This window comes from Podarcis filfolensis, assembly GCF_964270895.1.
Source record: "Podarcis filfolensis genome assembly, chromosome: 8".
Lineage (NCBI taxonomy): Eukaryota > Metazoa > Chordata > Lepidosauria > Squamata > Lacertidae > Podarcis > Podarcis filfolensis.
The window spans coordinates 54,255,284-54,377,179 of record NC_139611.1 but is presented as its reverse complement, the minus strand read 5'-3'; the positions used below and the strand labels follow the sequence as shown (position 1 = coordinate 54,377,179).

The window sequence follows — 121,896 nt, the reverse complement described above, 5'->3', positions numbered from 1 at the left end:
AAGTTAGAGGGTCGGGGTGTATGACGAGAGAGAGAGGCGACAGAAGAAAGCGCCATTCCGGTTCTTTTCCCTGAAAGACCTGCCAGTAGGTGTCGCACGGCTCTCCGACAAACAACCCTTTCCTCTGGCTAGGTGGTGACGTCACCTGCCCTGCTCTGCTCGCCGCGGCGACGTCGCCGCCGTCCTTACGCACTCCGAGAGGCGGTGGGCGTGACTGCCAGTGCCGTTGGCGTTGCGCGCGCAGGCTGCGGCGGGCGGGGCCTAAGGCAGCGAGGCCGGGCCGGGCCGAGCGGAGCTGAGGAGAGGAGTCGCATCCAAGATGGCGCCGTGCGGACGTGTCCCGGCCCGGAGACGCGGGCCGGGCCCTCTCCTCGCCGCCCCTTTCCTCTGGCTGCTCGTGGCTCTCGGGTCAGCCCGGGCACAGCAGCAAGGCGGGGCAGCGGCGGTCGGGGCCGCCCAGGGGTTCCCGGGGCAGCAGCCGGCGGCCGTAGCGGGATTGGGGGGCCAGCCGCTGCCTCAGTTGGGGCTGGGAGCACTCCCGGGAGGCGGCGGAGGCGGAGCTGGGGGTGGCCGTCTGCCCCGCGGGGGCTCCTCGGCGGGAGGCGGCTGGAAGCTGGCGGACGAGCCGGTGTGCCGCGAAGACGTGACCCGCGTCTGCCCCAAGCACAGCTGGGCCAACAACCTGGCCGTCCTCGAGTGCCTGCAGGACGTGCGGGAGGTGAGCGGGGCGGGGAGCCCCTCCTAGCTGGTGGGGAAACTGAGGTCGGGGGAGGGGGGAGGGCTTCGGGGCAGTGGACCCCCATGGAGCAACTTTTTTGCGGCGGGCGGCTGCAGGGAGAGGCCAGCCCAGGTGCGGAGCAATGCACATAGCCTCTCCTGGCAATTTTAGGAAACCTGCATCTGACCCAGGTTTACCTCTGTCCTCCGTCACTCTCCGGTGTAACCAAGAAGTGGCGTCCAGGATGGAGGTCTGCGGCCAGGACCATGCGCGCATGCATAGCTCCTCCTGGCCCCAGTTGCCAAGAGTTAGGGAGCAAGTGCAGCCCCTTCGCCAGTAGCTCCCTTTCCCTTCTGGCGCAGGAGCAAATCCTTGTTTTCAAGGGAAAAGGCCGAAGGGCTGCACGGGAAAGCGAGGACACTTCTGTGGGCAGAACCCGTTTTCTGGCTCAGGCAGGCCTGCCGACAGCGGTGTTGCCCATTCCTGGCATTCATAGTTTAAAAGAAAACGGGGAAAGGAGCAGAGAGAGAGAGAGAGAGAACGTTGCTGTTTCAGGGAATTGGCCCAGGTGAATATACTTAACATGATAGTCCCCCCCCCATTGTGATGTTCTTGAAGATAAAGCTTATGCTGGGTACTTTTTGAGTAGGGATTGTCTTTCGGTCACACCCTCGTGGCTGGTTGAGTTGTGTTAAACTGAATCAATCCTGCTATTTCTATTCCAACAGAGGTAGACAGCTTGATCCTATAATTCAGGATTGGCAAAACTCCTTACCTGGCTGCTTGCGACAAGAATCTCCTCTGTCCATGGAGGGAGGCTTTTGTAAATACAAGAGCTTTCTTTTTCTTTCATGCACTGTGCCACAAATGACTAATATAGGTAGGTGTGTGTGCGGTCAGGCTAGTAACACTTGTGGCTTTTAATCATAAGTCAACTACAGGTTCACTTTAGCAGCTGTAGAGCAAATAATAGTTTGCAATTTGAGACGCGTATGGGAAAAGTAATTGATCTCTTGCCATAGTGAGTATGACATTTTGTGTTGGGTCATTTGTGGGTCTGTTTTCAATATCAACATGTAATATGCCTATTCTTGAAGCAACCTTAGGTTGACAATCTGTTTCCAGCTTCAGACTAGCTAGCTTGGCAGGAATGTATGAATTCAGAGTTACTGCTGATAGAAATTGTTGTAAGTTTAGCTTGAGTTACTAGATTGTTACACAAGTTATTGCTTGTAAACAAAAAAATTGGAACTGAGGAAGCTGCCTTATACTGAGTCAGATCATTGCTCTGTCTAGCTCAGTAGTGTCTACATTGACTGGCAGTGGGGTCTTGCAGGTTTTCATATAGAGGACATTTCCAGACCTACCTGGAGTTGCTGAGGACTGACCTTGCAAACTGTAGCACACAAAACAGATGCTTTACCATTGCCTTATGGCCTGTCCTGTAGGCTGTTCAACTTGAAATTCTTATCTGTGTTTCTATGGTTCAATATGGGATGTACAAGTCTCAGAAATGACATAACAACTGCTCATTGTCATTCTTTGAGATACCTTCTCTGAATAGAAATTAACCAAGTTTATTTTAGGTCTCTGTCTGGCTATTTCTGTGTGTTTTCATAAGAAGTGGGGAAATTTTTAGGAAGCTCTAAGTTGGACATCCTGAGAACCCTAGATCCCAGTGCAACCTAAGTCAGTACAGGAGTGTTTCCCACAATCTTGTAAAGACTGTACAGTGGTACCTCAGGTTACAAACACTTCGGGTTACAGACTCCACTAACCCGGAAGTAGTACCTCTGGTTAAGAACTTTACCTCAGGATGAGAACAGAAATCACGTGATGGCGGTGCAGCAACAGCGAGAGGCCCCATTAGATAAGTGGTACCTCAGGTTAAGAACGGACCTCCAGAACGAATTAAGTTCTTAACCAGAGGTACCACTGGACTCAGATACACTGTCCCAGCACATTAGAGCTACATTGGGCAGTTCTGGCAATGCAACTGATTCTGGGAGAAGTCCAAGAAAGAGCATATCAGTTGAACCTTCCAACCCTGGTGAGAAAATGTGCATAGAAATTTGCTGCAAGCAGAAAAGGTTGGTTGTGAGATTTTGGGGGGATATATTTTAAAAGTGAACCCTCCACCAATATTTTAATGAAAGTATGTAAAACACTTATTTTGTGATTAAACTGTTTATAAACTTTTCTAAATAAATGACTGAAACATAGTTTGTTCTTTAAAGTGAGATTGTTTACTTATTTAAATTAAAAGATAAAGAGCCCTAACAGTCATCTGATGCTGTGACCTTAACATTGGATTTTTGAATTCATTGTTTAGTATTGCATTTATAGATGGGTAAGTTCCTGGATTCAGAAAGTGTTTCACTTTCTGGCTGAGCCAAACTAAGTGAAGGCCATGTGAACGAATCACCATTTCCACTCATTCCCTCTTTGCTTGGTTTGTGATATGCAGTATTGCAGGGGTCAGGAGTTCTGTGTCACATTTGTGTATCCCTCCAACATCGTTCCTCGCTTGAACTTAAGCAATTAGACTGCATTGCAGGGTTGGATTGAGACACAGGAAGCATGCACAACCACTGATCTAATGGCCCAGCATACTGTTTTGATGCTGAGGAGTAGAAACGGGGTCCCATATACACCCCTCTGTGTGCAGGTGCTGTGCCTGAACAAGTATGAATTATGTCTGGATGGTTTCCTATCTCTTGGTGTCATTGCTTGGAGTGCAGTTCAGAAACTGAACTTTGTGAGTTGACATTCATTGTCAATATATCTTCAGCATGAACAAGCATAATGCAGAATGTGGTGTGTATGCCTCTCTAGATTGTGGCCTGTTTCTTACAATGTTTGTAGAGCTTTCAGGTATTTAAAGCACTTCACATTTATTAACTTGTAATCCTTACAACAACCTTGTAATATTACAGTATTATTATCCTCTTTAAAGCAGATTGGTGGTGGGGGTGAAGTAGGTGACTAAGGCTGGGAGACTGGCTTGTTTAAGGCCACCTAGTGAGGTTATTCCAGAGGAGAGAATTGAACTAGGGATACTTGATTACTGATAGCTCAGTCTCTTAGTCATTATGCCTAACTAATTGTAGCTGACACTTGTCGAGTATTGTACAAGTGTGCCCTTTAGTTCTCTGTATGAATGTGCATTAAGATGTAGCAGTATCAGAGAAGTAAAGTTTTGTAAGCCACAGACATAACACTAGTTCTCCACAGTCAAAACTCCTAGAGGGTGCTGCAGCCTTCATTGGAGGGGTGTGCAGAGTCAAAGTGCTTGCTCGTGTATGTCACAATATGTTATGTACTGATAATGGGTACATAATTTAGCTAAATAGACAATTTTGTTGCTAAATTAATACTGTGATTTGTTGATTATATTATAGGGATGTCCACACACTCACCAGCAGCCACCTGCAATATAGAGATATACTCACCTTCCTTAAAGAATGGTTGCATGGGTTACTAAAATGTACTTGAAAAGTTTTGTTAGACACATGGAGTTACTACATCCACATGATCACACTGGGGATTTCAGATTCCTACATCTGAGTAATTGCCTTCCTTTTAAATTTACAATTTTCTGATTTACCTGTATATTCTACTGAATTCAGTAATGCTTACTCCAGATTGGTGTGCATAGTTTGTAAAACATTGTAGCTTCAATTCAGTAACATATTTTTGCAATTTATATTGTTCCCACTCTGTGCTACATTGTACAAATTTGTTTTATCATTTGTTCAGCAATCCTATACTGTATACACATGACTATGTCTAAGGCCCATTGAACTAACTGGGACTTCCAACTGGGTTGTGCTGTAATCATTTTAATTTCATACCCTTAATTTAAGGGGTGGGAACTAGGAACCCTTTTTCTATGGCATAAAAACATTTAAAATGTTACATTCCTTTCTCACTTTCTTGTCTTGTATCATCAGTTAAAAATCCAATAGGTAGTGTAGCAGTGAGAAATTAATGTAAGCAAACTTGAGTTGGCAGTGTAGTGGTATGGCAGAATGGAATGTCTAGGCATACTTTTTTAATAACAGTACAAAGCTGAAAATGAATGAACTGCAGCTAAAATCTTGTATTCATTTTTCACATGGTCTCATCCTCATTTGAAGACTGCAAAAAACAAAGCCATGCTTCCCCTGCCTGCCCCCCTAATATTCTTAAGAGGGTCTCTTCTCCAGTCTTTAGAGAGTGGCTGGAAGTGGGGAGGCAGAAAAAAGGTCCTTTCCTTCCACTCTGCAGTTTTAATCTGAAATTTTAGGAGCAGTACTGCACCCCGAGCTCAAAAACTGCTCATTCTAATGAAATTCCATTTTGCAAAACATGCCTAGAACAATGGGAGGTTCGAACGCTGTTCGCATCATCAAATTCTGTTGAATTGGAATGTCACCCAGAGGGTTCAGTTTTTTAGCCTAAGTGTTTCTTGTGCTGCTATCTGATTTGTGTGTGTTAAGAGCTGTCAAGTTGCTTTAAATTCAGTAGATAACCTAATATGTGTAATATTTGTGATGGGTGTAGACTGTTTTTGACAACATCTGTTATCTTCATAGAGCCGCCACCGTTCTGTGGTGTGCAGGATCCTGCTTTGTCTGGAATTTGAAGTATTTGTCACATACTGACCTAGTTTATTTAGAAAATGGATAAGCCACTTAATCAAAAAGTGTTCTCTGGGTTTGGGTGTAATGTTCCTGGTCCAACAAAGTATAGCCTGCTGGAGTGGAAAAGAGCAACAAACTTAAATAAGTGCTTCCTTATCACAACCTCCAGTGGAGACTGTTTTGTTAAATCACAGTTTCTCCATTACATTGCAACAGGAAGACTGGTTTTAACAAACCAGAAAAACTGTTTTGCAGCTGGGAATGAGAGAGGAGGATATGGGGGAAGGAATGCTCTTGCTCATTGCTTGTTCCAAGAACATGGACCAAAAAGTGTTAAGTGTGAGCTGGGTCAGTGTGCCTTTTGCTTGGATGCTGTCTTGTACCTTCTTGTGGAACAGAGTGCTTTTTTTGCCCACTTCTGCCAATAAGTAACAGAACCTTTCAGAAAGGTGCCCAGAAAATTTATTAGTCCATTAGAAACATTACCCATGCTATTGGCATGTACCTCTGGACTGCAAAGCATCTTGAACAGTGAGTCTGATATGTTTTGTCTTAAAGGAGTTGTACATATTTATTTATACTGAGAAACAATTGTCCAAAGAGAAAGATAAAACAACAAGCTCAAATCATTTTTTTATTTTTTATTGATTACACTTTATAGCCCACCTTTCCCCCCAAGAAGTTCGTGGTGCACATAGTTTTCCCTCCCCAACTTATCCACACAATAAATTTGTGAGGTAGGTTAGACTGAGATACAGTGACTGGCCCAAGGTCACCCAATGAAATTCATGGCCAAGTAGGGATTTGAACTCTGGTCTCCCATGTCATAGTTCAACACTCTAACCATTATAATACACTTGCCCTTAAAAGAAGGCAGGTCCTTCTTTTAGGTCCCACTGCATTCAGGTAAGTGTGAGGACTGCTGCCTCAGAGTAAGTCCTCAATGAGACTTACTTCTGAATAGACATATTATATATGTGTAAGTCTTGTTACCAGATGGACAATGAACTGATGAAAGGTGAATGTGAAAATAGAACGTTAGTAAAATTTGCAAGTGTCACGTAACTTCAAGAAAAAAGGTGAATATTTTGCAGTGATTCTCAGTTAGTTTAGCTTAAAGTAATTTGCAGTAACAAAGTTGTTGATGACAACAATTTGTAGGTCACTATTTGATCTTAATTTAATGAACCTGCTGAGCCTGAAACCCTTGATTTCATTTGTGTCCATGAAGTTATGGGTAGAGTGGATGACTTGTAAATACCACCTTTATCCCAGTTACAGATAGGTAGCCGTGTTGGTCTGCCATAGTCAAAACAAAAAAATTTTTTTCCTTCCAGTAGCACCTTAAAGACCAACTAAGTTAGTTCTTGGTATGAGCTTTCGTGTGCATGCACACTTCTTCAGAAGAAGTGTGCATGCACACGAAAGCTCATACCAAGAACTAACTTAGTTGGTCTTTAAGGTGCTACTGGAAGGAATTTTTTGTTTTTGTTTTGACCTTTATCCCAGAAGGGGATGGAGTAACAAAACATCAGTGCTCAACAGGATTGCTGTCCTTGGGTAGATTAGGAGCAGAACATTGCATTAATGATAAATTAGCAGAGTTTTGTCTTCTGTCCCCTGCAACTCTTCTCTGTGCTAAAATGTGCTATTATGCCTCTTGCATATTGCAATAACTTTTCTGGGTTTCAAAGTAAACCTACATATGTTGTTATTACAAAATGGAATGTGACTGCTTTAGTGAACTAACCAATTAAGTGTTGATCAAGACTTTTAAAGCATTAACATTGTAAGAATAACAAAGAAAATCACAGATAGGTAGCCGTGTTGGTCTGCCATAGTCAAAATAAAAAAAATTTTTCCCTTCCAGTAGCACCTTAAAGACCAACTAAGTTAGTTCTTGGTATGAGCTTTCGTGTGCATGCACACTTCTTCAGATAGAAAATCACCAATGAGTTGGATACTTATGCTAATTCCAAAAAAACAAAGACTGTTGTTACTGCCTTCCTACATAACACTAAACAACAGTTTGTTTAAGAGTTGTCTCATAGATGAGCAAACAAGTCATGTCTTGCTTTTCCAGAGCTTGGTTTATTTTCCTGCCACTGTTGCTTTTGTAGCTTGGTGAGTGTTTGGGGTTGGATGGCTAAACCAACCACTCAAAGTAGTTGACAGTTTTAAAAAATGGCTTATGATCCAATATGATACAAAAAGAAAAATAATGAGGAAGAAAGAAGAAAATAAGCAAATTCAAGCACCAGAGCTTTCGTAATGGTACATAATGAAGTTTCATGCAGAGAGGTGGTATGTAGGAGACAGTTCAGGAGTGTGGGAGGTAGAGCCAAATGGCTGCTGATCCCAGCCTGGCTGTTGTGCCAAGATGGTATGTCTAAAAAAAGCTACATGGAAAACTTTATGTATGTATATGTTTAATAGGGGATTCCAGCAAGTGTTTGCACGTGTGCCTGGTGTTCTTGAATTGATATCGTGTTTAACTGTTCTTGCATTGATATCATGTTTAACTGTTGTGTCATTGTAAAATGTTTTGAATGCCTATATTCTTTTGCCTGTGCCTTTTGCAATAAGACAGGCATGATAACTTCCTGTCAGTATGAAAATTTAAGTGAGCAGATGGTGCCTGGAGATTTGCAGCAGTGTCACTAGAAGAGTTTCAGTCATTAAGCAGTTAGTATAGCTGTTTAACTCATTAGTTAAGGCTCATTAATGGGTAGTTGCCAATAAAAATGTAGTAAGCAGGTAGTTTACCTATTTCCAGCAGAGTCTGGACAAGATTCTCATGTTCACACTTGTATAGCTTGAGTAAGAAGCATGAACTGAAGCAAATAGGGATTGATGTACTCTGAGGATGTGTCTTAAGCCTTTGGAGGAAGGGAAGCTGTTTAGAGTGGCCTTCTTCCCTAGGCCCCTGCACTGCAGTTTGATTAGTTAAGGTAGATAATCCCCACCCCTGCATCTCTCTAACCACAGAGTAATAGATTGCTGTGGTGATGAGTCATGCTTGTGTTTTAACTGCTGTTACTTGAATGCTCTGGCAGTTCTATTCCTTTTCACTTACCTAGTTTGAACTGTGTTAAAACTGTGTTTGCTTTCATGCTCTGAATGAATCTTCTAGAAAACTCATTGTACTTGTTTTTCCCCTCAGTATGTTGCAGGTTCCACGGAATCTGAGCTGAACAGATACTTCAGGGAAACGCAGTAAAAGTAACGGATTTGGATTCCACCTTTGTGCAGGAATTGTACAGAGAAATAGTGTTCTTCCTTAACCAAACTTTTACTAGGTGCACATGATTTCTTAGAACAGTTGTGCCTGTTAGAAATTATTCATATGCAGGCTGAGAACAAGTGGGATAAGAAAGGTTGTTTCTCAACATTCTGTGTCCTTGGTCTTCATGGCCTTCAGTGTGTTGGTGGTGAAGCTGATTCACTTTCTTGGGATAGGTGGTTGTGGTTGGAAGTGATCTCTATGTTCTTCCCAATCATAACTCTGGCAAAGTGGGATTTGTCATGACAGGGGTCCCCAGAGTGTCTTTATTAATTTCTTTAGAAATTTTTATAGATTTCCTTAGAAGAATTTACATGGCTTAATAAGAAAACTCTTAAGCTGCCAACATTGCCACTATTTTTGTATGTGCAAATGCTACGGGATATCTGTTTAAAAAATGGTAGCTGTCACCTGCCTGACATTGTGGCTTGGAGTTGGTGAGTAGGATATTTGCGGTTTTAGCAACAGCACAGGAGAACTAGAATGAGAATGTTGAAGGTATAAGCAGCGTTCAAAATTAGCTAGGTGCTAGTTGCATTTTAAGACAGGCTGCTGGCCTTTTGCGAGGCAATGAAGATGTCCGGGTGCCAGGTTTGGTGCCTAACATCTCCATCTGGCTGGCTGGCATGAGCAATCAGTTGGTCTGCAGAGCAGCAGGCCTGCTGCACAAATCAGCTAATCTGTGGGGTAGCAGTGTCCCATAGATCACCTGGCTTACACAGCACAAAAGAGGCATACCTTTTGGTACTGTGAGCCAGGTGAATCTCCTCACCTGGCCAGCTGCTCCAGCTCCTCAGCCTCCAGTGGCTCCACTTCATCCAGGAGGCTTGTATTCTTGACTCCCTCTACTGCTGAATAGTCTGCTGGCACTAGGCTGCTTCCTGTTGTGTTGTTTTCGCTCAACAGAGGCTGCTTGGGCCTGGCCTTGTTTGGGCAAGCCCTGCAGCAGACAGTTGCTCCTGGTGGTGGCAGGGGATGGCAGCAAAGTCAGCCAAGAAACCTTTTAGGGCTGCCGCCTGGTGCTCCACTGGCACTGTGGATGTGGAGCTGCTTGTTCTGCTTCTCCAGCTGCCTCTCCAGCTCCTGCACTTGGGCATCGGGTTCACATTGGAGTTAATGTCCTCCATGGTGCCCCATGACTCTACCCAACCCCGTGACCCTCTCTGCTGCTTCCTTCTCGTCCCCCTATTCTTCCTCCCTCCCTTTCTCACCATTGCCTTCTGTACTCTTCTACTCCAACAGTTTCAGAGTTAAGGCTAGGGGGGGACTTAGTTTCAAATTGTTTGTTTTGCCTATTAGTTCTGTTTTGTGACGTTGCAGGTGGAGCAGAGGCCTAGGCCTTCCTTGAGGGATTTCTTGTAGATCTCTGTTTTCTCTTTGACCCAATGCTTTATTCTCTTTCTTAGGTTAGATCTGGTACGAAAACATTTACAGTGGTACCTCGGGTTAAGAACTTAATTTGTTCTGGAGGTCCGTTCTTAACCTGAAACTGTTCTTAACCTGAGGTACCACTTTATCTAATGGGGCCTCCTGCTGCTGCTACGCCGCTGCACGATTTCTGTTCTTATCCTGAAGCAAAGTTCTTAACCTGAGGTGCTATTTCTGGGTTCTGTAACCTGAAGTGTCTGTAACCCAAGGTGCCACTGTATTTGAACCAGAACAAAGAAGCAAGCAATTTTGGGCACATGGTGATCTTAAGTGCGTAGGCTTTTGCTGGCAGATGCTTAGCCTGTCTTGTGTCAAGTAAATATATATCTCCTATTTCAGATCTGGTGTTGAGCATACTTTGCAAGTTTCCATTTTAGTTTAAAGAAAAATCTCCCTGCTATTTGATGTCCCTAAAGTCTATGGATCAACTTTTGTGAAACCCCAAGTTTCTGATCTTTTCAGAATTAAATACATACTGTTTTATAGAAAACATTTTAATAAAAACAAGCAAGGCTGAAAAGTGCCCAGATGATATGGAAATAACTCATTTTGTAGTGATTATGTAAAGAGGGAGGAAAAGGCTATCTGAGATGAATGGGGAGGAGATTCTCACCTATTTTACATGTAGGATAACTGCTGGGTGTTCTGATTCTGCCCTGTGCTGTGTTAATGTCCTTTGTGGAGAAATCCTCATATGTGTGAGAGCAAAGGTCCTGCTGCTTTTGTTCTGTGAGTCAGTTCATAGTTCTATGTTAGCACTGAGGCAGGAGGCAGAAAATTGTATCAGCTATTTCTGGAAGGTAGGATGAGGGGAGCAAGGAGTCCAGCTTAAAGATGGCATGAAATGTTGCATTTGTGTACTGTATGTGTGTTAAACTTTAGTTCCACCAAAGAGAGTAAGAGAGATTCTCTCATAAAGTTAAGAGACATAATACATTTATTTGGGTATGTGTGTGACTCTGCAGGGTGGCATTGCATCCTGGCGCCCTTGCGCCTTAGGGAGAATAAATGGAACCAGGCTGTAAACTGTTCTACCCTTTTGCATTAGCTTCTCATCATCAGAGCTATAATTTATTGTTCACTGATCTGTGTCTTCAATTAACCAATATTGACACAGCTGAACCTTCCATTAAGGAATGAATATTCACTGAGAAGCTTGAATGTGGCAACTACTGGGCTAGTTTGGATTATCTCCATATCTGTAAGCCTCCACTGGCCCTGTTTAGCAGCTGTGTAACCAAACCAATGATCTGAACCATACTGTGATGCTCAGTCAAATGACAGATTTCTAATAGTACAGGTATAAGCCCATGCATTTACAGACAAATGTGTGTTTTGGGGGCTCATCTGCTGTAAGCATTGGTTGGAAGAAAAATATCAAAATATAGGCCTTATTATAGGGAAGGCATCTGAGAGTGAGCAGTCATATTGGATGGTGCTGCTCATGTTCTTGTGGAAGGACACAATCTTCTTCTGAAGCTTAGGTGGGCATCCTATCTTGTTGAGCAGTGTGAAGAGTCCTTTTTGGCTGACGAGGTCAAAGACCTTTGTCAGGTCTATGAAGACTATATACAAGGGCATCTCTATTTTCAGCATTTTTCCTGCAGCTGGCGCAGTAAGAAAATCATGTCAAAGCCCCATTGTGACTTTGGATAGACCCTAGTATGATGATGTGTGGAATAATGCTGTTTGCCCATATACATAAAGAACGAATTCAAAGTGTAGGTGCAAAAGGCAGCTAGAATTAGGGTGTGGAATGCAGGACCTAGAAAACGGGTACAAACTAGGTGGGCTTTTTTATTTTTTTTATTTTTTTTGGCGATTCCTTGTGTGCCTGTGCACAGTCAAAAACTTTTGAGTGTTGGCTTGCAATTCTTGAACTGTTTGATCTATTAATATGTCTAACCCAATATGCTGTCGTGTGTTGTGCTGTTGCCTCCAGATGCAAAATGGACATTGTGGCCTTTTCACTATTATTTTGCTCTTAAACTTTCTAAAGACATCTTTTTTAAAAAAGGCAAATGAGAATAAATTAAATGCCAGCATCTGTATTGTATTTGTAGAAGCACTTTGGTGTCCATCTAAGTAAGTTTCCAAATGAGAGTACCTTTGGGAAATGTGCAGGTTAAGTCACATAGGAAGCTCCTTGATCTCAGTCTTGTCCATACTGACTGGCAGCAGCAATATTTCAGACCAGGAGTTTTCCCAGACCTACCATATAATAATGGGGAAAAAATGTTTTCACCTTTGATGCACAGTGGAGAGCATACTTGACTGTAGACAGATTGCTCTCATGTATAAACATGCAGCCACCAACAGTAAGGAGGAGAGCACAATTGTTTGATGGCTAAGATGTGAGGTATACAATATGATCCTCAAACTTTGATTATATAAATGACAACCGGGGGGGGGGGGGAGTGCATCATGGATTACTGCAAACTGATGCAAAAGTAATACATGTTGCAAACTGAACAAGTGCATAGATGCTTTCAACATTACTGCCATAACTTTCAACATTACTGCCATTGTGGTCAGAACAACAAACCTGTCATATGTTAATGTTACCGTTGCCTTTGGCTTACTAATGACATTGATATTCTGACCACAATAATTTCACACGCTCTTGAAGAAGGAATGCAAAATGCAGTCAGTTAGGAAACCTGCAAAGGTTGAGCAGGCAGAACAGTGCAATACTGAGTTGGTCTATGTACAGGGATTTTATAACTCACAGCAAATCTTAATGATATATGTGGTTGTTTGGATTTGAGAGTTTTTGTTTGAGGAATATAAGTGATATGATCATGTATCCTCACAATTCCAGCTAATGAATGAGTTGAGAATCCAAGTATCTTCCAAAGTGAAAGTATTGACTACTAATGTCTCTCCTTTTTTGCTGAAGGATGCACTTGCACGGACCTTTTGTTGAGTGTGCGGTGCAGGTTGTCATGACTATTTGGGCACTTTTCAGTGATTGATGGATCCACTGATTTCTGTACAAAGTGTGCTGTGCAGAGGTGTTGAACAGGACAAGATCGGTCATTTCTGAGTTAGTTAGATATATTGACAGTTTCTCCGGTAAGATGGCAGCTGACAGGCATGATATGCAAGCACTTGTTAAGACATAGCTGCTACTTACTTGACAAATTTGTGGTTACTGTGCTCAGCAGAACTCAGCAAGAGGCTTCCCCCTTGTGTTGGCTTAAATTTATTAAACATTTATACACAGTTAAATAATATTTGTATTTTGAAAAGCAGTTCACAAACTAGGATAACAGTGAAACTCATAACATGCAATCTATGAGCAAGATGAAGGCAGCACAGGAGCAAAGTCATATAATGATCAAAGGCCAGTAGAAGCAAAAGTGTTAGTTAGCAGGGAAGATATTGTGTGGTGTTTTCTTGGCAGAGGATCCACAAAATTGGGTCTGCAACAGGGGAGGTCCTACTTCTAGTGGATGTTAGCCTTGTGCAGTGGAATTCATTAGAATATCTTATGTACTGGTGGATTTGTATGGGAGAAGATGTTCTCTGACAAAATCAGATTAAATCCAATTGACATCTAGTGCTAATATTTCAAAACAGGTTATATATGTGCACCTGGATCTACATGTGAATATCTGTCTATACCTGCTAACATGCAGGCTGCCACTAGCTAATGTTTCTAAATCATTTTGAAAAAGCAGCTCTGGTGCTGGCCAGCTCTTCTATCTTTTTAGCAGAATCACGGTAGATGCTAATGGCTTTGGGTTTTCTCTCTTTCCCTGTAACACTGTGGCTGGTTTAGCTTGATGGGCCATCTAGAGTAGTTTGCTTTGTATGTCTCTTTCTGCACAATTCATGCTCTCTAATTATGCTGTGGGTTGCTAATAGAGTTTAATAGACTTCAGCTGCCTGTTGGTTCCTGCATGATTATTCTTTGTAGTTCAGGGTGCTGGGGTTCTCTTGGAACTGCACTATGATGTTGATCAGGACTGCTGCTCATTGGCCAAAGACTCTGGGTTGATTGAAGGAAGGAGTCCAGATAGTATACTTGCATGCTTTCAGTTCCACTGACTGACAACTACTGTGTGCTGAACCCATGGGGTTCATATTTAAACCACAGTAAGAGTAAATGTATGTAACTAATGTCAAGCCAAGAAGTATATCTTACTGGTGAGGGGGTAGTATTAGGGGGCAGGAGGGAGGGAGCTGCTTGGCATCCATGTTGTTGTATCTCCTGAAATTCTAACCAGAATAGAATATAGAATTGTAGATTTGGAAGGGCTCATGGGGCTCATGTAATCCAGCTGCTTGCAATGCAGGAATCTTTTGCCCAACATGGTGCTTTAACCCTGTCTCATGCTCTACCAACTGAACTATCATAGCATAGTCCTTTGGGATTCCTGCTAACTGAGCTCTTTTTAAAAGTTCTGTTCACTTTTTTAAAAAATGAAGCAAATGGCTTATCTCAAAGCAGTTACAGATGTTGCAGTTCTTAGTAGGAGGGAGCCAATCCAGGTGGACTTGTACAATGAAAATGCTGACCGAGGAAAAAAATTCCTCCCTCTAGCTCAAATGTATGAAAAATCTCGTTTCATAGCAAGACTTTGCAAAGGAAAGCCAGAGCAAGACATTACTAAAAGCAAAAGCATAATTAGTTATGCTCAGTGTAACAGCCGTGAAAACTGTGCTGGGGACACTTTTCAACTTCAGTCTTCTTGCTTGCATGAGTCTACTCTGTTCCTCCTACTAAAGGAGTGTCAGTGCTAATGCTGGGGCTGATGGGAGTTGTAGTCCAAACATCTGAGGGTACCAAGCAGGCAAAGACCGGTCTATGCTTAAATGAAATGATCTGGTAGGGCTTTGAGACCAGTAAAAGGTGAACAGGAACTTCAGTTGGAATTTCCAGTATTTGCGGATATTTGAAGAGTAGCTAGTTCTAAGGTCTCTAAAACAGTAGTTATTGCTGTAAATAGATGGTAGGGAGCAATCAGTGGGATATAAGTATATGTTATAGTCTGTCTTTCCTTGTGCAGTCTAAGGCAGTTAACACAATAATAAAACGCCACAAACAAAAAACACCATTAACAATGAACCACTTAGAATAGCTCAATTGGGAGTGTGGCGCTAATTATGCTGCGGTTGCAGGTTTGATCCCTGAAAGGGCAGCTGCATATTCCTGCATTGCAGGGGGGGTTGGGCTAGATGATCTTCGGGGTCTCCTCCAACACTCTGATTCTAAAAAACGGCAGCAATAACAATGGAATAGATTTGTACGAGTATAATAAGGCTGAGCTGTACGACCCATCCTTGGGAAAAGGTATTGACACAGCAGCGGAAGGCTGATGAGAGCTCCCTAGGCAGGGAGTTCTGAGTCTAGGCACAACAACAAAGAAATGTGGACTTGGAGCAGACAAGAGGGTCCCTCTGTCGATGATCTTAATGAGCCAGGCAGGCTCACATATGGAGAGGAGGTCCTTCAGATATCTTGCTCATAAATCAGAAGACTTTAAAGGTCACACATAACCAGCCTTTTCAGTTAGCCTGGAAACAAATAAGAGAGCTGGTGCAGCAGTTTCAACAGTGAGGTTAATCAGCTACCTGGCTGCCACGTTTTGAACAAGCTACAGCTGCTGGACACTTTCAAAAGCAGTCCCACATACAATGTATTTTCTTTGCATGCAGACCACCAATACAACGGTCCATTAATTTCAATGCGTTTACCCTGAATATTATTTTGTAAGGTTTAAAAACCAAATTCTAGTTATTTTTTAAATAGCCCATTCAAGTCTGAAATCGGCCTTAATAGTAGTTAATGGGTGTTGAGAAGGTACTGAGATGAGAGTAAGCGTCAAAGTTTTAAAAGTATGGGCAACCTACTTCCACCATCTGCTTTCACAAGGGATGATTATTGTTGTGCCATCTAAGGGACTACCATGCCTCTACCCACTACTTCATTAGTGTTCCAGTAGTGTAAGGTGCTCACAAACAAATTAGTTGGGTTGTTCTTGGCACTTAAATGAAATGTGAACCCTTTTAGACATAGGCAAGGCAAGTGTTGCTTCAGCATTGTGAGATTTTCTAGAATCCTGTGGCTTCTGGCCACATGAAGTCTCAGCTGAGGGTCCCTCTGGGACTTCCACCAGAAGGTTGCCAAGCTGTTATTGCATTACCTTGTGCTCTGCTTCCTTTGTGGCCTTGGCTGAATTTTTGGGGGCAATTTGGACAATGACTTTTTGTTGGAAGTGCCTTGTCAGTCACTTGGACGTGGGTAGCTTGCGTCAAAGTCTCTTTTCTAATTAAACTTTGCTTTTTAAAATATTTGATTTAGGCTGGCTTTTAAACTAATTAATTTTAAAAATAAAGTCTGGTGGCATCTTAAAGGCTAATGGAATAATAAAAGCTTTCATGAACAATCTACCAACTGAGGATAACATTTCACACATGTGCTGGAGCGGGCCATGGCCCGCAAAAGCTTCTGCCACATAGATTCTGTTGGTCTTTGCAATGCCACAATAGGCGAACACACCTGCCTTTTGATAATCTGTCACTATGATTAATTTAACGTAGGCTTAATGAATGCAACAGCTCAATGACTGCATCTTTTGGGTGATCTTGAAGGAAGCGGACCACAGCCTTCTGCTGTGGAGAACTTAGTAGCAAGCAAGCAAGCTGCTACTTGTTGCTGGAAGGGATAAGTATTCTTCCTTTTCAACAAATTTACCAAAATGTTACCTATTTGTAATAGGGCATAAAGGTTGCCAGCCTGTCCCCAGAAGTGCCCTAACCCATAAAAGTATGCCAAAATACAGTCATACCTCCGTTTACGTAACACCCTGGTTATGTAAACTTCGGAAGTATTTTACCGGGTTTCGCCGCATGCGCAGAAGCAACCCTCAGGTTGCGGAACATCAGGATTCGACTGGACCTCCGGAATGGATCCTGTCCGCAACCGGAGGTACCACTGTATCTTGTGTAAATTAATGTGCCTGTTTATTCTAGTTGGGGGTTTATTGGGACAGGGACGCGGGTGGCGCTGTGGGTTAAACCTCAGAGCCTAGGACTTGCCGATCAGAAGGTCGGTGGTTCGAATCCCCACGATGGGGTGAGCTCCCGTTGCTCGGTCCCTGCTCCTGCCAACCTAGCAGTTCGAAAGCACGTCCAGCTGCAAGTAGATAAATAAGAACCGCTCCAGCAGGAAGGTAAATGGCGTTTCCGTGCGCTGCTCTGGTTCACCAGAAGCGGCTTAGTCATGCTGGCCACATGACCCTGAAGCTGTACGCTGGCTCCCTTGGCCAATAAAGTAAGATGAGCGCCACAACCCCAGAGTTGGCCACGACTGGACCTAATGGTCAGGGGTCCCTTTACCTTTACCTAATGCATGAGACATTCTAAATTTCAAAGAAAATAATTCAGCCATCTGTATTAAGGAAGATGAACTATGATTCCAGTTGAACGCTGCCAACTTCTGTTATTTTTATTTATCAGAAGGAAAGAAGACAGTTTCTAATTTTGAATGTGTAGGTCATAGAATCATAGGGTTGGAAGGGACCACAAGGGTTTTCTAATCCAACCACCTGCAATGCAGGAATCTTTTGCCCAATGTGGAGCTTGAACACATTATCCTGAGATATCCATGCTCTACCAACTGAGCTATCCTGGGTTATGTGAAACATTTTTATCCTGTTGTTCACCCAAAAAGGTTTCTAGAGCTGCTTATAGATCTGTAAAAAAGACACATTTACAGTCTAAAAGGTCTGGTGCTAGAAAAAAAAATTACGTGGAGGAATGTTAGGAAGACTGAAGCTCAGGTTCAGGGGTGACGAACCTTTTTCATCCAGAGAGACACATTCCCTAGGGGATATATGCCAGTGGTGGGTAGAATCAGAGGCAAAAGTGGGCATATCAATGGGTTTTTGTATCATAGGGAACAGCACAAAAGCCACCCACTCTTGCATTTCTCTGCAAAACTCATTGGTGAGCCATAATGCTTTAGAACAGGGATGTCCCAACAGGTCTATCACGGTCTACTTGTAGATCCCCGGGAGGTTTTGGTCAATCGTGAATCCGGCCCCGGCCCCTCGCCCTGCCCTCCATTGTTGCACAATCTTCAGAACGGAAGACGTCCTCCCTAAAAAAAGCTCAACTTCGACCTGAACCCCCCAAAAAGGGGTTTGATCACTGCCAGTTTTTAATTCTGTGAGTAGATCGCAGATTCTGGGGACTTGGCCACCCCTGCTTTAGAGGAACAATGTGAGTTCATGATTCCTTCTTGAGACCATTGCTATGTGACTTCAGTAAAGCTACTAGGATCAGTAAGCATGCATTGCTTTGGGGCTTGAAGAGTCATCCAAGTTGCATCTCAGTTAATGTAAAATCAGTAGAGGACATTTGGCTTCATTCTTCCTTGCCCTTGCTTTTCTTGAAGGAAATCCCACCATTTTTAAACAAAATTGGGGAGGGGGCACTAAAATTTGTTTATGGCCTCTCTGCTTTGTCGTCTTGTCCCCCTTTTCCTTGAGTGTTACAGTTCGAATAACCTAAATCCCCAGCTGTGCATACCATGATGGTGATGGACATTTTAGGAAGCAAATTTGACGGCATCTTTTATTGGGATCCAGGAAAAATCCATTGTGGCTTGCTCTCATTATGAATATAGGGCAATCTTTATTGCAGTTCAAGGCTACAGGAGCAGGTCCCATTCACTAGATCAGCATTGCTCAAGCTTTGCATACCTGAAGCATAAATCTTTTATTAGAATTAAAACTGGAAGCACATTTACATTCCCAAAAAGTATAAGAACTGACTAAATCAGTTAGAATAAAGGCAGTTCATAATCTTAAAGTATGCTAATGTTTAATGCTTTGCCAGAAGAAGTTTTTATTTGACCAAGAAAATGATATTGTCACAGGAAGTCAAAGTTGAAGAAAAGATATTGAAAGATAAAAGGGGAAAAATATTTACTTTCATTATTATCATTGTGGGTGTGGGTGTGTGGGTGTCTGCACATATGTGTGTTTTTGTATGGAATGTTTGAGAGGAAATAAGACGGTAAATAACAAATAACAAACTAAATATTGATGTATGTGGTTTTTATATCTTGATTGTATTTGGTGGTAGTGTGGTTGTATTGTTTTTTGTGGCGTGGAATCATTCAATAAAAATTATTTTTTAAAAAAGAGAAAATGATATTGTCTTCAACGCAATCCAAATTTCAATGCCAGAAATGTTTGCCAGCTTAATTGTCATGTTCAATCAGAAACAGAAATTAAGCAGGCATTTTAGCAACTCCACTTACATGTCCCTTGTGAAGAAAACATGAGCTGGTGTTTAGACTAACTCACCTTACCTTGGCAGGGCTAGAAACGTTCTGGGTGCTTGGTTGCTCATGCCCTTCCATTGCTGATGCGGATGACTATAAATTTTAAATATGCACCTAGACCACTGAACAAGATCTTAGGGCTAAATATAGGTATCTGTTCCATTGTTAAAATTTATTGCCGGTTTGGGGTATATGGCCAGTCAAGATGTATGAACAAAATTATGCTGATATTTTAAAAAAGAAAAAGCTTAGCTTGGCCGTGTATCCTAGTAGACCGTGTTAGATACTGAGATAGGAATGTTAGGAGTCATGTGGCTACTAGGACTAGGTTGTGGGTGCCAAAACAAAATGTCTAGGTGCCATTTTTTGTTGTTGTTGCCCTCTTACCAAACCAGGCACCCTGCAAAAAACAACAACAAAAAACTGCAAGGAGAATCGGGGTTGCAGGGTAGCATGGCAGCAAAAGATGCATTTTTTGCTACCGCTCTACCCCACCAAACACCTGATTCACCTGGCTGCGCGACAGCAAAATAAAGACACAGCAAAGACACTTTGCTGTTGCACTGCTGGGCAAATCTGGTGTTTGGTGGGGGTAGCGCTGTGCAGAAAAAGACGTGCATCTTTTGCTGCCGCTGTGCCTAGCAGACCAGCCGCTGTGCCCAGCAGACCAGATGACTGCAGCCAGGCAGGTGGAGATGTTAGGCACCAAGGGTGGCTCCTGGACATCTTCATTCAGTTGCAAAAGGCCGGCTAATTTCGAACACTGCTAGTAGATAAGAAGCCACATGGCTAAAATGCTTTGTTGCTGCCTTGCTTGGAAGAAGCAAAAAACAATTCAGTAGGACCACTGTGGAACAGAGCAGCACTCTTTTTGTACACTCTCTGTGCTAAATAGGCTTATGGCAAACTGTTTTCAGAGAAGTGGACTCCTTTGTCGTTTAAAAATACCACATCCTGTTTGCTGGGATATGGATCTCATTGAAAGGCTATATAAAGCTTGTCTCTTTCCACCCACTGTGTAGACTGTAGAAAATGAAATGGTCTTCTCCTTTTTTCTTCCCCCCCAGAGCCTTAGCTGGTGTAATAAAATAGTGTATTGCTTTTAGCTATAGTGATATTGCTCAATAGTGATACTGAGTGATACTGATATTTATACTTAAGCTTTTACTGTTTGTAAGTTGTTATGGATGACCTCTGCCTGAAAATGTGTCATATATATCTTCATTTGTTTTTTGTTGATGCAGAAAGGGATTGGAGCCTGTTTCCTGGTGAGGGTACTGGGAGGATAAGCAATGAGACAAAAATATTGTGCATTGAGGCACATAACACATCACTCTACTTGTGTGATTGTTTGCTTACTTTATTTAAAAATCATGTTATTACTGTTATTTTGGTCTCACTTTTCAGACCCACAATTACTGTCGGCCAAAGATAACATTTTTTAAAAAAAATCAGGCCTTTCCATCTGGCTTAGAAACTAGAAAGACAAAAGACACACAAGGAAGGTAGTGGAGAGAAAAGGTAGAGAAAGGAGATCAAATTAATAACAAAGCAGGCACTTTTATCCAGCTTGGGTGGGGCAGGTCTTCCCTGGCTTGAAAGCAGCCGGTGGCTCCCGACCCTTTGGCTGTTGGATGGGGCCATGAGAGTGTCCTTTGCCTTTGCTAACTTCTCCAGTCCCAGGGCAAGAAGCTGTTGAAGCTGCTCCTTCTCTGGCTGACATCTAGGGCCAGGTTCCTCTTCCCCTTGTCAAGATCCTTTCTCGGAACTGGGGGTACAGCCTGAGTGGCCCTCGGTCCTCTGACTTGGTAGCAGAGGCATGAGTGTGCTTCCATTCACCTCTGCAGCCACAGTGCATAAATATCCTGGAGGGCTACATAAGAATTCTTAAAATGCAGGATGTGACCTGAGTCTCTTGCTGAAAATTACACAAGGGTCAGGGTGTTCCAAGATATTGCTGCTGGGTCTCGCCCACTGAGGCAAATACTGATATCACATGGCTGTTTGCAAGAAGTAACAAGCAGTTGTGAAGGCACAGTGGTTGAACTCAACCTGAAGGACCTTTGCCAAGGAAGCTCAGAGAACAAGCAACCGAGGTCAGGTTGAGGGGAAATGCAGAGAGAGGCTCACTGAACCCTTTGCTGCTCCCATTGTGAAGCTGACGCCTGTGCATCTACAGTTTTGCAGAATCAAGGCTGTTGTGGAGTAGCAGTCAGCTTTCCGACTAGGAGCCAGAATGAGTTCCACTGGAGCTAGCAGCAAGGTGGCTTGGGGTGCGGGGAGCTATGAGGCTGGAGGGACTGAGTGGTTTTTCTGGCTTTTTGATTAGGGATGGGTATAACTATCAGTATTTCAGAAATATATGGAGTCATTTGTGCACATGATGCTTCGTAGTGTTATAAACAAAGAAGTCCCTACCCACCAAAAGCTAGTGAATGTGAGCAGATGAGCTTACATGTACTTGAGCATAGTTAAATCTAAACACATTACAGTGGTACCTCTGGTTGTGAATGGGATCCGTTCCGGAGTCCCGTTCGCAACCTGAAAGGAACGCAACCCACGTCTGTTCATCTGCGTATGCGCGGGTCGCGATTCGCAGCTTCTGTGCATACGCGTGATGTCATTTTGCGCATCTGTGCATGTGCGAGTGGCGAAACCCGGAAGTAATCCTTTTCCGGTACTTCCGGGTTGCCGCGGGATGCAACCTGAAAAAACATATCATGAAGCAAATGTCACAAGAGGTATCACTGTACAAAAAAGATTGGTTTTGCAGAAGGATTTGAAGGGTTAATGGTGTAAATATGGCACTTTGTGATGTGCAAGCAGGGAGTTAAGTGGAAAAGTAGCAGCCAGAGGAGTTCTGATGGACGTTCTGGTTGAGCAGAGACTTTTATGGCTGTGAGTGGTAGTTTTCAGGCAGGCCTGGGTGGAGGGCAATTAATACGGCCTCTTTTTATTCCGTTCTACTCTGTCTCGGCGGAGACTTGATAACTTCTGGACTTTTGCTCCAAAGGGAGCAAAATAAAATTTATGAGGGTTTTGTTAGCACTTTTCTTCAAAATTGTAATTCCTAATTGTGAACTGTGACCCATGGACAGGATAAAAAAATTCTGGATGGCCTATGATCTGAAGAGGTCATGAGAAATATTTCATGAATTAAATTCTACTTGCTTTAGTTTGATGGAACCTCTAGTGTGCCTTATAAATCTCTGGCTTGTCTACACTTCATTGCTTTATGAAATAACACTATTGCAAAAGCAATACAAGACCACTGTTCCAAAAAAGCAAAACATCCCATGACTGCTGCCTTTCAGTCGAGGCCATTTCCCTGGGCAGCAGAGATTGATTAGATTAGATAAATTTGCCTTTAATCTGTGAGTTGACAATCTCTTGTGGTCTGATTTCATCATTTATTTAATAACGCACATTATTCTGAAACAATAGTTTGTGCCTGTTCGTGTGGAAGGAATACAGTGCAACATGACCTGCTCAGAATTAATGTCCCTTTCTTTCTTTTTCCAGCCGGACAATGAAATCTCATCAGACTGCAACCACGTAAGTGTGCTTTTTTTCTGTAGGGTTGGCACTTGATTCTTTATTGATTCAGTGATTTATATTCTGACTTTTTCAAGGTGGCTTAGAATAAATATAACATCTAAAACTAATATCTTAAAAAAAACCTTAAAAGAGCAGCACCTCACAACTTATAATTAGACGAGTAGAAAGCCATATGCCAAAGAGAAAATACAGTTTAAAATCCTAATAAAACCAGATATTTAAAGCCCTTTTAAAGAAAACAGGGAGGGAGCTGTAAGTGGCATTTATTATTACTTTGCAACATTTGCTTCTGGCAAATTGGCTCCTTTCAGGGATCCTAGGCCAACTCCTTTTAAGTAGTAAAGGCTCCTGTTTGTTTATTTCTCTGTGATCTATATAGACAATTTAGATTTTTTTGTGACCATCTTGGTAGGAACATAAGTACTAAATCCAGTCAAGTAGGATAGTATGATGTTTGGGCTTATGTTTGCACAGAAGAATGCCTTAATTAAAATGATACTATTCAGTGGCACCCCAGCTTGTTAAACTGGTGCTGATATTACAATCTTTTTGGTGCAAAGTTAAGATTTCCTTTTTTGCCCAGGCATTTTAAAGTGACTTTATCTGTCTTAGGTCTCATTTTTGCATTTTAGCTGCTGCCTTTTTAGTTTTTACTTTAGAGTGGATTATATTTCCCTGTTGTTGTATTTTAATATTGTTATACATCACCCTTTAGATGAAGGATGGTTAACTTAAAAAATAAATAAAGTAAAGTAAAAAGTGGACTGGAGGACATTGTGTTAATAGGATGACTCTTTCAATGAATTGGGTAGACAGGGCATTTTAAGTCTCTTTCTTCCTGTTCCACTCATCTACCTGAAACAGCTATTCACCGACACATATCTCTACCTATATCTATATCCCTGGGGTACCAGGCATGCTTACCAGGGTCTGTTTTTCGTTTTGGACAATGAGGCACATCAGAGATGGTGGCAGCTTTATGATACATGGTTTATTTACACATATATACAATCTTAGCCTAGATGGAGGGAGTTCAGAGCATTTACATCCCAAGACGGTCCTGTTCCTTCCATTACTGCAGCCTTGAATTCAAAGAGCTCCCAAACATTGTGTCTGACCCTTTCTGCATCATAAAACAAGACTGTCATCCATTTTTTTTTGCGCTCCCCCTCCCCCAAGCTTGTAAAACAGACACCTTTTTCCTGTTCACTTCTAACAGGCAAACTATAATCCTAAACCAAAACTATTGGTCTTTTGTCTTACTAATGATCCCCTCCTGTTTGTGGCTGGCACAGCTTTTGCTTTGCTGATGGCCAGTCTTGATGGGTCACGACTGTCTTTGTTTCTTAAAGATGATTCCTTGATCAGGATAAAATCAAGTTTAGCATGTATTTTTACACTGCTAAATTCAGTGTCAGGCACCTTCTGTTAATTCTTCAAATATTGGTTGAATTCTAACATTCTAGCCTATAACAATCAAAATACGCACACACACACACACACACACAAACTGAAGGGTACAGATAGGTTATTTAACTTTCTCTGCAGTGGAATGCTCTCATGGCATGGCATGGAGAAGACTGATTGGCCTGATTGTCATAAGCACAGAAGCCCAAGCTCCACTAATTATGGTTCTGTTTGTTTTGAGATGCTTCATGATTATGAGCCATAGAAGTAAGCTCTCGTTTGATTTTTTTTAAAAAATGAGACTTACACCCCACATGCTTCCCTAAGTTCTGTATTCTCCATATGTCAGAGCATCAGTATATTCATGTGTTCCTGAAAATCACATGAAAACTGCTGTGCAGGAAATGAGTTGGTTGGCTTGTGTTCACATAGATTTAAATTTTAACCTGCACAAATCAGCCTCAAAACCACAATAAAGATATCATTAGTTTGTTTTAAGTCTGGCTCATGAAAGATTCCTGCAGTTGAAAAATAACAGTATTGTGTTTCTTTCCTCCCAGCTGTTATGGAACTACAAGTTGAACCTGACTACAGATCCAAAATTTGAATCAGTGGCTAGAGAGGTTTGCAAGTCTACCATATCAGAGGTAAGGCTGAGGAAGATTAGGTGGTGGGCAGTAATCTTAATTTTATTTCTAAATAAGAAAGAATTGAAGTCTTGTTGAAATGAATATATCAAAAGGGTTTTTAATAGAGAATTATTAATATGTTTTAAATAGCGCATAACAGAACAGCAGCAAACCGTGAGATCTTTCGTTCAGTACTTTTCTAAGGCTATTTTAATTGATGGAATGGGTGGACCACCAACCTTTACTGTAGATCTAGACCATCTTGTACTTGCTAGCAAGAAAGGTACACTAGAGAAATATATTTTGGAAGAGTAACAGGTGATGTCTGTGGATCAAAGTACCAACTGGTAAGGCAACTGCATCCTCTCCTGGGAGTTTCAGGATTCAGGAAAATGTCTAGAATTGTTCATTCATCCTCTGAAAACTCTATAAAATGTAGTCTCTAAGGTGGCGTTGTAACACTGTTACTGTGCTCATAAATTCTAAAGTTAAAAAAAGTAATACTATGTTTACTTGAAGAGCTTCAGTCATTCACAGTTTCATAATTGTTTGTATAATTGCTGGAAGTGTTTGCCTTCAGGTCATTAGCGCACTGATGCATTTTCCAGTAAAACACTTTTCTGAATATTGCTCCATTGAGGCAGTTTTCCGAGCACTATTTTTCTGAGGGCTACTCATAGCTTTCCTTCTCTCCTGATTCAAGGTAGTGATGGCAAGACTTGGAAATCTTCATACATAGCCATATTTAAAGGAAAAAATAAATCTGGAGGGATATTGCTTACCAGTGAGGCTTTGTCACTTGTACCTAGTGTAGGACCTTTTGGCTAGGTTGAGAGGAATGGAATTTAGAATGTAGCATAAATCTGTGAAGGGTTCATTTCCAAAGTCAAGGGTTGAAACAAATGGACTAGATATAATTGGGATATTCTGGTTGTGTAGTGGTTGGGACCCTGCATAAATGACAAATAAAACAAGTGTTTCTGCAGGTATTTGTGATTTGCTCTAGTTATTTCAAGGTTAAGTTGAGAAGGTTGTTCTGTTTGACAAGCAGTTCATCCTAGTGCTTCCTCCCTTATACTCTTTCCTTTTGTGTGCCATACCATAAATTCAGCTTTAGGTCAACAGTACCTTAAAAACAAAAAACAACAACAGGCAGCATTGTGTTGACGGCAAATGCAATTAGATTTCTTCAATATTAGGCAAGCACTAAAACGTGGCTATGCTCCTTATTGGCTTTTCTGCCCCCTTTTTAGCTATCTTGAGAGAGATATCTCCATGGTTGTAAAGTACAGAAGCAGCCCTTTCTCTCTCCCAAAATCATACCCCTTGAACTTACACACCTTGGATAGGACCAAATACACATGAGTTCTGTTGCTATTAAATAATGAAGTGGTAAATAAAATTAAATGGCTCAAACAAAAAACTTCAGAATCAGCAAATAAACCAGGCAAAATGCTAGCATGGTTACTTAAAAAGAAACAAAAAGACAAAACAATGAGTGGTATAATAGATAAAGGAGAAATTACAAATGACCCTGAAAAAATCAAAAAAAGTTTTGTAAATTACTATAAAAATTTATACAAAGCAGAAAAGATTGAGGAAACTAAAATAGAAAAAATTCTCATAAACAACAGAGTGCCAAAAATAAAAGCAAGATTGATTATAAATGGTGAAACATCAGAAGCCTTTAGAATCTCTATCCCTCCTATTTATCACAGTCCTAGAAGTATATTTAAACGCAATAAGAGAAGATCCTAGGATAGACCGTCTTGGGCAAAGAGCTTATAAGGTTAGGGCCTTTGCAGACAACCTAATAATCACAATGGAAAACCCACTAGTGAGTATTTGAGCAACATTGGAAAAAATGAAGGAATTTGGACAACTATTAGGATTCAAAATTAATGCAGTGGTACCTTGGTTTGCATACGTCTTGATTTCATTCATTCTGGATTACAAACACGTCAAACCCAGAAGTGCGTGTCCCAGTTAGCAACCTCTTTTTGGATTACAATCCATTTTTTTTGGATTACAAAAAAAAATTTTTAGAGGCCCCATTGGTGAAAGCGCGCCTTGGGTTACAACCTGTTTGGGTTTACAAACGGACCTCCAGAATGGATTATGGTTGTAAACCGAAGTACCACTATAATGAGAAAACAAAACTCATGGTGAAAACTCTAGATATACAAGAAAGCAGATTTAGAAGCAGAGATAGGACTTAAAGTAACAAATAGAGCAAAATATTTAGGAATTTGGATTACTATGAAAAATATTAATTTATATAGAAGATAATTATGTAAAGGTATGCAAAGAAATTAAAAAAGATTTAGAGATCTGAAGTAAATTAAACTTTGGCTGTGGGGAAGAATATCTTCAATCAAAATGGTCGTCTTACCAAAAATGAGGATCCATTCCGATCCTCAATGGCCTCAACTGCTTTAAAGAAGGGCACAGATTCTTGGCTAAATACATATGGCAGGGCAAAAAAACCCAGAATTAAATTTAAATTACTAACAGAAGTCAAAGATAGAACAGGGTTTAGAATGCCAGATCCTAGGATTTATTATGAAACTGCTTGCCTGGTTTGGCTCAAGGATTGAATGATATTAAAGAATACCAAATTATTGGACATTGAGGGCTGGGATAACATAGTAGGTTGGCATGGTTATTCGGGCTACAATAAAATTAAAATTCATAAGGCATTTTTAAATCACATTATTAGGAAAGCTTTATATGAAGTATGAAACAAAGGCACAGGAATAAGCTGGTTGCAATTCTTCTTCTTCTTCTTCTTCTTCTTATTTATTTGTTTTTTTATATAAATATTTATTCAATTTTTCCAGTTTTATACAAAGACAAAAAGAAAAAGAAAAAGAAAAATATTAAAAACAAATCAATTTCAATATCAATTTTTCAATAACATGTTTCTTTGACTTCCTCATACCTCCCCTTCTTGTTTTCTAGTTCAAATTATTCCAGCAAATCCTAATCTCTTAACATTCCTTTTAACTAACACCTTTTTTTCCAATCAACTTTTTAAATTTTATAACTTAAACGATATTAATCCCAGTTTTTTTTATCATAACAGCTAGAGACCACATAAGTTCAATCCAGCATCTTTCAAAGTTCATTAATTTTGCAATATTTCTGTAAATAGTCCTTAAATTTCTTCCAATCTTCTTCTGCCGACTCTTCTCCCTGGTCGCGGATTCTGCCAGTCATTTCTGCCAGTCCCATACAGTCAATCAACTTCATCTGCCATTCTTCCAGAGTGGGTAGATCTTGCGTCTTCCAGTGCTTTGCTATAAGTATTCTTGCTGCTGTTGTAGCATACATAAAGAAAGTTCTGTCCTTCTTTGGCACCAACTGGCCGACTATGCCCAAGAGAAAAGCTTCTGGTTTCTTAAAGAAGGTATACTTAAATACCTTTTTCATTTCATTATAAATCATTTCCCAGAAAGCCTTAATCTTTGGGCACGTCCACCAAAGGTGAAAGAATGTACCTTCAGTCTCTTTACATTTCCAACATTTATTATCAGGCAAATGATATATTTTTGCAAGCTTGACTGGTGTCATGTACCACCTGTATATCATTTTCATAATATTCTCTTTTAAGGCATTACATGCCGTAAATTTCATACCGGTGGTCCATAACTGTTCCCAGTCAGCAAACATAATGTTATGTCTAACATCTTGTGCCCATTTAATCATAGCTGACTTAACCGTTTCATCCTGTGTATTCCATTTCAGCAGCAAGTTATACATTTTTGACATAATCTTAGTTTTAGGTTCTAGCACTTCTGTTTCTAGTTTAGATTTTTCCACCTGGAAGCCAATTTTCTTGTCCAAATTGTAAGCCTCCATTATCTGAAAATAATGAAGCCAGTCTCGCACTTTGTTTTTTAATTTCTCAAAGCTCTGCAATTTCAATCTGTCTCCTTCTTGTTCCAAAATTTCCCAATATTTCGGCCATTTGGCCTCCATATTGAGCTTTTTCTGGGCTTTCGCTTCCATTGGTGACAACCACCTTGGGGTCTTATTTTCCAATAAATCTTTATATCTGATCCAGACATTAAACAAAGATCTCCTAACAATGTGATTTTTAAATGCTTTATGTGCTTTAACCTTGTCATACCACAAATATGCATGCCATCCAAAAACGTTGTTAAAACCTTCTAAGTCCAAAATGTCTGTGTTTTCAAGAAGCAGCCAGTCTTTCAACCAGCAGAATGCTGCTGATTCATAGTAAAGTTTGAAGTCTGGCAGGGCAAAACCACCCCTTTCTTTTGCATCAGTTAAAATCTTATGTTTTATCCTGGGCTTCTTGCCCTGCCAGACAAATTTAGAAATGTCTTTCTGCCACTTCTTAAAACAATCCATCTTGTCCACAATTTGCAATGTTTGAAACAAAAATAACATTTTAGGCAATACATTCATCTTTATAGCTGCAATTCGACCCATCAAGGAAAGCTTCAAATTTGACCATATTTCAAGATCTTTTTTCACTTCTAACCAGCATTTCTCATAATTATTTTTAAATAAATTCCCATTTTTAGCTGTCATATTAATCCCCAAATATTTCACTTTCTTCACCACAGTCAAACCTGTTTCATTCTGAAATTTCTCTTTTTCAAACAATGTCAGATTTTTCTCTAAAACCTTAGTTTTGGACTTGTTCAGTTTAAATCCTGCCACCTGACCAAATTCTTGAATTAATTCTAAAACTCTTTTGGTACTAGATTCTGGCTCCTGTAACGTCAAAACTAGGTCATCTGCAAATGCTCTCAATTTATACTGTTTGGCTCCGACCTGTATGCCTTTAACCAACCGGTCCCTTCTAATCATATTCTTATTATTATTTATTTGTACCCTTCCCATCTGGCTGGGTTTCCCAAGCCACTCTATGCGGCTTCCAACAAAGATTGAAAATACATTAAAATGTCACACATTAAAAACTTCCCTAAACAGGGCTGTCTTCAGATGTCTTCTGAATGCCAAGTAGTTGTTTATCTCTTTGACATCTGATGGGAGGGCATTCCACAGGGCAGGGGCCACTACCGAAAAGGCCCTCTGCCTGGTTCCCTATAGCTTTGCTTCTCGCAGTGAGGGAACTGCTAGAAGGCCCTCTGTGCTGGACCTCAGTGTCCGGGCAGAACAATGGGTGTGGAGATGCTCCTTCAGGTATACTGGGCCGAAGCTGTTTAGGACTTTAAAGGTTAGCACGAACACTTTAATTGTGCTCAGAAACGTGCTGGGAGGCAATGTAAGTCTTTCAGGACTGGTGTTGTATGATATCGGTGGCTGCTCCCAGTCACCATTCTAGCTGCCACATTCTGGATTAGTTGTAGTTTCTGGGTCACCTTCAAAGGTAGCCCCACATAGAGCGCATTGCAGTAGGATATTGCAGCGGGAGATAACTAGAGCATATACCACTTTGGCGAGACAGTACCACCAACTGAATGCAATCTTTGAAAAATATAAAAAAACCAATGGATATGATATTAAATCTCAGAATTAGATAAAGAATTGATCACAAATGATGAAAAAAATCTGTCCAAAATGTATGAATTATTATTAAATTGGCACAAAGGATGAAGAAGTTAAAGAGGTTATGGTTAAGTGGGCCCAAGATTTTGGTTATTCAATTGAATGAGAAAAATGGGAAAATTTATGGGAAAGAACATAAAGTTTACAGCATATTACACAATAAAGGAATGTTTTTTAAAAAATGATGTACAGATAGTATCTCACACCCTTGAAATTGGCTAAAATATATAAAAAATACCAGCGGAAAGTGTTGGATGTGCAATCACAATGAAGGGAACTTTCTCCATATGTGGTGGACATACCCTAAAATAAATAAGAAATTGACACAGTATTTACGATGAACTAAAGAAAATGCTAAGATTTACTTTCCCAAAGAAACCAGGAATGTTTTTATTGAGCCTAATAACAACAGACATCCCAAAAGATAATAAAGGAATATTTTTGTATTCAGTTACTAAGCCAGAATAGTAATTGCTAAACATTGGAAAAGTACTATAATACCAGCGAAAGAAGAATGGATTTTGAAATTAATAGAATACCTCGAACTGACTAAACTTACAGGTCTAATAAGAAACTATTCAAATAAGAGAATAAGGAGAGAGTGGGAAGTCTTTGTAAATTATATGAAGAGAACCTATTCCCAGAATTATACTTGGCTTAGCTTAGAATAAAAATCTGATAGGTTATAAAAATGTTTCTCCAAAATTTAATCATTACAGATAACCAGTGATATGAGAAGAATGAACCACATGGAGTTAATTGGAAGTCATCTTTTTTCTTAACCCCATTTCTTTTTAGCTTCTTTCTTGAAGTGAATATTTTCTTTTTCTTAGGAGAATATAATGTCTATATTCTTGTCTGTAGTTTTTGTTATCATCACTGTATTTATGTGGGTTTTTTTGCTTTGTATGTTTCTGGTTTGGTATTACATGTTCATTTTATTTATTGTTTATTTGTATGATGCGTAAGTGTACATAAAGTATTTAAGAAAGAGAGAGAGGGGGAGCAATGTCTCAGTGCTCAGATTCCAAGCATAGTGACCTAGCTTTTTTCAGACCTAGTTGCATTCTGTAAACAGGTGACCAGTGGGGATGATCTTGAAATTTATTTGCTTTTTTAAAAAAATGCTATGTTGCCTATTTCTCCAAAGAAACTCAAACATAATCTCATCCACTCAAATTAATGTTAACAATATTCAACCTGTTTAACTAGTTCCAGCAGCATAAGAGTAACATTGAGCTGAGCCAGCAGCAAATGAATAATTACCCAAAGTTCTTTTTGTCGTGTGTGTTTTTTTCTACTCACATGTGCAATGAAAAGAACTCAGTGCTTTTAAGGATTTTCTCCAAAATTTGGGGGTGGGTGGGAACTGTTGGTAGATTGTCACAGTAGGATGGGGAAATCCCAACCCAGATTGTCATTCAGCCAGAAGCTTACTGAATTACCTTGGCCAGTCACATGGTCTAGTTCTGAGCTACCTCATAAAGTTGCTGTGAAGATCAAAAGAGGGAACTGTCTTAAGCTTCCTGGAGGAAAGAAAGGACATAAATGTAATAAATTTGATGGATTGTGTAAACTTGACTTAAAGCTTGATCCTCTGAAAAAGCACACAGTACCTCAGTTCCTGCTCTATTTAAGACCATGCTCAGAATATTGGTTTCCAATACCAGCCCTGAGCAGCTTTTCTCAATTTCATATCTATTTGTCTTTATCATGCTGATATTTCATAGGAGAAAACTGCAGACTGCACTTCATTCTCTGATTTAAAAAGCCATGTGTAATTACCCCTCATACATGAGAGATTGCAGGAATGCTGCTATGTCACTTGCAGCTATTTCTGAATGTGGAAGATCGACTTTTATTATTGGATTAAGCTACTACAGCCATGTGGTTACATTGGCTACCAGAAGATTAAATTCAAAACAGCTTTCAAGTAACTGAATGATACAGGCCCTGGCTACATTTGAGACTGACTCCTGACTGCCCTTGAGCACCGTATTTTGTATGTAGAGTCTAACAATGACATCTTAAGTTATTGAGTGATTACAGCTTGCTTTCATGGTCCTTTTAGTGTGGAGCTTGCAAAATTTATGTTCATTTTTGCTTTTAGGGTGAGGTGTGAGGGTTGACACCCCACATTTTCCATTCTCCAGGAACCTTTAGGGAATAAACAGTTGGCTCTCCTTTTCCATCCCCTTTTCTGAAAATTGGTGTCATTGTTTTTATAAAATCTCTCTATATTGAGAAACACCCTGAGTAGGCAGTAAATAAAATGATCTGCAAATGCCAAATGAAATACAGGCTTCTTTTTATCATGGGTCTTTCTGGACAGATCAAAGAGTGTGCTGATGAGCCTGTTGGGAAAGGTTACTTGGTGTCCTGCTTGGTAGATCACAGAGGAAACATCACTGAATACCAGTGTCACCAGTACATCACCAAAATGACAGCCATAATTTTCAGTGATTACCGCCTGATCTGTGGCTTCATGGATGACTGCAGAAGTGATATTAACATCCTGAAGTGTGGCAGCATTCGTCTTGGAGAAAAGGTAATTCTGTTACAAAGTGATTCCATGTCCATTAAATTGGAGGTGGGAGGGAAGAGGATATTGTCTCATTAGAATCAATGTTGCTCTGAAGAAGCCAGTTGAAGTGTGACCACGTTCTATGGTCAGCATTTTAAATTACTATCCTATCTCCCTGTGATTTTATACCAGTGCTAGGCAGAAGGAATGTTTCTTGTGTGAGTGAATCTGGGCTGTCCTCTGGAAGGGGCACACCCTGGGAAAGTGCTTTTAGCCTTTGGTAGATTGAGGGTACCTTCAAATTTAGGTCAACTGCATGCTCTTTCAGGCTCAGGTATTTTATTGAGATACAGTGGTGTTTTCAGCTGCAGACTTTCTTGGGCCGGGTGGAGGACAGAAATTAAGGACCACAGGTGTACTGAACTGAATCATGTTCTTTCAACGTAAGACATGCTTCTGTAGGCTCCTAATGCAACATGCAGAAAAGAGCTAAATGGAAGTGTGTCTTGCTACTGCTTAGCTTCTTTCTCTTCTTTCAGGATGTCCATTCTCAAGGAGAGGTGGTGGCCTGCCTGGAGAAAGGATTGGTAAAGGAGGCAGAAGAGATTGAGCCACGAATAAAGGTCTCAGACTTGTGCAAAAAGGCTATTCTCCGAGTAGCTGAGCTGTCCTCGGATGATTTCCACTTGGATCGGCACTTATATTTTGCCTGCCGGGATGACCGGGAACGCTTCTGTGAGAACGTAAGTTGCTGCTTGACATCGTCCTTCCCGTTGGACTAGCATCCATCTCCCCACCCATTCTCCTCTTGCCTTGTCATTCAGTAAATGCTCCTACATGTAACAAATTAAGGAATACAAGAACAGATCTCTCAAAGGTGCACTACAGATAATATAGGCAATATATTGAACTCATTTCAGTAATATGCATGGAAGTGTTAGTCATGAGCATGCACAACATAGATAAATGACAGAGGACTTGTAAATCACAAAATGTTGGCCTATGATAAAATGTAGCCAGTGTGATGTAGAGAATGGAATGCTGAAGTTGGACTGAAGAGACGTGCATATGTGGAGAAGACCCATGGAAATTAATGGGTCCATTACTTTCAGCTGGTTTGCTCTGAATAAAACTTGGTGGGATACAAAACCTGGGTTTTAATAGCCACTTAGCTATCACTCTCATTGAGTGGCCTTAAAGAAATAATTTTGCCTAACCTATTTAATGGTTTTGTTAGGGTAACATGGGGATAATTGCATGTACCTTTGCTTTGAGGTCCTTGAAGAAAAAGGAGGCTATGAATGTGTTAATGTTTTTTTAAAAAAATTATGGATACCAGGATCCTCCTAATACGTTTCCATATGACGTTCATGACCAATATTGTTGCTTTGTTTCACAGACTCAGGCTGGGGAAGGCAGGGTGTACAAGTGTCTCTTTAACCACAAGTTTGAAGACTCTATGAGTGAAAAGGTATGCGCCTCTTTCACCTGGCCATTCCACTATCCTTCTTGACCCCAAAGCTCCTGCTTCTTGGTCGCCTCATTTATTTACAGCATGCAATGGATAAGAAACAAATTAAAACACAATATGGTGTATTATCTGAGGGTTGGTCTGCTCCTGCCTCATCAGGGTGTGGTGGGTGGAAGAGCACATGGAATCCTGTGTATAGGCTCAGAGCTGTGTTTTTAAAGGCAGCCGTAACTCTGTCTGTGACCTGTTGATGAACTTCCCATCTCTCAGTTACAGAGTTGCCTTGTGTGGTAGCAGTTAAATTGCATCAATAAGAATTAACATCTCTGAGGAGGGAGAGCTGCTTTGTTACCTTCTCTAAAGGCATGCATGTTTTTCTTTGAGATATGTTGTTACATTCCTGAGAGACAGCGTTTTGAGTAAAGTGCAGACAAAGCATTTTATTGATCATTATTCCAGTTGTAATGCCCCATTGCTTCCTCAACTCTTTGAGCAGTATATGAGCAATAAATAGCAAATTGAAATGACAAGCTATGCTTGTGGTTGAAATGCTTTAAGAACTCTGCACTTTTGCTACCCACGATTATTTCCCTTCCTCCTGCTGTAGGTTGCCTTGGATTTTCTAGAAATAGTGATGCATTTGAAACTAGCAGCAATGTATTCTATTTCTAGCAGTGGCTTGTTCTGAAAATTCAAGGCCAGCGGATTTTCTGTTCTACTCCTTTTGTCCACTGTGAGCCAAATTACCTCTGGGTGACAAAAGAATGCTCCCTTGATGTTCCCTTGATCAGTAGCACAAGATATTTGATTGTTTTCCTCAGTGTCGTGATGCATTGACGACCAGGCAAAAGCTGATTGCACAAGATTACAAAGTCAGTTACTCATTGGCAAAGTCCTGCAAAAGTGATTTAAAGAAGTACCACTGTAATGTAGAGAACCTTCCTCGTTCCCGAGAGGCCCGACTATCCTACCTGCTAATGTGTTTAGAATCTGCTGTGCATAGAGGTAAGATATATTTTTCCCTTATTCCTCCAATTGCTTATATCTGATAAATAATTTGTGAAATGAAAAGTTGTGTAATGTGAGATTTTCAGGGCTTTATTGAAAGAAAATGGACATGGCAAAAGAATGTTTTTGGAGAATGTCTTTGAGCATTAGGATTCTGCTAGTGATCCATTACTCCATAGTTCTGCATCCCTGTCTCCCTTGTGCAACACCTTCTCTGTCTGTCCTTGCTTCCCTCTCCTCCCCCTGAGCCTTGACACTTGATGTTTCAGCTTGCCACCTTTGCTTCTTTGCATGAGGCTGGTTCTAGGTCAGACAGTTAAGTGAAGCATGTTAAGGGGCTCACCTGTCTTATGTCAGCAGACCATTCACAGTTGCCCAGGAGAAAGAAGGTCTAGCTGTTCTGTTGTATTCTCTATCTTGCCGTTCCATAATACAACATGGGCTTAGTTCTCATGGAGAGCGATGACAGCTGTGACTGCTGTTGCAGGTGGCGGCTCACTTGATGGCATGCTCCCCTGTGAAAATAAATTCCTATACCTAGAAAAAGAGCGTGCCACGGTTAGAATTCTTCTTTCAGACATGTCAGTTTTCCTTTATGCAGAGAACATTTCATATGGAGGATCATTCATCATGTGAGCCCCATCTGCAGTCTGAAGTGGCACAGCCCAAGCACAGATTTACCACAGCCATCAGAACTACTAGGCCTTACCCAGATTCTAATCAGAATGCTACACTTGCATGATTAATCCCATCTCTCTGGAGAGCAACAGAGCAAGTCAGCTTTCTTTGATGTGTTCCTAGCATGCATTTCTTCTAGGTCAGAAGAAAACAACAGTAGCCGCTGAGGGCATGCTTAGCCCTTACACTATCAGGCCAGTCTTAAACGATTCCGCTTCAATACTTTTGGCACCTGCAAAAGTTTTGGGGTATTCAAATGCTTACTTTCCAGTCAGTGCATGTCCTGGAACTTCTGCTGAATCCCAGAACTTTTCATACCAAAAATGTTGTTGGTGGGGTTTGTTTTTGTACTGGGTTTGTTGTTCTATAGCTCCTCCAGACAGCAATAATGTGGCATTGCAGAACAACTAATAAAGCAGAATAAATCCACCACTAAAGCATCTTTATGGTTCCAAGAACATGCTGCAGAATTCACTGACAACACGTGTCCATAATACCAGACCATTGATCCAGCTAGTTCACTATTATCTGCACACAGCTGGCTCCCCAGGGTACCCAGTGACATCAGTCTATTAAATGTAACTTGTTAGCATTTGCAGAAGGACAGACCTCTAAACTATAAAAGCTATAGCTATTATATAACACCAACTTCATATTTTCAAAGTTAAATTTGAATCTAATTGATTTACACCTGAGCCAACATATACATTATTTAGGCTGTAACAGACTAACTCCCTTTGGTGCAGAGGTGGATATCCTTTTTATTGTTGAGGGCCAAGTGTAGTGGCAGGTTCTCCATTCTAGTAGGTGTGCCTGGAGCCAATGATGGTTGGGGCCATTCACACAAACATAGACACACTCCATGGGAAAGACAAACACAGGGAGAGTTTACCCTCCTTCCATGTGCCGTCGTCATCATCACAATCATGCTTTTCCCAGCTTGCAAAGCAATTGTGTTGGTAATAAGGGGCAGAGGGAGTGTGAATTACATGGAGAAGACATTGTATGGGCTTGTGGGAGCATGAATTTGGGGAGGCAGCAATTTGAGGAAGGGAGTGAAATGGAATGTGGCTGTATGGAAAACTCTGAGGGCTCCGGGTTTGCTGACATGTGCTTTGAAGACTGTTTCTGTCTGTAGTGTCAAGCATAGCTTAGTGCATTCCACTGTTGTCCTCTAGAAGCCTGATAGGTCAGGCAGATCTGAGTGTGAGAATGGCAGAACAGGCTCCTTTTCCAAAGCACAAGGCCATGTCTGCAGGCTGTTCTGCGCTGAATAGCCCTTAGCCAAGGGAGAAGCCATCTCATGCCTTTGAGCATTCTCTGAATGGGTAATATTGTGGACAACCTATTTGCTTAGTTACTTCTCTGCTGTGACGGCCCACACTCAAGTCTTTACACCAGGGAGCTTTTGAGCAATTCACTAAAGATGTTAAAGTTAATGTTCATAGTTTTTATTCTTTCCAAGGAAAAGTAAATGTTAGTATCTTTCTGCTTGACATAGCTGAGGAGAAGTGTGGGACTCCCCTTGAGTTCCCCCCTGGCTTGATGGTTTGGCATTGAGATTCCATTCAAACCGGTCAGGTAGCCTTGGGGGAATATCCAGTAAAGCTGGGTGTTTTTCTCTAGTTGTGGTTCATTTTCTGCAAACTCGGCATGTTGCATTTGGCAGTGTGTGATCTTGATAGTCTCTGTTTTCAGGTTATGGTGTTCTTTCCCCCCACCTGCAGAGCTCTAAAAGCATTATTAAACACAGGGGTGGGCAACCTTTTTTTAAAAAAAATAATCAAGTCCTGCATTTCCTCATAAATAATATGTTGGAAGCCGCATGCTGGTGGTTGGTGGAGTTGATGATCAGCAGAGGCAAAGACAACATGTTCTGGACTGCTAATCCAGAGTAAAGACTGCCCTTGCTTCAATTTTATCATAGCTACTGCAGATTAGAATCCTATGCAGGTCTTTTCAGAAATAAACCCCACTAAGTTTGATGGGGATACTCATTTATACAACTTTCCCCCTTAAACCATGCAACCAGGAAAAAAGCAGTGTGTGTGTGTGTGTGTGTGTGCGCGCGCGCACACACACACACACACACACACACACACAATATCAGTTTATCAAATAGAATCCTGCGCCTTTCATTTGCATTGAAACTACATAAAAAGAAAAGGAAACACCCTTTTAAGAGCCAGGGAAAGGAAGGAGGAAATGAACCAGAAGGAAGGCAACAACTCTGATCAAATGAAAGGGTAGGACAGCTTCAGGAGAAATTGGGGGCTGCATAAAATGGCCCTCAGACAGATGATTGTTCACCAGTGAATAGATGGATAGGCAACTAGTGGTCCAGAAGGACCTGTTTTTTCTACCTGCTGTGGTTTGTTAAACCTACTGCTAAGGCATCTTTCTCTAAATCAGAACAGTTATTATCCATTTATGAAGTAGTCTAGAAATGTGTGGCAGCATTATTTTATATACGCAGGGCAGGCTTAAAAGGCAGTGGGTGCCACCACCAGCACCCTGCTAGTCCTGAGATAGAAAATATTTGTGTTGAGTGTCATTTTTTTCTGACTTCTCTGCTGAAGAAAGTCAAAATCAATATAATCAAGATACGGTACTCAGAAATGAGAATATTTTCTCTTTGTATCTTTTGCTTCTGACTAAAGGAAGGATGACAAGCTGCACACATCACTGAAGACCTATCATTGATCCCTGGAAGTCTTGTTCAGCTCCTTTTCTCTCCCTGGCCTTCCCCTTCACTGCTTTGGCAATTTATTCCATTGCTGCTCACATGCTTCAAGTACAGTGTATCCAATAGATTAAAACTGGTGTTCTTGTGAAGGATATTGTGCACATGTGCACAGAGGAGGCACAGTCTTGATTGCAATGCACACTCCAGTGCAACCTGGTGTTTTCTCTGATTGCCTGTGAAGAAATAGAATGCAACCCTGTGATAAGGAGAGGCTGCAAAATAGCTCTGAAATGGTAGAGCTAATGGCAGTAGTGCTTGTGGCTCTTTAGGGATTCCAGCTGCCTGGCACTATCTTCCTTCCCAGTTAGCTCTGGATTTCTGCATAGAATTTGTTTTCTTGGTGTGTCATTTGATGTAATATTTAAAAGCAGAATGGCACTGGTCACACTGGTGGGGCTGCATTGCACATGTGGCATGTACCTTGGCTATGTTCAGTGTCCCTTGGGCTGATGTCTTATAACCTGTATCTACTACGGTGTGCCTTAGGTCGGCAAGTGAGCAGTGAATGCCAGGGAGAAATGTTGGACTACCGGCGCATGTTGATGGAAGATTTTTCACTGAGCCCAGAGATCATCCTCGGTTGCCGCAGTGAGATTGAGCACCACTGCTCAGGACTGCATCGGAAGGGCCGCACCCTGCATTGCCTGATGAAAGTTGTGCGAGGAGAGAAGGGGAACTTGGGAGTCAGCTGCCAGCAGTCGGTAAGGTTGTCATGGGGAGCCTTTTCATGACAGTCTCAACCCCCACATCTGAAATCTTGTTCATTTTTGCCCAGCTGGTTTTAATGTTTTGAACCAGAGCCAATAAGTCAGGCTCTGGTTCAAAACATTACATCTCAGGCATCACTCAGAGAATCCAAAGTTTCAGCTTGGGCCTCCTAAATAAATGCTTCTCAGAGCACCTGGCTGCCTATATGTGTTCCCCATCCAAAGCGATGCTTCTCAAGGTTTCATGGAGGAGTTTTTCAGTGGCCAGTGGCCATAACAGCCACAGGGAACTTTGGTGTTAAAAGTAGCCCTACCTCTTGAGTACCAGATGCTAGGAATAAACATGTGCAGGCCATAGTCAACAGCTTTCAGAAGCCTATAGGTTGTGAATGTTGGAAACAGAGTACATGACTACATCAGCAGTCTTCAACCTTGAGGCTTCTGGGTGTTCTGGGCTAAAATTCACACCAGCCTCAGTCATTATGGCCATGTAGATGGCACCTGTAGCCCAAAATATCTAGAATGCACCAGGCTGGAGAGGTCTCTTCTAGATGGTCCTTGGTCTGACCCAGCAAAGTAATACTTCTGTTTTGAATACCTGAATCATTTCCCTGGGAGAACAGAATGTGTGGCAATGGACTCTACATTACTGGGAGCAGAAGAATTTGCTTGTGTGTCCTGCCCACTATTTTAGCTTTTGTGGGCTGATGCTGAAGTAAGACCTGAGTTGGGATGCAGGTGGGAGCCGCAGGGAGGCTTTGCCCTCAAAGCCCCAACATCCATTTAGGGGAATCCCAAAGAAACAGTTGGCTAGAGCTGATTAAAAAGCTCTATCAACTACTTGTAAAAAGGCTTTTCGGGTAGCTTCAGGCTATTAAACTCAGAAGCTGTTATGTTATTCCAGGCTAACCCACCTTCTTTGTAAAGTAGCCAAGAGGAATGTAATGGGCATAACATATTAATTCAAGCAAAGCTTTTGACCTAATCCCATGTGACTTCTTAAGTTCTTCAGGGGGAAACATGAACTGGAACAACTTAGTGTAAGGAGTTGGATACGCATGGTGATAGAAGAAAATTGGATTGAACTAGGAGACCAGTGACTATTTCTCTCCAGCTCTTAGGCTTCTCATAATATATGCACAATTCATTTTGCATGCATTGGAAGTGTTGTATGCATTTGGGAGGAATTTGGAGTAGCTTCATATTAATTACTTTCCCTAAAACAAATCTAAGTGTAAAAAAAAGAAAAGCCTTTATCTTATAACATGGGATGGTCAGAACATATTTGCATTCTTCTGAAAATATACTGCTGAGGCGGACAAGAATGTACAGTGGCTGCTCAGTCCCTATCCCATTGCATAAAAACAGATTCACTCTTTCCCTTCCATGGGCACCAGTCACTGCACAGAGGCAAAACTTGTGTGTTGAATAGTAAGATTCTAGCCCTTATTGTTGTAGATGAAAAACTGAAGATGCAGAGTCAGTGTGTACTTAAAACTAAGAAACCAGAAGGAGATTGGGACAAAGTGGCCGATTCCACTAGTTTAGCCTGGGCTACCCAATGCAGCACCTGTGGACACCAACTTTTAATTTTTTTAATGATGTTTCTGGCTGCTGTGTGTAGGGGGCCTACTTTTTTGTCTTATTTGGTGGGGTATAGGTGATTTGCTTGTTGGGTTTTTTGGGTGGGGATGTTTCTGAGTATTGCTAGCTTTTCTTTGATATAATGGGTACTTTTGTTGCCTATGACAATACTTTAAAAGGTGCCTCTGGGCCCATAAACATTGGGACCTTTGTATAGACATAGGACTTTTTTACTTGGCCCTGTTCTCTGCTTCACTTCATGGCTTCTGATAATCCATCCCATGCCTTACTTGCCAATGCTGCCGATCTTTCTCCTCAAAATCTCATTTTTCCTCTGAATGATTTATTCAGGTTTCACTGTTGGGTACCATTTTTGAAGTAGTATTGTGCAGGAGCTATGTTCACCCTCCTACCACATCCTTGTTTTTATGTAATTGGTGTCCTAATCTTGACTGCTGCCAATAGCAAATGCACTAAAAAGCTTGACAGCCTTATAGTTTGGAGGCTGGGGGAGCCCAAGCACATGATTAATGACATTGACACTCTCACCCCCCCCAAAAAAAACCCTTTCCTTTTTCTCAATGCTGATCCCAGCATAGCTCACTGATGATTGCCTGAGACAAAATCAGAAAGCCCATCAGGCCATGTGCTTGCTTGTTCTTTTATATTGGAGATGGCTTGGTGTGATTGTCAGGCTAGATTCCAGGCATCTTCCACCTCAAATGATGAGAGCAGGATAATTGTTTCCCAGGCAGGAACAGATTGTTAGAACATGGCTATTTCCCCCAGGCAGCTTAGCCTCAATTCAGCATTATGACTGCTTTGATGTGTATACTTACACAGTGAAGTTGGGGCTTTGATGCTACGAAACACTCCTCTAGACTTGACACCACTTTACTTGATAGGCTTTGAGGGGGGCATTGCAACACGTGCTGGTGGGGAAAGGCTAAAGTACGGTTGTACTGTTGCGTGATGCAACCTGGCAGTTTGGCTTCTTGGAAAGAGCTTTGCTTGCAAAGAAATGGGAAGTGCCCCGATATCTGCAAATGCTGCCCTGTGGTTCTGTCAAGGGGAGCAAAAAGAAGCAAAAAGGCTCTGTGGTCTGTGATGGCTCCATGGCCACATGAATAAATGGCTTTGCCCCATGCCCCCCACCCCCAGCATTTCACTAGATTCATCTCAGTTGAGGTTAAGATCTGTGATGTAAACGGATTCCTAAATTTGAAATTGGCTTAATTCCCAAGCTACGGGCTCCACTAGGAAACAATCAGTGCAGAAATCTGCCCATTCTCTGCTCCTCCAACTTTGTAGAGCTTAATTTCCAAGAGTGAGTGTTACATGTTGAAGGAATTCTTAAGCTCCATTGGCTTTTTCTCAGGCCTTTGTGGTGAGATGCCATTTAGTTCTGCTGCTTTATGCTGCTGCTGCTGCTTTAGCAAAAAAACAAAACAACCTGTGTTGCATAAGTCTACCTGCGCTGCTCAAGTCATGCTTCAGTGGAGTCTGAATCCTTGAAAGACCACTTCTCTGCTAGTATACCTTTATGAGCATGATGCTCAACTCAGTCTCAGCAGTTGCCTCTTCACCGCCCACATACCACAAATAAAAGCACTAGGCACATGTTCCTAGCCCCAGGCTGTCCTTTGTTACATCAGGCCCCTGTGCCATTTTCTCAGGAAGGCCCCTGTTGCTCATGTACATACCAGAGGTTCTGGGTTTGGGAGATTAGATTCTCCTGCTCCTGCTGCTCTCTTGGCTCTCCTCCCCTTCAGTTTTAGTGGCAAGAAGGCCTGGTGATGTGGCTGGCTGCACAATTCAGCTCTGTGTACTGTCATTTGGATACTGAAAATAGAACAGGGAAGTCCCCAGAGTTGCAAAATGTGTGGATTGCCCCATGCTGCAGGGATGACCTGACACCTTGGCTTTCTCAGTCATGCCTGCAGTTTCTGGATGCAGATGAGGTGACAGCAACATAAAAACTCTGGTTCTGGCTGAGTCATACACAAGGGAGAATGCTCTTCCATTTGGCACATCTTAGCTGTTTGCCATTAACTGGTCTTGGTCTTGGAAGATAAATCATTTGTTCAAAGGCTGCTTTTCCTTGGCAAACGGTTAGCCCTTTTTGTGTGGGAGGGAGCAGTTCACATCCATGGGAATGTTTGAAAGATGTTCTCCACTTCAGGAGCTGGTACTGAAATGAGATGGGAAGGGGGCAGAATCCCTTGAGGTTAGCTTTGCAGTTCTGCCAGCAACAGAAGCCAGGAAACCACCTTCCTGAACTACTCTGCCATTGTTGTTAAACTCTTCCCCCCTCTTCTCTTTCCTCCTCCAGCTTCAAACTCTAATCCAGGAGGCAGACCCTGGTGCTGATTACCGCATTGACAGAGCATTGAACGAAGCCTGCGAATCAGTGATACAAACAGCCTGCAAGCACATCCGTGCTGGAGACCCCATGTAGGTGATGGAGATCCCCTGCTTTTGCTACAGTTTACTGCTGTTTTAGCTTGGGCTGAAAGAAGCCTGTTAAACCTGGGGGAAGAGATGGACTCAGATGTTCTCTTACATAAAGAGAGATGTTGACTTGGGGTGAAAGGGTTTCTTGTGGGCATACAGGCAGACTTTTATTATGCAACAGCTTCTCATCACCCTTACAAATGCAAGCTGTGGGAAAGTACAGGCCAAAGGTAGACCACTATGGAGAAGCACATGTGCTTTAAAGCATGCAGTTACTCAGCTCCCCCTTTCTACAAATACCTCCTTCCCCTCCCACCAGTGAGATGCTCCTTGTTGCAATGTCTGGTATGAAGGCTCCTGAAGATTGCATATATCAATATAACATGACTTTCTTTCCATAGGATTCTCTCTTGCCTCATGGAGCATTTGTATACAGAGAAGATGGTGGAAGATTGTGAGCACAGGCTCCTGGAGCTCCAGTACTTCATCTCACGGGACTGGAAGTGAGTGCTGGGCATGGGGACCCTCAGGGGCCCTGCAGTTCTGTTGCAGGACTTTCTAGCAGCGGCAGTTGGGTCAAAAAGGTCTTGTACTGTGGGGTCATGGGTGGCTTTAATTCTCTAGTCACTAGCTAGAGGTTCAGAAAGAGTTATTTTCATTCACAACTTGGAGAACTTGATGTTTATACACAACCATTATTCCCCAAATTTCTGTCAATGCCTGCTACAGGAGGGGGAGACAAATTAAAGTAGAGGTTCTGGCCTGGGCATAACCTTCAAGAGCTGCCTCATAATGAATGTGCACCACAGGATAATGCCCTCTCACCCCAAATTTCAGCCTCCGCCTAACTATGGAGGGTGTCTCCGTGTAAGCATTGTGTCAAAAGTAAAGTTTCCTGTACTTACGTATTATTAATAGTGTTTTATGAACTGTCAGCTCATTAAGAAAAAATTGTGGTGATGTACAACACCATCAAGTTATAATTATGTTTAAACATCATACGATTATAAAAACATGAAATACAGAACAAATGGCTTAATGCTAACTGACATTCTCTAAACACACTTAAGGCCTTTGTGATTACAGTAGGAACAGCGTTCTAAAGTACTGGTGCCACTATGCTTTTTAAAAACTTTAGTTTGCACAGAAACCAAATTGAAAGTATGATAACTGTTGGATAGTTAGGAGGGCTTCTCCAGCTGATCACAGTTAGCTGGCTGGTATAAGAGCATAGGGCCTGTTTCTCATGAGGACATATTTCTTTCTAGTGTAGGGTTTAAATTGTTTTTGCTCCTTAAGAACAAAATTCTTATGTACGTTCACATTCTTATGTGTACCAATGCACTTTAACATTTGCATCAAATTTTATAGCCCCAAGTGGCTTACAGAAAATCTTCATAATCATATTAAAATCTCAAACTGCAAAACTGCTACACAGTTGGAATTGGTTGCAGTAAAAAACCACATATTTTATTGGCGAGACTTTAAATATTTCTCAATTTTATTACTCAGGTGAATCGCAACTTGTGTGCATTTAACTTGTGCAGTTGATGGCTGACCAGTTGAAATTGCACAAATTAAATGCATGGACGTCTGAGAACACTCTTTTTGCACATTGTTTTCCCAGCACAAAAAGAGCTTTTAAGCTCTCAGACTTGCTTACTGGGCTCTGGGAGGATCTTGAATAATCTCAGACAGTCCCATGAGATCTTGTGGAAAACTCTTTGCTTTGCCTGCGGGCGGGGGTGTTATAAGACTCATTCAGTACAAGAGCTCCAGAAGGTAAGGATAGTCATGTGGGAGAGATTTGACTATACGTGTTTTTGAGTATATGCACTGTCCCTGGAACATAACCCCTGTGCAAGTTGCGAGTGACCTGTATGGCTAAATGGAAATTGCACCTATTAAGGTTTTCATTTCTGATTTACTACATTCTAGAGGTGAAATGTTGTGTTGAAGTGAAATGCTGTTAATCTTAGGTGTGTGAAGAAAGGGCATTTTAGAACCTCATGTTGGCTTCACTGATTCTTCTACTTTGACAGACTGGATCTTGTGCTCTACCGCAAGTGCCAGGGAGATGCATCCCGACTTTGCCATACACGCGGCTGGAATGAGACGAGTGAGATGATTCCTCCTGGGGCCATCTTCTCCTGCCTGTACAGACATGCCTATCGTACAGAGGAACAGGGGAGGAGGGTAGGCACCAGTCAGTTGCTTTAGCAGTCCTCCTTTATTGGAAAATGAATGTGATTTGGGGGCATGTGCTAGTTTATCTGTGGCTTCAAATGTAAGCTTTGAATATCTCTTAAGGCAGCAGAGAAACTGAGCAGGTTATACTGGGGGAAAGCATGGAGGCAAGCCAACTATAGTCCACTCTACAGGTCACCTGGATGCTTTGTGACAACTAAGTACTGTATTTTTCGTCCCATAGGACGCACCTAGTTTTTTTGGGGGGAAATAAAGGAAATTCCCCCCCCTTTATTTCCCCCCCAAAAGCAGGTTGGAGAAACCGAACCAGGTCGAGGAACAGCGGGATGGCGGCGCTGCGCCTCCCCGCTGTCCCCCGAGCTTGTGGGGCTGGCCGATGTCTGCCCGGCGCGAGGGGCGCTCTGATTCAGGGCGAACTGCCCGCCGGGCGGCAGGCTGCTATCCGCAGCGTGGGGAGCCCTGCGGGGAACTCCTGCAGGGCTCCCCACGCTGCGGATGTATGCCCGGCGTGAGGGGCGCTCTGCTTCAGGGCGCCTCGCATGCCGGGTGGCAGGCTGCTATCCGCAGCCTAGACATCCCTGCGGGACCTCCTGCAGGGCTGCCTAGGCTGCGGATGTCTTCCTGAAGCCTGGAGAGCGAGAGGGGTCGGTGCGCACCGACCCCTCCTGCTCTCCAAGCTTCAGCGAAAGCCTGCATTCGCCCCATAGGATGCACCCAGATTTCCCCTTCATTTTTGGAGGGGAAAAAGTGCGTCCTATAGGGCGAAAAATACGGTAGGTATAACAAATGGAGACCCTGTGCTTCTGTTTTAACCCTCTGAGATTGGGGTTTAATGTTTGAGCCTCTGGAGACTCAAACAGGAGTGCAGGAATTCCCCTAAAAGCCTTTTGGAAGAAGCCTGAGGAAACATTTTTGTAGCTAAGGTATGTGGTCTTGCCTCTGCTTTTTGTAGCTGAGGTCAGTGCTGAATATAGTGGGAAATCTCTTCATATGAAGGGTGGGGAAACAAAATAGGTGGCTTGTTGCATGAATGGCTGGTGAAGTTGTGACCACCAGACAGATAATCAGTATCCTGTAGGTGGTAATTAGAGTGTGGTTGGTGATGAGCTGAGCTGCACAATCAGGAATTCACGTGATTGCAGTTTTTGCTGGGTTGAGTCATTTCAGACTTGGGGGCTGTGGGAAGAAAAAGGGAGTCCATGTGTGAATGCTTCCCCCATGTAAACTTTCTCCACAGGCAGAACTAGCATGTTGGGGAGAAGTGGGGAGTTCTCAAACATCATCTCCCACCACAGCCTGAAATAGTGAAACCTTGAAAAAGGTGCACTGCATGACTTCCTGGCCTTGTATTCCAGCTTAAAAACTTAAGCTGGGGAGGAGACGACAGTCTGCTGCCTCTTCCTCTGCCGCCTAAGTGATAGCCACATACCTTTTTGCCTTCCCACCTTCTGAAGGAAGAAGGTGGCTGGTTGCAGCTGTGTGCCTGCTCAGGAAAGAACTGTTGAACAGACTTGGCAGCTGCTCAGTTGCTCTGCAAGTCATTCTCCTTGTGGAGGAGAAAAATGGAGTAGTGCCTTTCTCCTTTTTTCTGCCAATATGAATTATGGTGGGTCTCCACTTGCTATGTCTAATTAATTTTTAGGTTTCAGTAGTAAAATCTGTGCAGGATGCCATGCACAGCTGCCTGTCCCTGGCACCGTTTTCAGAGTACCAAGAATTTTAAATCCCCAAAGAGTCCTTGCCATGCTCTAGCAGATCCTTCTGACTTCTGCTAGCCTGGAGATTTGAGGTTATCCCTACCAATCTAGCACTAGGCTTGTTTGTCTGTATTTTATTGGCTGCTTCTCTTAAACAGCAAGCCAGCCCCTCCACACACGTGATGCCACGGTATCTCGTTCACTTTTTGACAACTTGTTTAGACTTGTCCTTCAATTAGACACCTTCTGTCTGGATGTGGGGACTTGTCCATCTAAGCTGCAGGGAAGGTTAAAAAAATGAGGGGAGGGGCCTGCATGGGAGGCCTGCTCTGGGCCTGTGTGGGAGGTGACCAAGCATAGCATAAAGAGAACTTTACTTTTACTAATGCTGGAAAGAGCACCTTCCTTCCCAGATCTGAGCAGTTGGGGTTGTTCATCTGGAACAAATTTGTACACTTGTTCTTGGCAGCTATCCCGGGAATGCAGGGCAGAAGTACAACGAATTCTACACCAGCGTGCCTTGGATGTAAAACTGGATCCAGCTCTCCAGGACAAGTGCATGATAGATCTGGGGAAGTGGTGCAGTGAGAAAACAGAGACTGGACAGGTATCTTAAAAATTTAAACCAATAATCTCATGTTGAAATTGTTCTATAAGTTAGAAAGCAAAACACATTCTCTTTAAATGCCCTGGTTCTGCTTTTTCTCCATAAACATTTCTGAATATTAAAAAAATTTAATGTCCAAAAGTTTCTGTATTGCATTTTGTGCTTCGATTTAGCTAAATTAGTGAAGGGAAGGCACTAAACCCATGTGTGCATCAGGAGAAAGCAAAGCATTGTTTGTCCCAATTTATCTAACCTAGAGCAACCCAGAGTGGTGACTTGCTGATCCCAGGGGTTATGTTGCATTGCAGTGTCTCTAAACACCACTTTTAAAGTCCGTAGCAGAAGTGTGGTGTTGGTTGGGGTGAAACGAAAGATGTCCCAGAGACATAGCAAGGTGCATTTGGGTGGCTTTCAAGGGATTAATGAGATGAACCCATTTGTTCTGTGTTAAGATTCTTTGTGTCTCCTTTAGGAACTTGAATGTCTCCAGGACCATCTGGATGACTTGGCGGCTGAATGCAGAGACATTGTTGGAAACCTTACAGAGCTGGAGTCTGAAGTAAGTAAGCTTTGTCTGGAAGGGAAAGCTCCAGTATTTAGTTGTTAGACTTGCACCATGTGAATGGCTTGCTGATTTGTGGGTTGCCCTCCCAAGTATCTTCAAAAGGGTGCCATTTTCATGTATTTGAGTCATCTAAGAAAGAAGGTAAAGTATCAGATCTTAATTGGTTGCCCAGATAAAGTAACTCAAGCCTGATATCATTAGAAAGAAGGAGTATTCATGTAAATGAGTCTTTCTTTCTTTCTTTCTTTCTTTCTTTCTTTCTTTCTTTCTTTCTTTCTTTCTTTCTTTCAGCTGTATGTGTAAAAGTTGTGCCTTTCTATGGCAGGTATCATTTCCTTAAAATGGCTGTGTTTTGGTCAACTCTAGTTAGCTTTTATTTGGGGCAGCAAACTTTAAGGCAGCCTTCCCCACCCTGGCCCCCTCCAGATGCTTTGGGCTTCACCTCTCATCACCCTCAGCCAGCACAGCTGGAAAAGCTGCTTTAAGCGATATTTTTTGCAACCTGTTCCTGCTCTCAATGACTTCTTACAGTAGCTGTTCTTGTCAACAGAAGTCTTCCTAGCTTGTCTCTAGGGATGCTCACATCCCAGGAGACTTTCACACACTGATGTACAAACATAACATAAGCAACAGTGTGAACTGTCAGAAAAACTGGGTGTGGCCTTGGGTGGACTTATTGCTTTCTCTCTCCCTCTTGTAGGATATTCAGATAGAAGCCTTGATGATGCGAGCATGTGAGCCAATTATCCAGACCTTCTGCCATGTAAGTAACTCTTACTCATACTTGTTCTAATTTGGATAAGGATTGAGTGTGGAGTTCCTCCATTAGTATCAGTTGAGGGGAGGAAGACCATAGCCATGTGCATGCCTTGTAGTTCCCTCTTCATGTTAAGCATACCTTACTGGAATGTCCATAATTCTCAAGGGCACAACCAGCCTTCTTGCATCCCCAGTTCCCTGCTCAGAACTTAGCCTTAATTACAGTGCTGGTTTGGATACCCAAAAGTCATAGCAAGCAGGTGCAAGACTGCATGTGTGCTGTGATTCCATTGGTGCACAGAATGGGACAGTGGTAATTCAGTTTTCTGGCCTTTTTCTTCTTCCATTTTCTAAAAGCAAATATCTGGTTTCGCTTGAAACTCTTTAGCTGGTGCCTGCTGAAATATCTGAATATAAAGGGTGGGTGAAACAATTTCCAGTAGTCATGTGCAGGACTTTTCATTGTTAGTTTATTGATGCTCATCGTGCACAAAACCAGAATAAATTATACAGAGTAGGAGCGAGTATGTAGAATTCAGCTATTGTTGCATAGTCTTTGTATATCTCTGGCATACCAGCCGGGGTTAAATTGCAAAATGTGTTGATGGCATTTAATAGATTGTGTTGCATTTTTGGGTCCAGTGGGGGCATGTGCAGCTGTAAAGCAACTTGAGAGCTCTGGGGCTAACAGGCCCTGACTAGTCATTTTAACAATCAGGTTTCAAATGTAAGCCAGAGAGGTGCAATTACCTTCTCCAGCTTTAAATCATGGGTCCCGTTGCTTCCTCAACTGAGGTACAGAGACTTCCAGGAAGGGAGTTGGTTCCCGACAGGTTGTCATTAGTCTGTCTGTCTGTCCCATCCCCCCCAATATCCCATTCAGGAAGTGGCAGACAACCAGATTGACTCAGGAGACCTCATGGAGTGCCTCATTCAGAACAAACACCAGAAGGAGATGAATGAAAAGTGTGCAATTGGAGTCACACACTTCCAGCTGGTGAGTGTGGCTGGTTCTCCAGCATCCCCTAGTTTGACTGAGTCTGGGAGCCAGACAGCCATTATCCCTTTTCGCTCTGGAAGGCCAAAGGCATTTTCCTGTCTGCTGGAATTTGAACTGTTATGGCATAGTCCCCTTTTCAGTGCTGCCTTGGCTTATTTGCCACAAATAAGCTTCCGGATGTTGACTACTTTGTGCCTTTAGCCACGTTCCTTCCAAATCTGCCATTCTCATTTTGTAGTTGGAGGCAGGCAGTGCATGTGGTTGGACCCATAGTGATTTGGATGGCCGTTGCATTCAACCTTAGCCTCACTAGAAGGGATAACTTGAACTGAAGCTCAAAGGTGGCAAGGCAAGAAGCAGGGCAGAGAGATGCCATTGACTGGGGCTGCAGTAGCAGATATTCTTTGAAAGACTTCCTGTGCCTGACCTTGAGAGGAGCCTGTTTGCTTTTCTTTCTTTAGGTTCAGATGAAAGATTTCAGATTCTCCTACAAATTTAAAATGGCCTGCAAAGAGGATGTCCTGAAGCTGTGCCCCAACATCAAGAAAAAGTATGTGTGTGTGTGTCAGAATTTTGGCCTCATGGCTTTTGAATGCTAGAAAAACATTTGTCTCTTAATCAGAAAGTGGGTGATACCCAAGAGTTTTACACTAAGATAGCCTGGTGTTATAACACTTCTGTCCTCTTCAGGGTGGATGTGGTGATCTGCCTGAGCACCATTGTACGCAACGACACGCTGAGAGATGCAAAGGAGCACCAGGTCTCCATGAAGTGCCGCAAGCAGCTACGTGTTGAGGAGCTGGAAATGGTAAAAGTTGCCCTCTTGTTACTCTGAGGCTTTGCAAAGGCTTCTGTGGAGGGTTGCATCAGCTTGCGCTACCCTGAAAATATTTGGCTGCCCCTCAGTGCTAGTTTCCTTCTCTCTAATTACCATTTCTTATATTCTAAATCGGGCTTATAGCAGGCTTCTTTGCAAATGTTGGCTTTTCCTGGCACCTTGCCACAAGAAGGCAGTTTTTGCTGAGCCAAAGCCAGCCCCAGCTGTTGGGGTTTAAGACTCTTGTTCAACCAGCTCCCTTGGACCAATAGAACTGCAAGCACCTTCTCTCTCTCTCTCTCTCTCTCTCTCTCTCTCTCTCTCTCTCTCTCTCTGTGTGTGTGTGTGTGTGTGTTTTAAGGGATTTTTTCCAGAGCTCTCCTGGGCAGCCAAACTGAAGACTGCATTGCACAAGTGTGTTATATTTTGATTCATAGCTTTGGCCTCAAATAGCTGAAAGACTGCCTCTTCCCAGTCGACCTTCTAGGGCAGCTTTTCTCAACCCTGGATCTTCAGATGTTCTTGAACTACAATTCTCATCATCCCTGACCACTGGCCATGCTGGCTAGGAGTGATGGGAGTTGTAGTCCAACAAAATCTAGGGACCCAAGGTTGAGAAAAGCTGTTCTAGGGTTTTCAGACCTGTAGAGGGTAGTTCCATCACCCTCAGAAGTTGAGGGAATGGCAGCCTGGGAGAGGGTTTTCTCTGTGACAGCCCCTACATTGCGGAAGTCCCTCCCTACAGAAGTATCTCTAGCATCTTCATCGCATAGCTGAAGACATATCTCTTTCATCCTGGCCTTTGTTTTGTGGGGCCTCTTTTGCTGAATTTAAAGCGTTCTGTTCCACTTGGAAAGGTTTTGCTTGCTTTATAATTATAACAGCTTTATAAATTTATATTATTGTTGTAATCCACTGTGCAGCATGAGGGTGAAGAAGAATGAGTAAAGAGATCCTATTAAATAAATATATAACCTCAAGAGTGCTGATGGTTGCCTGCAGAAAGCTTCCTAGTTAGAAGATAAACACTTGGTTCTCTCGTGGGCTTTTTACTTTTTTTAATTGGTTTTGTTTGCTTTGGATGTTCAAGCTTTCCACCTTCCCTTTGAGTCTGAATCCTTTTTCAATGTGATTCATCTTGCAGACTGAGGATATCCGCCTGGAACCAGACCTTCATGAGGCCTGCAAATCGGACATCAGGGACTACTGCCAGAACGTCCCCTATGGCAATGCTCAGGTGATCTGCCTTTTCAGTGCTCTCTCTCTCTCTCTCTCTCTCTCTCTCTCTCTCGATGTTTCTGCCTAGCAAGAAAGGCTTTGACCGGAATACATTCTGCATCAAAGCCCATTTCAGTCTGCTTTGATTTACAAACCTTTTGCTTGTACTCTGACTCACAGCCAAGTCCACTGGATGGGCTGATCAACTTCCTAAGCACCACTGGCAAGTGTTTCTCCAGCACGACAGAGCACTTCTCCATGGGCTCAATTTTCCTCTAGCTCTTCCTTAGTCAGTGGCTACAAAATATCCCACCCTTCCAAAGGAGGCCAGTTTACATTGAAACTACCAGGTTGACTGTTGAAGAAAGAGCTTTTACTCGCTGAGTTGAACTTTCAGCCACTAAACCTTTTCCCCCCCTAGGCTAAGTGAACACAGTGACTTCCATCTTATGAGTTGGCTTTTAATATAATTTATTTTGGTACTTCTAAACCCTCCTCAATTTAGCATCCTCCTTAGAATACTTCACCCAAAATGTGCTGTGGGTGAGACCTCCTCAATGCCACTATTGCTCCTGTTTTAGATGAGGTGCTGCTTAAAATAATGCAGGGGTTTGGCTATTTTGTTCCATAGCCTTTGCTTTGTTATTTTAAAGCCTTTGAGTCATTTACTTACTCCCAGATTAGCAATGCTGCCATCTAGCGTCCAGTTACCCTTGAGATGTTCTATTTATTTAACTGCAGATTATTGAGTGTCTTAAGGAAAACAAGAAGCAACTCAGCACTCGCTGCCATCAGAAAGTCTTCAAACTCCAGGAGACGGAGATGATGGATCCAGAACTGGATTATACTCTCATGCGTGTTTGCAAGCAAATGATCAAGGTAAGGATGGCTGGTTGATGAGGGGAGGCTTAGAATCAGGCCACATCATGTTGCTTTCAGTGTAACATTTCCCCTCCATGCAAGAGTACATGTAGCTGACATTGCCTTGAAATAGGAATCCACATGGATTTTTGTAGGAAGATTTTTGGACATTTAAACTGGGTTTCTGCCTGCTGCTGCTCATGAAGACTTCTCAGTTTTGTTGATTTCCATATTTATTTGTCTGCAAAGGCAAAATCTTGCATTGGGAATTGGCCCATCTTGTACACACACCCAGAGGCCATTTCTGCATGGCATGGGATGATTTGTTAATATTCACAATATTCTATGGTGCAAACCAAATCTGACCATTTTTAGTGTACAAGCTTGACTCTTCATTCTGGAAAGATTTAAACTGTTCTAATCTTAAAACATCTTCTGCCCTCAAGTATATATTTTTAAATATATTTAAACTGTGAATATGCAGTTGATATTCCACCATATTCTAATCTTCTACCAGATATTCAAGCATATCTGGTGAAAGATCAGAGAAGTAAAACTGAAATGGCAAAGTGTCAGATCCTGGTTGAGAGGCAAGCTTTTTCTCTCTCCTCTGCTGTAACTTCTGTAGAACTTCAGTCTTTCTCAGAACTTTAGGCAGGTGCATGCCCTAAAGGCCTGATACCAAGGGGGATACAGCAAAAAAGCTCTTGGAAGTGCAGCGGCTCTTTGATTTCTCTTCACACTACTCAGACCAGCAAGAGGCTCATGTGGAATTATAGCTGAGCGAAGCCCCACTTTTCCCATCTTCCTGTCCTGTTCTTGGTTCAGTGTGTTTCTAAACTTTCTCTGCAAAAGTACATTGATTTAGAGGTGCCGTTCCCACCACCTCTCCTGACATTAATAGGCACGGGTATTAACACAACACCTTTTAAGAATTCATTCAGTGCCAAGCAACCTCTGAGTTAGCCTGGAAGTGCAGTGGTGCCTGACTTGTGCCTCTTCAGCACTTTGCATTCAGGCAACACGAGTCCTGGCTTAAGATGGGAAGTGCTGTTGCTCTCCCCTTGCTGACTTGTTGGTGCTTTCTCTCCCTCTGTCAGAGATTCTGTCCAGAAGCAGATGCGAAGAACATGCTGCAGTGTTTGAAACAGAACAAAAACAGCGAAATGATGGATCCCAAATGCAAGCAAATGATTACCAAGCGCCAGATTACACAGAACACAGGTAATGGTGGGGGTTTTCTTGGAATTGGGCCTGGGGTCTGCACTTAAGGGCTGTAATCTTTATTACCTGAAATGTCTGATATATCCCATCTGGACTACTGTAATGTGCTCTACGTGGAGCTGCCTTTAAAATGTGCTCAGAAATTTCAGCTGGCCCAAAGAGCTGCAGCCAGACTGTTGGCCAGGATTAGATATACGGAGCAAATGATTTCCTTTTTAAAGCATTTCCAATGGCTACTGGTCTGTTAACAGGAACAATTCAAAGTGCTGGTTATGACTTTATAAAGCTCTATACAGCTTAGATCCAGGCTATCTGAAAGATCATATTCCCTCATACAAACCTACCTGGGCCCTGAGATCTTCGGGGGAGGTCCTTCACTCAGTCACACCACCCTCACGGCATGTTTGCCGGGCACACAAGATAGGACCTTCTTGGTAGCTGCTCCCAGACATTGGAACTCTCTTCCCAGAGACGTTAGACTGGCTCCTTCCTGGTTGCCCTTCTGCTAGCAGGTGAATACTTTTGTATTCCAACAGGCTTTTAGGAACTGACCTTTTTTAAGGAAAGGGCTGGTGCTATGATATTTTATGGTTGTTATTTTTACAGGTAACTCACATCTTATGCTTATTTTACTTACACGATTGTAGCTTTGTGGGCGGGTAGTAAATAAATAAATGGAGAGCCAAGGAAACCCACTCTCCATTTATCTATTTCCTCCCCACACATGTGCATAGCTGTGATCACAGGCTTATCCTGCTTTGGGAAGGCTGTGGGAGGGCTCTGGCAGCATCCCAAGTTCAGCCTGCCAGACTAGACTGTCTTCTTTGCTTTGTTTGTGTGGCATAAATGTTATGTATATTCAGGTCTGCTGTAGGTATAATCCCCTCCAAGGCAAGCTTTTCTTGAGTGTTAAAATAATTTGTCCTCTCCTTGCACAACCCCGTGCCTTCACCATTCAGCATTTCCTGTTTGAAAAGTGGTGGGATTTTTTTTTTTTTTTGGTCTTACAAAAACATCTGATTTTAAGTTATTACTTATACTTGAAACAGAAGAGGAGATTCCCTAGCCCAATAGTAAAGTTCATACTGTGCATACAAAAAGTGTCAGGTTCAGTTCATCTCCAGTTAAAAGGATCTCTGAAAGAGCTTGATATAACCCTGAATTTTTAAAAATTGCCACCTAATGCAGAGATTTAGCTATGCTATAACTATGTATGTTTTCAGGTGTATGTTCCTCAGCTTTTGCTGAATAAAGAAATTTTTTTTAAGAACACCCCTTTTCCCCCTCCCCTGGGTTATTTTCCCATGGCATCGGGTTAACCACATCAGTCACCCACCCTTTGATAATTTCTACAGACATTATGAGAACAGCCTGGAAGCAGCACCTGCACTGCTCTATTTATATGCAATACTGGGCAGAACAAAACAAAGTTGGAAACCAGCGTGGTTTGGATAGTTGCGTTTAAATTTTGATATCCCTAACCCTGTGTGCATCATCAGTTGATAGCCACCACAGAAGGCTTTCATATCACCTCATCCATGACACCTGGCAATGATTTAGCATTGGCATGCCCTCCCTATCACAAGCAGGACCTACAAACCACAATCCATACCTAAATGTTATGTATGAACCAGGGATAGTAGTTTGTTGTGACCCTAACAAACCATAGTGTAAAGCTAAAGCTTGTTCTTGGCTTCCTTGTTCTTTTGCATCCTTTGAGCAGAACAAACAACATTGCTGATGTGGATATGATGCTAAGCCAGGGTTTGTTGCTTGCACTAGGGGAGGAGGGAAGCAGGAGCAATCTCCATATTAATGGTCAACCATGACCATGAGAGCTGGGAACCAGGTAAGCTGAATTCCACAGCTTGTTCCTTTTTTCTATGCTCCCACAGGATTGTGGGCATCTGCCGAGCCTTGTGTGTATGTAGCTGGTTTCCCGAGAGCCAAGGCCTTGCAACTTGGCTACATTACGGGCAACTCAGACAGAAAGAACTCCAGTGCTAGACTGCTTAGTAAAAGTGGCTCAGTTCTGCAGCTGGCGCCTCATTCCAGCAGCCACTCTTCATGACTAATTTTACTCCTTTCTTCCTTTGTAGATTACCGCCTGAATCCAGTGCTCAGGAAGGCCTGCAAAGCTGACATCCCCAAGTTCTGCCAGAGCATTCTGACCAAGGCCAAGGATGATTCCGAGCTTGAAGGGCAGGTCATATCCTGCTTGAAGCTGAAATACGCAGACCAGGTAACTTATGGGGCATGTGTTTCATAAGGACCTAGGGCCAGAAGGCCCCCAAAGTGAATTGTTCTGCTATGTGGCGTGTGCCAGTCAACAAGCATGTTTAAAATACAGGCAGGTCTCAGAAGCTTAGGCCCAGTTATACAGGTTCTCTGGGAATTTGTAACAGTGATCTCATTTAGTCAACCTAAACTTAAAAGTTACGTTTATTTAACTTCAAATTTAAAAAGTGTGCTGTGTAAATTTTACATGCTGAATAACTAAAGAATTTTTCCAGCAACCAAGCATTTGAAATGAATGTTGATTATGAGAGAAAAATCAATAAAACCCACTTAATAAGACATTTTAAGATGGGACAATTGAAAACATGCAGTTCCATACACGGTTTAATGTTTGTAAATAATAGAGTGTTTAACATTAATTTTATCAAGTCCTAAAAGTTAACCACTTATATTTGGAAAAAGTTGTAACTATATTGAAATCGCACAATTCATTATGTTATTAGCTTATTTTTTGGAACAGTGAATTTTTGGTAATCCATCTGGTGTCACTGATCAGCCTAAGTGGTGCAATCATTATGTTAAAAGGAGTGATGTGTAAAGCAGCCACTGAGAGTTGAGAAGGCTTCTTCTTGGACCTGCAGACAGAAAGTAGAGGTGATCATTGAGCTGCTGGTAGCCTTCCTCTGCTTATCTTATCTCTTTATCAGCTAAATGGCCCTGCTCTTTTCCCTCATGAATATATTGAGGGATATTAGGAGACAGAATATGAGCATAGGTAAACAATGAAGGAGGACTTATCTCTGCCTTATCACCCTGGAAGCATTCAGAATTCCCAGCTGTCAGAGGCTCACTTGCATGGAGCTTCTTCCGGTGTGGTGAATGTAACACATAATTACCCTCTTTGATCAGATTGCTTTGGCTTGCTGTATTCTTGCATCTTGAATTGAATTGCAGGTTTTGTCTAAGTGCTGCCTCATCTGATGTTTTCCCATATGAAGAATTCTCCCTATAGAAAAAAGCCATATACGAAGCTGCCTTTTGCTGTCAAAGATTGACTTTAAGAGATTTTTAGTGCTAAAAAATGCACCAAAAATACATGATTGCTCAAGTTAGTTAAGATAAGTGGTTAATGGTTAGTAGTTAAGATTTGTGCTGAATGTGCATTAATGATTCTGCGGCATGACTGTTCTTGTTCTCACCCTTAAACAGCGTCTCTCTCCTGACTGTGAAGATCAGATTCGAGTGATTATCGAGGAATCCGCTCTTGATTACCGGTTAGATCCTCAGTTGCAGATGCACTGCTCAGAAGAGGTAGGAGCTTTCAAATTCAATCCTCCTTCACACTATATATGTTGGCAAGTTCTCATGAGCTCCTGGTAATACAGTTTGAACTATGGCGGTCTTGATTGAATCCCCCAGTAGTTTAAAATCACCTTGTGGTTGTCACCTTTAGTGGCATTTGCAATTTGCAGAGAATAGATTTGCTCCAAGAGCAGCTTATAGAGCAAAGCATTATGGGAACCCAGCTTAGCATCTTACACAAAAATCGTTCGTATTTCATATGGAATCATCCTGTCCAGAGTTAAGTTGATATGTAAAGTTCCTCCCCTTGGTCCTTTTCATGCTATGAGGAATAGTGTGTGGGAGACTCCTTGTTTCATCGTAACTGATATTTAAGGACCTCTTTGAGAACAAGCCTCCCATGAATTTGGAAAGGAACAGGAAGCTTAAAAGCAGGAGTAGACGGCCCCTAATAGTATTGCCTTGCTGAGCAAAGACTATTATAATAGAAGCATAGAATCCTGCTCTTGCAGGGTGGAGAGTAGGTGCTGCTTGTCACCTCTGCTCATTTCCAGAAATTGTTCCAGGCTCTGCCAGCTGGAATTTAGCTTAAGTCAGGGAATAGCTTCCAGCCTTGGCCTTAGGCAACATCCACAGTAGAGGACCTCTGGATAATGTTGCTAATCCTTTGGGCTATGTTACACTATAAGCCTTTCCTCAGTAATAAAGGGCTAACATATACTGAACCGGAAAGTAAGGTTGCATTTGTTTCCCTTGCTAGATTCCATGTTTTGGACCTTTTTGTCACATAAATTTGTTCTATCTCCCTCCAAAAGGAGGCTAATTTGTTGGCCTGTGGTACTATAACCTAATGTATTTTATGTTTTTAAAGATTTCTAGCTTGTGCGCTGAGGAAGCAGCAGCCCAGGAGCAGACAGGACAAGTGGAAGAATGCCTGAAAGTGAATCTGCTAAAGATCAAAGCAGACATGTGCAAGAAGGTAAAGAACTAGGTGTGCTTCTGTGCTAATGGCAAGGGGGAGAATGCTAGATTGTGTACAGCTCAATCTGTTGGTATTCTCCTCACTTCGGAACTTCTTCGGCACTACAGCTTTGTTCTCTAGCTTGGATGTTCCAAGGATTCCTAGGGCTGGTTGTGATTTGCTTTCCCCTCTGTCACTGCTCCTCAGTCCACTTCAGTCAGCCAAAGGAAGGCATCTATTCCTTCCCCTTTGCATTTTTCTGTTGCCACACTTCAGCACATCCCTTTCAAATTCCGACCTGGCAACAGTCATCAATGCCTTCATAACTTTGAGTAGACTACTATAGATGTGCTCCATTTGAAAGCAACTGGAGTCTTCCACACTGCAAAAAAAATCTTACTTTGTTTGAGAACTGCTCAGGGCTATAAAGCAGGGTTTAAGTATTCCAAGTATAATAAAGCAGCAGGAGGATGAGCAAGTTAAGATGAAATATGCAAATCATTATATTGAGGGTGCATTGCAATTTTCTGCCCTTCTAGGAGGTGCTCAACATGTTGAAGGAGAGTAAAGCTGATATCTTTGTGGACCCCGTCCTTCATACGGCCTGTGCCCTTGACATCAAGCACCACTGTGCTGCCATCCCACCAGGAAGAGGGCGACGTAAGTCTTACAGCTTGCTAAGAAGCCCAGGAAGCATCTCTGCCACCAGTGGTGCTACTTCCACAGAGTCAATCGTTTTTAGTCTTCTGTTCCTGCTCTTGGTATTGAACAAGTCTAGGCACAATTGCACTCTAAACAACTTTGCTTAGGATAGATTTGTACACTTCCTAGAGGTGTGAAGGACTAGTGGATAGAATCCCCCCACCAGTGGTAAAAATCAAGATACTTGGGGGAAAACAGAGGAACTTTCATGCAACTTTCATCATCATTGTTTAGATTAATGAGTAAAATCCTTTCTAAGCAATACGTATTTTCTAAAAATATATTTAAAATATGTTAAACACTGGGGTCACCAATGTAGTGCCCGCATCCACCCCTGATGATTTTGCCTGGTGCCCATGAAATCTCTGAGCCCCCCAGTGCTTTCCCACCCCCTCCCAATGAAGTGGTGTGATGGTCATAACCTGTTTTGTCACCTTGAGAAACGCAGAATAGCAAGAGGGTGGGAAGATCAAGATCATGATGATCTGAGAAAAACTGTGCCTTCAATCATTTGTAACACTCTTTCCTCTGTTCTGCAGAGATGTCTTGTCTGATGGAGGCCCTGGAGGACAAGCGTGTGAGGTTGCAGCCTGAGTGTAAGAAGCGCCTTAATGACCGCATTGAAATGTGGAGCTACGCTGCCAAGGTGAGCAAAGCTGCTCACTTTATTCCTCCAGGAAGACCTCTTCTGGGTGCCTAGGGGTTGTTGGGGATATGAGGGAATTGGAACAGATGGAAGGTTCCAGCACGATGCATGTGTTGGTGCTGAAGGCTGTGAACACATGATGGAATGCTGCTACCGTAATGACAATCCTTGACACAATATGCTAGATTGGTCTTGGAAGCGAGTCTGAGTTACCGGCATGGAGAGCCTTAATATGCATGTCGAGCATGGCTCCTCACCACTTCTGTGCAATTCTAAATTCCATCTGTAGAAAGCTATCCTTGCCAGGGCAAGTGCAGCACAAAATGTAACAGTTGCTGTTACAGAGCAGGGCCCCATCTCTTGATATCTGAGCTCCTGACCTCTGAAATGGGGAGAGAGAGAGAGAAATTTGGAAGGCAATACCATCCTGCTGTTGGACAAGCATGTAGCACCCTAGTGGGGAATCCCCACTCCTCCTCTCCAGAGACCTTGCTGCACATACCCTGGCTTGTGTTTGCACACTCTGCTGAGGAGAGATTGGTTACAGAAAGAACATCCTGAATCTCAAGGGAAAAGCTTGCAGTTGAAAGGATATAAGGAGCATAGGACTCCTCTTGCTACTTCACAGCTGTTGATCATTTTGTGTTCAATACCATGTGAGGGAGGGATAGGATCAGATACTTTAAAAAATCATTTATTAATGGAATTTATAAAGCTAACCCATTACACAAAATCTTTGATTGATGCCCAAAACAAGCACAATTAAAGTACAATATAAAGTGATAAACTAAAACTTAAACTAAAAACACAAAACACAGTTTTTACAGCCAAGAAGACTAGTCCATAAAACAAGTTACTTCAAAGGCCCCTAGGTGAATAGAAAGGTCTTCACCTGGCTCTGAAAAGATCACAAAGCTGGTGCCAGGTGATTTTCTTTAGAAGGTGTGTTTCTTCACCCAGGTGCCACTACTGAAAATGCCATCTCCCTGCCCTACTTTGTTCGTTTATTTTTATTTGAAAGAATTTACAAGCTGTTTAATATATATTTTAAATTTCTTAAGCCTGTGAAGAAGAAAAGAAGCTTCAGATAAGCACCTATGAGAGAAGGAGCTGGCAGAACACCAGCATAACATGGACAAACGACCTAGCCCAGTTTATGGTCCTGCAACCCTATTCTGGTCTATACAGGGTTGTAACAAATCGGGTGGTTTTAGAGAAGATTTGTTTGAAGCACTGACCTAAATTTCATCTGTACATTGTAGACATCTGTTACGATTGGTTTGGGAGCTGACTCTTCTTCCTCCTTGCCTGCCAGGTTGCCCCAGCGGAAGGCTTTTCTGATCTTGCCATGCAAGTGATGACCTCTCCATCCAAGAACTACATCCTCTCAGTGATCAGTGTGGGCATCTGCATCCTGTTCCTGATTGGCCTGATGTGTGGGCGTATCACGAAGCGAGTGACACGAGAGCTGAAGGACAGGTAGAGCCTGCCTTGGTAGTCAAAGGGAAGAAGGAAGGAAAGAAGGCTTGCCTGCCTGCCCGTTGCCCAGTTTGTACAGCCCTCCTCTGTATAGTCTCCCCTCCCACCTCTCCGGAGAGTACAAACATTAGAACAGCAGCCCGTGCCAGCTGAGTGTCCCATCTCGTCCATGGCTTCTCCACCCTCGGAACGAGTTGGCACGTGCAGCCTTGGCGGTCCAGCCAGCAGCTTCGTTACCCTGTCGTTAGCGACTGTTGTTTGCCTGCCTGTAGACAAGTTTTTTCTCTTTCTCTTTCTCTCTTTCTCATACTGTCGGAACTGCCTTCACTCCCCAGACAGACTGACAACCTGCAGCTCAAGAGGTTTTTAAAGCAAATTTTTAAAGATCTGTTCCAGACATAGTGTTGGACAGTAGGTCTTGGTGTGGAAGTGTTTGTGCTCCTTGGCTTAGGCAGGAGGACCGAGGGGAAGGGACATCACCCACCATTCACAGCTGGCCTTGCTTTGGACATCTGGCTCACCCTGGAACAAGCATCTCCAGCACATAATCAGTCAGCAAGAGTTGCCTCCAGAGGCCCGTCATCATCTCTACTGTTTTTGTGCTTTTGTTACTGTATTCTGTTGTACTTCTTTTTTTCTTTTTGTGGCTTGTTCCTCCGTTTTTGCCAAAAGGCAATGCCTTCCATACTTCTCCACCCCCACTCCAATCTTTGGGGTTAATAAAATATTGACCAGATTAAAGAAACTTCAGTGGTCTTACAGGCACCCCCTGCAATACCATTCTGTATCTCAAGGGAAGCCTTTGGACAAGCTACGGTGGAGCTGTGGTCTTGGGTAGTAAGGCTGTGGTTTTGGAAGAAAACGAGGATTTGGGTCCTTCCCAAAGGGGTTAGACCCATAGGGTTCTTATTTACAAGTTACTGAAGTTTCTTCCCTGAACTGTCAGGGAGGGTGTAAGACTTTTCTGCTGTCAAGAATCCATCTAAAGAGATCATCAGCCATTTGGGAAGTGGGGAAGCTGGCAGGGCTCCCTACACTAAGCAAGGACGGGGGAGGGGAGGGGGGGATAGCTTTCTGAGAGTTGGATGGGAGAGGTATCTTTGCTGAAGTGATGCTTTTAGTAACAGTACCTGTTTGCAATGAGCAGGAGTGTGCTCCTTGTCTGTTGATTGGAGAGCACAGGGAGGAACTCGAAGAAGAGGAAATACGCATGTGCAGGCTCCTTGTGTATAGTAGGATATCTATCAGCCTGTTAGACATGGTTGCCTGTATGCTTTAGAGGGCTAAATCATGAGTCTGCCTGACTCAAGGCTTGAGTGCAACATCTTCTTCCCCTCCCTGCCACTTTTCCTGCTTTGCTGCAACTGCTCAGTCAGATGTCAACTTCTCAGCATTCTGCATTAACGTCACAAAAGCGAGGGGCTTTTGGCAATGGGACCAGCTGATCTTAATGATGATGTGGACACTCAGCCATACCACTACTGTGAATATTTTCTGCTGCTCTTGAAGTGTTGGTAAAAGGCACAAAAGTTTTTAGCTTTAGGAAACCTTTATTTTTCATCCTACTGGAAAGCAGGTCGTTCAGAGTGTGGCTTTGTATTCCTGAGGATGGCAAACTGGAAAAGCTTGTGCAAGAATCTCACCCCACCCCTGAGGCCCACTGACTGTTTCAGGCCTCCAAAATTAAGGAGAGATGATTAGGGAAATCAGAGATCAGTGGGCAAGCCTGTGTGTACTGAAGGGTTTTTTTGGACTGTGGCCACTAGATTGGATTTCCTTCCCCTGCTTCTGATATTACTGAATCTATGAATGGTGACATTGGAAAGGGGTGTGTGCCATAGTTCCCCAACTAGTGCATGCTCAGTGCATTCCAAAGCCTCTATTCCCTCCCCCTCCCTTTCAACCACACCTGGATGCCCTTCAGTATTGTGTTAATCTGTGTTTTAACTCTGAGACAAGGCATAGACTTCTTTATCCTAAGGAATCCACCTTGACTCTGAAATGGGGTGGCGATGGTGGAGGATGCTCCCAGGGCAACTCAAGTCACTTGCAAGAGAGGCAGCCAGCAGATTAATTGCAGGGTGATTAGAGCTGCCATTCATACTGTAGGAGGCAAGGAATAACCTTGGTCATATCATCTTCCGAATCCTACACAATGTTGGGAAGAAACTGGTACTTGCATATGGTGACCCTGCAGCAAATGCTGTGAAAGGAGAGGATGCCCCCACCATCCTGGCTAGCACATGCATTCAAATAAGATGCACAACGTATTATTCTTACATTGCTTCCCTTCAGCCAACTACAACGCCTTCCCTCGATCCTAGTGTGAGTGCCCCATTGGTTAATGAAAGAAAAATGCTCTCCTGAGTAAATTCCCATAATCAGCAGCAGTGGTTTTTGCAGGCATATAGTGATGCTACCGAAGAGGAGGAGCTTGTGCGAGATGCACGTGAGGGGACTAGTTGCCTGGGAAGAGACAGACTGCCGAAGGCATTAGCCAGCCAGTCACTCCATTCTCTCAGTGGCCTTGAGTGAGCCATTGTTTTAAAAAGAGACGAGTAGCAGTCTCTTGAGTTCCAAGCACTGCAGGTCTCTGTCTCAGCATCACCTAAGCCTCCATGCAGTCTCCTCAGACCCTGTCAGTTTCAGTCTGACAGCTAAGTATTCCTGCTTTGCGGTTTATTTGAGGGACGACTGTTTACAAAAATGATCCTTCATCTAAAGTGGCATTGTATTGTAAGTGTTGTGCTTGCCACTTCCTCCTCAGAATACGTGCAACTGCTTGAGGAAGATGGAAGGGGCTGTGCTGCAGTTTGAATGTTGGAAAAGTACTTAGGAATTGGGAGCTTGTTTTTCTGCTTCTTCCCTATAAGGTTCCCTGTTTGAACTTGTAGTACTTGCTGTCTTCACCACTGTGGCCTCTACTGTCTTGTAACACGAGCTCCTCCAGCTTCTGGACCCTGTGCTGCTGCTGCTTCTCCTTCCTTGTGTCTCATCTAAAGCTGTGCTGATGCTGTTCTCTTGGCTCTCATCTCAAGGAAGGTCCCCTGTTTTGATGCATTGGAGATGGAAGTACGCGGGTTGGGCACTGCTCTATGCATAACAGGATTAGAGTTCCTACAGAAAAGCCCTGGTGGAGCCTAAGGAGCAGGGATTTCTAGGCTTTTAGTGGTGGCTCTTAGATGTAGCCTAGGGTATTCTCTTGTCCCAAAGTAAGCTAAGGAACTTGTTGAATTGGAAAACTGAAGGATCACACATCCTTTTCCGCTTCATAGTTTGTACAACTGGATTGATAAGTTACACTCTTCCTACATACACACTACAGGTGCATCCAGAGCGTTAATACTAACAAACTGGAAGAGTGCTGGGTGGAGGGAACTGTCTTTAGGAAGTGGTGCCATCCAGCATATGGTACCAGCACTGTCCTGGCCCCCGGCTTGTGCTGACACCTGTTATCATATTGCTAGTCCTTCTGGACAGCTGTGACCAGCATGATAATTGGTTCCATTTCTGTGTAGATTCTGAACATCAGGTGCACTGCTTCTCCATCCGACACTTGCAGACTCCTCCATCCAGAGGCTCCCTAGCTGGCGCAAAGAGAATTAAATGACTTATCTCAAGGTTCTTGGAAATGCATCACAGGCAGGCTGCAATTTCCCTTCAGGTATGCTTTGGAACTCAATATAAGTGGTGTTTGATTGAAGAATAGGCGTGTTTTGTGTTTGAGAGAAGCAAAATGCAGGTGCACAGAACAACTCAGGGTGGCATAAAAGGGTTCGTATTCAGTGCCCCTCCTGCAGCTTGCAAAACCAGCCCTTTGGAGAGACAGTAAATTGGTAGATGATACAGCTAATGTTGGCTGACCCTTAGTCCTTTTAAAAAATGTAACATTAACAAATGTTTTTTTTTGTAAATTGTTTTTCCTTTCTATGTACAAAATCTTGGCTGTTCTTTCTTTTTACATGTTCATGCTGTGTAATTTTGAATTGTTAACGGAGATTCTGAACATAATGTGCATTTTTTTCTGTACAGATGAAATGGGAGAATTTAATAAAAAAGAGTCTGCAGGTTTTTACTTGTTTTCCTTGTGTCTCCATCAACTGTGAATAAAAAGGGAATCTCCCTCCCCAAGTCATGCCAGACAAACTGTATCTCCTTTTCTTTTTAATCCAGAAAAACTTTTGACAAAAACTCATGTGGTACCTTTGTTGACAAGATGGTAAAATGTGGGCTGGATTATAATTGTTGTTGAATGGATCCACAGCTGGTTGAGCGACCATATCCAACGGGTGTTCATTGATGGCTCTATCTACCAAGAAAGAGGTCTCAATTGTCAGGGCTGTATTCCTGGGCTGTTAAACACCTTTATAAATTACTTTGGTTCAGGGGGTGTTTATCAAGATTTGCAGATGGCATGAGACTGAGACTAATTATAGCTCTCACTTTAAAAGATAGAATCAAAATTCAAAATGATCTTGAGAGGCTGGAACACTAGGCTACAAACAACTGAGATTCAACTGAGATAAACATCAAATCCTGCATTTAGGTACCAAAAAAGAGCCAGATTTAGGTTGGGGTGGGGACCTAGCTTGGCAGTTGGGCATGTGAGAATTTAAGTTTCTTAGTCAATCACAAGCTAAACATGGACCTACAGTGCATTTTTGCTGATATATAAGCAAACACAATCTTCAGCTTAACACAAGCATGGTGTCCACAACATGGGGAGTAAAAGTTCTGCTCTGATTGCTGGTCAAGCCACATCTGGAGTACTGTTTCAGTTCTGGGTGTCACATTTAAACTACATTTACCATCTTGAATTTTTAGCCTCCCTTTCCACCAAGGAGCTCAGGGCAGCAGACATGGTTGCTCCTTCCCCTATTTTATCTTCATAATAACTATATGACGTAGGTGAGACTGGGATATAGTGGCTGACCCAGGGTGGGGATCTGGCCCTACCCACCACTGACATGTGGCCCTCAAAAGGTTGCCCAGAAGAGAGCGTAGTTCAGGCTGAAAAAGGTTCCCCACTCCTGTAGGTGCAAACAAATCTTGCTTTGGAGCAAATTTCATGATGCCTGTCAGCCACCACACTTCTTGGTCTGCCTTATGTCAGTTTTCATGAACTATCCCTGACCCAGATGGGAATTCCCTGTTGCCCAAAGTGATGGTTTCTCTAAGAGTAATGCCACGAGCCACTGTGTCTCACTGATGCAGTGTGGGGTAGGCATACTTGGCTTTGTTGAAATATTACACGATGAGGGGAAGAGGCATTTGGATTGGATCTGCATCAACAGTAGGCTCAAGTGTTGGGGAATGGGAGGGGACACTGGAACAGTGGTAACCCAATAAAAGCAGTTACAGATAGGTAGCCGTGTTGGTCTGCCATAGTCAAAACAAAAATAAAAATAAAAATAAAAGCAGAGCGCTTCAAAACTGGTATGCCTGTCTGTGGCAAAGAGCTAGCCCAGGATGGAGAAGATGTGGTATTTTTCTTCTGGGCCAACCTTTGTTTTTTGTGCAATTGGGAGAATGTAGAGCTTAGCTGTTCAATGGTGAGTTCCTAAACTGGAGGAAGAGGGTATTGTTCTATGTGAATTTGGGGCTTTATGAGAATACATTCCCTCCAACTTAATCATGCAAAGCTACCCAATTTGGCTTTTTGGTTGTTGGTTTTTAACCTAGTGCACTACTAAAAATTAATCTTCAACTTTCTTCATATGAAAACTGCTGAGCTCTTGGTCTTGCACCTAAGGACCCTGTGTGTTTCATCTAAAAAGATACAACGGCGTACAGATGGATGCATTTTAAATGGGGATGGAGCAGTGGTCAACCATTGCATGATTCTTTGTCCCAGCAGTAGGAGCTTGCTTCAGCTCACAATAGACTGGAGTCTCCTTTGTTCGCCACCCCCCAACATTTCGTCTGAACACTGTCCCAAGATGCAGGCAACTTTAGGGGCGAGGGAGGCGGCACTTTCTCCGCTCTGGAGCAGTGGCGTAGCGTGGGTTGTCAGTACCCGGGGCAAGGCAAGTAATTTGCGCCCCCTAACCCGTGGATTTGTGCCCCCCTAACCCGTGGATTTGCCCAAACCCCAGATGTTGCGCCTGGTGCGGCCGGCCCCCCCTGCACCCCCCACGCTACGCCACTGCTCTGGAGGAACCAGGAGCCTCTTATCCAGCTGAGGATGGCGACCCTGCTGTGCTTTAGAGATTGCCCGCAACTTTATGCCATTTTTGGAGCCTACGAGTTTACAAAAACGGATAGCAACATTACAGCGGAGAACAATCACATTACTTACTTTTTTAAAAAATGTGAACAGTCAGTGACAACCAAAGTCGAGCTTTCGTTCATTTATTACATTAACATATTTCCTTTCCTGCAAGTTGCTAGGGCGCAGGGTGCAGGCACTCCTCCCCGTTTTCTTCTCCCTAACAACCCTGCGAGGTAGGCTGGGGTGAGAGACCCACCACTGAGCAGCTTCATAGGTCAGCGGGTTTCACCATGTGCAACGGTTCCACCACTCCGGCAGAAGCCTTACGAACGATCCCGCCAACAACAGTGACTCGATCGGTCCCTCGTTGCTTCCCAAAGCGTTTTTAACATTTATTTATTTATTGCACTTGCAGGTATGCAAAAATTAATGCAGGCTTAAAGCAAAGTATTTTTTTTAATAAAGTAGCGGGAAGCTGCCTCGAGAATATGCGCCCCCCCTCCCCGTAGCACTGGCAGGTCCTTGGCGAGCAGCGCGCACAAAACTCCCACTATCCAAAAAACTGCGTCCAGGATAAGCGGAGCAGCACTGACGCTGCCACAGCCGAGAAACTGCACACTGCGCCTGCGCGTCGCAGAAGCCTCTCTTTCCCATCCCCGCCTGTCTGTCTCGGACTAGCATGCAAAGATAGCGGAGTGCGCTTGCGCCGACTCCGTAACCCCACCCGCCGATTCTGATTGGCCGCGCGCGGCTGATGTACGGCACCGGGTGCGCTGCTGTCGCGCGGTTCGGCCGTAAAGCGCAGGCGGGAAATCAAGGAAAGGAAGGGAGAAGGTCGCGCTCCGGAGGGGAAGCCGACGTAGGTGAGGCGGCCCTTGAGTCGGCCCAGGCCTCGCCTGCCTCCCTTTCCCCTGAGCCATGTTGGGCGGGGCATGCAAATAAGCCCTGCGTGGGCGGGGCCGGCGCATGCAAACGAAGGCTGTGGAGGCGGGGCCGTTGCATGCAAATATGGCCCCAGGGTGGGCTGGTGGGTTGAGGCAGGTGTGCCCTTTGCTGCTGGGGCAGAGCAGTCTTGCCCTCTCCCCACCTACAGAAATCTAGGCCTACCTTGCAAGGTGGTTGTTGCTGGGCGTAACTCTGGAGTTCTTGAATGACTGATAAATTCCTCTTCGAATGTTAAGTTGTTGTTGTTTTGATTGTTAGATACTTCAGGGTGAGGAGAGTGTTGGACTGAGACTGATGAAGAAGACCCTGGTTCGAATCCCTCCTGCCACCAAGCTCCCTGGGTGACCTTGGAGCACTCACAAACTCCCAGCCTCACCTACCACGCAGGGTTTGTTGTGAGGACAAAAGAGGAGGAGTGCCACACATTGCCGCCTTGGGCTCTTTTGAGGAAAGGTGGAACGTGAGTGTATGTGTCAATAGCTGGCCTGGAGCGTTTGCCCTCTAGTTAAAGAATCCTGGAGATGGAAGGATCCAAACTCCTGCTGTTGCAGGGAACCTGTTATTTCAGCTTCCCTGTTTGGTGGCCATCCAGCCTCTGTTAAAAAATCTCTCGTGAAAAAGTCCACCACTTTCCGAGACAATCTGTTCCATTGTTGGACAGCTTGTACAGCCAGGAAATTCTTCCTCATGTTTAGGTGAAATTGCCATTCTTGCAATTTGAACTTGTGAGTCAAATCTTTCCCTCTAGAACAAATCAGAATAAATTTGCTCCTTCACCTCTGTAGCAGCTGTTCAAACATTTGAAGATTGCTATCATATTGCCCCTTAGTAGTCTCAGTGCTAAATAAAATACACAACTCTTGCATCCTTCTTCATAGGGCTTTGAACATTTTTGTTCCATGTCCCTCCCCAATGTTCTAGCTTGTTGATAGTCTTTTATTATTTCTGGTTGCTCTGTATCTTTTCTAGGTCAGCAATCTGCTTCGTGCTCCAGATGTGGTCGTATCAGTGCTGAAAAGTGGGGTATGTTTATTTATTTCACCCAAGCCCTGGAATATTCTTTTCTCAGTGGCATAACTTGACATGAAATTGTGTTGGAGCACAAAGGTTCTCCTTTGCCTGTGCCTTTGGTGTGGCATGTGAAGTGTATAATATCTCACGTGGGGTGGAAAGGGTTGGGTTGAGAAAGATAGTACTGGGTTTTCTAGATGTTGCTTGTGGGGCTGCATTTAACGGTCTGCAGTCTCCTGTCTTTGTGTTCTTGACTTTGGCAGAAACAGCTTTTCTGTAACTAGTTCTTCTCCATTGCCTTTTTTAAAACAGCATTTTTGCCTTTCAAATCTCAGTGTATGATTTCCCGATAGCCTGCTTAAATTTTAACTGAACAAAAGCGAGAATGTAAAAATTAAAAACATAACTTTATTTTTTATCATTTCCATGTTATGCTCTACTATTCAAGTACTAGGTAACAGTGGTTCGGTATGTTCAGTATTAAAAAGCATTTGTTCTGTATGTGCTGTAACCGATTTAATTAATGGACCATGGCAACACAGTTCCCCACCCAGCCCAAAAAGACCTTTTGTTTGCACTCTGTTGATGCTAAATACAAATTCAGTATTTTATGTCAAGCAATTCAGCATTTGAACAGAGTTGGACTTCCTGCCTGGTTTTTATTAATTAATTAATTATAATTCTATAATTCTGCCAGTGTTGTTATGCAAAATAAAATAAAAAATCCATGCATCATTGGCTTTCTCTCACATATTTTTCAGTGATGTTCAGTTTGTGACAGTGTGTCCTTCGCAATGATCATCTTTTGCAGCAGGACCTGAAATCACCTCTGCCTAAGGCTATGGGTGGCTATTGTCTGTCTGAGTTTACAGAACCTGGCTGGGGGAACTTTTGCTCCATGTCAGTTACCTCTGTATAAGTCAAGGAGATTGTGATGCTGGCTGATGTCGTTTTAAGCCATGATACAGTTTTGCAGATTGATTTGCATAATAATGTTATGTTTTCCAGAAATAGCAACTCTTGGGATTTATCTGTGGGGCTCGGAAAGGGCTAAAGGACCCTCATCAAGATGTTCCTCCGGCTCTTGTCTGATGTCCGGTGGCAAAGAGCTAGCCCAGGATGGAGAAGCATGACCAGCTCCCGGCACAGTAGCACAACTGGAGCAGAACCTCACCTGACCCCTCTGCCATCACATGCACAGGTGGTTATCTGTGGGGGTGGAATCATGGGCACATCAGTGGCATATCACCTCTCCAAACTCGGGTGGAAGGACATCGTCTTACTGGAGCAGGGCAGGTAAATAGTTTTTCCCCCCCTTTGCAAAAGAAAATAGGTGTTTGATGCAGCAAGTAATGCTGTGTGGTGGAACTTGGAAGGTCTTGTAGCAAAGGTAAAGTGTCCACACACCTGTTAGCTAACTGTAAGATTCAAGCTGAGAATTTATCTACATCTTCCGAAAAGGCATTTGTATTTTCTGGAACTGTACTGCTTCAGGTTAGGACCAATATTCAGATGTTCTCCTCACTTAAAAAACCAAACAGGAACAGGAACAGAACCTCCCCTTGCATGTAGAAACCCAGCATGGTGGGGAGATGACTAGACTCAGCTAGAACCCTTCTCTGACATTCTTGTTTTCCACAGGCAGTGGTTCTTGTTCAGTAATATCTTCCCTACATCTGATAGCTTTCTTATGCAGCATCTTATCTTTGGAATTCGTTTCAAGTTGCTTTGTCTTTGCCTTTCATGGGGATGAGAAATTTGTGTTCCTCCAGTTGTTGTTGGACTCCAACTTGCATCAGTCCTAGGAAGCATGGCCAATAGTTAGGGTGATGGGAGCTGCAGTCCCAGCAACATCTGGAGGGTTAAAACCTACCTTTTCTGTTTTCCTTGCTTCTGTTTGACTCAACATCTCATACCTTGTTTCGTTTCCTTTGCTTCTGCTTCTCCCTGCAATGGGGGTATCTTTAAAGACTGTCTGGCTGGTTGAAAATACAGCTGCTGGGCTACTAATTGGGACCAAAAGTTGGGAATGTTTTTAGCTGGTGGCTTGGTGCTTTCTTTAAAAGCCTGTCGTGGCTTGGGACCTGTGTACCTGAGACAGCACCAGTTCTCACATAAACCTACCCATGTGTTGGGATCCTGGGGGGAGGCTACGGGAATGCTGACAGTCTGGGGGTTTTGTTCCTGAGCAGTTGGGATGCTTATAAAATTAAATACAATTGCACCTGCTAATACTGGTTTAACAGGCTTCATTGCTACCAGCACAGAGTCAAAGTTTCTGTAGAATTTCTGCATGCTTATTAAAATCATAGGGTGTAGACTCATGGTTATTAAGCTCTGTCTTCTTACACTTGTAATCAGGGTAGTAAAATTTTCTATTTTTTCAGTGCATACTTAAGATTGCCTTTGAAGCTCTGATCTCTGCTGATTTGGTGTATGGATTCCTGGCATGGTTGTTATTCCAGGTTAATTAACTTTTAGTACATTGGTGTGATCTCACTTGTGTGACAACAGGGTACGCAAGGGTGATCAGAATGAAATGCTTGTCATAAGAACATAAAAAGAACCTGCTGGATCAGGCCAATGACCCATCTAGTCCAGCATCCTGTTTTCACAGTGGTAATCCAGATGCCAATGAGATGCCTGCAAGCAGGGCTGGAACATAACAGTACTCTCCTCTCCGTGGTTTCCAGCAACTGGTATTCAGGAGCATTATTGTCCCCGACCATGGAGGCAGAGCATAGCCATCATGACTAGTAGCCTTCAATAACCCTTTCTTCTATGAATGTCCCATGTCTTTAAAGTATCCTCAGTAGTGTTAGATGCTGGTTTGGCTTTAGAGGACAGCATTGTGTATGTTGTCTGAGTTAGTCTTTAAGACTCAAAGAAGCCCTGCCAGAAACCAGCCGGTTCCTTTACATTTCTTTTGCCAAGGAATGCTGTCTTGACCCTGTGTGTTGGCATTGCCGTGTCAGCAGCAAGCAAGGGCAAATGTTTGCTATTCCTTTGGCTCTGGTGGCAGAAATTGCCTCCTTGCACTTGGGCTCTCCTTGTGAAATCTGGAATGGAAGGCAAAGCAAAGCGTGCCTCTTGTCAACACACAGCTAAAAATATCCCCTCCCATATCTTAGTGGCACACTTGGGCTTTGCGTGCTCAGCACCCAAATTGGGTTTCACAAGCTCCATCCTTTGTAAAACCAATACACATTTGCTGACTGTGCCTCACTTCTTCAGAGGAGCGCTTTTTGATTTTGTTGTGTGCTGGGAAGAACATGGAGGAAAGCAAGGAAAAGGAGATTGGGATCTACTTAGTGACACTTTATTTCACTTCATACAAACTTAGCACTTCATATGGAATTTAAAAAGAAGCTCCTGTTTTATGACTGACCATCTAAGTAAAGATGAGGTGTTCCTGGCAATCTTGAAACTGTGTGCTGTGAGAGTATGTGATTGCTTTTCGATACTTCCAATTGGTTTTTAAATGTCTTAAATACATTTTTTTAATTGTATTGTATTGTTTTATCACTGATGCATTTGCCACACTGGGCTCCTTTGGGAGGAAGGGTGGGATGTAAAAATAATAGCTAAATAAAGAGGATGGGGCTTGAGGATCTATCTAAATGCAGAGCTTTAGGTTAGTGCCTTCCTAAAAGTGCCTTCCTAAAAGTGAATAATTATGACAGGTTTTCCAATAGAAACCGGCCCAAAGAAACAGAGCCTTTCAGTTGCCTTTCTTCTAGCCCCTGGCAGTGATGTCATCCAGTCCAGGTCCCCAAAAGAAGAGGAGTAGAAATATCAGGCTCACAGTTGCTGGTAGGGTTATGTAATCTATCTGTTTCCAGACAGGAAGTAGCTTCTACTGGCTTTGGTGGTCTGTGATCCCAGTGTACAAGCCATGCCACCTTTGTAACACTTGCTGGTGGCAATGTGGGGAGGTCTCCTGGGGGAAAATATTTTTCCTTTCTCCAGGATGCTGCCCATAATCCCCACTAAGTGCTACAAGTTTCCTGACTGTGGGCTCAAGAAACTGCCTTCTGGGTGTACCCACAGAGTCTTAGGAAGTACAGGCAATTGTATAAGGTGCAAAAGGCCCCACTCTTTAATTGGTGGAAAGCCTTGCCTGCTCCTCCTCTTCCCTGCCTGATTCCATAGGAAATGACTCCCTGGGCCGTTTGCATCTAAATGTCCTAGGTTCAGTCTTTAGATAGGGTTGGGAAAAGCTCCATCTGGAAACCTGGAGTGCCAACCACACTTAGCTGGTGGGCCAATTGGCCTGACTCTGGGTATGGCAGCTCCATGCTTTCTTAGGGAGCCCTCTGCCACTGACTCATGACCTCTCCTCTTGGGCCAAACAAGCTTCCAGAGTCCCCACAGACCCTCCTGGGTTTCCCTCTTTCAGGCTAGCTGCTGGTTCCACGAGATTTTGTGCGGGCATCGTAAGCACAGCGCGGCACCTGTCCATCGAGCTGAAGATGGCTGACTACTCCAACAAGCTGTATCAGCAACTCGAGCAAGAGACTGGGGTAAAAACGGGTAAGGAGGGGGTCACCTCACTGAGCTTTGTGGCTGAGCAGGGGGTGGGGGAGTCAAACATTAAGCAATTCGCCATCCTGGCATTCTGCAGAAGGGTTGCAGATATTAGCCACCATTTGCACCCATCTGAAATGAACCCTTTCTGGGGCTTTCCTGTACCCTGACAGAGGGTGCCTGTACTTGTTCCAGGTTACGTGAGGACTGGCTCTATCTCTCTAGCTCAGACGCAAGACCGGCTGATCTCCCTGAAGCGCATAGCCTCACGGCTCAAGTAAGTGTAAGAGGAACGAGAAGGAGGAGCACCAGGCATGGGCCAGCCTTTCTGGAGTAACTTGTAATCAGGGCTTGGCCAGTTGGTGCTGGTCTATGTGACAGGGCCTTTTCAGTGGTGGTTCCCTGGTTGTGGAATGCCTTCCCTAGCAAAGGTGCTCCTCCTCTGTCATTATTAACTTTAAGGAGGAATTTGAAAACATTCCTGTTTCCCAAGGCTTCTGGTGGCTGAAGAACGCTGTTCAGGCACCTCATATCATTGGATGAATGAATGTTTTTAACTGCTTTTAGAATGTTTTTTTTAAAAAACTGTAACTGATTTTCAGTGTTTTTAATGGTAATTGTCTTTAAAATATTTGCTTTCTTTGCCACCCTGGGCTCCTTGGGGGAGGAAGAGTGGGATGTAAATTCAATAAATATAAATAATAGCGACTGGCCTTTGCTGTGTGTTTTCTCCAACAGGGTCATGGGAATCCCATGTGAGCTCATCCCGCCCAAGAGAGTGACACAGCTCCACCCGCTTCTCAATATCCACGACTTGGTGGGGGCCATGTACCTCCCAGAGGATGCTGTCGTTTCATCAGCCGATGTGAGCCTCGCCTTGGCCAGCGCTGCCTCTTTGAATGGTACGGCCCGGCCATGTCCTTTTGTCGGCAATACCACTTGAGTACGAACCTCATTGGGAGAGACATTGCTGAATTGTCTGCTGCTTACATTTCTAATTTGCAAAGTAGATTACAGCCTTTAGCGCATCCTTCCCCAACTCCAGATATTTTGGACTACAGCTGATGGGAGTTGTAGTCCAAAATATTTGGAGGGCAATTGGTTGGTGACTGGAGCTTTAGTGTGTATTCCCTTGCAGGCATCCTATATGGAAGCCTTCCCCGACCTGGTGCTCCTCACGTGTTTTGGAGCAGCCATGCTGGCTATAGCGGATATGAGTTGTAGTCCAAAACCACTGGAGGGCAGCAGGTTTGGGGGAAAGTGCAGTGTGAAGTAGGTCTCTGCTCCCATTTTTCTGAAGAGAGAATTGAGACTGAGGGCCGAACTACGTGTAACCAAGAACTTCGGCTGCTGCAGAAACTGACAGCTTCACGTCAAGGTCCTCCCTCTCACATCTCAAGAGGAGGAGCTGCAGTTCAGAAGCAGAGCTCATGTTTTGCATGCAGAAGGTCCAGGTTCAATCCCTGACATTTTCAGGAGGACTGGGAAATCCTGGAAAGCCGCTGCCTGCCAGTGTAGACAAGAATGAGCTGCTAGGTGTACCAAAGGGCTGACTCTGTATAAGGCAGCTTCTTGTGTTCCTGGAAAACGGGCCTTCATAACGACATCAGCTCAAGTTGAGCTACACAGTGCAGAGGCCGAGGGGAGAGCTCAACATGGGACTGGTCCTTTGGGTCATATCACTCTGCTCTTTGTAGCACGTATCTCAGCTTTACGACTGCCATCCTACACAACCCTTGCCTGGTGTGCAAGTCTCACTGAATTCAACAGGGCTGCTGTGTAAACACATAGGAATTGTTTGCAAGAAAGAGTGACTTGCCACTAGCCACACAGCGAGAGTGTGACAGAGTCCTCTTTCCCACCCACTATGCCACACTTACTTTCAGCTTGTGTGAATGCTCTTGCATGGTCTACTCTTCCGTCCCGCTAGAATCCTCATGGTCCACTGGAACATGTTAAATGTGCAAAGCAAAGTTGTATCCTTCGGAGCTCTTCCACAGTGGAGGCATGATTAACCCACTCTGTTAACCTTGACGCATACCCACGAAGCTGCCTTATGTCAGTTTGGGCCATTGCTCTGTGCCGCATAGGATCATTTCTTGCCATAGGAAGGCACAACCTTGTGCCATCTTAAAGTGTTTGACTACAATTTATACAGTGCATTTTCCACAAATGCTTGTGGTTCACATTTTTTTAAAAAAATCTAAGTACAGTAGTACAGTGGTGCCCCGCAAGACGAATGCCTCGCAAGACGGAAAACCCGCTAGACGAAAGGGTTTTCCGTTTTGGAGGTGCTTCGCAAAACGAATTTCCTATGGGCTTGCTTCGCAAGACAAAAATGTCTTGCGAGTTCCTGCGGGGGTTTTTTTCCTTCCCCCCCCCCTTTTTCCCAAGCCGCTAAGCCGCTTATCAGCTGATCCGCTAAGCCGCTAAGCCGCTTATCAGCTGATCCGCTAAGCCCGCTAAGCCGCTAATAGCGCTAATCCGCTAATCCGCTAATGGGCTTGCTTCGCAAGACGAAAAAAACGCAAGACGAAGAGACTCGCGGAACGGATTCTTTTCGTCTTGCGAGGCACCACTGTACAATAATGATACCTTATAAAAAGTATATTACCACTACAAATGTAGCACAACCCTCCCACCAATTACTAGTTCATTTAACATATTTCAATATTTAAGTGAACATAAATCTCACCAGTAGGTCAAGTAAAAATAACCAATAATTTCACATTCAAAAGTTGCCCGAAAGTTGCTGGTTAGTACCTAGCAACCCCCATCTCCCAGTCCTTTATACCACAAGTCCAAAAGGCCAGAAACTTCCCTTGGCCTTCCCCTTGAAGTAGTTGGCCATGCTCCCTGGGACTGGTGGAAGCTGTACTCCCAGCACCTCTGCATTGCACCAGGTTGCCTGTCCCATGTCTGCTCTGGCCTATAGCAGCTCCCCAGCCAACTAGGATCCTTTTGAACATGCAAGAGATTGAATGTGCAAACAAAGCAAGTGCTTGAGCTCGGGTCAAGTTAAAAAAAACAACCCTCCTCTAAGGACATATGAAGTTGGCTTTTTTTGAGTCAGAGCAACGTCAACCAAATCCAGTGTTTTTTACAAGAATCCTCCCAGAAATTGACCAGTGGTCCAATGTCAGCACCCTGCTCTGCCTTCTGCCCACCCCCTGCTTTAGTCCCATCTATGTTACGCTGATTGCTTCTGGGGTACAGCAGTCTGCTGCTTAATTTCTCAGCTCATCTGTGAGCATGCTGGCCTAATTGAGACTCTTGATTTGTGCTTCCTGTAGCGATTCCACTTTGGCCAGGGCCAGGCAGGGGGCAAGAGAGGTGACAGGTCCAATGGACCTACTTTGCAAGCAGCTTTTCTTTGGAGCGGGGAGCAATTGGAGGGGGTTGGACTGGATGACCCTTTAAGTCTCTTCCAACTCTACAGTTCTACAATTCTAATTTCTGGCTCCCTTTTCCGCTTTCTCCACCCAGGTGCCCAGATCCATGAGCGGACGAGTGTTATCCACGTCTTGTGCCAAAAGGGTTGTGTGGCTGGAGTGGAGACTGACAGAGGGATGATCGAGTGCCAGTATTTTGTTAACTGTGCTGGGCAGGTCAGGTGCCAATTCTTTTGTGTAGCTGCCGTTGCCGGCATGTGTGTGCATTGACTCAACTGCTGTGAATGAACTTAGATATCTTCTGATGCTTCTTTTTCAAGAGATTCTGGGGAATACTTTCCAAATTAGCAAAAAGTTGTTCTCTCAAAAAGGCAAGCCTTTTGTGCTGGCATACATACACCCACACCCACACACCCACACCCTCAGGCTTACAGGGCTTTGTGTTCAAACTAGAAAATGGTTATTGTCGGGTGTTTCCTTCCATGCTGCACCACATGTCTAGTGTGAACTGAGTCAGGGCAAACCTGGCTTCCTATGCTGACTGTGGGATTGGTGGGAGGGAAGGATCCTGCACTCCCAAGTTGAGTATTTTAGTCTGGGCTATATGTAGTCAGTGCTTACAATTGGAATTGTGAGCTGCAGAATCAGCTAGTTTAGTTAATGGTGAATAATTTATTTTTCCTCTAATTGTAGAGAAGGGCAAGGCACTAGTGCCAGCCTTTGCCAAGCGGGTGCCCTCTAGATGTTTGCACAGGATCTCCTTGCCCCATCTCATCCGGCACCTTTTCTGTCTCACTTCCCTATCCCCTTCCCTGCAGCGTTACCTGGCATGTGATCCCATTAAGCTACATGGTGGTGCAACCTGCCTTCTGCTTGAGCGCTAACTTCCCTGCCTTGGTTTCAGTGGGCTTACGAGCTGGGCCTTTCCAACGAGGAACCGGTCAGCATCCCTCTGCACGCTTGCGAGCACTTCTACCTCCTGACCCGGCCCTTGAAGACACCGCTGGAGAGCAGCACGCCAAGTAAGGACCCTCCCTCTGCACCCTCTCATGGACCCCTTTGCCTTCCACGCAGGCACTCAGTGTCAGTGTCATTGCTCAGTTGCAGTGCACAAATCCTGGATGGATGCAGGACAAGGAGGGGGTCTGGGAAAGGCCTTTGGCTGAGACAGAAGACAGCCCACGTCAGCCAGCCAGTGGGCTGTATTGGGTCAGGAAGACCCATGGGTGTTTGGCTGCTTTTAAGGAATTGGGGAGCAAATGAACAAGGAGGCATTGGGTTCAAAAGTTGTGCTTTGTAGTTCTCTCTGGGCAGCTGTGGCATGTGGGGCTGCCTTTGCTTGCCCAGTGGCTCTTAAGCAGTTTTTGTAAATCGGGTGGGGAACGTTTTTGGCCTGAGAGCCACTTTCCTTCTGGGCAACCTTCCGGGAGCTGCATACAGAGTGGTGGGTGTGGCAAGAGTGGGCGTGGCCAGACACACACCATCCAGCCAAGTCAGAGGTGCCATGACAGTTATAGGGCGCATGTTGGCCAGGCAACATCATGAGAGGGGGACACACCAGGGCCAGATACAGGGGACTAGAAGGCTGCATTTGGCCCCTTGGCCTGAGGTTCCCTACCCCTATTGTAAGCAGAGGATAGCACACAGCTCGGCAGCTGCAGAAGAAAGGGGAGGAAGTTTTCAGGGCTGGTTGGGATGCCACAATCAGCTAAAGCATTGGTTTTGATAGCCCCTTGCAAACAGCCTGCCTTGTTCTAGCTGCTACACCAGAGGAAAGACTTTTGGTCATATTTATAAAAGCCCAAGAATCAGTGCCTGTGCCTTCCCAAAGCAGGCAGGAGCTCTAGCTTTCTTCCCTGACTGAGCTTGCAGGGAGCTTTCTGCCTGCATCCAAACAATCACTTCTTTCCCTTCCTGCCATCCCCCCCCCCAGCTATTGTGGACCCTGATGGGAGGATCTACATCCGCAGCTGGCAGGGGGGCATCCTTTCAGGTGGCTTTGAGAAGAACCCCAAGCCGATCTTCACAGAGGGCCGGAACCAGCTGGAGATACAGAACCTGCAAGAGGACTGGGATCACTTTGGTATGTTGGGTGGACCAGGAAAGGGTGTGTGTGTGTCCCCAAGTCCTCCAGATGCACATTTCCTAATATGAGACATCTAGACGTTGGCTTGAGCAAAGCATTGTGCAAGTGAGTGAGTGCCTGGCTTGGTGAGTGACACCTGCACTTCCTCTTTGCTTATAGAGTTAGTTTATAAAGTTCTCCTCCCTTTCCTTGCCTTGGCTGGCCCACTCTGGGCACACTGTTGATTGGTGCTGTGACCAAAATGTTTTATTCTGGGCTCTGAACAAGTGCTACAAGCAACAGAGTCAACATTTGTGGGCTGCTGTGGTTGTAAACTTGGAACTTTCTTGATGGTGATGGGGTGGGGGCAATAAGGGTTTGGGTATGCTGCCCATCCCTCCAAATAGTGATTGTTTATTCTGTCTCATCTTGGGGAGTAGAGCCACTTCTGAGTGCCCTTCTGCGGAGGATGCCAGATCTGGAGGCGCTGGAGATCGTGCAGCTGGTGAATTGCCCAGAATCTTTCACTCCAGACATGCGGTGCATCATGGGAGAGTCACCCAATGTGCAGGGCTACTTTGTCCTGGCAGGGATGAACTCGGCTGGCACGTCTTTTGGTGGAGGAGCAGGCAAGTAAGTGGCTCACCCCTCTCTGCATGGGAGAGGCAGAGGGCCAGGGATGTGGGCACCGCTTGTAGAACTCTATACGCACCAGCTTCCTGTAGGTGCATTTAAAGTCTGTGTGCTGCTTCTCTAAGGCAAAGTTATGCCAGGGCCCTGCAGTTTCCAGCAGAAGGGGCTGCTCAGCTGCTCCTTGTCTGCTGCTAGTTTCTGCGCATGCTGGCACATCCCTCTCTGTCCTCCATCTGGGCAACTGCAAGGCATTATCAGAATTCAAGGGCACATCTCAAACCAGGCAAAAAGATTCAAGGAGGTGCAAAGCAGGTGCAGTAAGGGCTGTAGCTGGTAATGGGATATGGTCAGGGAGGAGACTTGGGGGCCAAATAGGGAGATTTTGAGGGCTGCATTTGGCTCCCAGGCTTGAGGTTCCCAATCCTTGAGCTAATGGATGTTCCTTGCAACATCCAGAGTTGCTGTGACCTTTCTGGTTTGGGCAAAGGGATTTTGTGTTTTGCTCTCGCTTGAGCAAGGAGGGATTGCAGGCAATAATGTGTCCCCACTGTAGCTCTATCTCCTACTTGTTATCTCTGGGTGTAATTACCGCCCCCCCACCACCTTGTCACAAGCACAGTCTGTTAACTGTCTGCTCTCCTGCACTATTTAACCTTCTGGGCCTGCTTGTCTCCCTCCTTGGCCAGGTACATGGCTGAATGGATGGTGAACGGCTACCCCTCTGACAACGTGTGGCCCCTGGACCTGAAGCGCTTTGGGGCTCTGCAGAGCAGCCGCACCTTCCTCCGCCACCGCGTCATGGAAGTGATGCGTAAGTAGCCTGCGGCTGGACTCGCTTGCGCCCCACGTTAAATCAGGGCTGTGTAGGGTGTTCTTTCTGGACTAGGAAGGTGATGGATTTGTGTCCCTTCCAGCGCTTTGATTCTGTGATTCTGTGGCCCCTCCAGCCCTGATTTATGACCTGAAAGTTCCCCGCTGGGATTTCCAGACCGGCAGGCAGCTGCGCACATCACCCCTCTATGACCGGCTGGATGCACAAGGAGCCAGGTGGATGGAGAAGCATGGCTTTGAGAGGGCCAAGTACTTTGTTCCGCCTGGGAAAGGTGAGAGCGCTGTCCTCCATATGCAGCCCTTGGAGCACGGGGTGCCAGCATATAGTTGTTTTGACCCAAGTCTTGTGCTTCCTCATCTTCAGACTTGCTGGCCCTGGATCAGAGCAAGACCTTCTACAAGCCAGACTGGTTTGACATTGTGGGGGCAGAGGTCAAGTGCTGCAAGGAAGCCGTCTGCGTTATTGACATGTCCTCGTTCACCAAGTTTGAAATAAGTGTAAGTGTGGTTGTGAGAGGGACGTGGACCAGCACTGTGGGCCTGGCACCTGCTTCTGTAGCTTGCTTGGGTGTCTAGAAACCCCCAAAGTTTGTTCAGTTGATACAGAGCTGTCGTTATTTTATAAAAAGCGACTTTTAGCTGAACCATACAGATGAAAATGGCAACAGCAATTAAACACTCTTGGGCAGACCAAAGCCTTTATGGCAAAAATGGGGCAGCTGTGGCCCTCCAGATATTTTTGGGCTACAACTCCCATCATCATCTTTCTGACCACTGGCAGTGCAGATGGGAGTTGGAGTCCAGCCACATCTGGAGGACCACAGTTAACCCAGCCCTGCCTTAAAAGGCTCACGGGAATAAATAAAAGTATTGTGGAGAGGCACTAAGAGAGACCCCTGATAGGACCATTCCAGAGGGTGGGTGCCGCCATGGAGAAAGGTCTTCCTCCATGTATCAGCCAAAACTTGCAAGATGGACATTTTGTGAACTTTGGCACTGAGCTTTTCCTCAATGCTTCTGAGCTTCTAAGCCTTTATGATTCAAGCTGTATCTCTCCAGGCAGCTGGAATGAATCTTACAGAGAGAAATGCACCTTGGTTTGGAGGGGGCTCAGGCTGTAAGCAAGCAAAGGGTTGCCCGTGTAATGTTCATAGCTATTAAGGCCTGGAAACTTGCCTTTTTGTGTGTGTTTTAGGAAGGTGAGTTTTGTGGCAAGGCATTAACTAAAGTAGCAAAGTGGCTAAGAAAATGTGTAATTTAGGGTAAATACAGTAAGAAATGCATACACTGAGGAATGCAGGCTTACTTGTGTCAAGAGCTGAAAGCCATTTCAAAAAGGGATGGACAAATCCTGCTTCTGCTGCTGTCTCTGATTTCTTTCTCCTTTCCCACCTCCCCATGCTGCAGTCCACAGGGGATCAGGCCCTGGACGTCTTGCAGTATCTCTTCTCCAATGACCTGGATGTGCCTGTGGGGCACATAGTGCACACAGGGATGCTCAATCACAACGGAGGATACGAGAACGACTGCAGCATCGTCCGCCTAAACAAGCGCAGGTAAGCTTATTCGGACTCATCCTTTTGCCTGCTCTTGCTTCTGCTTTGAAGACTCACCTTCCACATTGCGCAATGCTTCTGTTAGTGCTGTGCCTCGAAGAGGAGGATACAAGAAGAGCAGATCTTCCCAGATTTGATTTGGAGGGGGGATACATTATGTTTTGTGAAGGAGGGCTTCCTTTATTCTGTCCTGAATATACAGTGAATCAGTTTCATGACAGACACAAGAAATTGCTACTTTATATGCTTTCCCCCACTTCTTGAAGTGTTACGTTCACCGCCTTTGTTTATTTGCAATATCTATTTTTGTGGAAGTCCCATTGGCCCCCAACCAGCCTGGCCATTGGTCAGGGATAATTGAAATTGTAGTCCAGTAACAGGTGGAAGCCCAAAGGCTGCCCGTCCCTACTCTAGAGTCTATATTCCACAGATTATTATTTTTAATGTTTCTATATCCCACCTTCAAGAAGCTCAAAGTGGTGTACTTGGTTCTAGGCTTTAATTTGCTTCTCAAATGAAGGGCTGAATTGAGCAAAGTGCTACAGGCTTGCCTTTGAGTTTGGTAAATATTTGGCCTGCATTCAGGGAAGCCTCTGATGCCAAATTTCACTGCCTGGGAGGCTGGTGGTCTCATTCTTCACGCCAAGAGAGTACAAGACAGGGCCCTCAAAGTTGCAGGAAAACCATTTGGATTATAGGATGTGAATTGTTGTTTCACATTAGTTATGGGAATACTTTGTGCTCCAGTGCCTCTGCAGCTCAGGTACAGCTTTGTATGCTTCAAGGGGCACCTTTCAGGGCCATGTTGGAGGATGGAACGCCTCCCAGGTTGAATGCAGTTGCAAGAACCTGAGAGCCTGGACTCAGTCCAGTGTGGTCGCAAATCCCAACAGGCTTTGCTTCAAGCCCTCTGTGGGTGTGGACAGGTCCACCATGCCACGATACCTTCCCACTACCTGGCCCCTGCCTTGTGCTTAACCTTCTCCATTGTACTTTGCATTCCAGCTTCTTCATGATTTCCCCCACAGACCAGCAAGTCCATTGCTGGTCCTGGTTGAAGAAGCACATGCCTGTTGACAGCAACCTGTTCTTGGAAGACGTAACCTGGAAGTACACAGGTGAGGCAGGAGGGAATATTGTGCCTGCAGATGCTGGCACAGCTGGAGCGGCTGCAGATGCTCCTTCAGCAAGAAGTCGTGTTTTCAGTTGCTCTGGAGCCCCATGCTGGCTGCAATCCAAAACAAAGGGAGGGCAACCGGTTGGGGGAAGTTGCTGTAAAAATATGAATGTGGCAAATAGGTTTTTGCAAATGTATTATCCAGGTATTCTCACAGGCAATGCAGGTTTGGTTGTGGCTCCCTATTGGCATCTGATCAGTGACAGATCCAAGCTTGGTGCTATGTAGTGTAGGAAATGCTCCCTGGGCTTATATGCGAAGTTCATTTTGAAATATAGGCTCCCATTTCACATCTTCTCTTAGAATCCTCTACCTCTTAGAAGATGATTTACCCCTTGCTTTCACTACTGAGGGTGGAACTATGCTCTCACCTGGTGCCACCATCAAAAAAGGCAGCCCGGTGTTTCCCCACATCCCCCTATCATTGGCTGCCAGGGTACGAAGAGTTGCACACCACAGTTATGTCATGGCAAGGGTGCCTGAAGAGAGGGGAGGGTGGCTGTGGTTGAACTTGGTATGGGGTTTCCATCTTCAGTAGCAGTGCCATGTCAAGATTAGTGTGCAGTTCCTCTGGTAGCAAAGGTAGGTTTGTGGTCACCAGATGGGGGCACTTTAGTGCTAGTGTTAATGAGCCTCCCTGCTTTAAATGAGTCAAATGTGTTAATCCTTGGTTGTTCCTCGGATCCACAGATGCATTTTTTTCCATACACAATATTGGGCAGGGGTGGGAAACTTGTGCCTCTCTAGATGTTGTTGGAGCCCAGCTCCCATCATCCCTGACCATTGGACTTGGATGGTGGGGGTTAATGGGAGCTGGAAGGCCACTATTTCTGAAGCACTCCTTCGGGGTTTCACAGTCCATCTGTACATCCCTCCCTGTATGGTGGGTTTCACTTTCCGCAGCAGAACTTGATTTCATGCCTACTGTGATTTCCAAACTATCTTCCTCCTCTGTCAACTATGGCCCTGAGCTGTGCCAAGGAAATCTGAGGGGTGGAGTTGACTTGGGTGGGATCTTCCCTTTCATTCTTCAGATTGCTCAGAGGAAGAAACCCTTGTGCTTTTCTCTACCCAGCATTGAATCTGATTGGCCCCCGCGCTGTGGACGTCCTGTCAGAGCTGTCCTATGCTCCAATGACCCCAGAGCACTTTCCATCCCTCTTTTGCAAGGTACGTCACGTGTTTTTCAGCTTATTTTAGAAATCTGCTTACTCCTCATACAAAGGTAACCGGTTCACACAATGGCCTGGTTCACACACGGTACTAAGGTGTGGTTTGTTTAACACGAGTTAGCCAGGAGTTGTCCCACAATGCAACAAACCATGGCTTGTTAAAGCTTGGTTTGTTTTCAGACCTCTCCTGCATTGTGCCTTTGTAGTTTGGGTCAGAGTGGCCAGTCAAACCACGGTAGAGGAAAGGTGCTGGATTAGCATGTTAATACCAAGCTGTAGTTAAAACAAACCAAGGTTCATAAGCCAACAACAAACAATGACTCTAGCTGCTGGGCAGCATTCACACATAACACTAAGCTGTGGTTTAATAAGCCATAGTTTATTAAAATGTTGTGTAGCATTATTTGTAAACTCAGAGGTCCTGTTTTGTGTATATCTCTGCCACTACCCTCAGGTTTGTCACCTAAGACCACACATAAGGCAGAATGGCTGGGGTCGTGTTAATGTTGTGTCTCAAAGTGGCTTTATGTGATGCTCTGGTTTTCAAACTGTCCTGGAGAAGTCTGGCTTTCTTCCAGCTTTTTATGGATTTGTGATGTGTAGCCAAGATTGTTGTTGTTGTTCATTGCCTGCCCTTCTCCCTAAGGTCCTAGGTCGGGTTACAACATTAAAATACAATATTAAGATTGCTGCTGGGCATACTCTTGGTTTGCATGGGGTGGTGGTGGTGAGTCCAAGCAGTTCTAGACAGTGCCTTGTGCAACCTGAGAGTAGGTCATTGAATTCAGCATACAGTCTGTGGTGCAAACATGGGGGCAGGGCTTCACTCAAAGTTGGAAGAAAGCTCCTTAAAGATAGGACACTTTGTAGACTGATGTCTTTGTGGCAGGCCTCATACAGAGTTCAAATCTTGGCCAATTTGCAGGGCACAGGTTGTGCGTTTACTAGGCAAAGTGTCCTGCCATGTCTTCATCTTGCTGAATATTGCAATGATTACATTGCAGGGTGTTTCTTGCCTGTTCTGTAGCAGTTCTCCGATCAGAGAATATCTGTGGGTTGAGGACAGGGGTGGATGCATTTATGAAGGGTGCCTTAATTATTCTCTGTGCTGCTGCAATAACATCTGGAGGACACCCTTCTGGCTACCTTTGTCCAGCAGCATTCAAAGTGCTTTACATTCTTGGTAATACAACAGGCCTATAGGAAACTCTTTAAGGCAGGGAGAGGGCAGTTGAGGCTGAGAGAGATCAGCTGGCCTAAAGCCAACTAAGTTTTTATAGCCAAGGTGAGATTTGAACTAGGCCTTCCCTGATATGTAGCTCTCTTTTCTTTTATCCACCGTGCTTCATAAACAGTCTTCCTCGCTACATTGGCTCGTTTCATGCTTCAAAACACGACCCTCCTTCCAGCACCAGAAGGAATGTTCATTCTGTAAGGCTGGTTGGAAAACCTACAGTGGGACCTCTGATGCTCTCAATGTCAGTGAGCCAGTGAGGATATATCCTCCTAATTATACCCTGGTGGTGGTGCCGATCACAAACTGGCTGCCCACAAACAAATTGTAAGAGACGCTTTTGTACACTGCAGAAACAGGGAGTGGTTTGGAATGCCCTGAGTCGTTCTGTCCAGCGTGTAAAGCTTGGGAATTTATTTTTTCAAGTTTTTTATGGGTGTAACTTTTTTTTTTAAGTGTTCCTCTCCTCTCTCCAGCATATACATGAACCTTCTGTCCCCAGACAGAGAATCTTGTGTCCAGTCCTTGTGAATGGAGAATGTTATCGTGGAAATGGGCCTGACCTCTGGACCCCACCCTCAAAAATGAATCTCCAAATGCAGGGGTGGCTAACTGGTTTTTTTTAGCATGAGGGTCACATTTGCCATTTGAGGGGTTGCATGCACACATACAGCCCCCACTCCTGGACTGATCCATGCTAATCAGCTGTAGGAGGCAGTCATCACCTCCTTTCTGCTCATCAAATGATCAATCTGATGGTGGGCAGTGATGATTAAACGGGGGGGGGGGGGAACCATGTAAGCTACCTTCAGCTCCTTGCAGAAAAAGGTGGGATATAAATGCAACAAAATAAATAAATAAAAAACACCCAGGAACCAGAAGTCAGGCGCTTGAGGAGTCTTTTCTTGCAAGTTCCCAGCTGCTTGTGCTCATTGCAGAAGTGTTTTTTTGAAAGATTGTATAATGTTTATTCTACCGTGTCATCTCTGCTTGCTTCTCTGGTGCTTAAGCTTCTTGACTGTCTCCTTCCTCTCAGTGGAGAGAGAGAACAGTTGCTCCCTCTCTTCTTGTCCTGGGTTGCCCATGTGCTTTTGCCAGCTTCCATTTTCTTCCTTTGCTTCCTGTTTCCTACAGGAGATGAGCGTGGGCTACGCCAACGGCATCCGTGTCATGAGCATGACGCACACCGGAGAACCGGGATTCATGCTCTACATCCCCATTGAGGTGAGAGGTGTTTTGTTGTCTTAAGACCAAAACTTTGATTTGCAGGACTGAGGAGAACCTCTTCTCCCTTTTTCCACGGGATGGTATATAAAGATCCAGAGTAAAAGACTTGGCTTAGAAGTACAAGATAATAATATCCATGCTGTCTTCTCAAGCTCACCAGTTTGTCCCACTGTGTGTCTCAAAAAGGAGATCTACCTGTTGGGGCCTAACTTTCCTTGCTTTCAGACCACATTGTGAGCAGGACAGAATCCAGTCAGAATAGGCCCATGTGAATTGCACTTTGCTAGAACGGGCAAAAGGTCCATCTAAACCAAGCTACCTAAATATACTCAGCTTATAGGTAGGACATGTTGTTTGCCTTCAATATCAAACAGTGTCAGAGGTACTCTGCCTTTTAATTAGAAAGGCACCATTCAGTTTGTCAAACTGTTGTTTTTATCCATTGATAGACAAATTAACAGAGAGTAGCTAATAGCTAATAATCTGTGAAGTGTGCCTTGCACTATCAGACCAAGGCAACTGTGAGCTGGCTGGGTCTGCTGGAAGATCTAAATCAAAGCATCTGGAAGGCACCAGGTTGGGGGAGGCATTGCTACCACTTATTTTGTAAGGAAGAAACCCTTTTTTTAAAATCCCCAAAAGGGGCATAACTTGGCATTAAATTCTGCCTGCAAAAGCCACTACAGGCAGCTTTTGGAATTGGCCACAGGGAAAATGCAATCAGATTCTTACACTAAACAACTACCTAGAGCAGGCATAGGCAAACTCTGGCCCTCCAGATGTTTTGAGACTACAATTCCCATCATCCCTGACCACTGGTCTTGTTTGCTAGGAATAATGGGAATTGTAATTCCAAAACATCTGGAGGGCCGGAGTTCGCTTATGCCTGACCTAGAGTGGTGAGCAATCTCTTTCTCCTAGGACATAGTTACAACAAGCCGCTTTTTGTAAGGCAACATAGCTTCAGTTTGTAGTTTGGTGACAGCAAAATGTGGAAGCTGAAGCTGCTGGGCAAAGTTTGGATGAGCAAACAAATCATGGTTTGATAAGCCATAGTTTAATAAACCACGGTCAAGCGTTATGTGCAAACCAGGCTATTCAATGCTGTTTGCTGGGCTTGGTTGGTGGGACGTTGTCATCCGCAGCTTTCTGCAGTTGTCCAAGGGCTGCTGCCATTTTTCACTCTAGAGTTGCAGATGCCAAATGTTGTATTCAAATGCCTCTGTACTGTTTTTCCAAACCCTCCCCTTGCAGTATGCTCTGCACGTGTACAACGAGGTGATGAGCGTGGGGCAGAAGTACGGGATCCGGAATTCTGGCTACTACGCCCTCCGCAGCTTGCGCATCGAGAAGTTCTTTGCCTTCTGGGGCCAAGATCTGGATGCTTTCACCACGCCGCTGGAATGTGGGCGCGAGTTCCGGGTTAAACTAGAGAAGGTGTGAAAGAGAGCTGGGCCATGGGGGGTGTCTGTTTGTGTGTGGCACAGAAAAGGCAGGCTGCCTTGAAATGAGCGCAGCACAACCTCCCTGCAGTGTGGGCATCATGTTTGCCTTGGGGCTGGGGGAAGTGGATTCAAACCCCATCCTAGCCATCAGTTTCCTGGGTGGCACAGGGCAAGTCACTAATTGGTGGGCTTCAGCTTCTCTTCTGTTTTGCTGCAACAGCAACGTAGGAGGTGGAAGGTACCCCAAGGGTCATCTAGTCCAAGCCTGTGCAATGCAGGAATCTCTTGGTTCCTTGTAGATAAGTTCCCCATAGAATATAAAGCAGGAGCTGTCCCTTTGTCCAGCCCTGACTGATGCTTCCCCCCCGCTCTCTCTCTGCAGGGCACTGACTTCATAGGGCGGGAGGCGCTGATGCAGCAGAAGCAGGAAGGGGTCTACAAGCGCTTCATCATGTTCGTCCTTGAAGACCACGACACAGACTTGGACCTGTGGCCTTGGTGGGGGGAGCCCATCTACCGGAATGGCCAGTATGCCGGCAAAACCACCAGCAGTGCCTATAGCTACACACTGGAGCGGCACGTCTGCCTGGGTTTCGTCCTGAACGTGGACCCAGAGACTGGTGAGGAGCAGCCGGTGACACCCGACTTCGTCAACCAGGGCGAATACGAGATTGATATCGCAGGGCAGCGCTTCCAGGCCAAGGCCAAGCTTTATCCCTTCAGCTCCCTCTTCACGACCCGCCGGCGCAAGGATGAAATGGAGTTCAGTGGCTTCCAGGGGAAATAACTCAGTGCTGCATCTTTCAGACTTTTTAACGCTGCTGCTCGTTGGGCCTTTGTATAGCCCTTCTGGTCTGTTACATTTTGTATATCATAACACTCCCCCCCCCTTTTCCTCTCCTCTCCTTCCATACATATCTCTTCTTTTCTGCTCATCCTGGTTGTTTTCCAACATTGGCTGAAGCCACCAAGCTCCAGGCCAAAAGGGCTCTGTTGCGTCCTGAGCTCCAGCCTCCGCTTGTCCAATCAACAAGGACTCCTGTGCCCTGAGAACATGGGCTGTGGCCTGGTGGGACCTCTTGCGCTTGGAAGCAGCCTCGGGCCCTTGGGATCTTTCCTCTCTTGCAATGTGCCACATCACCCCAGGGCCCATCAGGCAACACCCAGTGGCCAGCCATTGTCCTTTGCAGTTTTCTTCCTTGTGCTGCCTGTTGGAGAGGCCAGCAGGCACTGTAAGGTATCATCGAGTTTTTCTCCACATTAGCAGTGTGTGTGAGCTGTGTGGTGAGCTGCACCACACAGGGTCAGCATCCTACAGAAAATTTGGCTTCCCTGGAATGGAGCTCCCTGGGTGACTCCTCAGTGTCTATGGATTGTGTGGCTGAGGGTACTTGCTTCTGGGTTTGCAGAATCCCCCTTCCCTTCTGCTTTGTTCTTCTTTGTGTTCAGTCTTGGATTGGTTGGTTGGTTGTGCAATATATGGTGTTCAAAACCCTCACCTGTGCCACTTAGGGGCTGACCAGCCTTTAGTCAACAGGCCTCTAGTTGCTTAGAGGTTGGGGCTGAGGGCTGTGGTTGTAAGCTGCACCATCTTAACAATGGCTGAGCCATGGGTTGTGTCTTGGCTTTGTGTTGGCACCCCCCCCCCATCCAAGTCCTGTGGGTAAGTGGTTGATCACCTTTGCTTGGCCGCAGAATGGCTCTCCTCCTTCCCAGCACTTGCCTCCTCTGCAGCTGCTGAGAACAGAATCTTGCATGCCATCTTTCACAAGGAGGGCTGTCCCATTTCAGGCTTTAGGGAGTGTTTGTGTTGGGTGGAGGGAAGAGCCTCAGCCTTCTCACTGTCATGGAAATGATTTGAGGCTGGGGTTTCTTTAAGCCAGTGGAATATGCCCTGAAAGGCAGGCATGCCATGCCGAAGAGTGTGACCTCTGGCCACTTGCAGCAGTCCAGTTAGCTGTCAGTGCAAACAAGAAAAAGGAAACTGATCTTGAGGAAAGAGGCAGAGCATCTGTGCCTTGCAAATTCTCCCAGCAATACAGATCGGTGGGATTTCATGCTGCCACGGTTCCCTTTGAAAAATCCTTTAGACTATCTCCCTGTGGCTGCTTTGTGTCTTTCCCTTCCTCCCTTTTTTCTACATGCCAGGCAACTCTTCTCTCCTCCTGTCTGAGTTGCTTGACGTATCGTAATGTTGCTGACCATTACCCATGCAATGTTTTTCAGTGCTGCTGCCCTTTCCGAGGGCAAATGCCTGAGGTCCCTGCTCCCATACTCCAAGGTTGCCAGTCAGCAAAAAAAATTCTAGATAGGGTCTTCTGTGTAGATGTCTCTTGAATAGAGTTCCTTGTAGCACTGATCCTGAGGCCTTGGGCCCATCAGAAATAGCTCCTCACACAAGGAGAGGCAGAACTGAACATTTCCCACAGCAGGCCTCAGCTGCTGGGAGAGGAGACTGCGAGACTGTATTACCAAGACACTCAGGCAGGACCCCCCAAAACAGCAGAACAGATAGCGAGGCTTCCTCAGCATCTGCCCCAGGAAGTGTGTGAGATGCAGCTGAAGCCGGCTGGACCAAAGACCAGACGGTCCCTTTGCTCTCCCCCTTCTAATTGTGTTGCTTCCCATTTATTTTTCATAAATGGATGGGGGGCTTTTACAGTGAGCTTAAAAGGACTTGCTACTTGCTGTGTGTATGACCATCCCACTTGGGCTTCTGGGAGCTTCTCAAGCCTCCCCTCCCCACGCTGTTTCCCAAACATGCAGAAGTTTTAAAGTCCCTCCCACATCACTGTCAACTCTCGTAAACAGCAGGGTTGGTTTTGTTGCTAAATTTCTGGCCAGATGCAAGTAAATGGTACAGGGGCCTCCTTACCTCCAGCTACCTTTGCACCAAAGACAAAAGTTTTGCGGGTGGAATTCATAGCAGGCAGGCAAGGCAGGAAGGCAGAGCAGAGGTCCTTGAGCATTTGATGCTGTGCATGAAGGCCATCCTTGTGATACCTGCCAAGGTCCTACCCAGAGAAGCCTCCACAATCCTGCAGAGTTTGGGTCTTCTGCCTTTTCTAAAATAATGTTTTGAGGGATTCCTTATCTAACAGTCTCTCTCTCGCACTCACTCCTGGTTCTTCCCTCCCTGCTCCTAGAATCACTCTTTCAATACTCACTCCCTTTTCATTCTCAGATGCACTTTAAACACATTTGTTCATTTTGACCTTGATTGCCAGCCCTCTGTGATCATTCCTTCATGGAATCAACTCCAAAACTAGCAGAGGTTTTTTTTGGTTTTTTTTAAGCATCATTATTAAATTAAGAGCACTTGCCAGCATCTCTTCTGTGGAACAGGCACCAGAGATCTGGAAGCTGAGCGAACCTTCCCCTTCACTCTGGAGTGCCTTACGCCTCATGAATGTTACCTAACGGAGGGAGCAGAGTCATGCCTCAGCTCCGTCCTGTATCAAAAACTCTGCTGCTTGGCTGCAGCAGGCCACCATGGCAGGATTCTTGGGATGCTTTGGAGCCTTCTGACCCTCTCTGAGTGTCGCTGGCATCGACTGCTGTTGCTGCGCCTGCACCTCTGCAGAGAGTGTATATCTGTCTGGACTGGAAAACCAGGACGTTGGGAGATGCCCTGCTCCTCTTCCAGTGGAAGTTCCCAAGGACTCCTGGTCCAAAGCGCACAAAGGCGGGGGAGCAGCTTCCTTTCCTGTCCCAACCGGGAAGCCTGCATCTTCATCATGCAGCATTTCTGCAGATATATTTCCTGTCCCACTTTGGTTTTCAATGCTACCTGGTTTGTATATCAATAAAGAGTTGTTTTAACTACTGTTGCTGCAGAGTCTGTGACTTCTTCCCCAGGCCCATCCAGGAGGCTGGCTGAGTTCTGAACTTGAACTCCCCAGCCTTTCTCAGTTTGCTGTCTGTGAGAGAAAGATTTCTGAGCCCAGTCTAATGCAGCAACCCCAACCTAGTACCCTCCAGTCTTTTTGGACTATGGCTCCCATCAACCCCAGTGATGGGAAGGCTGTTCTGATGCCCCCAACCCTAGTTGAGCAGCTTTTATTGGGGATTACTGGCTAGCTGCGTGTGGGACAATGAGAAGTGGAGTTTGGGGGGCCTCCACTTTGACTCTTGCCTGGGCCATAACTTCACCAGACCTTTAGCAAGCCAGTCCCTCTTAACCTCAGCCCAGAGGGACTTAATATCCCTTTAGTAACATTGGTGCCCATCCTTACACCCTCACATGGGCCACCACCCTTTGTTTTAACTTTTGCTCCAGCCACACATGATGTAGCAAGGGGTTGCCAAACCATGCAAGGAATCTGCACCTCACAGCAGCTTTGCCTGCATGTGAATCAGATTGCATGTGTGGCATCCGGAACTGATGTTTAAGGTAGCAGTAGGTGCTCCTTCAATGAACTCTATCTTGATACTTGTAACTGAAAACAAGAGCATAAGAAGAGCCTACTGGATGAAGCCAGTGGCCCATCTTGTTCAGCATCATAATGACCAACCAGATGTCTGTGGGAAAGCTTTGAGCAGGATCCAAGCACAAGAGCCCTCTCCCCTTCTGTGGTTTCCAGCAACTGGTACTCGGAAGCATTGCAGTTGTTCATGGAATATCTTCAGGTCACAGCCATTTGCGGTGGGTGAGAGGGAGGGCAGAGGGAGACTTCAGAGGGTTGGCACTGGGTGTGCCTTATAAACCAGTGGTGTCCCGATACACCTGCAGTGCACAATGCAAGCCACTTGGAGGGCCATTTAATGGTTTTGTTATTTAAGAAAGGTAATACTCTCATTCTGCGAACCTCTCTTTCCCCTACAGGGACTGGACTGGAGAAGAGTGGGATTTGGTCTTTGTTTAGAAATTGGGGGGGCAGGAGCTCTAGGCATCCTGTCCCTTTCCCCTAACTGTCCTGGGGTTAATGCTGACCTTTGCTTTTGTGTAATTTTTAGATTTCCAACCTGATTTCTTAAAAACCATATGACTATTACTAGTAAAACAAAAAACCTCCAAAAGCTTCCATCAACAGGTAACTCTCAACATGGGACAATTCCTCTTTATCTGTCCCTTGGAACCCCCCCCCCCCAATTGGCCCTTCTCGGTACCCTCCTTCAATGTTTTTGCCTGGTCACTGTCCACCTCCCAACTCTTCTGGGCTTAGTCTGACTTGTACTTACTTGTGTTTTAAAACATGTAAGAAAGAGAGAGAGAAGCAACCACAAACAACTAGAAATGCTTTGTAATGCTGGAAGGCACAGGCTAAGAACTACATCTTGCAAAGCACCCAGGTCCGTCTCTCGAGTCCAGGCATCTCTTGCCTACAGTTCTCCCCTAGCATTGCAAAGGATGCTTCTGTGCTGGTGCCATTCTTCAGACTTTGGTTATTTGCCTTTTGATTTCTGGGGACAGAGCCTCTTCCGCGACTCTTTTTGGTAAAACTGGAGGAACCGCCCTCTATTTTTTCCGTAACCGGCTCCTGCAGTGGTGGGAAGGCACTCTTGCTGCGGCCACGGGGCACCCCTGTTAATATTGGTGGGTTTGATCCCTTTGCCCAGTCAGGACTGAAAGATGGGGCTGCACTTCCAAGCACAGATGCCCAGCTTCTGCCAGCTGTATCTGGGAACTGTGTTGTGCCTTCCTTGCTCTGTCCCCCCAAGATGGGGGCACTGCCCATATAGTGACAGAGATGGGAGACGGGATCAGTCCAGCATGGAGTCTTCCTCCAAGGGGCACAGAGGGGTGGATACATCCAGAAGGGTGGCTTTTTGGCCCCTTTTGTAGCAGACTAGTGCATTTCGGAGGAGGCCAGACTTGCATCCTCCACAGCTGCTGATGCTCTTCTATGGGGCTGGTGAGGATGGGGCTCAGAATTCGTACTGGGAAACGAAGACTGTGATCTTGAAGATGTGTTTCCCCAGGAGGGTCTTCCGGGCAAACTCGCTCATCTCCAGCTCCACCTCCAGTGTCGTCGGCCCCACAGCTGGCCGGGTGAGCACCAGCTCCCCTGTGTGCTGGTCCAAGCGCTGCACAACCAGCTTCCCCTGGCTGTTGCCCCCTAAGATGCTGAAGCGCAGGCTGTCTCCCACAAAGCGGCTGGTGGACATCTTGAAGAGGACCCTGGGCACAGTGCGGTTGGACGGGAGAGGCAAGTAATGGAACGAGATGGAGTTGGCTGCCCTCCGACAGGCGTTGTTCTCCATGGGACAAGGGCTGCGCTCGCACTGCCTAGGAGAGGACGTAGAAGAGGCACTCAGGCAGGGCCAGTTGGAGACATTTTGCCCCATCAAAGGAGGGGGTCCCCAACATTCCCTATACCACCCAGGAACAGCTTTATTGCACAGAGCCAGACCTTTGATTCATCTAGCCTGGTACTGTGTCCTGAGCCTGGTGGCAGCCCATCCTGACCTGCTCCACTACAGGAGATGCTGAGGACTAAACCTGGGACCTTCTGCATGCAAAGTCATGGCCTGACCCACTGAGCTACTGGGATGAGTGGACCAAACATTAGGAATAACTTTGATGCAAGAGCTGTTGACAGTGGAATGGACTACTGTGGGAAATGGTAGACTCTCCTTCATAGGAGGTTTATAAGCAGAGGTTGGATCTGTCAGGGATTCTTCAGCTGTGATCCCTGCATTGCAGGGGGTTGAACTGGGTGCACCTCCCAACTCTACTATCCTACTTTAATGGATGCCAGTCTAAATAACAAATTGGGGTGCTTGCACTCAGTGAGAAGGTAATAGGTGAGTCCTGCTGACTTTGTGGAGCCTCTGATTGGCTTAATAAGTGGTTCTGTAAATAGAAAATAGGAGGGGCGTCTTTAGACTCCAGCCCCCATCCGCTACACTGCCTCCAGAATATATTCCTCAGCCTTTCAAATGTGGCAATGAGGCTTGCGGGGGAGGAGGGAACTTCCAGCCGTGCCAGTGCAAGCCCCTCCTTCCTCCATAAGGCTCAATGCTATACCGGGGTTCCTAGAATTGTAGAACTATAGAGTTGGAAGGGACCACGAGGGTCATCTAGTCCAACCCTGGGCAATGCAAGAATCCTTTGACCAGCAAGGGCACAACCCCACGACTCTGAGATTAAGCGTCTCATGCTCTGCCGACTGAGCTATTCCAGACTCTTGGTTTTTGTTTGGCCAGGAGAGAGAGAGAGAGAGAATGAAGGGAAGAAAGCATTGGGAGATTGTTGGGAGACTGTATAAGAGCATAAGGCAAGCCTGCTGGACCAGCCCAATGGCCCCTGCTCTCAGGGGCCAACCACAGGGGCCTCAGCACAAAAACGCTCCTCCACCCCACATCAGGGCTTCCAGCAACTGGTATTCAGAAGCTTTATAGCCACCCTGGTGGATAGCCTTATCCCCCATTAATTTGTCTAACCCTCTCTTAAAGATGTCTAGGTTGGTGGCCACCACTGCCTCCTGTGGGAGTGAGTTCCACAGTTTAACTATGTGTGATACAACAATGTACTCACATCAGCTCAAATCAAGTCTCTGGTCAGCCAATTCCCACAGCATCTCAATCCATACGGCATGCAAAGTGGGATGGCCACCATCTCTGTTCTGGCTCATCTTGGTGCTCAAGGGGCAGAAGAGTGAAGGGAAGCTCTAGGGGGCATTGGGGTGAAGGCTCTGGGAGGCTACGAGGTGCTTCTGCCCAGCGCTGCAGACAGGGAGTTGAGCAGTTGCTGGCAAAGGCTACTGCTTCCATCCTGAGTGAACTCTACTTACATGGCTGAAGTCTTGACGTAGCTGATATTGAGTTGGGCCTTAGGGCATTCGGGCCACACACAGCGGAAGCCCCCAAAGACGTTGATGCAGGTCTGTCCCTGGCTGCAGTTGTGCTGGTTCTCTGCGCACTCGTCCACATCTTGCAAACACAATAGGGAGAGTTTGTTTGACGCCTGCCCTCCTTCAGCCTCCTAGAACACACAGCTCAGGGCGGTTCCTCTCCCGGCTGACCCCCAATTATTCTCTCTCACCCCACCCCCCGCAAAGGCACTCACCGTTGCATGAATTGGTGTCACCTTGGAGCTGGTAGCCATGGGGACAAGTGCACCGATAGGCTCCGGGCAGGTTCACACATTTGTGAAGGCAGATGCGGGTGTGCCGGCTGGTCTGGAAGAGCTTGCACTCATCGATATCTGGAGGGGAGGCAGCAAGAAGTCTGCTGAGTGACCCTAGACCCTCCAAGGGCAGAGCAAAACGGGACTTCCAGCAACTGCTCAGCACTTCTGGAGATCAATGCCCAGGTGAAGGCAAACTCACCAAGCAAGGAAGGGCTACAACCAATGATTACTTGGGGGGGGGGCAGTTTGGCTGAGAGGCAGCCTGTAGACAGGCAGCTGGAGTTGTTTGCTTCAAGGATCAGACCCCATGAGCACAAATTGCCCCTCTGCACACTAGCACAAGCTGCAATGTGGGGTGTCCACTGAGGTCCACTGAACTGGAGAAAAGGCACTCTATTGGGGCAGAGCTAAATTGAGGCATGATCTTGTGGCTGTTGCTTCCTGGGAATCTGATACAGCGCTTGATAAAGAGCCCTGAAGCTGGATCAGACCAAAGGCCTGCTAGGCCAGCATCCTGCATCCACAGTGGCCAGCTAGATGCTTTCAGGAAGCCCATCAGCAAGGCTTGGAGGCTATTAGCCCCCTCCTTTTCTGCTCTCCTGCCACTAACGTTATTTGTTTCCCATCAGGGGAGGCTAATAAGGGTCTGATTGCATCACCGGGAGATGACAGCCCCCTCCACCCCATTTTTAAGTCAAGTCTTTGGCCTATGCTCTATAGATATAGTAAGGGAAAGTGTTCAGGCACTAAAAAGCCACAGCTGCCCTTGCCCAGAGTACTGCCTGCTGGTCATAACAATGGGCATTTGGGTAGTGCAGAGTAATTGGGCTGGTGCCTGAATCATGAGGATGGTGCGATCCAGGCAGAAAACTCCCAAGGTGAGAATGCAAAAAGGTAAAAAGGAACCCCCACTGGGTCAGATTAAGGGGCTCCATCTTGTTCTGCCTTCCCCCCAAGCTGCTTCCCGTCCAGAAGCTTCAGTTCCCATCAACCCAGCCCAGCAAACATCTGGAGGGCATCAGGCTGGGGAAGGGATGCTCTAGTTCAAACGGAGATCCATTTAGAGCAGCATCCTGATCTAGACCAGCCTATAGCTCACTGGCAGAGCATCTGCCTTCCCAGGTTCAATTTCCAGCAGCGTCTCCAGGCATCGTTGGACAGACTCCTTGCCTGAAATCTTGGAGAGAAGTGGCTAGTCACTGAGCTAGATGGACCAAGGGTCTAACTCGGTATAAGGTATAAGGCTTCCTATGTTCCCTGAGATAGTCTCCAGGAAGACCACAAGGAGCCAGGCATGCAGGCAACAGGTGGGTTTGTCCCCAGTGCTATGTGGCATTCAGCCCAGGACAGATATATGTACAAAAGATTCCCTGCAGGAAGAAAGACCGAAGATCCCTGGCTTGCGTGTGGGAAGATGGTGAGGGGAGGAAATCCCTTTGTTTCGGGGAAGCATGAGACACCATCTCTGTTGACCTGCCAAGCCCTCTTCCCCCTTACCTTGGCAGAGTCCTCCTGCCTGCATCTGGAAGCCAGGGTCGCAACTGCACTGGCGTGAGCCCAGGTAATTCTCAGCGCAACGGGGCTGTCGGCTAAAGGACGAGTTGCTGAGCGTCGCCCAATCTGTGGTTGAGAGGCAGCTGTCAGTTCTTTGCACCAATGCCCAATAGAGTAAAGGAGCAGGGGATGGAGACCCCCAGCCGAGTCACACGGCGCAGGCCTCTTATGAACCCCACATGCTCAGCCTAACCAAGCCGATGTGGAAACATCTCCAGGCACCCACCTCTCCTTTTCCCAGTCCCCAGGGTCTTTGCTTCCCTTTTCCGCCATGAGGACAGGGGTACCGCAGCCCCCTGCTACTTACAGGAGTACAGTGGGGCTTGGCAGGTGCTGCCTGACCAACCACTGGGGCACAAGCAGCTGTAGCGGTGGATGCCATCCACGCAGGTCCCACCATTGGCACAGGGGTTGCTGGCACACTCGTTGATGCCTGAGTTGAGGGAAGGGGGAAACTGAATTACACTCAAACAGCCATCATTTTGGACCAGCGGAGGGGAAATGGAGAACCTCTGAGCCCATGCTGCTCATCAGAATTGGTTTTCAGTACAGTGGTACCTCGGGTTAAGTACTTAATTCGTTCCTGAGGTCCATTCTTAACCTGAAACTGTTCTTAACCTGAAGCACCACTTTAGCTAATGGGGCCTCCTGCTGCCGCCGCGCTGCTGGAACACGATTTCTGTTCTCATCCTGAAGCAAAGTTCTTAACCTGAGGTACTATTTCTGGGTTAGCGGAGTCTGTAACCTGAAGTGTCTGTAACCCGAGGTACCACTGTACAGGAATGGAGCCGAGCTCACAGTCCTTCCATGTAAACACCAATTCCTTGTTGGTTCCTTCACTTGGGAAGCCATGTTATGGTTACAACAAAATTGCAGGCCCAATTGGGAAAACTGGCCAGAGATCAACCTGTAGGTCTATCAGCAGGAGTGGGGGCTGTTAGGAGGTGCCCCCCCATTTTTATGATACCCGGCAGTCTCAAGCTATTCCTTCTACCAGCCAGACATACTCACCTTTGCAGACAGGCTGCTGTCCGCTCCACTTGTGGTTCTCCTGGCACACCCGTGTCTCAGCACCCACCAGGAGGAAACCAGCATCACAGACAAAATGTACCTCGTGACCCACGGACGTCCTCTTTCCCAGCCTCCGGCCGTTCAAGGGTGCTGGCAGGGGGGTACAGCTCTCTGTTGGCAGATCAGAAAAGATGGGAGAGTGAGTCTCCCCATGGCTCCTTTCCCCAGGCTCTTTTCCTGTCCTAGACTGTGGTTGTTGTTTTCTTCTATACATTAAGTAGCAAAATGCCGCTTGAATGAAATAGTGTTATAGCCAAGGCTGGGGCTGTCATAGGCAAACCAGGCAGCTGCCCAGGGCACAGACCTCAGAGGAGCTCAGTACTGACCTCTGAGGGGCACGGTATAATACAGATCTGTTTTTATTATATCTTATACATTTCTGATAATATTTTGCTTTTATTTTATATTGTGAAGAGTTTTATCGTTTCTGAAGTAAGTCATACATTAGAATTGTTTTTCATGTAGATATGAAACAGACCACAGTTGACTGGAGGTCACACACACAGTGAAAAGTGAGGTTTTGATGTGCCTGAAATTGAAACTTTTAAGAGACTTAACGTCACAATTCACAATAAATTCCAACTTTAGTATTTGAAAAAGATAATCAAAGATCGTTGCATTACTTATTCTTTCAATTAAAAATAAATTCAGCAGTTTCAAGTTTTGTGCTTTTCATTTTCTTCTTCAAAACATCTGTTTTTGAAAACTGAAATTGGCACGGGGTGTGTGTTGTGTGCAAGTAGTTAGCTTTGCCCAGGGTGCAAAATAGTCTGGCATCAGCAGTGGGTGTAGCATTACAACATTATCTTTATATGTTTTTAGCTTTTTGCTTTTTATCTGGGTTGCTTTACTTTGTGTAAGCTGAGTCTGGTCCAGGATGGGATATAAATAAATATAAAAATAATAGTAATAGATGAGTTTTTAAAAACCCTGAGTTGTATGCAACTTAATAATAATAATAATTTTGAAATTGATATCCCGCCCATCCTGCTAGGTTTTCCCAGCCACTCTGGGCCTCTTACAACATATATAAAAACACAACAAAGCATCAACTTGATTCTACTTACAGTGCACCCACTGAAGTTAATGAACCCAAATTAATCATGTCTATTAAATTCAATGGGTCGACTATGAGTAGAGCTACCACTGGAAACAATTCCCCCTTTTCAGTCCTCATTTTTAAAGAGTTGATTAGATGCAGCGAAAAGCCATCCCCTAGACATTTAAAAAACAAAACAAAACAGCCTCAGGGTTGCCCTGTGTCCTGCACACATCATGTGCACACACAGACAGCCTTCTGCTTCTGCACTCTGTGCTTCTCTCTCCTTTTACCATTGTGCTTGGCTGCCTGCTGGTGGAGACTGCCTTGCAAAACGGCCAGCTGCTTCTTGAAGTTGCGCAGGCTCTGCAGCTGGGCAGCCTCATGCGAAGACAGCAGCTTCTGCATCTGCCGGATGGCACTGGAAACTTGCTGGTCACTTAGGCAGCCCTGCAGGGGGTGAGAAGGTACAAAGCAGCTTTGGCAGGGAAGTGGAAGGAACAGCCCACAGGTATCACCCACAAAGGCTCGTGGCAAATTGTAACTGATGCTGCGCGCACACCCACAAACACCCACCCACCACCGCTGCAGAGGCTCCATCCCTTGTTCATTTTGGCTGCCCTTTTCTGAACCCTTTTCACCTCCACAATATCCTTTTGGAGGTGAGTACAGAATATTTAGATCAGTGGTGGCCAAACTTGCCCCTCCAGCTGTTTTGGGACTACAATTCCCATCATTCCTGACCATTGGTCCTGTTAACTAGGGATGATGGGAGTTGTAGTCCAAAAACAGCTAGAGGGGCAAGTTTGGCCACCACAGGTCTAGATGGTGCCTCCAGGCCCACAATGCACACTATAGGCAAGATCAGGCCTCTGCATCCAAGGCATGCAATCTGGCCCAGAAAAACACTTCTATGACATTCCTGTTCTAAGTCTCCACACTGCCCATTGCTGAAGTTTCATACACCAGCCTGTCTAAGTTGAGGGTGTTGAGAAAATATTCTGCTTACAACCTTTAGCCATGCTGGATGGGGGCGATGGAAATTAGAGCCCCAAATATCTGGTGGGCACCAGGCTGGGAAATCAGGGAGGGATTTCATCCACCCACTCATCCATCCATCCATCCATCCATCCATCCATCCATCCATCTACCCATCCATTACATTTATATCCCACCTTTCCTCCAGGAAGCTTAAGGTAGCCTACATACTTCTCTTACCCATTTTGTCATCACAACAAGTGGTTGCTTGGCTTGACAAGAGCTTTAGCTTTGAACTCCACTCTTTCGTCTATCAGGGTCCACTTCTATGGACCAAGCACACCTGGGCTCTGCACCCAAACCTACAGGCACCATCCCCTGCCTCCTACTGGTTCCATACCACCAGCCCTCCCAGGTTCAGGATTCAGCATCATTTATCTTACCTGGGAGTTGCTATGAGGCAACTGTAGGATACCCAGGGCCACTACAGCCATTATCTGGGGCAGCATCTTCTTTCCGGCTTTGGAGCAGGTTCAGCAGTTAGGAAAAGGACAGTGGATTCTCTGCAAAGCTTCCTCAGCTATCTTTGGTCAGCAAAAAGAAGGAAGGGGAGTCTGTGAGAGGGCAGCTAGTGTTCCACTCGCATAAGGCAGGCCTTCCTGGTGTCTTTCCAAGGAAGGAGGTGAGAGGTATTCTCAGAGCACCGCAAACCTCAATATTCCCGTTCCCAAACTGTTAGCCACCCAGCTCCACAAAGACATTCTGGCAGCAGTGCAAACGGAGATTGCCAGCTGACCAGGATTTATGAGCCTGGCCTGCCCCTGTACCTTAATTAGCACAGAAAAAAAGCAGTGTCACCTGCTGCTATCTAAAAACTATCACCAACAGCAGTCTTTCCATCAGGCTGCAGAGCGAAGGGTGAAGAGGAAAGCAGGGCTACTTTGTCAGCTCTGCTGAGAGACTTTCCTTGACTGTCAACAGATAGTAGCCATTCCATCAGGCGAGAAAGCCAAGGGAGAGAACGGATGCAGGGCAACAGACAAGGCTTTCCCCGGAGAAACCTGGCAACTGTAGTCTATCAAAGGTGTGTGTGCTCTTGGCTCTTTCCTTCATCTGTCTCCCCGCAGGAGCCGTTCCATCCGGCTTCAGCAGAGGGAGAGGCAGGAAGCAGGATACTCCATCGGCTCTAACATGAGACCAACTCTTTTGTCTCCTCTTCTGGTTGAACTGTTCCCATCTCAGCTGGTCCTTATCTGAATTCTCTAGCTTTAAGAATGGGTGCTTTGGTTTGCTTCCCGACCCCGCCAAATCCATTTTGTTTCTTGTGTCTCTGAGACGGTAAGCCGAAGGACAGGGGCTCTTTTGTTTGGTTTGCCAAACAAACATCCTTAAAGGTAGCAACCCTAGAGCGGAAAGCCATTGACTCGGCCCCACCAGCACCCCGAGGAAATGGATGGTGCGAAGGTGCTCTGTTTACAGGCTTAGCCATCCTGGTGCCCAGCAGACGATTCAGACTGTAACTGCCTTCAGCCCCAGCATCATAGGGCCATGTCAGCCGACACCTCTGGAGGGCACCCGGTTGGGGAAGGCTGCTCTGCTAGAATCCTTGCGATTTAACGCCTTCAGGGTTACAGTTTCCAGACTTCCCAGAGGGGACAGCATAACTCCTGAATCTCTTTTCAAGCCTGCAACGTGCACAAGAGCCTGGCTAGGCACTAGGAAACTGCTTTGCACTGAGGCAGACCAACGGTCCGCCTAACTCAGTATTGCCAACACTGACCGGCAGCAGCTCTTCAGGCAGAGGACATTCCCAGCCTACGGATAGAACCCGGGACCTTCTGCTCCACCCCTTGGCTACAATCCTAACCCCAAAGCGCATCCGGGACGCCCATGCCTTCTACCAAGTGAGGCTGCTGGTCCACCTAGCAGCTCAGCATTGCCTACAACTGACCTGCAGCGGTATCCCCAGACTTCCCTGGAGACGATGCCGCTGGACCCGGGGCGTTCTGCGTGCAAAGCAGATGTCCCGCCACTGCGCCCCAGCCTTTCTCCAAGCTGAAGGACAGGGAGGAAGGCGCTTCTCCCCACCCCCACTTCAGGGAGGCTGGGAGTCTCGGCGCCGAGCCGCTTTGCTGGCACAGACGCGCGCCCCTCGCCAGACCCTCTGGGCGCCCGGAGTCCCGCGAAAAGCAGCAGCCGAGCCAGCCCGCTTCGGGGGGAGGCGGGGAGGCCGCTGCCGCCTTTGCTTGCAGCGCGTGGGACCAGGCAGACCCTCCCCAGGAACCGAGACCCCCCCTCCCCTCCCCTTCCAAGCCTGCCTCCCCACGCGTCTCTCTCCCTAAAGGCACCTCGAGGAAAAGTTGCGCCGACCTGCGGGGCGGCTTCCCTGGAAGGCGCGGCCGTCGGAGCAGCAGCAGCAGCAGCAGATGGAGCCTCACCGGGTGCGCGCAGGAGAGCAGCCCCTCGGCCGCCTTGCAGACTGGGAGCGGGTCGCCCTTGCCCGCCCTGGCCGAGGCGGGGCGAGAGGTTGGCCTCGTTGGCACCAGCTCAACGGGCACGCCGGAGGCCTCGCGCGGCCCGGATTGGGCGGCGGCGGCAGAGGGCTGGCGAGGGGAGCCCGGGCGGGTCAGCCGCGTGCCCAGAAGATGCCCGCGGCCGCCTCCCCTTCCCCCTCGGCGGGAGAAAGCGTCAGGAGTGCCAACTTGGCCCCGCGACTATGGGTGCTCGGGGCCGTGGGTGCCATGCAGCGTGCATGGTCCTGGCACCGAAATTCATGGGGAATTTTGTGGGTGCTCGGGCACCCAGGGCCCCAGGGAGTTGGCACCTATGGGAAGCGGATTGAGTGGGTGACCTCAGCTGGGGCGCTCCTTTCTCTCCCAGAGCTTCTAGGTCAGGGGTCAGCAAACTTTTTCAGCAGGGGGCCTGTCCACTGTCCCTCAGACCTTGTGGGGGGCCAGACTGTATTTTGAAAAATAAAATAAAAATGAACGAATTCCTATGCCCCGCAAATAACCCAGAGATACATTTTAAATAAAAGCACACATTCTGCTCTTGTAAAAACACGCTGAACTGGGACACACCGGTGCAAGCTGGGGATGGGGAAGGAGATGTTGGTGTAGGAAGTACTCACGGGGTGACAGAGGAGGACGAGGGGCTGGGGGTCAGTGCATAGGAAACAGAGCAGAAGGACGCAACCCCAGAGCCAGAGGGGCCCCTGTCTCCAAGAACACACCAGGCGTTGAGGAGGAGGGAACACTCCAGGAGGCTGAGTCAGGCAAGGGCCCACAGCCCTGCTCACTGGGCCAGGTGGGGCTTACTAGCTCTGGAAGCAGGTGTGTGATTCCTTAGCTGGAGTAGGTGCAGGACAGGTGAGGATCACCTGCCTCATCAAGCCCAGATGCTGCAATCACCATGGAAAGTATTAAAGGGCAGCAGAGCTGAGGGGATGTGTCTGCTCAACTGCCCATGTCGATGGACCTCAGCTTGGATGCAGCAGGATCTCTGCAGGACTGTGCTTCAATTTTGGACCTTGGACATGTGGAGTGACCCTGGACTGGGGACTTGGCATACTGACTTGCTGCCAGGTAGTTCAGGGGTCCAGAACAGCATTCCACAAATGGGGAGCCACCACTGAAAAGGCCTGGTCTTGTGCTGCCACTGTCCACACCTCCTTTGGAGAAGGGCTTCAGACGATGAACACAGGGCCTGGTTTGGTTCGTGTGGGGAGAGGTGGCACTGGGGTCCTGAGCCACATAAGGCTTTTAAGGCAAAGATGGCACTTTGAATTGGGTACAGAAACTAAGTTGAGGCTCTTGTGTAGAAATAAAAAGTGGTACGCAGGGCTGTTTCTCCTGCTTCTCCAGGAACTGCAGCTGATAAAGGCTCTCTGACAACTAGGTGAAAAGTCTGTGCATGAGGCAGTTTTGAAGCAAACTCAGATGCTCTTGATCTGCTGGGGCTTTGGGCAGGGATCAAGAGTGAAACCTCAAGGAGCCCCTGTGCTTATGTACCTTCCCCTGGGAAGTGCAGACAGCCAAGGCTTCCTGACTACCAGGCTTTGCAGGAAAGCCTTTGAATGTGTTGGAGTTTGATAAATATGCTGCAGCGGTGAGCAGGAAGAAATAAGATTGTTGAAGGGATAAGCCATGCAGAATGTCCCAGATTCAATCCCCAGTGTCTTCATGCAGGGCTGAGAGAGACACCTGGACAGAGTCGTACCTAGGCTCCCTGGTTCCCTTGGCTGCATCTTATGATAAATATATTAATAATGATCCCCAGCAGCACCCCCAGGTAGGGCTGGGACTGGGAGAGGGCCCTGATACCCTGGAGAACAGCTGCCAATTCCTGTAGACAATTGCTACCTGCTTCCCTATGTTTTTTAGTTCTAAATGAACCTTTGCAGCCTTGGAGCATGGGCTGAGAAGCAAAAAAAAGAAGAAAAGAAAAAAAGCAGCTTGGCTCAGGTTTGCAACTGATCGAATCAGTGGAACATCCTGGAAAGCAAGGAAAGGGCCAGTAGGGGCTGGAGCAAGCCAGCTGCAAAAGCAAAGGAGCCCCATGGAATGCAGGCTGGTGCGAGGAAAGCGGAGCCTCTTTGCCCGCCCTTTCCGCCAGGCTGGGTCGGGAGAAACCACAGCTAGAAAGCGGCACTGTGTCCTCGGGAACAAGTTCCCAGAAATATACTCGGAAATTACAGGGGGCTGCAGTGCAAGTAGGGAGCTTCCAAGACCAGCAGGAAAGATCTATATCTGCTTGAGAGGTGGTTATTCCTTTTGCCAGAAATGCATGCGTGCACACAGGCAGGTCTATATGCCGAAAGAGCAGAACCCAGCCTATAAGAGGGGAAGATCTGTGATCAGATTGCCCCATCTAATCAAGCCATTGCTTTATCACTGTCAGTGGCGGGTAAAGAAACTTTGCACAACTATGTCAAATACCAAACGAAACAACAAAGAGAACCCTAGCAATCAAATTACTAGTGGCTGCATTGTGCTATAAAATGCCAGGCACAGAGAACAAAATTATAAGCTTGCTAAAATTAGTCCCAGAATGCTGAGCTATCCTGGAAGTCAGAGTATACCTTTTGGGCATGGCATTCTTTGAGAGTTTCTCTCCTCTGACACTTACACACCTAGAATCAGGCCCATGCAGAGCAAAGGACAGCCGGGTACACTTGTCCCCGGCTCCAGAGGGCCAAACTACTGGGGGGGGGGCACCAGCAGCCTGTTGGACTTGCGCTGTCATGCCAAGAACAAGACTTCTTCCCTGGGCCCCAGACAAGCTCTGCATGGGCTTGCTTAGAACCCAAGATGCAGCAAAACCAAGGTGGGAACCTCAAGAAATGTGGGGTGCAGTTGGATTGTTTGCTGACACTCTGCATTAATGAGCATAAAGCGGGGAGGCAGGGGGCCTTCAGGGGTGTGACAGGCAAGTTCTGTTGGGGCAGCCCATTTCTGCAAAGATACAACTATAGGAGTATATACAGTGGTACCTCGGGTTACAGACGCTTCAGGTTACAGACTCCGCTAACCCAGAAATAGTGCTTCAGGTTAAGAACTTTGCTTCAGGATGAGAACAGAAATCGTGCTCTGGCAACGCGGCAGCAGCAGGAGGCCCCATTAGCTAAAGTGGTGCTTCAGATTAAGAACAGTTTCAGGTTAAGAACGGACCTCCAGAACGAATTAAGTACTTAACCCGAGGTACCACTGTACTTGTAGGTCCTATGTGGATTTGCTGTCTGGTCCAGGCGTGGAAGGAATTGTCCTCCCTCTGCAACCGGCTACACTGGTGCCTTGATTCCTGAGGGAAAGACTGTGAGGAAGTCATGCCAGGTTTATTCTGGGTCAGCTGTCATGGCCTGACCCAGACATTCCCACAATTTGGAATTTAGTAGGGGCCCTATGAAGAACCCAGCTCCTCACCGTCACCGCAAAATACCAATTTGCAAAGTTCCCTGAGGAGACAAAACAGGATGCTAAACAAGTTTTGCACCAATAATGCAGATAAACCCAGAGAGTTGTATCTGGTGTTGGTCATACTCGGAGTGAGCCCACCTTCAAATATATAAAGAGCTGTCACATGGAAGATGGAGCAGTCTTGTTTTTTCTTGCTCCAGAGGGGAGGACAAATTACAAGAAAGCATTCAAATTACAAGAAAGGAGATTCCGACTAAACATTGGGATAAACTTTCTGAGGGTAGCCGCCACTGGACAGTAGAATGGACTCCCTTGGAAGATGGTGGACTGCCCTTCATTGGAGGTTTTAAAGCAGAAGTTGGATTGCCATCTGTCCGGGATTCTCTAGTCATGATTCCTGCATTGCAGGGGGTTGGACTAGATGACCCTTGGCTCCCTTCCAACCCTACAATTCTTTGATTCTATGAAACTGTTAATTGTTAGAATTAATGTGCAGTGATATCATTATGATTATATGAACTGTCATTGTAGACAATGTATTTTCCGTGAAGTGCTTTGAGCAGAAATGTATATGTGGAACACCAGGCATGTAAACAAATTGTCTGTGATTAACTCACAACCACCACGAAAGGTCTTTCAAAAACTGATGTATGCACACAAACTAAAGTATCTTAGTTTCTGGAAAACATTCTAATGGAATGCAATTTTGAGGGTGGCATTCTGTCTTCGCATTTGCCCTGTCTCAGTTTGAGGCAATAAGAGATTTAATCTTCTTGGCGCATTCTGAAGGGAACTAATCTTCAAATATCTGAAGGAAGAGGAGTTCCTGTGAGTGGGCCAGCTGAATGGGGAAAGAACCAGAGGAACAGCACCCGTAGAGATGGCTTAATTTCTACCACCACTACTCCCAGTATGGAGAGGTTTCTGAAACATTTAACAAACCATCAAATGAGGTACAGGCATTCTGGGGGAGAGAGCAAGCAAGCAGAGCATTCTATGCAGACAGAGCCTGCGTAATCCCTTGTTTACCAGTTTGAATTCCATCTATCTCTCATGGCCTCCAAGGCAAGGTTACATAATATAGGGGGAAAGGAGGGCATCCCTGTGGGGTAACGAGCAGTATGTAAGCCTTGTTAAATAAATAGATAGATATACAGTAGTACCTTGGGTTAAGAACTTAATTCGTTCTGGAGGTCCGTTCTTAACCTGAAACTGTTCTTAACCTGAAGCACCACTTTAGCTAATGGGGCCTCCTGCTGCTGCTGTGCCGCCAGAGCATGATTTCTGTTCTCATCCTGAAGCAAAGTTCTTAACCTGAGGTAATATTTCTGGGTTAGCGGAGTCTGTAACCTGAAGCGTCTGTAACATGAGGTACCACTGTATATTAATATCTGTGGAGATGGAAGGGAATGAACCACAATGGTTATTGAAAACAAAGCTGGTTCTTTGTGCATGGTCTTGCTCCAGCCTAAATTACTCTCGGGAGATGCATCCTTTTTAATATTGCCATGTCCAAAGTGGGGACTTGGAGGGCTCTGCAAAATCACACACAAGCGTCTCAGAGCTGCCGCACTGAGCAAGCCTTGCCCCCTCAAGCAAGGCGGAGAACTTAAATATCTTCACATGCCAGGTCCACGTGGGCCATGTGCTGGAGGAGGATGCCCCATACTTTGGGTCTATAGATATGTTGGATCTTCTGAATAAGGCCGAGGTTTGCTGAAAGTGACGTTTAGCATGACAAGTGCTGCAATGGGGAAAAGAAACCCTGCATCATGCATAATTTTACGAACAAGGGTTTGATCTGGAGGTCAGATCTTGCAGGTGTCCTCCTGATTCTTCCCTTGTACCAATTTCTGCACACTTTGGCGTGTTACACAGCACAGGGTGTGTGTCTGCTGTGGGAGAAAGAGAGAGAAATTGGGTTCATATTACATCCGAAGTGGTGGCTGTGGTCACTCTGTTTCCACTCTGGCTTCCTCACAGTTCTCTGTTGGCAGACAGTGGCGCATCCACAAGTCCATCCCTGCCCATTACTAGTTTGCTTCAGCTGTGGATGACCACTGTGGGAGAGGCATCTGCACTTGATGTTTCTTCCAAGTCAGAGGTGAGGTTTGTGCCTTGACTTCACTTGCAACATGAACAGTCCGTTTACAGAAGAGCCTCTTCATGTCATTAAGAAAAATCTCTCTTTCTGTGCTAAGAGTGCCCATTTCTTTTCCTCTTTGTGTAAATGAAATGGAGAAAAAACTGCAGAAGGCTGTGGTTGAAAACATGTAAGTGTGAAGGAATCAGGTTAAAAGTACTTTCTTTCCCTGTTCTAGAATATTTCAGCATTTTGGAGCAAATTCTGAAAGAACAAAGCCTCAAACAAGCAAAAATGTGACCCTGCAAGATTCCAGAATACTGGGGCAGAGCCAGCTGTGGTAGAATGATAGAACAGTAGAGTTGGAAGGCACCCTAAGAGTCATCCAGTCCACCCCCCCTGCAATGCAGGAATCCTGGCCACAGTCATCCCTGGGTGGGCTCGAACCACCAACCTTCTGGTTAACAGCCAGACCCAATGACCCATTGTGCCACAGCAGATGAGCACCTTTTTGACTATGGTCTGTGGCATCACCAACCAATATCCTTTTCTCACAACCCCAGAGTAGCTGTGCAACTGTTTAAAAAAATAAGTGTAGCTAGGGTAAGGAGAGGGATAAATGTATGTGCATGTATGTTTTTATATACCAATTAAAAACAACATATCAGTCAACCAGCCTGAACGGATAGGAAAAGGGGAACCCTGATTCTTGATCCAGTATTGAGCTTGCTGGCCTGTACATGTGCAAGGAAAGTTGGGAAGCCAGGTTCATGCTGAGGTTGAGGAATCCGCTGTGACCACAGTGAAGAATGCAATATTTATCTTCATCCTGTATTTGTTTTCAGAGTTTCAGCCTCCAGCGGGGTTATGTAAAAGCAAAGCCCTACATTCTCCAATGCAAGCATGACCCAAATTCTAGTTTCAAGATCCTGGGACACAGCACAGACATTTTCAGCAGCTTGGGGGGGAAATGCTATAAACGAACGTTTTGAAGGGAGCCCGCAATACAGTAAGGTCAGTGTTTGTTCACAGGCTAAAGCATCCAGAGCCCTTTTCACAGCTCTCGTATTCAGCTTCCCAGCAAGTGTAAATATCATTTCTATGAAAAAGGGCAGTCATTAAGCTGCAGGATTTGTTCAAGGCAAGGAGAAGATTTAGGACGGGGATATTTGGGGTGTGTCGAAACAGATTGAATCTCACCCACAAATTAGTGACAGTCTCATAGAAGCAAGACTCAAGTTGTCTTGCTTGACTCAATTAAAGTGGATTTGGCGCTCTTGGACAACAAAGCCACTTATAAAAACAAACAGACTTTTTTTGGGGGGGGGTAAGGAAAATGATGGGGAAATGCACTGGAATATGTGGGATAACAGTTGCTTGATGCAGTGTTGTAGAAACGGGTTGTCTGGAAGTGATGTGAATCTGGATTATACCAGTGTTCCGAAGCATTAAATATTAGAAACTTATCCAGTGCTTCCGAATGAGCAGCCCTGCTCTGAATTTTACATCTGCTTTCACCCTGAAGTATCTCTCGCAGGGAGTGCCTTACTCCTGCTCTGGCCTCTGCAGCCTCCATGGAAATTAGGCCAATCTGGGCATTGCCCCCCTGCTGTGCCTCTGGAGAGCCAGGCCGGAATGCAATCCCTGGACTTTTTGTACTGAAACACAGAAATTCCTTTTCTCCATGGAAAAACCAAGGAGGATGAGTGCTCCTGCCAAACGCAAGGTGGGCTATGGCAGAGCAGAATGCAGAAATCAGCCACTGTCTCAGTGGCCCTCGGAGCTCAATGATTTTGGGGAACCTGGCTGTTTTGTGGTGTCTCCCTTGAGGGCAATGTTGACTCAGGAGTTCAGGGACCTTCTGGAAAGCATCCCAGGGAATCCTGGAACTTGCCTACTGAGTTCTGGAACCTCAACTCTGTTCCTGGGCTGCAAGTTCACCAGATGACTCTTGCTGTGCCCTCTGATGCTCACCTAGGGGGATTCATGATACAGGGTATTTAAGAGGATGACTTGTGAGATCTTGCCCCAGTGCCTAGAAACCATTAGCCAAGGCCCTGACATGGATGCCAGAGTCTAAGGAGCTGAAGGAAAAATATAACTTCTGGGTGACAGGACTCTCCTTGTGCAACTCCCTGCCCCCAGAGACCACCTAGGCATCTCAGTCCAGATCCTTGCAGGGATCTATTTCTTGGATAATTCAGCATTTGACATATGAAGGTGCTGGTGGATCTCCCCACAACCACCTTGTTCTGAAAGTTCCAGCCAAGGTCCAGTTTCCCTTCCACATCTGTGACATCCAGAGAGATGGTGACTGTTTTGTTATTTCCTTGGAGATTGACACATACCACTGAGCCAAAATGAACTGGTGGGTATGCCTGCGTGTGCGGCAGGGTCATGCCGTGAGAGCCGAGTTATGCCTGATAGGGCAGAGTCATGATTGATTATGTGGAATCACAGCAGGCCAAGCAAAGCACAGTCAGTCAGGACCCTGGACAGGTCCCAGTGGGCGGGGCTGGCTGGAACTTATGAAGGAGAAGTGATGTCTCAGCAGCATTCAGAGGCCTTTCGAAGGTTGGTTGGCTGGTTGGGAACTGCTGCTAACCTCTGATTAGCTGTTTACATTGCCCAGTTCTACAGTTGCTGGCTCCAATTGCAGAATCATAGAATTGTAAGGTTGGAAGTGATGACCCCAAAGGCCCATCTAGTTCAACTCCCTACAATGCTGGTATCACAGGTAAAGAATACGTAACAGATGGTCACCCATCCTAAGGGTCTTCCCCCCGTTGAAAGTTCTTCCTAATGTTTAGTTGAGATCTCCTTTCTTGTAATTTGAATCCATTGCTTTGGGTCTTACCCTCTGGAGGAGCAGAAAGCAATCTTGCTCCATCCTTATCTCCATTTTTTTTTAAAAAATAGTTTTTATTAAGTTTTTTTTTGTGCTACAAAGCAAACAGATAAACAGGGAAAGGTACATCTATTGTCTCCACTTTCAATTCATAGTCTTTTTCACAGTTCGTTTACATTTGGTGAGAGACACTTTTGTCATAGACATCTTGCAGTTGCGGGAGGGGAGGGAGATGGGGATATTGTTCTTTCGTTCTATTGCCTATAGGTAAAAGATAAATGACCCCTGGACTATGGGGAGTTGCGCTCATCTCACTGGGACACAGGTGGCACTGTGGTCTAAACCACTGAGTCTCTTGGGCCTGCTGATCAGAAGATCGACAGTTCGAATCAGCACAATGGGGTGAGCTGCTGTTGCTTTGTTTCAGCTTCTGCCAACCTAGCAGTTTGAAACCACACCAGCGCAAGTAGATAAATAGGTACTGCTGTGGTGGGAAGGTAAACAGCATTTCCGTGCGCTCTGATTTCCACCACGGTGTTCCGTTGCACCAGAAGCGGTTTAGTCATGCTCGCCACATAACCTGGAAAGCTGTCTGTGGACAAACACTGGCTCCCTCAGCCTGAAAGCGAGATGATCTATTGCCTATTATTAGCGATGGTGTGTGTGTGTCAGCATTACATTTCCATTCTGAGAGCTTCCTGGTAGGTTCATGTGCAGTGCCTGTCTAATGCTGAAGTCCAGTGCCATTCTCTGCTAGTTCAGCAGATGGCACTCTAACGCTGCAGTTTGGAGACTCCTCAGCATTTTATGTTAGGCATTGTTTCAGATGCTTGCTCAGATTCTAGTGGCCTGAACATCACCTTATTCTGTATACAACAATAATGTCTCACTTTAAAAGTAAAAAAAGACCCTACAACTTGAAGAAAGATAATGCACGCTCTTTTGTAAATCAAGAAAATCAGATAGATAGATAGATAGATAGATAGATAGATAGATAGATGATAGATAGATGATAGATAGATGATAGATAGATGATAGATAGACAGACAGACTATCCAAAATGTTTTGCTTTTGCAAGCATTCAGAGCACTTCATAAAATTTAAAAGGGGTTCTGGGGTTTTGACATCCTGAATTCTTTCAATTTGTCTTCAGTCAGTGAGGCATTCACCCAAGAATCTTGAAGGACAAATCCCAGAAGTTTGCTTTCACCACCTGGTCCTGCTGGCCAGGGCCGATGGGCGGGGGAAGTGGATCAAGTCAGTGACCTCTCACCTGGAAGCTTATTTTCTTTTAAGCTGAACTTCTCCCTGTAGCAGAGTAGGAACTGGGAAGGACCCAAGCCCTTTGATCAATCCCACACCATATGGTAGACTTTATAGAAGAGGAATTCAATTTAAGAGGAAAATTCAAAGCAATTGTGTATTAAACAGCAGGAAGTGGAGCTCAGTTCGCTCTTTTGTCTAAAATGTCTGAATTAGGAACAAGATCATTTAAGTTTAGCAGATGTTCGGTAGTTTCTCAGTCAGCAATTCCACACATTTGGCTTCCCTCATAGAGCTGCTCTATATAGATATGATCTTTATGACCCTAATTTTTTTTTTTTAAACTTGCAGTCACAAAAGCAGAAATAGTTCTCAGGGCTATCTAAGATCTTGCTAAATCTTTGGAGAGATACTCAGTTCAAAGATTAAATCATAACAGAAACCCTAGCACTTAAAACACTTTGCCATTATAAATGCCTCAAAGCAGATAATTTATGAAAAGAAGTGCTACTAATTTTTTAAAAAGAAAATGGAATAGAGAGCCAGGCCAAGTCTATCATCATCATCATCAAACCTTTTATTGGCACCACATACAAACATCCATAGTAAATCAATACAGAATTACCACCTCCCCCATGTCACAGAACATTTGTCAAATGGAAGGAGGCAAAAAAGTCTAACATTACAACTCTAGGTCTCCAGGTCTGCAATGTGTTTCTGCAACAAAAAAACCAAATAAAGATATTTAGCCAGTAACTTGGTGAGCTCCTGATCATTCCCCAATAATAGAAAATGTATGACCTCCAACGCTGGTTTCTATTTAGGGATGCAGAGTTGATCTAGAGACTGCTGGCGGAGATCAGCATATAGTTTACATTTAAGAACCATATGAGTAAGAGTTTCCAGCAGGTGGTCTTCACATGGGCAAATTCTTTCTCCTTCCACCACTCCCAAGAACCTACCCCAAAGGAGGTTTGATGGGTTTGAATTAAATCTGGCCAGCTAAAATGCTCTTCTTTCTTGGGGGATAAGCAGAAATTCAAGATAATTAGTTTCATGTGCCCAAGAAAGTTGAAAGTAAAGAGGGGAACATGTTTTCTCTGCTGCTGCTGTTAGTTCCTGGGCCAGGTCTATGTCTGAGATTCTAGGAAAACTGTGGCCAACCCAACATTCATTGTATCCATGGTGTATCAGACAAGATTGAAAAGATGTGTAAAGTATATGAAGAGCTACAGAAATTTGAGAAGGGGCATAAGATGTTGAATACAAGGCCCCTTGCCAACATTAATTAAATGCTTCCCCTTAAGCAGCTCTGCTTTTTTATTGCTTCATGTTGAGCATGACAGGATTGCAGGGGATGAATAGCTTGCCATGTTCTCCCTCAGTAGCCTCCCTTAATTGCCCCTTATTGTCAGTTCCTCTTCCCACACAGTGGGAGCCTTTAATTACTGGGGTGTTTTTATTCATTCTTTTTTCTTTTTATAACGAAAACTAAAAGTTTGCTATACAAGAAAAACAGAAAACCCAATGAAAGGAAATAAGATGTTTTACATATGTTTTTTGTTGTTCGCCACCCTGGACTGCTTTGGGAAGGTGGGAGGGATATTAATGTAATAATAAATAGAAAGAAACAAGAGAGCACAAACCAGGAACAGGAAGTGATAAGAAGGGGCAATTAACAGGCTTTCCTCCAGTAATTTCTCTGCTACATTTGACCAGAAGCAATAAATGGGGCAGAATTAGCAAACAGTAGACTTTTAATTAAAGTCACAAGAGCTCTGAAAAGCCTCAATAGTGCATTGCCCATGAACACGGTGGTTGACACTGTCCGTTTGCATTTCTTAGTACAGAAAGTATTGATCTGTTGTGTAGAGATCTTTCCTATTCTACTTAAATCAAGAGGGTTCTGGAAACTTCTCTGTGTGAAAGAAACAAGCAGAAGGTTTATGATGTTTGGGTTATACCTTCAGAAAAGCTGAGTACAACTGGTTCTGTTATCTCTTCTGTCAAGTTCATGCTGGCTATAAAAGTAAGACCAGAAGGAGCCTGTGTTTCTCTTTCTCTTTATATCTCTCTTCCTTCTGGTGTGGTGTTCTGTATATAGGGTTAAAGTTTAGTCTTATTATAAGTTATTGTAAGTTTAAGTTACATCTGCTACAACTGGATTTCTTATGGACAATACCAACCCTGAATGTATTGGACTTGTGACCATTATGCTCATTTGCCTTCAGTATCAGTAAAGCTCTGCTGCATGAAATGTAATTGCCTCTGGTCTATTTTTTTTTTTTTGAATCCTGCAACATGTTTAAGTTTTTACTACGCTAACTATACGTTGGAGTTCTGCTCTGGATCAATATTGAGTAGAATTCCATGACAGACACAATTACCTTTTAAATGTTAGAAAACACCACAAATCAGATCTCAGGGGAAAAGTACACATGAGAACAATGCTGAAAACATTAGGATGCAACACAGGTTGCTGACAACTTTGCCTGGATTCTCCATAAAAAGTGAGTGAAAAAGTGATGGCAATTTGAAATTAAACTACTAGTGGGGAAGAAACCACAAAGCAGATAACCTCATTGGCTTAGCCTAAGGGAATCAAGAATAAGAGCTGAACATTCATAACCAGATGGATATTTTTTTTTTAATGCTTCTTGAGAATTTATGCCTGCAATTATGGTTTTATGAACTGGGAACTGGATTTGGACTGAATGTTCTCCTTATCATGACTATATTTTGGAGTTAATCCTGTGGTCTGTCTGGGAAATACAGTTGCCTTTTATTTCTTTTTAGAATTATTCTATGGCGTCAACAGAGATAGGCGTGACATATGACCTACCCCTTTGAGAATTTTGATTCACAAAGTGCCATATTTTAGGATGAAATGCATACCTTTAGATAAATGTGTTTATGAATACAAATCTTGTTACAAAATAGATACGCGTTTATATATGGATGTTTGTGCAGGGTTTGGCCCATCCCTGGAGGGAGGCAAGTCCAGAGTGGTGATGCATGCAGGGGTGCAACAGGCAGCTCCCTCTGGGTGCAGGTGATTCTGGCATATCTCTGCACTGGGAATAACTGAAAAACCCAATCACAGTTAATGTAGAGCTGCAACAGAATTACCTTCCTCACCCCAAAACTGACTGAAAGGAGTAGGAAAAGATGCAGAGACATTGTGGGCAGCTTCCTCCTTTTGGGCTGATCATAGAATCATAGAATCATAGAATCATAGAGTTGGAAGAGACCACAAGGGCCATCGAGTCCAACCCCCTGCCAAGCAGGAAACACCATCAGAGCACTCCTGACATATGGTTGTCAAGCCTCTGCTTAAAGACCTCCAAAGAAGGAGACTCCACCACACTCCTTGGCAGCAAATTCCACTGTCGAACAGCTCTTACTGTCAGGAAGTTCTTCCTAATGTTTCATTTATATTTAATGATTTGATTTTCCACAACATATATTCTTTCCTGTCATATCACAAAGTTTGGGCATTACTGTTGTAGATGGATTGGAACCAGTAAGCGTGCATGGCAGTCCAGACGTCAGTTGTGATTTGGCAGTTAAGATGTCAATCTGGAGTAGGGGGAGTTGTCCTGAGACTACTGATGATGACCCAAAGTGGCAGCAGCTCATAGCGAAGGAGCCTACAGCCCCAGCTAGCATGACTTGTGCTGGCTAGGAAGGATGGGAGTCGTCCAGAGGGCCCTACGTTGGGGAAGGCTGACCTACACAGAACCACCCCTCATCTCTTCGCAAGGCTTTTGGTGTGCATCTCTTATATCTCACGGAGTACCACTGGGCCCCTAAAAATGCTCCCCCCTCCCCTCGGGCTGCTTTCGCTGTTCTACGCTTTTGAATCACAACATTCTGCAGTCTGAGTACTGCAAAAACATGGTTGCCCTGCAAGAGAAGCACAATGTCAAGAAGAGACCATCCTGACCAGCTGCAACAAATGCCTTGCGAACTGCGGCTGTCTGGATGTGTGGTGAGGCCGCTGGATCTTCTGTACGGAGAACAGTAGGGATGGTTACTGATATGGATGGCTTTAGAAGAGGTTGAGACAAATTCAGAGAGGAGAAGGTTATTGAGAGCTACTAGCCAGGAGGTCTGTGCTCTGCCTCCACAGCTGGAAACATTAGGTAAAGGTAAAGGCTCCTGGACAGTTAAGCCCAGTCAAAGCGACTGTGGGGGGTTGTGTTGACCTCGCTTCAGCTTTCTGGGTCATGTAGCCAGCATGACGAAACCACTTCTGGTGCAACAGAACACCATGATGGAAGCTGGAGCGCATGGAAATGCTGTTTACCTTCCCGCCACAGCGGTACCTATTTATCTACTTGCACTGGCATGCTTTTGAACTGCTAGGGTGGCAGGAGCCGGGAACTCACACCATCATGGGGATTTGAACCTCTCCAACCTTTTGATCAGCAAGCCCAAGAGGCTCAGTGGTTTAGACCACAGCGCCAACCGCTTCCCTCAAGGTTGGAAGCATTAATGCTTCTGAATACCAGTTGCTGGAGGGGAGAGGGTTCTTTTTACTTGGATCCTGCTTGTAGGTTTCTTTAGGGCATCTGGAATCCACTGTGGGAACAGAGCGCTGGACTAGGCAGGACATTGGCCTGATCCAGCAGGTTCTCCATATGTGAACAGGATGATCCCAAACAACACAGGCTGTGGTCATCTGAGGTTTGTTAGGACTCATTGTGCCAGTTGCTCTAAACAAACATGGACGGCCACAGTGGCACAGACCCAGTCTTCTTGCGCCCAATTTACGTCTGTGATGCTTTTCCTGTGGGAAACTATTGCATGATGACTCCAACAACTGGTAGACAACAGTTCTTGTACACCTGGAGGGTTGTGCAATTTGCCTTGAGCTGTTGCTCCCCACTGGTGGCTGTAACTGGACTGCTAGCATTGACTGTGCAACACAGCTCAGCCGATTGCTCAAATGAAACCCTCCTTAGCGAGAGCCAATTAATCAGCTGTGGAAGAACAACCTGGTGGAATCCTGCCAGTACATTGTCATGAATACCCAGCCTTAATAACACTGAGCAGCAAACACAGATTATATCAGCTTTAATTACATAGTGCACCTAGAACAAGCCGCTAAACCACAAATAGAAACAGGGTAGAGCTGACAATCAATATTGTTGGCAGCATTAACAGAACAGGAATTTCTCATAAAGATTCCTTTACAGCAGGGTCTGGTGCTTGAAAATCTCAGGAGAGATGAGTCATAACTTACACGCACTTGTTTTGTGAGCTAATGTGCTGTGGTCCCGTCTCACAGATGTGAGAAATCTGTGGATACATGCACAGGACTGTTTCAGGTGTCAGGGCCGCACTTCTGAATCCTCCTCCCCCTTCGCTTTGCTTCCAGACCAGCTTTCTTTCCCCTGACATGTTAAGTCTCTAGGTATAGGACCAACTTTTAGTTATTCCAGTGGGGGAAACAGCATTTTCATGTGAATTACTCCTAATCAACACATTTCTGTATGCAGTGTTGACTAACGTACAGGTTTGGGGTTTTTTTGCAAGCTGTGTCCTCTGATACAATGCATTTCTCTGTGTTATTTTTTACAAATATCTTCATTTTTTATGCACACTTTCCTCTAAGATGTGAATTTTTGCAAATATAGTTTGGGGAACTGCAGTGGAAAATTCAGATAAGTGTGCATTTTGAAGGAGGTGTTTCAGTCAGCATACAGTGGTACCTCGGGTTAAGTACTTAATTTGTTCCGGAGGTCCATTCTTAACCTGAAACTGTTCTTAACCTGAAGCACCACTCTAGCTAATGGGGCCTCCTGCTGCGGCTGCGCCGCCAGAGCCTGATTTCTGTTCTTATCCTGAAGCAAAGTTCTTAACCTGAAGCACTATTTCTGGGTTAGCGGAGTCTGTAACCTGAAGCGTATGTAACCCGAGGTACCACTGTATTGTTTCAGAAAAAGCAAAATTGATGGCTTTGGCTGTAAATACCTAGAGAATCAAACATCTCCCCCATCCCTGATCACCTCCATTTGTAACTGACCACTCAGAAGGAATGAAAGCTGGCTGCAAAGGAGTTAGCAGACTCTTCTTTGGGTGCCTCCTCTCCCCATTTTGCTTAGTTTCTTTCATTCAGCCTTGGCTAAGCTGGCGCCCTCCAGACCCCAGCATGACGGTATGGTGCTGGGGCTGATGGGAATTGTAGTCCAAAACATCTGGAGCGTACCAGGTTGGCGAAGGTGGCTTTTGTTCTTTCCCTCACGTTCTGTTGAGACAAATTAATGAGACAAATTATTACAATTGTTTGCACGTGATTTGTATGTGATGTGCATGTGAATTGCCATGGGGTTTGGCTTCCCACCAAAGCCAGAGGCAGGATTTAGTGAGAGCAGGGCTGGCAAGTTCCAGCATGCAGGGCGATTCTCTTTCTTCATTCCTGCCCTTGCATGGTGCTAGAGCCCTTGCCTTTGGCAGATGGATGCACCTGAGTGCTTCAACTGATCAGCACTATGCCCAGAGCAGGCTCCTATTGAACACTGATCTCTCTCTCTCTCTCTTTTAATGCTTTATTAATTTTAAAAACCTAACAAAACAAATACGAAACAAAACAAAGCAATATGCATCAATCAACAAAAGGCAATCCAGTAATTAACACTCCATACACCATACATACACATTGAAAAAGAAAATATTAACTTCATCTATTGCTAACACAACATTGAACACTGATCTCGAAGGGCAAGACAGTAGCTCTGAAGGAAGGAGATGGACCACGTGCCCTTCTTTTTTATAATCTTCTTTTTCATTTTCAACTTTTACAATAATTTTAGCCATTCCCCGCCACCCAAAGTCTTTACAAATCCAATTTACATTCCTCTCGACTTCCCTCCCCTCCTTTCTGTGGTTATTTATTTCATATATTTTTATTACTGCATATCCAATTCAAATATATTTATGATTTTTCCCTTTCCCAACCTTAATTATCTCTTACTGCACGTGTTTATATCAATCCTGCTAATGTTTTAATTTGTTTACAATATGTCCTCAAATATTCAATGAATTTACAATAAAAAGTCTCACTTCTTGATTTCTTATTCTTCTGGTGAGTTTTGCCATTTCAGCACATTCCATTAATTATAATTTCCAGTCTTCCTTAGTTGGAACTGTTTCTTCCTTCCATCCTTGGGCATAAATCATTCAAGTAGCCCTGGTAGCATACACAAACAATTATTATTTTTTGTGGTCAGTAGGTACTTCCCCACCAATTATACATAAAAGAAAAGCTTCTGGTTTTTCACAAAAGTATTTTTTTCCCAACTCATTATAAATAATTTCCCAGAAAGCTTTTGCTGTCTTACATGACCACTATATATGGAGAAAAGTACCTTCTTTTTCTTTATATTTCCAGCAGCTATCTGATTCCGACTCATATATTCTTGCAAGTTTACTAGGAGCCAGATACATCATTTAAAAATCTTTTTCATTTAACACATAATATGCTGTAAATTTCAAATCTACATTCCACAATCTTTCCCATGCTGCCATTTCAATGTTATATCCTATATCCATTGCCCAGGGCCCAAGTGCCCTTCTTGACAGAGAACAGTCCTCCATCTCAAAGGCAGTGAGAGAACAGCCCTCTGAGTGAAGGGCTGTTAGGCCCAAGATCCATTTGAAAGATAAAGAGCCATCACAAGGGAGAAATGCA

At 45.0% G+C, this 121,896-nt stretch overlaps 3 protein-coding genes and 2 long non-coding RNA genes across 10 annotated transcripts in view; 2 read left to right on the top strand and 3 right to left on the bottom strand.

Annotated features, from left to right (window-relative positions):
- Positions 1-261: 261 nt before the first annotated feature.
- On the top strand, positions 262-66,020 carry GLG1 (golgi glycoprotein 1). Its single transcript, XM_083625153.1, has 26 exons — positions 262-718; positions 22,878-22,910; positions 24,881-24,967; positions 32,826-33,041; positions 33,557-33,760; positions 34,417-34,488; positions 35,310-35,493; positions 39,407-39,621; positions 43,544-43,665; positions 44,067-44,168; positions 45,708-45,861; positions 48,040-48,177; positions 48,650-48,736; positions 49,443-49,505; positions 50,385-50,498; positions 50,963-51,051; positions 51,192-51,309; positions 52,463-52,555; positions 53,278-53,415; positions 54,498-54,621; positions 56,721-56,863; positions 58,069-58,170; positions 59,033-59,140; positions 59,662-59,782; positions 60,364-60,470; positions 61,786-66,020. The coding sequence occupies exons 1-26, from the start codon at positions 320-322 to the stop codon at positions 61,951-61,953; spliced, it is 3,501 nt and encodes a 1,166-aa protein (XP_083481279.1). The 5' UTR covers positions 262-319; the 3' UTR covers positions 61,954-66,020.
- On the bottom strand, positions 64,498-68,795 carry LOC310767906. Its single transcript, XR_014551117.1, has 2 exons — positions 68,248-68,795; positions 64,498-66,258 (listed from the first exon to the last, which is right to left on the bottom strand). It is a non-coding gene; the product is annotated as an uncharacterized lncRNA (long non-coding RNA).
- Positions 68,796-68,888: 93 nt separating this feature from the next.
- Positions 68,889-93,201, top strand: PDPR (pyruvate dehydrogenase phosphatase regulatory subunit). Of its 4 annotated transcripts, none has more exons than XM_083625181.1 (20): positions 68,889-69,023; positions 69,364-69,568; positions 70,075-70,128; positions 71,125-71,412; positions 74,516-74,649; positions 74,839-74,920; positions 75,382-75,545; positions 78,130-78,251; positions 78,940-79,057; positions 79,969-80,118; positions 80,541-80,733; positions 81,420-81,544; positions 81,681-81,836; positions 81,929-82,062; positions 82,972-83,120; positions 84,126-84,238; positions 85,373-85,467; positions 87,838-87,927; positions 89,185-89,367; positions 89,758-93,201. In XM_083625181.1, the coding sequence occupies exons 4-20, from the start codon at positions 71,186-71,188 to the stop codon at positions 90,160-90,162; spliced, it is 2,640 nt and encodes an 879-aa protein (XP_083481307.1). In that variant the 5' UTR covers positions 68,889-69,023; positions 69,364-69,568; positions 70,075-70,128; positions 71,125-71,185; the 3' UTR covers positions 90,163-93,201. The 4 variants fall into 4 exon arrangements, with proteins under 4 accessions (XP_083481307.1, XP_083481305.1, XP_083481306.1 ...); XM_083625179.1 differs by having other exon boundaries at positions 69,364-69,573; positions 70,074-70,128; positions 71,131-71,412; XM_083625180.1 differs by having other exon boundaries at positions 69,364-69,573; positions 70,074-70,128.
- A 1,402-nt stretch (positions 93,202-94,603) lies between these two features.
- LOC310767809 (fibulin-7-like) lies at positions 94,604-104,567 on the bottom strand. Of its 3 annotated transcripts, none has more exons than XM_083625295.1 (9): positions 104,530-104,567; positions 102,535-102,671; positions 101,407-101,563; positions 100,015-100,185; positions 99,311-99,436; positions 98,947-99,069; positions 97,387-97,524; positions 97,112-97,250; positions 94,604-95,604 (listed from the first exon to the last, which is right to left on the bottom strand). In XM_083625295.1, exons 2-9 carry the CDS (start codon positions 102,598-102,600, stop codon positions 95,244-95,246), a joined length of 1,281 nt encoding a protein of 426 aa, XP_083481421.1. In that variant the 5' UTR covers positions 102,601-102,671; positions 104,530-104,567; the 3' UTR covers positions 94,604-95,243. The 3 variants fall into 3 exon arrangements, with proteins under 3 accessions (XP_083481421.1, XP_083481420.1, XP_083481419.1); XM_083625294.1 differs by having other exon boundaries at positions 104,462-104,549; XM_083625293.1 differs by having other exon boundaries at positions 104,440-104,546.
- A 15,616-nt stretch (positions 104,568-120,183) lies between these two features.
- The window catches only part of LOC310767894, a 12,206-nt gene continuing 10,493 nt past the window's right edge, over positions 120,184-121,896 (bottom strand). The window contains exons 2-3 of the long non-coding RNA XR_014551104.1: positions 121,269-121,395; positions 120,184-120,453 (exon numbers count right to left, since the gene is read on the bottom strand). This is a non-coding gene — a long non-coding RNA (uncharacterized lncRNA). The remainder of the gene's footprint in view (positions 120,454-121,268; positions 121,396-121,896) is intronic.

Coding starts and splice junctions, on each gene's coding strand:
- GLG1 (XM_083625153.1), top strand. CDS start 320: ATGGCGCCGTGCGGACGTGTCCCGGCCCGGAGACGCGGGCCGGGCCCT. Junction 48,178..48,649: donor AGAAAACAGAGACTGGACAG/GTATCTTAAAAA, acceptor TGTCTCCTTTAG/GAACTTGAATGTCTCCAGGA. Junction 52,556..53,277: donor TCCCCTATGGCAATGCTCAG/GTGATCTGCCTT, acceptor ATTTAACTGCAG/ATTATTGAGTGTCTTAAGGA.
- PDPR (XM_083625181.1), top strand. CDS start 71,186: ATGTTCCTCCGGCTCTTGTCTGATGTCCGGTGGCAAAGAGCTAGCCCA. Junction 74,921..75,381: donor CGCATAGCCTCACGGCTCAA/GTAAGTGTAAGA, acceptor TTTCTCCAACAG/GGTCATGGGAATCCCATGTG. Junction 78,252..78,939: donor TTGTTAACTGTGCTGGGCAG/GTCAGGTGCCAA, acceptor CCTTGGTTTCAG/TGGGCTTACGAGCTGGGCCT.
- LOC310767809 (XM_083625295.1), bottom strand. CDS start 102,600: ATGCTGCCCCAGATAATGGCTGTAGTGGCCCTGGGTATCCTACAGTTG. Junction 100,186..101,406: donor GCAGGCAGCCAAGCACAATG/GTAAAAGGAGAG, acceptor ATCTGCCAACAG/AGAGCTGTACCCCCCTGCCA. Junction 99,070..99,310: donor CCAAGCCCCACTGTACTCCT/GTAAGTAGCAGG, acceptor TCTCAACCACAG/ATTGGGCGACGCTCAGCAAC.